This window comes from Heloderma suspectum, chromosome 5 (assembly GCF_057233095.1).
Source record: "Heloderma suspectum isolate Gila_16-S chromosome 5, 16-S_ref, whole genome shotgun sequence".
Taxonomy (NCBI): domain Eukaryota; kingdom Metazoa; phylum Chordata; class Lepidosauria; order Squamata; family Helodermatidae; genus Heloderma; species Heloderma suspectum.
In genome coordinates, this window is record NC_139462.1 from 111,550,678 (window position 1) to 111,672,449 (window position 121,772).

A 121,772-nucleotide genomic window follows, 5' to 3' on the forward strand; every position below is an offset into this window, starting at 1 on the left:
CAAATGCAGGGTGCCAGAGCACGGAGGAGAAGATCACCTCTGTGCTCTCCCCACCCTGCACTGGATAGCTGGCCGCCTCCGAGTTCAGAAATAGCCGGCTATCCCCACAGGATTGCACCCTCCACTCATGTTTTATGTTCTGTTATTACATGATGTTTTATGATCTTTGTAATAGCTATTAGTAATATACAATAAAATCTTTGACTCGTTGACAACTGGGTGGGATGGGGCAAATCGAATGGAGAGGCCGGAACAGGAAGACAGAGACACACACAGGGCAGTATCCAATGCTGCCCATCTGTGAGCATGGCCCGCTGCTGCTTCCATTCCATTAGTGGCCAGCCCCACCAATTCCCTTCCCCAAGCGGTGCCCACTGCTTATGTGATGGAGATTTAGCACTTCTGGGGGCAGGCCCCAAAATAAACCAAAACACTTGTTTTGGGGACAGGGCAGCCTGCCCCACTCCAGAAATGAGTGTTTCTGCTTATTTTGGGTTGCCCCTGGAAGCACTAAATCTCCGTCCCACAAGTGGTGGGTGTTGGTTGTGGAAGGGAATTGGTGGGGCTGGCCATTCACAGGTGGTCTCCATTTGATACTGCTCCAAGTGATATAGAAGTTAAAAAGAACAGTTGTCTGGATAGGTCCCTTTCTGGTCCACACTGAGAAGTCCCCTGGGACAGAGCTATTCAGAGCTATCGATGGTGAATTCCTAAATTCTAATGTCGCTGGGACTGAGCACCAGTGTGTCTGTCCCTTGCCCCTCTAAAACCTCCAACAAAGAGAACAGTACCTGCTCCTTCTAACAGTTCTTATTGAGTGTGAAACATTAAAAAAAACACCTGTTAATGCAAATGTAGTTCACTGCCTATATTGCAGGTTGGAAGGGGCTGTGGCTGGGAGGGAGTGTCTTGAACTGCCCTACAGTGTAGCGCACACTGAATACAGCAGAGCAGGCTCTGAGTGGTTACAACAACCCTGCAGTGTTGTCCAGAAGTATTACACTCCTACTGCAGGTTGGGAGTTGGGCTAAAGCTGTGAGAGCAGTTTACAACAACCCTGCACTGTCATCAATTATTTTATCCCCACATTGCAGGCTAGGCTATGTAGTTCATTGTTACACCCCCTACTGCAGGTTGGAAGCCTGTACTGTGAGAGTAGCTTAAGACTGCAGTGTAATCCACTGTTATATTTCAGGCCAGAGGTGGGACCCCTCAGACTTCCACCTAGGTCCAACTAAGCACTTATTTGCATACAGGGTCCTCCACTGACTTGCATGCAGATTGACTGCACTGTTAAATGTTCTAAAACCAATAATTTTGCATAAGAAGCCAAGCCTGGTTAGAGCAGGGAATCCTGTCTTCCAATCCATTGAGGCTCAGGTAACACACCCACCCACCACGGATACACTACAGCATTTTGTTGCAGGTTCCTGCTTGTAAAAACTATGACCTAACAGACACAAAACAAACAACAGATCATGGCGTAAAACTGTAGGTTAGACTACTTAGGAGAAATTATGTGACTTAATGCACCCCATAAAAAATAAAAGAAGAAAGACACCCTGCAAATAGTAAATTAGATCTCAGGGAGAAGGGTTGTAGCCTAACTTTCTCCCTGATATAGGGGCCATCTACACGGGAGGTTTTCTCCAATGCTTTTGTGCCATAAAGTTATTAGGGACACATGACATCATGGCCACTTTGCAGCCATCCCAGAGTTTACCTGTGGGGAAGCTGCATTTTTGCAGTGTACTTTTAGTACATTGTTTTTCTTTAATTTAGCTCCCCTGCGGTTCAGCTGCTGTGTGCCCATCCCTCTGCTTTAAATTTGGTATGATCGGGGCATTCTTATGGGTGTGTCTTTCACCTGGCTGTGCCCTCGGTAACCTAGGTAACTAGAGTACCTCTCCTGAGTTTCCAACATATCAAAGCCCTAGAATGCTCTTTCAAACCTTCAGAATTGCCCTGCATGTTTTGCCTGTGGGAGTAATTAGCCTCCGTATCATTATGCCCTTCTCTGATGTTTGCACTACTTAGTTTCTGTGATGTTGTGTTAAATTGCCTCCACAATGTTGTGTGATGTTATATCTCTGATGTTGTGTGAAGTCACTTCTTTGCTGTCTTGTAACTTTGCTTCTCTGTGGTGCTTGCAGTAAGGGCTTAAGGGCATAAGCCCTTATGCGAATAAGGGTTTTATTGCAATCTAGAGAGGTCTCAGGAACAAGGTAGCTGAGAAGCCTGTCACTGCAAGCAGGGAGAAGTGCCAAGGGGAAGGAGAAAGGGGGGTGGATTGGAAGCTATAACTCCACAACCGTTTGCTGGAATGGGGCAAAATTGGAGAGAGGGATGCTCTCAGGCGGAGGCTTCAGATGCTGCACTCAAGAACTGGGTATTTTGGTTTCTTCAGGCAAAAGTGCGCACATTGGGAAAAATGTGGTGGGAGCAATAACTCTGCGACAGTTGGCTGGAATGGGGCGAAATTGGTTTGGTGGGCTGCTCTTATAGGGAGCCTTCAGATGCTGTACTGAATAATTGGGTTGTTTCTAGCTATCAGAATTGTGAATTAGTTACTCTCCATTCATAATAATGTAATAGCAGGGGGAAGCCTGGACATGGGCCAGGAAACAAGTCTCTTTCTTTGGTTGAACAGCCCCTGCCAGGTTGATGACGTTCAGTTCTATTCCCCTTACCCAACCCGGAACTATGGTCCTTTCAAGCATTGTGTGACCCATGAAAACCTGATTTTAAAGGTACGGCACCCTCGGCTTTTCTTGCTTTGTGTGTCCCTGGCAGACCAAAGCTGATTCTATGAAAATCTGGATAACGCTACAATGCGCTGCTCATTCTGTTGTCGTGAAGATCCCCCCACAGTAGTTCTATATAGACTAGATTTTTACATGCCAGAAATGTACAATATCCCCTCTGCAGTCTAAAGTGGTACACTCCAGAAGAAATGTGCCTATTCATTAAAAGAATGAATATAAGAAATATACTGTAGCGCTGACACACTTCATTAGGTCTATGATGCATTTATAGAGATTGAAAACACCAACTTTTTAAAAATAGAAGCTGTGGTCTTTTGGAAGAACAACCCTCTGAAAAGTGTAAGCACAACCTTTTAAAATGTGGCCCTTGCAGATTCTGAAAGGATAGTTTGTTGTGAAAGAGAACGGGAAGGTAGTTTGGAGACTATTCATTGTAAAGCTAACCACCACCAAATAAATTTAATGAAGGGCAAATTCCAATTCAGGTGTTGCAAAGTTGGAACTTGGCTTACTGGCCTTGCATTTCATTTTGCACAAGCTCTGTTGAGTCACTTCTTATCAGTGTATCTGATTGATAACTTCAAAATGCAGAGTTAGTAATCAAAGCTTTCAAAGACATTGTAATAGGGACTCTTTACAGGATACTTCAAGTATCAACAATAATTTATCCTGAAACAGTGAAAGTGATTGACATGTACTTTAAGAAATAAAGAAAACAGATATAAATCTTTCATTTATTAAGAGGACAGAGTGGGCTTTGCCATGTCCACAAACTTACTTGGCCTAGTGGAGACTCCTGCACTTTATGGCTCTGCAAATTCAGAAATCAACCATTCCTTTAGGAGGAGAACCAAGTCCAACCAGTAGCCTGGAGGTCAGGCTAAGCCAGCTGCAGCTGCACCTCCTCCACTTATAACATCAGGAGTCAGACACTTCAGCATTATCTCCTGGCATGTTCACTTCAGTTCACTGTTCATTTCACAGTTCAGTTCGCTTCAGTTCACTCATTCAATTCACTTTAGTTCACATGTTATTAAATATAAAAATAGTAAGCATATAGAAGGACAAGCCTTGCTGAAAAAGAATAAACATGGCTTCTGCAAAGGTAAGTCCTGTCTCACTAACCTTTTAGAGTACTTTGAGAGTTTTAGTAAACATCTGGACAGGAGTGATCCAGTACACATTGTTTACTTGGACTTCCAAAAGGCTTTTTGACAAAATCCCTCACCTAAGTTGCCTGAACAAACTTAGCAGTCACAGAATAAGAGGAGAGGTCCTCTTATGGATCAGTAACTGGTTAAAGAATAGAAAGCAGAGAGTAGGAATAAATGGTAAATTCTCCCCATGGAGGAATGTAAACCGTGGTGTCCCACAGGGATCTGCAAAGGGACCAATGCTTTTCAACTTATTCATAAATGATTTGGGCCCTATCTACCTAGAGACACGTTCCAACGTGATTCAGTTAAAAACTGCATTTTCATAAAATCAAATTTGCTCCTCCCATGGCACACGCAGCCAATTACAGTGGTGTATACAAAAAAGAAAAAAGAAAAAAAGAGAACCACTTTTGCATGGCAGACAAACTAAACGGCATTAGGCATATGTGGGTGGAGTCTCATAACATCAACAAGCTTCCTTTAAAAAAAACCTCAGCTCCATGCTAAGTAAGTACAGTGGAAGTCAATGGGAATGACTTCTGAGTAGACGTGTTTGGTAGGTTGTTTTCAGGGCAGAAGTGGAGTTTTTTATTTTGTTTTTAAAGTCATCCAGAAGTGCAGGCTCATTTGGGGGTAAACAAAGCATTTTAAAGTCATTAATATTATGCAATAAGCTGTGCTCCTCCGGAAAAGCAGGGATTCAAAAGAATGGGCTTCCCAACCCCTCTCTTGGCTCTGTACTAAGTAAGTGCAGTGGATGTCAATGGAAATTACTTCAGAGTAGACAAGTTTAGCGGGCTGTTTTCAGGGCAGAAGTAGAGATTTCAAAAGAACAAAAGCCATTCCGCACCTATGTGCTGATTGTAAGGCTCATTTGGGGGGAAACAAAGCCCAATCGCCTCTTAAAGTAATTAACGATATGTGAAGGTCTGCTCCTGTGCACCTTCGCAATAGGCTTTCCCAGCAGGCTTTCCCAGCTCTCCCTCCCTGTTGATTTAAACCCCAGTAACCCCCTCTTTGGCTAGGCAGGAGAGGACAAGCAAGGGGCAGCTGCTTGTAGTGGCAAATGGCTGCCATTTCTTTCTTCCCTCTTCCTTCCACCCACCCCCAGTGTACTTTGCACCGCGGCGCTGCTCCTCTTTCTCAAGGAAGTTTCCTCCCACCAATTCACACTCTGTGTAGTGCAGCAGCCTGACTTGCACCCCTTCTCTGCCTCCTCCCACCTTCCAGACCAGGATCGGGACCCCACCAAGCACAAGCACCACCAAGGGGCCAGGGGCGCCAGAGAGCGCCAGAAGCCCCACCAGCACAGCCAAGCTGGCAAGGAGGCAGCAGGGAGGGCAGGTGACAGAATGGCGGCTCCTTCCGATGCTTCTTCAGCTCACTTTCTTGCCACCTTTCCTACCGCCACGTCATTACAGTTTAGGGATGTCAAAGAATTCCACCACAGATCTCGGTGAGGCCAAATGCCAGTGCATTCGGCCCCCTGAAATCTGTGGCGGAACGAAGCCCCCCGCCCCCGACCCCGCGAAAGGCACGCGAAACGGAGCACCTACCTGCTGCCGTTCGTGTTGTTTGCGAATGGCGGCGGCATCTGCAGCCACCATTCGCTTCTTCATTATAGCCGTGATAGGCTACGTAAATACTAATAATGCAGGGATGCCATTTGCGTCTCTGCGGGGGCCGTGATAGGCTACGTAAGTATTTACGTAGCCTATCACGGAAAAAAAAAAAGGGAACGGAAATGGCGGCAGCTACGGCAGCCGCCATTTGCGTTCCCTTCTTTTTTGCCGTTATAGGCAACGTAAATATTTACGTAGCCTATCACGGCAAAAAAAAAAAAGGGGGAACACAAATGGCGGCCGCCATAGCCGCTGCCATTTGTGTTCCCCCCTTTTTTTTTTTTTTGCCGTGATAGGCTACATAAATATATACGTAGCCTATCACGGCAAAATACAGGGATGCAAATGGCGGCAGCTACGGTGGCCGCCATTTGCGTCCCTGTGCAGGCTGCCCAGCGGCCGGATGTCCAGCTGCGGGTGGCCCTGGCCGGCAGCTCCGCAGAGTTGCCGCGGAGCGGAGCTGGCTGGGGAGAATTTGGGGGGGAGGGACGGAGCACCTCCCCCCCACCGCGAATGTCACCCTTCGAAAAGGTAAGTGACTTTCGTACATCCCTATTACAGTTATGGGAAGGCTTCTCCATTCCTCCCTCCGCTACCTGCTGTGCTCAGTAAGTGCAGTGGAAGTCAATGGGAATTACATCTGAGTAGACATGTTCAGTGGGCTAACATGGGTTTAGTGAGAGTAGACATTATTTAGGGGAAATATAAAGTACAATCTGTTTGTTGGGGTGCACCTCCAGAAAAGCGCTTATGACACAACTTTCCCTTGCTCCCATCACTGCTGTTCCCCTCAGCTGGCTGAAGCCAGTATCATTAGTTGAGGGCACACAGACTCCCAAACTGCACTGAACCCAACACGACAGGAAAATCCGTCACAAACCGACTTCACAAAAATGTGGGTTTTCTGGCATGAAAACATGCAGTTGCTGTGGGGAGGGGGGAACGTCATGTGCCATGATCGTCTCTGAGATGCAGTAGAACTGGGGATGTACGGATTCCCCACCTTCCGATCCAGGAGGAATCCACCCGGGGGGGGAGGCGATCCGTTCCCCCCCCCCTCGGAATCCTCCGGAGCGGCTCCACTCTGGGAGGATTCCGCGGACCAGCACTCCAACTCCCTATACCAGGCGACATGGTAATGGCAGCTGCCATTACCCTATAGCTGGCTATCGTCATCCTTCTTCCACGCGCCAGCCAGCAAAGGCCGACGTGGGGAAGAGGGGCCTCAGTACAGCCCCACCCCCTGTGCTCTCACCCTGTCCTCAGGGCGAGAGTGCTGGGGGGGGCTGCGCCAAGGCCCCTCTTCCCCACGCCGGCCTTTGCTAGCCTGCATGCAGAAGAGGGACGGCGACAGCACCCCCCCCCCCACGCTCTCGGGCTGTCCTTCTCAGGGCGAGAGCACTGGGGGGGGGGCTGTGCCAAGGCCCCTCTTCCGTGCGCCGGCTGGGAAAGGCCAGCGCAGGGAAGAGGGGGCTTGGTGCAGCCACCCCCCAGCACTCTTGCCTGGTCTAGGCAGCACTGCTAGGGGCATCAAAGTAGCAAATGTTGTTCAGTGTAAGCAAGTGTAAAGTGATGCACACTGGGGCAAAAAAAAAAACCAACTTCAAGTATAAACTGATGGGATCTTAGCTAGTAGCAACTGACCAAGAAAGAGATCTTGGGGTTGTGGTGGACAGCTCGATGAAAATGTCGAACTAGTATGCAGCTACTGTGAAAAAAGCAAATTCCATGTTAGGCATAATTAGGAAAGGAACTGAAAATAAAACTGCCAAGATCATACTACGCTCATACAAATCTATGGTGTGGCCACACTTAGAATATTGTGTACAGTTCTGGTCACTGCAGCTAAGAAAGGATATTGTAGAGCTGCAAAAAGTGCAGAAAAGGGCAAGTAAAATGATCAAGGGGCTGGAGCAACTCCCCTATGAGGAATGGTTACAACATCTGGGATTGTTTAGCTTAGAAAAGAGATGAATATGGGGAGACATGATAGAGGTGTAAAAAATTATGCATGGTATGGAGAAGGTGGATAGGGAGACATTTTTCTCCCTCTCTCATAATATTAGAACCCAGGGTCATCCCATGAAGCTGATTGGTGGGAGATTCAGGACAGATAAAAGGGAGGACTTCTTTACATAGTGCGTAGTTAAACTATGGAATTCACTTCCACAAGATGTAGTGTGATGCCCACCAATTTGGATGAATTTAAAAAGGAGTTTAGACAAATTCACAGAGAATAAGGCTGTCAATGTCTACTAGTCCTGATGGCTATATGCTACCTCCAGTATCAGAGGCAGTACACCTATGTACACCAGCTGTTGGGGAACATGGGCAGGAGGGCTATTGCACTGATATTCTGCTTGTGGGTTTCCCATGGGCAGCTGGTCGGGCACTATGTGAACAGAACGCTAGACTAGATGGACCCCTGGTCTGATCCAGCATGGCTCTTCTTATGTTCTTATTGCTGCTTAGCCATTGGCTATAGCAAGTACATTTCCTGTAATGGAACTTTTTCCTAACTGAACAGTTTCCCAAGCCATATTAGCCTGTTCCTTCCCAACTTCACTAAAGAGTTAAATCCCACATTTATAAGCATTTGTGGGCCTACTGTTATCTGTTGTGTTGCTTAACCTCATTGCAGAATAAAATAATTCCCACCACCCCTTCTTTTTGAAGCCCAACTTTACATGATTTGTGAGATCCATGATCACAGTCTCTTTCACTTAAAAACAAAAATTAATAGCTGTTGCAGTTTAAGGGGATCCAGTTGGAACAAAACTGAAGCACTGGATGAGGGAGCTTAACTATTTTCCACATGCCACTTTCCTAAATTAAATTGTACCCCCACCGCCCAGCTATTTGCTCTACAGGGGAAAACATGCATGTGACATTCCAACTGAGATGGCCCTGTGTCCAATAGTTACACACCTAACCTCGGAAAATAAGAGCACCCACACTGGGGCCTCTGATGAAGATCTCAGTGAATGGGCAGGTTCATGTGGGAGCAGGTGGTCCTTCAAATATCCTAATCCCAAAGCATTTAGTTAGGGCTTTATAGGTCAATGCCAGCACCCTGTATTGACCAGCGAGCACTACATTAGGCCCACAAATACACAAGCAGAGTTGATAACTAACTTTAGAAAAACTTTGTGCAGAACACTGGTTAATGTGTTCTAAACACCACAATCTCTTCTTAAAGGCATGTATCTTAGATCAGGCCAAACGTTTGCTAACCTGCGTGAGCCACTGAAAACCTTCTGAAAGAGAAAAACTTAAGACAGGGCAGGTATCTTCAGAGATCAACACTATCCTGGACAATCTGTGATCCATCATGCTGACTGTAGGCCACCAAGCAGCAGGTGTTATTGTCTGCCAAGTACTTGGGACAACTCATTTTTGTAGCCTCAAGTGGGTGTCCATACATGGCTGGTTGGCTATGTTTGATTTGGCAGGTCACACAAGGGGCTCATTTACAGTCAGGGACAGAAATATTGGAACAAGGATAACTGTTTTGGCAGTTGGCCTCTGTACACCACCACAATGAAGTTAAAAGGAAGCACACCCAGATGAGAGCGAAGTGAGGACTGTAATTCAAGGGGTGTGACAAAAGTGGGGCACTAACCATTCAGGAAGGACAGCCAGTGGCATACACACACACACATCATTGGTGGCTCATAAGTAATGGAACGAATGGCTGACAAGCAGCTGCATGGCCAGGTGTGGCCTGTTTCCTGGGTACCCCATGACCAATCAAGCAGATAAAAGACCTGGAGGTGGTTCTGAGTGTTACATTTGCATTTGGCAGCTGTTCACTGGAACTCCCAACATGAGGTCCAAACAGGTGTCCATGCGAGTGAAGGAGGCCATCATTAGGCTGAGGAAACAAAATAAACCCATCAGAGAGATAGCAAAAGCAGTGGGAGTGGCCACACAACAGTTTGGAACATCCTGAAAAAGAAGGAATTAACTGGCAAGCTCAGCAACAGCAAAAGGCCTGGAAGACCACGGACGACAACTAAAGTGGATGACCGCAGAATTCTGCTCATGGTGAAGAGGAACCCTTTCACAACATCTAGCCAGGTCAAGAACACTCTTGAGGAGGTAGGCATGTCATTGTCAACATCTACAGTCAAGAGACGGCTTTATGAATGTAAATACAGAGGCTTCACAACAAGGTGCAAACCACTGGTAACGCTCAAGAACCGAAAGGCCAGATTAGCCTTTGCCAGCAAACACCTAAAAAAGCCTGCCCAGTTCTGGAATAAGATTCTTTGGACGGATGAAACCAAGATTAACTTGTACCAGAATGATGGGAAGAGAAAAGTATGGAGAAGGAAAGGAACAGCTCATGATCCAAAGCATACCACATCATCTGTCAAACATGGTGGAGGCAGTGTTATGGCATGGGCATGTATGGCTGCCAATGGAACCGGGTCACTGGTGTTTATTGATGACCTGACTGCTGATAAAAGCAGCAGGATGAATTCTGAGGTGTATAGGGCTATACTTTCTACTCAGATTCAGCTGAATGCTGCCAAACTGATAGGACGCCGCTTCATATTGCAGATGGATAATGACCCAAAATATACAGCAAAAGCTATCCAAGAGTTTCTCCAGGCAAAGAAGTGGGATGTTCTTCAATGGCCAAGTCAGTCACCTAATCTCCACCCAATACAGCATGCTTTTCACTTACTGAAGACAAGACTGAAGGTAGAAAGACCCACAAACAAGCAGCAGCTGAAGGCAGCTGCAGGAAAGGCCTGGCAAAGCATCTCGAGGGAGGAAACTCCGCATTTGGTCATGTCCATGGGTTCCAGACTTCAGGCAGTCACTGACTGCAAAGGATTTTCATCCAGGTATTAAAGGCGATCCTTAAGTTTGAAATGATGTTGGTTTGTTCCATTACTTATGAGCCACCAACGATGGGTGTGTGTGTATGCCACTGGCTGTACTTCCTGAATGGTTAGTGCCCCACTTTGGTCAAACCCCTTGAATTACAGCTGGAAGTCCTGACTTCGCTCCCATCTGGGTGTGTGTCCTTTCAACTTCAATGTGGTGGTGTACAGAGGCCAACTACCAAAACAGTTATCCTTGTTCCAATATTTCTGGCCCTGACTGTATGTCCACAAAAACATGAAGCATCAAAAATCACCCAAAGAAATGTTAGATCACAACCTGAAAACAGGTTGAAAACATTCCCAAGATTTGGATTTCTACTGCAACAGGAACAGACTGTTGGAGCTGAAAATGTAAATCCACCAGTAGCCTCCAATACTCCACTGAGAACAATTGGCAACTCCAGCAGTGTTTGGGTCTATAATCAGGCACCTTGCCTGGCAAAACCGGCCCAAGTGGCAGCACTTGGCAAGGAGTATCATTGCCACACCTAATTACTTAGCACACCCTGGCAGAGTTAAAAGCTATGATGACATGCTTCCTCAAGGCAGGACAAGTTGGGAAAACCCATCCACCTTACTTTGATGTTGCCTTGCCAAGGGAAGGTTGCCAAAGCAATGACGATTGCAAAAACGAGAAAGGCACTTCTCGAAGAAGAACCAGTTCATCACACATAACAATGTTTGTCTTCTGAAAGGTGAAAGGCTAGAAACCAAAGGTAGAAAATGTAGTGGGGCACAACATAACATTTGTTTCTTATCGGTGTTTAATTAAATAGTTTGAGCTCTCTTGTAAAGGTGCCAGAAGGGAAGAGGGTTGCCCGCCTAAATGGAAACTATTCCCACTAGACTGCAGGGAAGTTCTGTCAGTTGCCCTCAACTGAGGGTAGTTTATGTGTTGCCCATGGTGCCTGATGAGGTGCCCTGCTCCTCCCACTTTTTATTTTATTTTAAGTTAAGTATTCTAACCAGTAGCTGGGATCACTTGCAGGAAAAGTTAGGGCTTTTAGCCACCCCCATCTTCAAGCCAATTTGGATAGCTTTAAAAAGGGGTTAGACAAATTCCTGGAGGAAAAGGCTATCAATGGCTACTAGTCTTGATGGCTATGTGCTGCCTCCAGTACCAGAGGCAGTGAGCCTATGAACACCAGTTGCTGGGGAACATGGGCAGGTGGGTGCTGTTGTGCCTGTGTCCTGCTTGTGGTTTCCTGGTCGACAGCTGGTTGGCCACTGTGTGAACAGAATGCTGGACTAGATGGACCCTTGGTCTGATCCAGCATGACTCCTCTTATGTTCTTATTTCCCATGAATGCCTCTGGGCCACACATGGGACTCAGAGACATTCATAGGAAATGAAAGTGGTAGGTGACTGCAGGCTGCTGATGCTTTCCTCTGCAGCACTCCCAGCCACCAAGGAAAAGAAGGGGGAAAGCAAAAGGGATTCCTGTCACTTCGGTTTGGTAAGCTGGGTGGGGAGGGAGCTAAAGAGAGCAGTGGAAGGGCTAGGTAGGGCAGTGGTAAGCCGGTGGGGGTGGGGGTCAGGAAAGCCAGCAGGGAGTGGAGTAGGGAGAGCAGCAATAAGCCAGTGAGGCTGGGGGAGCCAGCTGGGAGCAACCTGGTGGGCTTGCATGTCTGAATGGATGACAACTCCATGTATGCGAGGGAGAGGGAGGGAAGGAGGGTTTGGGAGGATCTGGGAGGGATCCTGAAAAACTGAGTGGGTTTTTTTATATGCTTGCAATAAGGAGAAGGGAGGAAGGTATACGCATGCATGCATGATGGATACAAGGGATACTTGCATGTGGATGTGGATGGATGGAAGATGTCTGTCTGCCTGGCTGGGAGTGTGTGTGTGTGTGTGTGTGTGTGTGTGTGTGTATGTGAGGGAGGGAGGGAGGGGGAGAGAGAGAGAGAGAGAGAGAGAGCGCATGCATGTCTATTTGTGGTGATCCAGGGTGTGAGAGAGAAAGAGTTGGGCGAGGGGAGGGATTGAGTTGGCTGGCAGAGGGGGTGGAGAGAGAAAGAGTTTGCCTTCTGTGAAAGAGGTTTCTGTTGGCACTGAAAACTGTGGGTTCAAAGGCGTTTAGTATGTTGGGGCTCCAACTCCACACCTCTGCCTTGTACTCAGCTTTCTGGGCTGGTTACTTGTCTTTTGTGACTAGCCATACCTCTCATGGCAGCCATTTTGTGGTGGTACCCAGGACAATTTCTCAAATTGCCGAATGTGCTCACAGACCCAAAAAGTTTGCCTGCCCCTGTCCTAGACCCTTCCTAGCCCACCTTGGGAAGGTCACAGGTCCCAATGAACCACTCAGGCAGCAGACAAGGGTTTGGGAAACCTGGTTGCTGTTTTCCCTGTACCACCATAGTTAATTGCGGCTGGAGGGAACGCCACAGGGGCTCTCTAAACACCTGGCATTTTATCCCACTACAGACTGGTCCTTTTGATTCCAGATCCTTTCTGAGATTTACGCTGGCCCTGTATACAGGCATCTCTCATAGCGCGTCCCTTCGCATTATATCTTTTCATGGTTGGGCCGAGCTGCACGGAACAATCAGCACAGAAGGGGGCTGCTGGCTCCATAGCCCCTCCTCTCCCCTGATCACTGACAAGTATTACAGCCTTATCTAAAACAACTCCACACCCCAAAAGGAAACTATTAAAAATTACCATTCCAAGCTCTGCATGATGTATTTATTCAGGGGAGGAGAAAAGGCACTTTTAATACCGATTGAAATCCTAACTCTCAAGCCTTACTCCTGTGTGGCTGATAAGGGAGACTCCCCCATCCACCCTGGGAGGAAAAAAGCCCATCAAACTGGTGAGCAAAAGGGAGAAGAAGCAGTCAGTGAAGTCAATGGGAGGGGGAAGTTCCACGTAAATGCATTGAAGGGGATGCACTCCTGTGCTTGCCTACTCAGAAGCAAGCCACACAGATTTCAATGGCACTTACTCCCAGGAAAGGAAAGCCTTACAGCCAATGAGTTTACTCAAAAGTAAGCATTGCTGTGTTCAAGGGGATCTCAGAGCCTGTAGTGGAATGGGAAAGAGGCAGAAATGGTCACTGGAAGCCTGTTCAGTGGCCTGCCACCCCCTTCCCACCAATTTGTTTTCATGACAATGTTATTCAACACTGCCCAGCAACACCCCCTAGCACACACCAACACAAAGTGGGACAAAGCACTCTAGGGAAAATACACAGGGAGGAAATGGCCATTTCAGTCACAAGCACAGAAAATGCTGGGTTTTCCCCAGTCTCAGATAACACAGAAAGAGGTAGCGGAAGTTGTGAGATAGCAGGAGGAGAGCAGCGGTGTTATCTAAAGCTCCCATGAAAACCAGTGATTAAAGAGGAACAATCCTGCTAAAAAAACTCTGGTGTGAAGACAGCCAGGGAGGAGGAGAGGTGTGAGTGAAAAAAGGGTTAAGTACTTCTTCTCCACTTGCTCCTCAAAATCATGCCCTCTCCCCTGCTGCTTTTCAGGTATCCCAAAACCCGTGTCTTCTATCACTTGCGGAAGCCCTGTTTTTAACTTTGTGCAAGTGCCAAGACAAGTACTTTAATTCTGCCTGCACAAGATGTTGTACAAGCCCCTGCATGTGTTGTACAGCACGTTGAACAAGGCTTTGTGCTTGCTGTTGCAGGCGTTGCACAAGCCATTCTGCAACTCATTGTTCAAGGCATTGCACAATTTATTACAACTTCCTCTTGTCATTTTCTCACTAGCACAATGTTGGATATCACCCAGACCTAGGGGGATCTTCATGACAACAGAATGAGAAGCATGTTGCAGTATTATCTGGATTTTCATGAGATTGGCTTTGGTCCATCAGGGACACACAAAGCAAGAAAAGCTGAGTGTAGCATACTTTTTAAATCCGGTTTTCATGGTCACACAGAGCTTGCAAGGAATGTACTTTAGGGCTGGGTGGGGGAGTAGCACTGAAGTCATCAACTGGGCAGGGATTGCTCAACCAATGAGACAGGCTTGTTTCCTGGCCCACATCCAGGTTCCCCCAGCTACTACATTATTATGAATGGAGGGTAACTAATTTAGGGATGTCAGAGAAATACGCTGTGGATTCAAATGAGGCTGGATTCTTTGGAATCCGGCCTCAGGAATCCACAGCAGATTGGGACCACTTACCTCCGCTCCAGGAGGACTGGTGGCGGAACAGCACTAGGCTGCTTCTTGCCAGCCAGAGCTGTTCGCCTCCTCCCCGTCCCTGCCGATTGCCATGTCTTTTCTTAAAAAAAAAGCGATTGGCAGGATGTGCCCATAGACTTAGATGCAAATAGAGTCATGAATCTTGCATCTAAGTCTATGTGTCCATACGCTTATACGAAAGATTCACAGCTTTATTTTGCGTATAGGTCTATGGGCACATCCTGCTGATCTCCATGTTTTTTTTTTAAATAGCAAACGGCAGGATGTGCCCATTGACGTATATGCAAATAGAGCAGTGAATCTTGCGTATAAATCTATGTAGACTTATTTATTTATTTATTTATTTCTATACCGCCCAATAGCCGAAGCTCTCTGGGCGGTTCACAAAAATTAAAACCAAGCAACACACAATAAAACAATTTAAAATATATAGAACATTAAAACCACAATATAACAATACAACCACAATAAAACCTAGCAGCAGTGCAGGAGTTTAAAATACATATTTAAAACAACAAAGATAAAAATTTAGAAAGCTAAAATGCTAAAATGCCTGGGAAAATAAAAAGGCACCGAAAGGAATACAATGTAGGTGCCAGGCGAACCTCACTAGGGAGCTCATTCCAGAGCCGGGGTGCCATAACAGAAAAAGCCCTCCTCCTAGTAGCCACCCGCCTAACTTCCTTTGGCAGGGGCTTACAGAGAAGGGCTGCTGATGATGATTTTAAGGTCCGGGCAGGCACATATGGGAGGAGGCGATCCTTCAGGTAACCTGGCCCCAAGCCGTTAAGGGCTTTGAATGTTAACACCAGCACTTTGAATCGGGCCCGGAAATGGACTGGCAGCCAGTGCAGCTGGAAAAGTACTGGCGTAATATGAGCTTGCAGGCCAGTCCCTGTTAACAATCTTGCTGCCCTATTTTGGACCAGCTGAAGTTTCTGGACCGTTTTCAAAGGCAGCCCCACGTATAACGCATTGCAGTAATCCAGACGAGAAGTTCTCAGAGCATGGATAACTGTAGCTAGGCTATCTCTGTCCAGATAAGGGCGTAGTTGGTATACCAGCCTAAGCTGATAAAAAGTGCTCTGTGCCACTGAGTTCACCTGTGCCTCAAGTGACAGTTCTGGATCCAAGAGCACCCCCAAACTACGAACCTGATCCTTTAGGGGGAGTGCAACCCCCTCCAGAACAGGTTGAATATCACCTAGCCAGGCAGACGAACCACCCACTAACAGTACCTCCGTCTTGTCTGGATTGAGTTTCAGTTTATTGGCCCTCATCCAGTCCATTACCATGCCCAGGCACTGATTCAGAACAGCCACTGCCTCACCTGGTTTTGATGAGAAAGAGAGGTAGAGCTGGGTGTCATCTGCATATTGATGGCACCTCAGCCCACACCTCCGGATAACCTCCCCCAGCGGTTTCATGTAGATGTTAAACAGCATGGGGGATAAAATAAAGCCCTGTGGAACCCCACGGCACAATTTCCATGGCACAGAGCAATAATCCCCAAGCACCACCATCTGGAATCGGCCATCCAAGTAGGAGCGGAACCACTGCAGTGCAGTGCCTCCAACTCCTAACCCAGACAACCTATCCAGAAGGATACCATGGTCGATGGTATCGAAAGCTGCTGAGAGGTCCAGGAGAATCAACAGGGTCGCACTCCCCCTGTCCCTCTCCCGGCAGAGGTCATCCCACAGGGCGACCAAGGCAGTTTCCATTCCAAAACCAGGCCTGAAGCCCGATTGAAATGGATCTAGATAATCCGTTTCATTCAAGAGTGCCTGGAGCTGTCCTACAACCACCCGCTCAAGCACCTTGCCCAGGAAGGGGATGTTGGCCACTGGCCTATAATTGTTAACATCCTCTGGGTCCAGGTTAGGCTTTTTCAGGAGTGGTCTAATTACTGCCTCTTTTAAAGTGGCAGGCACCACTCCCTCTCTCAAGGAGGAATTTACAACCTCCTGGACCCAGCCGGACATCCCTTCCTTGTTTGATTTAATAAGCCATGAAGGGCAAGGGTCAAGCACACAAGTGGTCGATCGGACTTGGCCAAGCACCTTGTCCGCATCCTCAGGCTTCAGTAACTGAAACTCATCCAATAAAACTGGACCAGACGGTGCTCTGAATGCCTCTACCAATGGAACTGCATTAATGGTGGTGTCCAATTCATGACGAATCTGAGCGACTTTATCCTCAAAGTGACTTATACGCAAAATGGACTTATATGCAAAATAGAGCTGTGGACGCAAGATTCATGACTCTATTTGCATCTAAGTCTATGGGCACATCCTGCCTATCGCCTTTTTTTTTTTTTTTTTTAAGAAAAGACATGGCAATCGGCAGGGACAGGGAGGCGGAAAATGGCTCTGGCTGGCAGGAGGGAAGGTAAGCAGCGCCCAAGCCGGTTCCTCCCCCCCCCCCGAATCCTTGTGGAGCAGAGCTGCTCCAGAGGATTCCGGGGAGGGGGAGGAACAGATTCCCCCCCCCATGGATTCCCCACCGGAACAGACAGTGGGGAATCTGTACACCCCTAAACTAATTCACAATTCTGATAGCTAGAAACATCCCAATTATCCAGTACAGCATCTGAAGGCTCTCTATGAGAGCAGCCCACCACTCCAGTTTCGCCCCATTCCAGCCAACTGTCGCAGAGTTATTGCTCCCACCACATTTCCCCCAATTTTTGTGCACTTTTCAATGAAGAAGCCAAAATCCCTGATTCTCCAGTGCAGCATCTGAAGGCTCCCTATGAGAACACCCCCCCCCCATTTCTCCCCATTCCAGCAAACTGTCATGGAGTTATAGCTTCCAACCCCCCGTTCTCCTTCCTGGACACTTCTCCCTGCTCGCAATGACAGGGTTCTCAGTAACCATATTCCTGAGACCTTGCTAGATCACTCTAGCGATAAAACCCTTATTTGCATAAGGGTTTACACCCTTAGGCCCTTACTGCAAGCTTCAGAGAAGTGAAGTTATGAGACATCAGAGAAGTGACTTCACACATCACAGAAGCTAAGTAACCCAAACATCAGAGAAATGCATAATCATGGAGGCTAATTACTCCCACTGGCGAAATGGAAGTACAGTGCAATTCTGAAGGCTCAAAAGAGTGCTCTAGGGCTTTGATATGTTGGAAAGGCAGGCAAATTACTCTAGTTACTTAGGTTACCAAGGGCACAGCCAGGTGAAAGACACACACCTAGGAAAGCCCCAATCATACCAAATTTAAAGTAGAGGGATGGGCACACAGCAGCTGAACTCTAATTCTTGATACTAAGATTTTTGTAAATAGAGCTGTCAGTGTGCATGCCTTGAGGCAATATTTCATAAACCTGAAAAGGACAGTTGATAGCAAGTAATATTCAGGTGATGAGTTTCAACTGGATCTAGGATGGACTGTCTGGATCCCATACCTTAGACCTTGAGATTAGTTCTTCCTAATTTTCATCTGGATCTACAGTGCTTGGGCCTATTCAGCCTCTGGAATGTCAGAATCTGTGTGATCCTATCTCTGTCAATGTTCCCAGAGCAGAGCCAGGGGGAGTCACCCAACTCCCTGTCCACTGGCTGGTCTGGCCTTGGCAGACAGGAAAGCTGCCCGTGAGAACCTCACAGAGGTGGGGTGGGGTTTATAGAAGGATCACCCATGTTGAAGCATCAGCGCTAGAGCGCTGAGCAGCGATGCTCTGTTTAGACAGGGGCATTGCTGAAAAGGCTAAAGGCCCTTGTCTGTCAAGGGATCTGGAGGGGGTGTTTTACAGTCACGCCTTCCCCTTTTAAGCTGATGCAAAGGCAAAGAGCCTTTGCTAGGAACATCTCATCTCCATTGCCTGAAGCCTTCTCTGTTTGGATCCATCATTGTCTGGGCTTTTGGAGGCACTCTGCACATGGACTCTCCCTTAATTGGAACTTTGGATTGCTAAAGATTTGCCAGGAAAAACACTGTGAGGCTTTTCATAGACTTGAACTCTCATTTGCTGTGGATTGTGTGTCTTTGTTTGTTGTCAGCTCAGTGTACTGGCAAGCTGGGTTTGATCTACGACTTTTGGACTTTCCTCTGGCTGGACTCATGCAGCGTGAAGTTACCAATGCAAAAGCAGTGGCATGGAACTCTTTGAGTGTGGGGGTGGGGGTAGTACCCTTCCCTTGGTCTTGATAGGCCTCAACCATGTAGTCTAGAGTTATCAACAAAAGGTTTGAAGTTGGACTATCTCTCCATGGATGTTTTTTTGTTTAGGCCTTTCAAGAATGTATCCCTTGATTGCCTGAGGAATCATTCTAAGAATCATTCCCATTCCTTGTCTGGGGTTTGGAACCCTGTGTATGGATTGCCTGGGTTAGATACGCCAGGAATCCCAAGTCCCTTCCCTTGTGTTCAGAGTAGAGATGGTGGAGAATTCCACCACGGACTCCAATGAGGCCAGATTCTAAGAATCCAGTCCCCTGGAGTCTGCGGTGGAACGAAAGACTCACCTCTGCCACCTGGGGGAATTTGCACTGGCCGGATCCTACCAGCCGCTGTCCAGCCGCTGCCCTCCGCTGCTGGCTGCTGCTGCCTGTCTTCAGATGCAAATGGCGTCCGGCATAGCGGACGCCATTTGCGTCCCTGCCTTTTGCCATGATAGGCCACGTAAATCTTTATGTAGCCTATCACGGCAAACAGCAGGGATGCAAATAGCGGATGCCATTTGCGTGGCAGCGGCCGGAAATCCGGCTGTGGACAGGCCCGGCCAGTGGCTCTGCGGACCTGCAGCAGAGCAGAGCTGGCCGGGGAGGATTCTGGGGGGAGGGACTGATCGCCTCCCCCCCCTGCATGGACCCCCCAGTGGACTGGTATGTTTTGTACACCCCTAGTTCAGAGCCATGGAGATGGCAGTGAGGAAATCACATTGATGAGGATCTCAGTCACGGTGGTAGTGTTTAGCTTTGGACTGTTCTGGAATAACATAGAGCCTATAGCTACTGACCATCAGCTATATGATTTCTGAAGAGTGTAACCATTAAGCTTTTGCCGTGGGATTTCCTGCAATAAAGAAATTTCACTGATTTAGATGTCTGGTGTCAGAATGCCTGAGCATGTGTGCTGGGGGGATCGGGAAACCTGACAGTAACAATCAAAACTGCTGCTAGTTTTGCCTACCATAATTTTTTTAATATCATAGCTATTTCATTTGATGCTTTAACATAGTTTTAATATTGGTATGCTAGTAGGCTTCAACAAGAGTTAAACTGTAGTTTAATTTGCATGTTGTAACCTTTGCATTTAACAGTGACCCACCTGATGGTTTTACAATGGTATTTTTCCATAATCATTATATGTTTCACATTTTATTTCCTCATGAAATGTTGTTTTGCACTTACTCTTCTCTATAAATAGTTTACGTTTACTATCCTTTGATATTTCCTGTGTGGCATGTTTTCATCTTTCATAAGTTGAAATGCATCCACTGTTTTCCTGCTTGAATTTTAAATAAATATTGAACTTTTTAATAGCCTCAGGTCACCTCTGGTGATATTCTCTTGCCCAGCAGGTAGGGATGTCGGAGAAATCCTCCACGGACCCCAATTAGGCCGGATTATATTGAATCCGGCCCCCTGACGTCCATGGAAGATCGGATATCCTACCTCTTCCTCTATCGCGAAGTCTTCGTCAGCAGATCCTGCCTGCTGCCAGCTCCAAAGCCCCAGCGATACGGCCACCGTTGCTATATTGCTGGCTGGACTAACTGCGGAAGCAAATGGCACCCAGGGTAGCGGATGCCATTTGTGTCCCAGCTCTTTGCTGTGATAGGCTACTTAAATCTTTACATAGCCTATCGCGTGAAGGAACAGGGATGCAAATATGCCATTTGCGTCGATGTTCCTTTGTGCAATAGGCTACGTAAAGATTTAAGTAGCCTATCACAGCAAAGAGCCGGGACACAAATGGCACCCGCTACACTGGGTGCCATTTGCTTCTGCAGTTAGTCAGTCCAGCCAGCGATATAGCAATGGCGGCCATACGTAAATCTACGTAAAGATTTACGTAGCCTATCACCGCAAAGAGCTGGGACACAAATGGCACCTGCTACAATGGGTGCCATTTGCGTCCACAGTTAGTCAGTCCACCCAGTGATACGGCAATGGCGGCCATATTGCTGGGGGTTTGGAGCTGGCCGGTGGCTCTGCGGAATCACCGTGGAGTGGAGCCGGCCAGTGAGGATTCTGGGGGGGAGGAACGGATCACTCCCCCCCCCAGCAGACCCCCCGCGGATGGCAAGGTAAGGGATTCGTACATCCCTACCAGCGGGGGAAAGTAAGAGCCTCGTTTTCACAACTTATTATTATGACTGAAGTGCACAACTGCAACTTTGAGCTTTTAACAGTGCAATCCTGTGCATATCTACTCAGAAGTAAGCCCCATTTTGTTCAGTGGGGCTTGCAAGTGCGTGTGTGTACAGGGAATCCTTCCTGAGTTATATGGGACTCTTCCTCAAGCTGGATGTAAAACAAGAAAGAATAATGACTGGAGGGAATGGACTCTATAAACTTTTGTTTGATTCATTTGCTACACTTCCTTTGTAACCACTACAGTATTCCATCACCACCAAGTATCGTTTTAACTCCTCTGCTTTATAGGTTGATGATTCATATGTGGGTTTTTGATGACTGCTGTTGTTCACCAAGAGAATCAGAGGAAGATATTCCTCCTACTTGGTTTCTGTATGTATTGCATTTGTAGTGTATCCCATCCCAAAGTCTCAGGGTCAATGACAAAATAAGATATGCCAACCAGTTTCAATAAAATGTATGAAATATTAAGAGATATTAATAGTGCATCTCTACATCATCCCGTGGTCCTTACAAAACAGCCAAACTTTTTGAAGTCATCATGCAGTTTTTGGACAAAGGATGAACTACTGGTCAGCAGGCCGAATACGGCATTATTTCCTTTCCCCCTCACATTTATTCATTTTGTTGTTGTTCACTGTATAGGTGCCCAGGAGAAACTGACTTTTTAGTGGAGCTCCCTTATGCAAGCTCCGTTGGCCTGCCCCATTCCACTTGTTTCGTGTTGCCCCTGGAAGCATGACATCTCCATTGCACAAGTGGTGGGTGCTGCTTGCACAGCAGAATCAGTGGGTTACCATTGGACTCTGCCCATAATCAGGACCAGCCTAGACATGAAGGAAAGAACCATGTTTTTTTCTTCATGCATCAGCTGTTTAACCTGTGTCAAGGTGTGGCAATAACTTTGCTCCCCCTCCCTTCTCAGCTTGTATAAGAGGAAACAACCCGATGTTATAAAAATACTACAAGGCTTCAGTATTCCTTCCTTACAAGGAAACTGACTGTGTAAAACTGCTCTGGAGCATCTTCCTGCTTAGGGTGAAGAGTGCAATGTTCTATGAAGGACATTCTAAATTGGATTAGCCCTAACTTTTTTGTTATTGTTATTAACAGATTATTAGATTTTTTAAATTTTCCAATACAAACAGTAAAATCCTTCCCCTCCTGCCCTGCACCCTATTCCCTCTCCTTTATGTTTTCCCCTCCCTTCTCTCTATCATTTTGTATTTAAAGAGTAAAGGCTTCATATGTCATGCCTCCAGGTGTCATTCCTCCAACTGGAATCATCCTTGGAGGAGAAGCCAGAACCTTCAGAGCCAGATGTGATGTTGCTCAATGTCAGAAATTGTGCTTGCTTACAATTTGCATACAGGACCAGGACAACAAGGGGCATCTTTGCTGGTCCCAGGCACACCAACCTCTCCATCTGGATTTGGGCCTGAAAGACTAAAGAAAAGTGTGGGTGCATGGAAGGTAAGTTGTCAGCAAGCACAATTTGTGACACCGCACAACAGCATAACTGATTACAGGGCACCTCATTTAAGGCATCAGTCTTACCTTCCAATTTCCTACCTTTGTGGAACTTTAGCCAACACGAGACAGCCTTAACTCTGGTCTTAAACTGGCAGGTTTTTTGATAATTGAATTTCCATGTGTGAAGGTTTGAGGCCTATAGAGGCAAAGGGAAAAAAGATCAGGCCTAGTGGCTTGGAGTTTTTGTTGAGAGGGAGGTTTCAGTTTCCCCAGTTAAGTTTCATTTCTTCACGTGTGAAGCAGTGCTTTCAGAAAGACCAGAACAGTACGAGGAGAATCAGAGAAACCAGAGCACAAGACACAACAGGAAGAAGCAGCCTGGAGAAGTCTTAAATTCAGCTAAGGTAAAGGAACTTGTGTTTCGTAACTTATTTTCTCTTAAGGCCTTTTGTATCATTCAGCTCTATTCGGTAAATACCTTTAGATGTGATTTGCTTGCTTTAGAAAGCTATCCTATGGCCAGTAGACAGTGCCTAGACAGCTATATGATTTTTCGGTTTCTGCAAAACCGAAAACACGCTCCTCACGCCCTCCCCCACTGCCTCGTAGGCAGCACAGTTCTTCCCCATCTCTGTGCTTGTAACCACAGAGCAGGTGAAAAGGGGGCATTCTGTGAGGAGGGGCGGAGACCACGGAAGTGTCATTACGGTGCTTCCTATGCGCCATGCAGCCTCCCCCTTCCCACTCCAAGTCCCCAGCTAGACAGTCAAAATCAGCTGTCTAGCCACAAATGCGGGGTGGCTGGAGTGCAGAGGACAGGATCCCCTCCATGTGCCACCCGCCCTGCATTGGACAGTCAGCCACCTCCGAGGTTGGAGGAGGCTGACTATCCTTATAGGATTGTGCCCTTAATTTACCAGTAAACTGTTGTGGTTAAACCCTGTGTCTAGAGTGTCAATCACCTCACATCTACACCCTAAACCCCACATTACTGGAAAAAGGATGGTAAAAGAAGGAAGGTTGGACTCTTAAGGAGGCAAGAGGAGTTGCTCAGGGGACCCAGATCATAAAGGGGAACCCTGACACCCTGGTTTTTTAAAAGGAAACTTCTCCCCAAGGTATTTGGATCTGCTTTCTTGTGGGTCAACCTATATGATATATGGGATTATAAATACTAAACTAATGTTAATTATGATTTAATTTCAAGGTGCACGCTTACTTTTTTATGTGTATACCTCAAAGAATCAATAAATACAGGTAATCATGTTTGCTAATTAGAACAAATCAAAAGCATAATAGTAGGGCAATACTTTTATTAGGAATAACCAAAACTCATAATGTAGGGAGCCAGCTTTTGAGATCAGAGGGCTTCTTTGTGCTAAATTATAATTTTAAAAGGGACGGTCTAGATCAGTGAAAGTGATTCAGCCTTCAAAATTACTTAAGGTATCTCAGTTGACAGTTTCCTGCTACCCCTCCCCCACTATCAGAATGCTGACATAAACACTGGAATTCCACTCAAAACATTGGACTATTGGCAGCATTCTAACTTCAGAATAAAACTGAGCGTGCCAGACAGTTGCTGCCATAGGCTTTTATTGGGACAGAAAAGCTTTAACAATATTTGAACCACTGCTCAAAACTTCACCAAACCCATGAAAGGTGCATCTCCTTGACAAACCTGAAGAAAGGACATCAGTAATTTGCACCCAAATTTGAAAGAAATAAATGATACCCTAAGGCACAGCTTGGAGTAAGAAGTACAAACGTGCTAGTTTTCAGCATTTCTGAACTTGTTGTTGTTCAGTCGTTCAGTCATGTCCGACTCTTCGTGACCCCATGGACCATAGCATGCCAGGCCTTCCTGTCCTGCGCTCTCTCCCGGAGTGTGCTCAAGTTCATATTCATTGCATCGGTGATGCTATCTAGCCATCTCATCCTCTGTCGTCCCCTTCTCCTTTTGCCTTCAGTCTTTCCCAGCATCAGGGTCTTTTCCAGAGAGTTTTCTCTTCGCATTAGGTGGCCAAAATATTTGAGCTTCAGCTTCAGTATCTGTCCTTCCAATGAGCACTCAGGGTTGATTTCCTTTAGGATGGACTGATTTGACCTCCTTGCAGTCCAGGGGACTCGTAAGAGTCTTCTCCAGCACCACAGTTCAAACTTGCTGTACCTGTGGCAATTTTTCAGTTTGAAATTTTGTACAATTGTAGAACTCATCAGGTAGATCATAGATGCCAAGAATCAAGTTATTATATCAACAGGTGTCATTTTTATAAGCAGTAGAATTTTGAGGCTTATAATGGCAGAACCTTTGTTTTGCGACCCACCTTAACTAAAGGGGCACTCCTGTATCCCTTTAATAAAATAAAAAGGTTGTGTCATGCACATCTCTTTGCTGGCCTGCACTGCTTTTGCGGTCAATTATATTACTCTGCATATAATTCAAGAAAATTTTGCCATCATAGTAGGAATTTCTTTTCTTTTAGTAATTTCTTTAAATATACCTTTTCATGAGCGGCTAAGGTCAACAGATCTGGAACCCAGTAGTTTATATTTAGGGTTATAATTGCCTTCCAGTGTTGTAGAATACACTCAGCAGTTAGTGTGGACTTACTAAACCATGCAGCATGTCCCTCTGCCAAGTCCCATTTGCCTGGAATGTAATCCCAGTAAGGCATGGGCATCTTTTATATGGATCCGTGAGGTTTCCAGGAGCATGTTGATCCTGGTTAGGACCGGAAGCCAGAAAGGCATCACTGTCAGGCAACTTCATAACTTATGCTCTAGATTAGCCTGCAGATTGTTACACTTCCAACACTGAAATCCCCAGGCGTTTCAATCAGTCCAATGTGCCCTGTATAAAATATTTTGCTGTATAAGCTGCTGCTTTAGATCAATGTTAGGTGGTCTGACAGATTTCAAGGCTGCTTTCCAATGGGAGGGCTTCAATTTAACTCCTATCTTGAAATATGCATTTGATCTTTTTGCTTAAAAAAAAAAAACTATCTGTGTCAATATTTGACATGAACATTCATTTATGTCATGTGAAAATACCTGTGGGGGAATTTGCATCCACTCAGTATCTAAATCATTTACTTTTCAGGTTCAGGAAAAGGTTGTGCAAGTGAAATTGTGTTAACAGAGAAAACCCCCCACAAACAATGGAAATACTATTTTTGCCAATTTCCTTATTTATGACATAGGAATTGGCACTGATCCACAACAGCCTTCATTTTAATTTTTCTGCTACTAATCTAAGTACAATCCATTCAATACTGTTTCTGTGCAACCCCTAGGACTCTAGTAGATGGAATCATTTCTTACAACATGTATTACACATTTCCAGTTCTGCTGGGAGCTTTTCCTACACAAGCCCCATTGAAATTAATGGGCCTTGCCCAAGAGCAGGTATCATATGAAAAGAAAAAGAGTCACATCTGCAAAGGTCATTTGGATCTGTTGCTATGGAAATTGTGTGTTTCTCTTTGGAAACAACTTAACCTTCCAGGGAACCCTGGAAAATGTAGTTTGGAGAGGGCTGGGATTTCTAGCAAAGAATGCTCAGGACTTCACCAACTGGAGTTCCCACAATTCCTTTGAGGAAGCCATGACATTTAACATAGTTGCCCAAGCAAAAGTGAAGTCTGTAGTTTTACTTGCCCATCCAGTATTTCATTTGTTTGTCTGCTATACGATAATTTTCTTGAATATTGAGATATTGGACTGAAATGTGGTACACATATTCAGCATATAATTTCATATTTCAAGTTCACATACCACCTTGCCCCCTGCACCCATTTTCTAAGCGTGATGGGAATGCAAAGTATATTGTAATGTGGTATCTGCTTTGTAGACTGAAATACCAGAATGAAAGTTTGTATGCATGCTTAAACAATCATTTTATGTTTTATGTTCAAAGCCCACACGGAATATGTGCAAACCTAGTAATGCAAACTCATTACTCGGTATTATTTCCTTTTTCCTTCACATTTATTCATTTTGTTGTTGTTCACTGTATAGGTGCCCAGGAGAAACTGACTTTTTAGTGGAGCTCCCTTATGCAAGCTCCGTTGGCCTGCCCCATTCCACTTGTTTCGTGTTGCCCCTGGAAGCATGACATCTCCGTTGCACAAGTGGTGGGTGCTGCTTGCACAGCAGAATCAGTGGGTTACCGTTGGACTCTGCCCATAATCAGGACCAGCCTAGACATGAAGGAAAGAACCATGTTTTTTTCTTCATGCATCAGCTGTTTAACCTGTGTCAAGGTTTTCTTCTTCATGCATCAGCTAACATGTAAAGTGGGGTCTAATTTTAAAATCAAACGTGCATGAGTGACGGGAGTTTAAAAAAAAACACCTCTCTCTCCTTACCTTCCCACGGTTCATTGTCCCAGAATCCTTTCTCCCAGCCTGGCTCCAATTCTGGAAGCAATCGTTTGCATTCTCAACCATATTCTCCTGTCACTGGCAAATCTTTCTTATTCCTTCCTCATACCTAGTCTTTATTCTCTGTCTAAATGACTCTCAGTTACCTTTGTCCCCTCCCAAATCTGACCTGCCCTTCGCTACAGCCAGGACACTATGACAGGACCACCAATTAAAGTTCATCAAGTATCTTCCCCACTGCCTCCTTTGTGAATTGCCTGAGACACACCATTTCCTCAAAATATTCTAGCCCTCAAAGATCACACCCATTGTGCTTGCTCTTTGGTTATGCATAGTATTGTAAGATATTTGGCCATACCATCCTCAAATAAACCAGTTATGTAGGGAAACCTTCTGCACATTGCTCCATTTCATCACATGGCAGCTGTCCTCTTTGGATTTATTAACATGTGCTTTCTCAGTTAATGGGGCTTCCTCAGTTTCTTCACAGCAGCCTGTGTTTCATAATGAGAACAATTAAAACTTTCCTTATTCCCCTGAGAACAATTAAAACTTTCCTTATTCCCCTTTGGATTCCTCCATTAAGCACATGCTTATCCTTTGCCCCTTTTTTCTACCCCTGTCCAAGATGATGCTGTCCCAAACAGTTTTTATTGACATTTTGGCTATTAAATTTATTTATTTATTACATTTATATCCCGCCTTTTTTCCTCAAGGTTACCATACATAATCATCCTCCTCCTTTCCATTTTATCCTCACAACAACAACAACCCTGTGAAGTAGTTTGGGCTGAGAGTCTGTGACTGGCCCAAAGTCACCCAGTGAGCTTCCATGACTGAGTGGGGACTAGAACCCAGATCTCCCGACTCCCAATCCAACACTCTAGTCACTACACCACACTGGCTCTGAACAGGTTTCCCACCTCACCCCCTAATTGCCATATAGAGCTTCTACCATAGAGATGCAGCTACACAACAGCATCCCTATCTGTGTTCATAGAGAGTCATGGCTGATGACAGATTTCTGTTTGGTATCAGAAACTCAAGCTGTGTGTCACTCTAATCTAAGACCCTAGCCCACAACTTTGGTTCTTTTGTCATGCCTGGAAACCCTCCTCATCCCAACTTGAGAAGCTATTTCCTTCTTAATGGTAAGGAAATTACCAAGTATGATAACGATGCAATGCCATGGAAACTGGCAGGTGGCTCAAGTCCATGGGTAGTATCCGATTGTGCCTGTGCGCTTGCAGGACCCACTACTCACCTAGCGGCCATAGGATTGCTCCCTAAATGTACTACCCTCTGTCAACAACCAGATTTAAATTTGATGTGTGTGTTTGTCATTGTACATTTTTTTAAATCTACTAATAAATTAATAAATAACATTAAAAATATGGTACTCTGTATTTACTTAGTCAAAGCCCTGAGAACACCAAATCTTATAGAACCTTGTGAACTATCCTTGGAACTCAAGGGGTAGCTTAACACCCATGCAATCTTAGTACATGCAGAAGAATCTATTGAGAAATTCCTGAGAAATAGTTTTAAAATCAAATAAGCCCAATGTCCATTGTATATAAAGGAATTTATTTTGGAAAAGTGGAGGGGGGAGGAAGAAAAAGGTGAAGCAACACAATCACACACAGAGGCTTACTGCTGAAAGTCAATCTAACTTAGCCAGATACCTGTTACCTACCTCTTGGGTTTCAGAGGAAGTACAGAGTTCCTTGCAGAGAACATGGACTGAGGGAGAGAATCTTTGGACTCCTGATACGAGCTTCACCTGTATATGGGAATTTGAGACCAGTAAGAGTCAGCCCTTTGATGCCCAAGGATCATCATTTTGTCCAGTGGTGACAGCAGCCCCACCTTTGATATCAGTGATCTAGGTGACCAATCAGAAATTTACTTAGAGGTTGTTTCCATCTTCTTAATGACTCTTGACTTATATTACAAAAGGACTGGCCAGTTTGGATTAGCTGAAGGGTGTTTTTTTTTTTTAAGGATTAACCTCAGAATATATATTAGGGAACAAAAAACAGGTGTCTGTCTGTTGCAGACTTCCAGACAGTGATCTGATCACAGATGCCCTAGTCTTTTTAATTAATATTTTAATTAGCGCTAAAACACTTTAAGACCCAAGTCAGAGCCAGGGCTCCTGTTTTTGAGATACTGACTTTTTTTCCCCAGGCCCCTCAAGCCATTGGTTCAGGTAACACTAACACACATATTTACAAAAACATACGTAGAGCAACAACATACATATATGAAGACATACAGAACAGTGTATCATACATGCTGAGCAAATAAAAAACAGGTTAACTGAGCTCCCAACTTAATTGCAACAAAATTTTTTTTAGCAACTTTTCCAGTAACTATTATTAAACTACATGACTAACTACGAATGACCATTCATAACTACATGAACGGTGTCAGCTAAACAGATAGATAGAACAGATTGCCTCTGCCAGGAAACTTAGATAATAAAGGCACAATCAGTTCTCTCCTAATATATCCAATAGAAATTGCAATATAATAAAACATGCATCATAGTCTCTAAATCCCTGAACTGTAGGTTGCAATGAAGAATCCTTGTTGAATCTCCTCTGTAACTTGGCAGATGGTAAAGCATTCCTCAGGCTTATAAACATGAACTTTTTTTTAGATAATTAGCCCCTTTGCTCCCAACTGGGAACTAAATGCCAAAAATAGGAGAACAAAATTTAGCTGCCAGGGATATCAAATTTTGCCATTCAGTACAATCATAACAAAATAACTTCTTTTGCCTTTTCCCTGCCCAAAGAATAAAGTTCAAAAAGAGAAATAACAATTTACATTATTTTACAGCGTACGGCCTTTGGGCTTCACCACACAAGACTAAAATCCCACATCCTTACTGGGGCTTCTGCCTCTGGATTCTTTGTGGGATTAAGATAGGCAGGTAACTGTAACTGTAGTTCTTTGAGTGGTCATCTGTGCATTCACACATATGGGCTCTGCACCGGTGCGGCACCTCAATTCAGGAAACTTCCAAAGCTGAGGATCATTTTGGCAGGAACGCTCCCCCACTGCCCCACTGCGCATGCCTAGCAGGTTTCTCCCCAGTCCCTCAGTTCCTTGAGATCACTTTGAACCCACGGGAAAAATCACACCTTGGTACCAACATTGATATCGACATTGACACCGGAATGGGGACGGTGGGTGGGTTGTGTGAATGCACAGATGGCTGCTCAAAGAATTACAGTTACAGGTAAGCAATCTGCCTTTCTTCTTTGTGGTCTCTGTGCATCACACATATGGGCGACTGACAAGCTAACTTACCAGAGGTGGGTCGATGCATAGCAATGTCTTATTGTAGTAGCAGTGATAGAACAGCCCAGCCGAACTGGCGGTCCTCTCAGGCTCAAACATCCAGCCTGTAACGGGTGATGAACATCGAAGGCTTGGACCAAGTTGCAGCTTTACAAAGGTCCAGCAAGGAGACCCCTCTCCCAAAATCTGTCGATGCGGATACTCTTCAAGTAGAATGAGCCTTGATTGGGCCCGATAATTCAAGGCCGGCAAAATCGGTATGCCAACTTGATGGTATGCACAATTCACGCAGCCAGTCTTTGCAACAATACAGGTGATCCTTTTTGGGACCCCCATAATGCACAAAGAGATGCTGTAAACTTCAAAAGTTCTCTGTCCTAGCCTTGTAGAATGCCAGAGACCTATGGACATCCAGCACTTTCTCTATCGGAGAGGAAGGAGGCCAAAAGAATGACAGCAGAATAATGTCCTAATTAAGGTGGAAACCTGACACCACCTTTGGAAGAAATGATAGATCTGGAGATATCACCACCTTGTCCCTATAGAATACTAGATACGGTGGATCAGTCTTTAGTGCACACACCTCACTTGACTTCCATGCTGAGGTAATTGCCACTAAGAAGGCAACTTTCCAGGATAGGAGCCAGAGATCGACAGACGCAAGTGGTTCTCATAGTCAGAGCCTTGAGGATTACCAATAAGCTCCAATGTGGCACCAGCAATCGAATGGGGGGTGCAAGGTTTTTGATTCCCTTTAAAGACTGATGAGCCATTGGATGTATGAAGATCAACAACCCCTGTACTGGGTGGTGATTTGCCAATACTGCTACTAAATGAACTCAGATCGAAGAGGCCATTAGCCCTTTCTTTAAAAGAGAAGAGAGAAATTCAAGGACCAAGTCCACTGGACACCGAACTGGATCTACCCCCTTAGCTTTTGTAAAATCGGCAAAAACCTTCCATTTGGCAGTACAGGATTTTCTCACAGATGGTTCTGTAGCAGCATCCAATACATGGTGCACATCTGCAGACAATTCTTTTACTATCACTGGATTCTCCACGCTGTCAACCTGAGTGTCGCCAAGTCGGGATCTTGAATGTGGCCTCAGTCCTCGATGAGTAGGTCTGATATCGACGGCAGGTGGATGAACTGAGTCTTGGAGAGTTTGAGAAGCAGAGCAATCCAATCTTGCTGAGGCCACCAAGGTGCAATCAATATGCAGTTAGTGGCTTCTTCCGAAATACGCATTATCACCCTCGTCAACAATGCGAATGGAAGGAAGACATAAAAGAAGGTCCCTGTCCATGGAATCAAAAATGCATCCCCTAGGGAGGATTTGCCCACTCCTGCTCTCAAGCACAACCTCATGCAGACTGCATTCTGTGCTGCTGCAAATAGATCTACTGGAGGAGTCCTCCATCAAAGGAACAGGCAATGGAACATGGATGGAGCCAACTCCCATTTGTGAGTTAACAAGTAAGTTCTGCTCATGAATCCACCAGGACATTATCTGTACCCGCGATGTGAAGGGTGGAGAGCTGTATTCCCCATGAGATAGCCCAATTAAAAATGTCTATTGTCATTGTCACAAGACTGGAGGAACACATTCCCCCTTCCTTGTTGAGATACCAAAGTTCTGCAGTGTTGTCTGTAAGTACTTGGATCCGTCTCCCCCAAAGATCAACTTGGAAGGTGGAAAGAGCTTTCTTTTCAGCCAGAAGCTTGAGAGGGTTAATATGCATTCATTTCTCTCCCTCGGACCTGAATTTGCAGAGGGCCGCAATGCATTGTGTCCATGGTATTCATGATGGAGTTGGACAAACAAAAGGCATGCCTTGAAGCAAGTTGTGTATATCCAACTTGTGTATATTCATGGTACCGACAAATACATGAAGAAACCATCCTTGTAGAGTTCACATCTGAAGGTGAGCCTATTCCATAACGCAGACAGTTGAGGGCATAAGCCCAAATAGGTGCTGAATGGTAAATGCTGTGGTTTCTTCCCCCTTGTACAACGTGGCCACCAGCTAGGTCAATCAATGTTTGTGCCTGATCCGTGGCAGGCAACTGCGAGCTGCTACTGAGTCCAACATTGTCCCTATAAACTGTATTACTTGAGTTGGAGCCATCTTGGACTTCTCTTCATTTATGCAAAGGCCCAATGAACTCAGGGGATTTCGAACTATCACTATTGATTGCATCAGATGACTCTTCAGTGATGTGACTAGAAACCAGTCATCCAGGTAAAGATAGATTTCAACACTTCAGACTTGAAGATATGCACATACCACCACCATACACATCATGAACACCCTTGGTGTGGTGGCCAAGCCAAATGTTAAAACTCGGAATTGGAATATGTCGGTACCAATGATGAACCTGAGGTATTTCTGATGAGAGTTCTCCATTGCAATATGAAAGTAGGCATCTTTGAGGTCTATCACTGCAAAATAAATGTGCCTTCCTAAAAGATCAAGCCTCTGACCTTCCTTATCTGCTGGTGAGGCATGTATCCTCTGCGATTTGCCCTGGGAGGACTCCACAAGAATAGAACTTGAATGGGGATGTGTACAGTCAGGGCCAGAAATATCAGAACAAGGATAACTGTTTTGGCAGTTGGCCTCTGTACACCACCACATTGAAGTTGAAAGGAAACACACCCAGATAGGAGCGAAGTCAGGAGTTCCAACTGTAATTCAAGGGGTTTGACAAAACTGAGGCACGAACCATTCAGGAAGTACAGCCAGTGGCATACACACACACCCATCATTGGTGGCTCATAAGTAATGGAACAAATGGCTGACAAGCAGCTGCATGGCCAGGTGTGGCCTGTTTCCTGGGTACCCCATGACCAATCAAGCAGATAAAAGGCCTGGAGGTGGTTCTGAGTGTTACATTTGCATTTGGTAGCTGTTCACTGGAACTCTCAACATGAGGTCCAAAGAGGTGTCCATGTGAGTGAAGGAGGCCATCATTAGGCTGAGGAAACAAAATAAACCCATCAGAGAGATAGCAAAAACAGTGGGAGTGGCCAGTATAACAGTTTGGAACATCCTGAAAAAGAAGAAATTAATTGGCAAGCTCAGCAACAGCAAAAGGCCTGGCAGACCACAGAAGACAAGTAAAGGGGATGACCGCAGAATTCTGCTCATGGTGAAGAGGAACCCTTTCACAACATCTAGCCAGGTCAAGAATGCTCTTGCGGAGGTGGGCATGTCATTGTCAACATCTACAGTCAAGAGACGGCTTTATGAATGTAAATACAGAGGCTTCACAACAAGGTGCAAACCACTGGTAACGCTCAAGAACCGAAAGGCCAGATTAGCCTTTGCCAACAATCCCCTAAAAGAGCCAGCCCAGTTCTGGAACAAGATTCGTTGGACTGATGAAACCAAGATTAACTTGTACCAGAATGATGGGAAAAGAAAAGTATGGGGAAGGAAAGGAACAGCTGATGGTCCAAAGCTTACCACATCATCTGTCAAACATGGTGAAGGCAGTGTTATGGCATGGGCATGTATGGTTGCCAATGGAACCGGGTCACTGGTGTTTATTGATGACCTGACTGCTGATAAAAGCAGCAAGGTGAATTCTGAAGTGTATAGGGCTATACTTTCTGCTCAGATTCAGCCGAATGCTGCCAAACTGATAGGACACCGCTTCATATTGCAGATGGATAATGACCCAAAACATACAGCAAAAGCTACCCAAGAGTTTCTCCAGGCAAAGAAGTGGGATGTTCTTCAGTGGCCAAGTCAGTCACCTGATCTCAAATCAATAGAGCATGCTTTTCACTTAAGACAAGACTGAAGGCAGAAAGACCCACAAACAAGCAGCAGCTGGAGGCAGCTGCAGGGAAGGCCTGGCAAAGCATCTCGAGGGAGGAAACTCAGCATTTGGTCATGTCCACAGGTTCCAGACTTCAGGCAGTCATTGACTGCAAAGGATTTTCATTCAGGTATTAAAGGCGATCCTTAAGTTTGAAATTATGTTGTTTTGTTCCATTACTTATGAGCCACCAACAATGGGGGTGTGTGTATGCCACTGGCTGTCCTCCCTGAGTGGTTAGTGCCCCACTTTTGTCAAACCCCTTGAATTACAGCTGAAAGTCCTGACTTCGCTCCCATCTGGGTGTGTTTCCTTTCAACTTCAATGTGGTGGTCTACAGAGGCCAACTGTCAAAACAGTTATCCTTGTTCCAATATTTCTGGCCCTGACTGTAAATAAAAAACCCTCATCCTTCTCCTGAATGCAGTACAAAGACTCAAGGCATTTTGACGTCGGTGTCATTGACGATGGTGCTTTCCAAGACTATTTTAATAGTCAGTAGGACGGTTGGGAAAAAAGATAGAACATGCTCACGGATCAGAATGGCGCTCCTCTGGAGCCAGTGAAGGATCCTTTAGCTCTCCCTCTGACATCAAAGACATGAGGGCTGGTCTTGCTGTCAGCACTGAGGCCACAGTATCAGTATCAGCAAATCCAAGAGAGGCAGAGGAGGAGTAGAGAAGACTTAGACTGCGACTCATTAGATTTTTTAGTCTTATTTTTCTTCTTCTGCGCCTTTAAGGAAGGCTTTTGAACTCTTGCCTTTTTGGCTATTTTCTTAGCCACAGAAACCGCTAAAGAGCGGCTGGGAGTGGGTTGGGCAGAGTGGCCCATGTTTAGAGCCAGTCTCTCTGGAGAAGCAAGAGCAGGGGAAGACATTGACTTGATTTGGGCTGGAGGGTCGGAACCCTTCATCACAGGCATTTTATGAGTGTCCACCACCTTTTTTCCAAAGAACTGCTTTCAAACAGTCCAAGCGGTTGCAACATGCCTGCTTGGAGAAACTTTGGCAGTGTGGACAGGCTTCCCCCAAACAAAAAAAGACACAGGGTGTGCCCATCCATGGGGGGTAGTTTGTTACCGCAGCTCACACCCTTACAAAAATGCACTTTTAGGGCCATCCGCAGCTGCCCTTCAGCGATCAAAGAACGCGATGCCAAAAAGACACTAACTATTCTAATGTTGTTGTTGTTGTTTCAGATTGAAGAAAAACAACAAGAAGATAAAAGAAACAAAAAGAAAAAGAGAAGAAACCTCAGCCAACTAACAATACTCCTAACAGAAGCAAAGTTCCGTGCAAGGCAACCAACAAGACAGTCAAAAGAGAACTAAGGGACTGGGTGGGAACCCGCTAGGCTGTGGGACTGTGGGGGTGGGTTCCTGCCAAAACAATCCTCAGCTTTAGAAGTTTCCCAAATCAAGGCTCCACACAGGCTCAGAGCCCATATGAGTAATGCACAGACACCATGAAGAAGAACAGCTCCTTTACACAGGCTGATATGTGTTGTTTTTATTTCTTGGCAAGTTCTGTATGTTTCATTTTATAGTCACTAGTGTTATAGCGCCATTATGGAAGTATACCCAGGAAGTGAAGTGCTTCACAGGGCTAAATAGAGGAAAAAACAGACTTTCCCCACACTTTACAAAGGCAGGATAAAGGTCATAAACTGCGGGAGGGAGGGAGTTTACATCATATTTACATGATGACATCATGTAAAGTGTTGTGGATTTTAGGAAATAGCCGACTTTGCTTTATTAGACATGCTTGGAAAACTATTGAAAAAATGCTAATCCACCTTTTTAAAACAATGTAAGATGTCTTATTATGAAATGCAAATGCTAAATATTATTTATGAATAGTTAAGTATCTGAAAATGTAAATACGTAAGAAGTATTGTAGGAAATTGTATTAAAGAGAAGAAACAGAGAAACAGGCAGGATTCAAATGAATTCTAGGTAACTGACATAAACATAATAGTCAAGATGACCTGGATGGTATCCAAAGAGAATATGCTGGCTTAAAGGCCTTGGGCCAAAACTTGGGCCAAAAGTTTGAGTAATGAACAGGTGTGAGACTGTCATGTTCCAGGTCAAAGGTGTACTTAAAGTTTTCGCTTATCAATATTGTGTAAGGTATACGCATCAAAAAGCTTGATATATAGATGTCTAAAAAAAATTATAGTTGGAGGTTTAATTGGCAAATTTTGGGTAAAGAGCTATCTTCTCAAAGGTATAATTCAAAATTGATCTTATCTAGCCTGAAAGGTGTACATGTAAGTCTTTTATGTATGTTCCAAATTTTTAAAGAATGTTTAATAACAATGAAATAAATAAAACTGTGTGCCCTAATTTATGGAACAGTAGATCATATTAGCTATGAGGTAATTGCTACACAAAAAGGGTACAAATATGTGTTGATTTTACAATGCGGGAGCTTCTTCTTAGAAGCTTACCACACCTGTGTACCTGTCAGCTCAACAATCTATTCAGTATTGAATAGGGAGCTTGGTACTTAGAATGAGATCTTTCCTTTAAGGTGTTAACACTAGAAGTCTAAGAACAAAAAATGGTTAAGAAGTTCTATTTACATTCAGGGCCAGAAATATTGGAGCAAGGATAACTGTTTTAGCAGTCGGCCTCTGTACAATACCACATTGGTGGCTCATAAGTAATGGAACAAAACAACATAATTTCAAACATAAGGATCGCCTTTAATACCTGGATGAAAATCCTTTGCAGTCCGGAACCCGTGAACGTGAACAAATGCTGAGTTTCCTCCCTTGAGATGCTTTGCCAGGCCTTCACTGCAGCTGCCTTCAGCTGCTGCTTCTTTGTGGGTCTTTCTGCCTTCAGTCTTGTCTTCAGTAAGTGAAAAGCATGCTCTATTGGGTGGAGATCAGATGACTGACTTGGCCATTGAAGAACATCCCACTTCTTTGCCTGGAGAAACTCTTGGGTAGCTTTTGCTGTATGTTTTGGGTCGTTATCCATCTGCAATATGAAGCGGCATCCTATCAGTTTGGCAGCATTCGGTTGAATCTGAGCAGAAAGTATAGCCCTATACACTTCAGAATTCACCCTGCTGCTTTTACCAGCAGTCAGGTCATCAATAAACACCAGTGACCCAGTTCCATTGGCAGTAGGGATGTTAGAGAATTCCGCCACAGATCCCGGTGAGGCCAAATGCCAGTGCATTCGGCCCCCCGAACTCTGTGGCGGAATGACCTGCCACCCCCCCGCCCCCCGCGGATTCCCCCCAGGACGAGACTTACCTGGGGTGGATGTTCCGGATGGCGGCGGCTCCAGCGGTGGCTTCGGCGGAGGTGGTGGCTGGTCTTCCAACCCGCTGCCGCCGCCACCATTTGCAGTCTGTTCCCCACCCCCCCATTCGTGATAGGCTACGTAAAGACTTACGTAGCCTATCACGTCTGGGTTAAAAAAAAAAAGGAACGCAAATGGCGGCGGCCGTAGCCACCGCCATTTGCGTACGCGTTTTGTTTTTGTTTTTTTAACCCAGATGTGATAGACTACGTAAGTCTTTACATAGCCTATCACAGCTGAATACAGGGACGCAAACGGCGGTGGCTATGGCCGCCACCATTTGCATCCCTGCTAGCCAGCGGACGGATGTCCGGCTGCTGGCGGAGCCGGCCAGTGGCTCTGCGGGATCCCTGAGGAGCGGAGCTGGCCGGCCAGGATTCCAGGGGAAGGCACGGAGCGCCTCCCCCCCCCAGTGGAACCTAGCGGAGCCAGGTAAGCGGGGTTTCATACACCCGTAATTGGCAGCCATACATGCCCATGCCATAACACTGCCTCCACCATGTTTGACAGATGATGTGGTATGCTTTGGATCATGAGCTGTGTCTTTCCTTCTCCATACTTTTCTCTTCCCATCATTCTGGTACAAGTTAATCTTGGTTTCATCAGTCCAACGAATCTTGTTCCAGAACTGGGCAGGCTTTTGTCTTTTAGGGGTTTGCTTGCAAAGGCTAATCTGGCCTTTCGGTTCTTGAGCGTTACCAGTGGTTTGCGCCTTGTTGTGAAGCCTCTGTATTTACATTCATAAAGCCGTCTCTTGACTGTAGATGTTGACAATGACATGCCCACCTCCGCAAGAGCGTTCTTGACCTGGCTAGATGTTGTGAAAGGGTTCCTCTTCACCATGAGCAGAATTCTGCAGTCATCCACTTTAGTTGTCTTCTGTGGTCTTCTAGGCCTTTTGCTGATGCTGAGCTTGCCAGTTAATTCCTTCTTTTTCAGGATGTTCCAAACTGTTGTGTTGGCCACTTCCACTGTTTTTGCTATCTGTCAGATGGGTTTATTTTGTTTCCTCAGCCTAATGATGGCCTCCTTCACTCGCATGGACACCTCTTTGGACTTCATGTTGGGAGTTCCAGTGCACAGCTACCAAATGCAAATGTAACACTCAGAACCACCTCCAGGCCTTTTATCTGCTTGATTGGTCATGGGGTACCCAGGAAACAGGCTACACCTGGCCATGCAGCTGCTTGTCAGCCATTCATTCCATTACTTATGAGCCCCCAACGATGGGTGTGTGTGTATGCCACTGGCTGTACTTCCTGAATGGTTCGTGCCCCACTTTTGTCAAACCCCTTGAATTATAGCTGGAAGTCCTGACTTGGCTCCCATCTGGGTGTTTCCTTTCAACTTCAGTGTGGTGGTATACAGAGGCCAACTATCAAAACAGTTATCCTTGCTCCAACATTTCTGGCCCTGACTGTATTGTTAAGCTATTAAGATCTAAGGATCTTTAACAGAGCTCTGTTTAACAACAGAAACGAGCAAATTTTTATATGTACAATATATTTTAATGTTCTGTTATAAGCATATTTCTAATAAAAATAAAACATGGATCAAAAAAGGATTTTCCTGTACTAAATCCTATTAGTACAAAACCTGGATTGCAACCCACAATCCTAGATGTATACTTTGTTTAGAAGTATTTTATCTACCTACTATTAGGTGGTAAAAAGATAACTAAATGCTCTCAAAATACTGAACTATAGATAGTCCCTCATCCATAACAAAAGGAACTGCAAACTTCTGTGAGTATGCAATCTTGATAGCACGGTATAAGCCCCGTGTGGAGAAGCCCTTCAACCGGGTACTTCTATATGAGTCTTGCCAGATCATAGAACTGTAGCAAGAGTCCTGTTGGTCAAAACAAGATTTAATCCAGCTAGATAAAGTAAATGTCCAAGCTGTACATGTTATGGAGTTTAATCTAGTTTTCAAGCACAACGATGCATTAGCTACACACCTAGGGACCACCTGAGGAAAAGTGACTGGAATCTTTGAACCCCATATAAAAGCGCTGTTATAATCTTAGTACAAAGTAGCTGTAAAGCCATATGTATTAATAGACCACCATTTGAGAAATAGAATCTTTGCAGAGCTGCTAGGCTATTATGTGCCAAAAGCGCAGAAGATCTTTGAAGGTTCCATTTTAAAGTATGATGAAAATAAATACCAAGGTACTTATAATAATGCACTTGTTCAATTGGATTTCCACTGAGAGCCCAGATATATCATTTTCTAGGTTTTGTAAAGGCTAAGATATTGATAATAGTTTAGTTATAAATTATACAAAAAACATTACAAACATCCACCATGGTATCCTTCTGGATAGGTTGTCTGGGTTGGGAGTTGGAGGCACTGCACTGCTGTGGTTCCGCTCCTACTTGGATGGCTGACTCCAGAAGGTGGTGCTGGGGGATTATTGCTCTGTGCCATGGAAATTATGCCATGGGGTTCCACAGGGCTCTATTTTATCCCCCATGATGTTTAACATCTACATGAAACTGCTGGGGGAGGTTATCCGGAGGTGTGGGCTGAGGTGCCATCAATATGCGGATGACACCCAGCTCTACCTCCCTTTCTCATCAAACCCAGATGAGGCAGTGGCTGTTCTGAATCAGTGCCTGGGCACGGTAATGGACTGGATGAGGGCCAATAAACTGAAACTCAACCCAGACAAGACGGAGGTACTGTTAGTGGGTGGTTCGTCTGCCCGGCTAGGTGATATTCAACCTGTTCTGGAGGGGGTTGCACTCCCCCTAAAGGATCATGTTTGTAGTTTGGGGGTGCTCTTGGATCCGGAACTGTCACTTGAGGCACAGAGCACTTTTTATCAGCTTAGGCTGGTATACCAACTATACCCTTATCTGGACAGAGATAGCCTAGCTACAGTTATCCATGCTCTGATAACTTCTCGTCTGGATTACTGCAATGCGTTATACGTGGGGCTGCCTTTGAAAACGGTCCGGAAACTTCAGCTGGTCCAAAATAGGGCAGCAAGATTGTTAACAGGGACTGGCCTGCGAGCTCATATTATGCCAGTACTTTTCCGGCTGCACTGGCTGCCAGTCCATTTCCGGGCCCGATTCAAGGTGCTGGTGTTAACATTCAAAGTCCTTAACGGCTTGGGGCCAGGTTACCTGAAGGATCGCCTCCTCCCATATGTGCCTGCCCGGACCTTAAGCTCATCCTCAGCGGCCCTTCTCCGTGAGCCCCTGCCAAAGGAAGTGGGGCGGGTGGCTACTAGGAGGAGGGCTTTTTCTGCTGTTGCACCCCGGCTGTGGAATGAGCTCCCTAGTGAGGTTCGCCTGGAACCTACATTGTATTCTTTCTGGTGCCAGGTGAAGATCTTTTTATTTTCCCAGGCATTTTAGCATTTTAACTTTCTAGACTTTTAGCTTTGCTGTTTTAAATCTGTATTTTAAATTACTGCAGTGTTGCTAGGTTTTATTCTGGTTTTCGTCTGGTTGTATTGTTATACTGTGGTTTTAATGTTTTATATATTTTATATTGTTTTATTGTGTCCTTCTTGGTTTTAATTTTTGTGAACTGCCCAGAGAGCTTCGGCTATTGGGTGGTATAGAAATGAAATACATACATACATACAAAAATGGGAAGTTTTTGTATATAGAAAATCTATATAGTTCCAGCTTTGATTGTGACAATAAGACAGAGTCATCAGCATATAGCAACAATGGTACCTGTGTGGCAGCTTGTTTGGGGGCATGAGAATCAACTGAATTTAATAAAGGAACTAGGTCATTCAGAGATAGATTAAATGAAGTGGGTGCTAAGACACAGCCTTGTCTTATACCTCAAGTAGTGCCAGTGGCTAGAGTGGCTAGAGTGTTGGACTGGGAGTCGGGAGATCCGGGTTCTAGTCCCCACTCGGCCATGGAAGCTCACTGGGTGACTTTGGGCCAGTCACAGACTCTCAGCCCAACTCACCTCACAAGGTTGTTGCTGTGAGGATAAAATGGAGGAGGAGGATTATGTACGCTGCTTAGGTTCCTTAAGGAAGAAAAAAGGCGGGCTATAAATAAATAAATAAATAAATAAATAAGATAGCCTTAGTTATTACCCAATTTGGACCACATCTAAGTTGTTGAAGTTGTTGCTGAATGTAATTATTTAATTAGAAAAAGTTTCCTCTTATCAACTGAAGAATTTTTAAACTTCTCCCATAACAAGTTTCTAGGGATAAGATCAAAGGCCACTTAAAGATCTATAAAGGCAACAAAAAGTTTCTGACCAGGTCCCTGGGAGAATACTTTCCAGCTAGGAATGATAACACCATGCAGTGGTCAAGAACAAACTGTCCAGATCTAAAACCAGATTGTTTTATACCTAACATTTTAAATTTGAAAAATCAAGACTGAAACTTTTGTTTTTGCATAGATTTTCCCAACAACTGATAATAAACTGCTTGGGTGATAGTTACATGGATCAGACTGTGCTCCTTTTAAAAATATGAGAACAACTATAGCTTTCTTCCACAAATCTGGAATAATCCCAGATCGATTAATACATGTAAACAAAGTTGCTAGCATTGCTGCCCACCAGTTTATATTAGGTTTTATTAATGGGAGTGGTGGTGTAGCCAGGACTAGGTGCTTTCCCACTTCTTAACAAGAGAAACAGCTGCTCTACTTCCTTAACAGAAACTGGCTGCCAAGTTGGTAATTTGTCAGAATCCTCTAGTGTGTTAGCCACCATAGAATTTGATGGATCATTATATATAGCATATAAAATGGGTTTCCCAAACTTTTGTTGGCATCGTACATACTTGACTTTCTGAATAATTACCCAGACCTCCTGACACAATTCTCCAGAAACTTCAGCTATCATTAGAAGGAGAAGCGTTGAAAAGTAGAAGCCATGTGTCTGGTACAGTTTTTCTCTTTTTGTCCTTCAGAAGGGCGTTATCATCTTTCCTCAACTGATAATAACATTTTGGAAGGAGCCTAGCATTCTCATGTCTATAAAACCCATAGATTGCCCTTCACTAATTTCTGAGAGAAACACAATCTGCATTGAACTTGTGCTTATATTTACTTGGATTTTGATAACTACATAGCTTAGTCCTGACTGATAATTTTTCCAAAAGAAATTTGGAGAAATTCTCATAGGTAGATATCACCAAGTATTAAGTATCCTCAATAAGAACTTGAGATTTAAATCTGCTCTCACTCCCTGGCAGTGTGAAAAAAACACACAGTGGGAGGTGATCACTATTTGTTCAATCACCAATAGCAAAATACTTTACTAAATGGAACATTGTTTCAGACACTAATACATAATCAATGACACTCCTTCAATGGGAGGAGATGCATGTAAATTATCCCAATTTATCTGTAGGTACACTGCCATTTAAGATCTTGAGGCCCATGCATCTAAAAAGATGCATCAAGCAGGCTCCTGAGTAATTAATGCCAATGTCCTTAGACTGTCTAATAAAAGCAGAATGAAAATCTATTAACTCTCCCCAATGCTCGTGGTTTGAAGCTATCAGTGTTGAATCATTTGTTTCACAGCTTGCATTTAAGTTCCCATTAAACAAGAGGCTGAAGGATAGATCATTCCCATATTAAGTATATACTGCTCTAAATTATCCCAGAAGGTTATAATTTCATTTATATGATGTAAAGGGGGAAGATAAATACAAGTAAAAATTCAATTTTTCCTAAATCCAGTAATGAATGTCAGTGCATATGGATCTAGGTCAGGAAGTCTAAAACTTCTACATCCAACGAAAGGGATATATATCAGCAAGCAACGCCTGCTTTGGGCCTGCCCTTAATAAACAGATAAATCCACAAACAATGGGGAGGTATCAGGTTTGGGGAAGGTTTACAGAAGTACAAAAAAATCTTTTAAAAAAACTAGTGGGCAACCTTCCTAAAACAGCATGCTCAGTAGTCATGGAATATGAACTGACTGTTGGGGCAGGGAACAGAAAACTGGGGGGGCAATGGAATGGAGTGTGGAAAGGGCATGGCTGGCTGGGTGGAACCCTAAACAGGAGAACTTCACACTGCAACATTTTGTTGCAGGTCCTACTTGTTTTCTAACAGAATTCTCAATACCCTGCAATTGCCAGGATTCTTTGGGAGAAACCATGAGTGTTAAAGTGGTATAAAACATCTCAGTTATAGACTGACATGCTAGGGATGTGTGCTTGGCCCTCTCTCTGCTCGCCTTTCACCAGGCAGTGAAGAAAATTTTATTCCAGCAAGTGTTCTCTTAATTTGGCCTCTTTAATTTTTTAACTGCTGCTCTTTACTATTTTATCATTTAACTGTTACTGTTTACTATTTTATCATTATTTTGTGTTCATTACTTTATACTTTATGATCTGTCGCTGTTGTTTTACGCTTCCATGTAAAAAGGTGGGATAGAAACAAAATAAATAAAACAAATCCACTATTAGCTTGTGTGCCCATATTTCTTTTTGTTGTTGTTGTTAACTGTTTTCAAAGATATTTTACTGAAAGGCAAGACAGAAAGGTTTTTAAATAAAATACATATAAAATGTATAACATTTACTCTGTACCAGTATTCCATACAATACTGTACAGAAAATGTTGTGTGTGAATCACCATTTTTCTGCTTTTAAACTGAACCTGTGAATGTAATCATTCACAATACATCTCCAACTTCTTTACTTTGCCCAGAAAAGGGATTAAGAAATACGGGTTTTTCCTTTTATCTGAAATACTCTGTTGCAACTAAGGTTGAGGATATTTTTAGATGGTTTACATGTCTGAGGGTTTAGTCAGTACCTTTTGGCCAAACATTGACATACTACTGAAAATTGAACATTGTCATACCAATGAAAATTATGACACTGAATATGAGTATTTTCCTAGAGGCATTAATGCAATGGAACATGCCAAAATGTCCTGGACAGGGAAGATAGTTTATCTAGAACAGAAATGTGTTTACCATGAAACAGAGCAGCATTTTTCAAACTTTCTACATTCGGGGAACCTTTTCCACAATGATTCATCTGCCACAATCCCAACATGTTGCAGAGGCTGCCTGATGTCCGGATCTGTGCCCTATGCCATGCCAAATTCTGTAAGCCATAGCCAATAAAAGCTGTGGCCATTTCTAACCCACTCCTCACTACATGTGGCCAATTCATCCCCGCTCTTTCCCTGCTCCCAATATGTGCTGATGCTGCAAATGTGTTATGGTGCTTCCAAACAGATAGCTCCTTAGGCTACCAATCAAAAGACATTGTGTACCTATTTCATATCTCCCTCCTTAATGGATGTCTGTAGAAAGAAAAAAAGATGGAAGAAGTGGTAAGAAAACACAGGAGGGTCACAAATAAAAGATGACATCTGGACCCACCGTAAAATTACGTACTTGCGGCAGGGTCATTACACAATAAAAGCCTCATCTGGAAAACCCCTTCGTCTTTAAGGTGCTATAAGACTGCTTGTTGTTTTTGCTGCAAGAGACTAACTTGGCTCGCTGGGAGTTACTACAAAGCTAGTTGTCTTTGTCAGATATACCTCATATCAGGGAAACAGCTTTTTCCCCCTTTTTAACATCTCAAGAAGAAACGAAAACCTGTAAATAAATCGTGCTTAATGAAAAGATCAGCCATTTACCACTTGTGTTTGAATAAAATATAATGGCCTAATGGCCTAAAATTAATATAAATTATTCTCACTGGAATGTGGTAGGGCCAGCAAGACAAACTCTATTCCTTTGGGAATAACATCCTGATACCCATTGCCAACGCACAGGCTACCAAAATGCCTGTATATATAATTTCAAAGGAGGCTCTTCCAGGGCCCAGTGATACTAGATTGATGGTTTGTGCCATAAAAAAGGCTGTCACAATCCCTACAGCAGCCTTTCCATTTCTGCTTAACGTATTCTAGTTTACTTAGTCTGTAATAAAATATCAGTTTTATTTATATATTAAAAAGTGTTCCTATCAGAGCAGATAAAATACATTACAAAACTGCAAATATTTAACTCTTTTCAAAATATATAAATATTACTTGGGATAAAAATCCTAAAATTAAAATCTGGAAACTACGAAGAAAAATCATGGAAGGTACACTGTTCCTTAAAATGACAACTCTAGTCATGAGACTCTAGCTTTACCTTCCCCATGAGATGTCACCTGCCACAGATTACTAATATAGATGATCAATTTACCAAGTGGTTAATGTGGGGAAGCCTTTCCACTTAATAAGTCCCAAAACCTTTACCACACATTGGAATGTAAAGGGGTGGATGTGGGAGGGGAAATCACACTATGCTTTCTTCTATACAGATAATCAAGTTAATCTGCATGTAGTAGATAACCTCGCTATTGGTTGCTTGTATCAGGCCAGAGTTTGTGACCTTTAGATAAAGACAATTATTTCCTACTGAATGCCTCCTGAGATTTTGCACAGAATGAAGAAAATCCAAATCCATTCAAAAGTAACTGTCTTTGACAATTATTTACCATATTGACTTTATAGAAACAAGCAAAACATTTGGGCTTGGGGTTTGTTTTTTTTGCCTTACCTTCTAGTTAGAAGGAAGGACCTGGGTACATCACTCTAATTTTGCCTAACTAATGGCAGTCCACACAAACATTTGTACATAGTTTCTAGTCCAACCTTGCAGTCTCAGCGATTGCAAAACGGTGTAAACTTTCCTCTTTCTGCCAGTTCTCCCCTGGAGATACACCCTCAGCTTCTTCATTAGAGTTATGAGTTAAACATGGCATGGGGAGCCCCACATTTGCCCCATAGCATGCAGTTCCGCCCACCGATAATGGCATTGCTCTGCAGTGTTGCAAATGAGTGGGTAGGGTCTGGAACCAGTATAAAGTTTACTGGTGGGATCGAAATAACAGCCTATGAGTGAATAATTTCAAATAGCTGCTACTGCTGCTATTTTTTCCAGTGAGTCTGACAGACTGCTCTGGAATCGCTCCTCTTTAAGTAACTATATGAAGACTAGGGGCAGGTGAACAAGCGATGTTCAAGAATGCTGGGATTCTCAAAACATCATCTCGCTGCTCGCTTTGTGCCAGATTCCGTTCACATTTGTGATCGCTGTTCACTTGGCACAAATGGGAGATTTGCACAAATTGAGCAGCAATCAAACAGGAGACTTACACAAATCTTCCCAAATTTGTGCAGATTTCCTAATTTGTGCAAATTTCTTCCATAGACTAAAGTGGGGCTGATTCAGTTTATTGAGGAAATTTGCACAAATCAAGCTCGGAATGAAGAACAAGATGAACGCGAGCACATGTTCAACAATTTGCAAATATTTTCAGTGGACATATGCTCGCATTCAAGGCTTCAAACAGGGCATACTTGCATGTTTTGCAAGCAAAAAAGAAATTCTCATACATCCTTAATGAAGATAGGCTGCAAGCACTCAGTGGCTAGGTAAAAGCAGTCTGCACCTTCTTGGGGGTACTTTTCTTTATTACTTCTTGTGTTTGAGGTCCAACATCATGAGGTCATGAGCATACACCAGAGGCACATCATCTCACATAAATCTAGAGAAATATTCTGGGATGTGAGTTTCTGTGATTACTTACATCCATGTGGATCACCAAATACTGCATGTTAATAGGAACTTGGAGGAATCAAAGTTTCTTGGGGCCAGCTCCAGAGGGTGGTGAGGTCAGGCAATGGCTGGGGCTGCAAGCATGGCAAAGGGCCCAGTGCCCCAAGAGCAGTGCCATTCTTAGTTTGCACAGAGCACCCAAAAAGATCAGAGGAAGCATTAGATAATTCTTGTTTTACCCATTCCATCTCTTACAATTTAGGTAGAGTCCGTAACAGCTCTTTGCCCAAGCTCTCAGCCCCATTCATCTCCCATATCCTGGTGCCACATTAATGTCTGTGATGATCATCATAATATAAATCTGAATGGGTAAGCAATAGCATAAACATCAGCTAATGAAGATGGTTGGCAATAAATTTCTATGACTAAATAGCAGCAGCAGGCTCTAGAAGAGGGGTGGGCAATTTTGGGGGTCCAGCAGCCACTTCCACCTACTGAACCAGCTCCCCCACGAGCTGCACTCTTGTTGCTGCTGTGCTGCTGAATGTGGTGATGCAGCAACAAGTGTATTGGGGTGATTTGCCGCCAAAATTTGGTAGTGATTTGCTAAAAAGCTGTAGAAAGGGGAAATTTAGCTTGAAAACAAGCTAAATTGGTCCTTTTTAAAGTTCGGTAGCCTTAATTTTGGTGGCAGCCCACTTTTATTTTTTTGCTAGTGGCATGTAGTGCCCACATCTGTTCTAGAGGTTATAGAGAAGAAAGTTGAAGGTAGTGGGTTCTCCACAGTTACCTGATTTCCTGGCTAAGAGGCTTCTGACTGGAAGGTTTTGCTACCTTGTAGGAAGTCCCTACAGATGATTTGGTGATGCAGCAAATAAGGAAGTGACATCTGGTTCTTGGGGCTCCCAGTTGGAACCCTGTGATGTCTGGCATTGAGGTACAAACTACACATTACAAAAGCTGAATGGGTTCCACAGAAAGCAGCTGCATTGCATCTCTTCCTCCTCTCCACATGTCACATCTAGTAATCTAGGAAGTGTGACATGACATCACTATGCTCTGAGTTCCTTGGCCCTGCAAAGAGTAGCCAATGAAATGAAGCAAGCATATGACATCATCATGTGTTCTGGATTACTGCTAGATGCTCCCATGATAAGTTGGTGGAGAAATTAGATGTGGGCCTTCTCTTCTTGTCAGCAGCCACATGTCTCATAGCACAGCATCTAATGCCAGCCTATCTTACGACAGGCATTTCCCTTTTTTAGTTCATGTCTGTGGCAATACTTGAAACTTGACAATAAGCACATATGCACATTGGCTTATTGTGCATAATTTAGTCTGTTCCAGCTATCACTTATTTACCTATCTATCAAAATTTAGATACTGCCTGTCACTGGCTCAAGACAATTCATAAAATACACTAAAACTATACTTAAATAAAACATATGGCAAAACCAAACTCCCTACCCCCTCTTGCACCTTCCTGGATTTTGAGATTTTACCAGGAATTGTCTGCACATTTTCAGGTCTACTTTTGCACCAGTAATGTATAGAAACTCTCTCTCTCTCTTTTGAAGAAGAAGACAACAAAGAAAAGAAAGAAAACTGAGATTCTCAGGCTTGTGAATTTTGTTTCCTATTCCAATTGTGCTATTGAAGTGAAGTCCATACAACTCTGCCTCATACTAAAATGAAAGATTCTGTCCCACTAAATAAACCTAATGATTCTTTTAAACTAAATAAGAAATGCCAAATCAGTTCCCAAACAAGACAAAAGGCATGACATCAGATTTCTTAACTAAATATGACTGCCTTTCATGTGCAGCGTGGAGCTTCTGTAGAACTGCTATCTGAGCTGTGAAGTTCTCTTTTTGCTTTCATATCATGTTTCTATACAAACATCCTGGTGGTCCCAAAATCTGACTCATTGGGTGTACTAGGTTGCCTACACCTGTGTCTTCTGCTTTTCTGGAACTGCCAGTTAAATAAAACAATTGCAAAATGTTCAACAAGATTAAGGTTCACCTATTTTTGTAAGAACAGGTGCCAAGATAACTTCACATATGACGCTTTTCTCCAATAGTCTGGAGGATCTGTTGATGCCAGGCAACAAACAGAGAGGTGCCTAGTAGCAGCAGCAGCCTGGCCGTGGCAAGCTGATGAGAAAGGCCTGTGGATTCCTAAGATGGAAAGGACACTCAGGAAGAAATCCAACAGGATGTGATAGTAAAAGACTGGTGCTCTGGCTTTCTGGTTTATTCAAGGCAGCCACTTCAACAATATTTCCACTGGCATTACATTTAGTTTTGGCTGTAAAAACAAAATTAAATTACTTTTTAAATCAACAAGAGGTTAGGGAGTATGCTGTCATCTGTAATAGTGTCCAGTGAGGCATCTGCCCCAAAGGCGGAAGTTAAGGAAATCTGTTTAACCAGTCAAGGGAAATCACATGTTGGCTAATTTACTGGTTCACACAAAGGCTACTCTGGCAAAACAAAAAACAAAACCTGACCAAATACAGAATGCAATCACAGATTGTTCTGGCCTATTAGCTTTTGTTCTAAGTCAACAGAAAAGAACAGTCTGAAGTAAGAGCTGCCAGTGGAACATCTATACTCAGGCCTGACATAATGTCTTCTGGAAGGACATAAAATGTGTTGACAGGTGATGGGGTGGGTTGGAATCTAGAGTGCTAATCTCACTGCTCCTTAATAGTTTCTTGAATGGATGCTGGGAATGGAACAAAATGTACTTCAGCTGAAGCTAAAGTAAAAGTCTGAATGACTCTGATTGTTTGGAGTACAAGGATGTTGGAGGCGAGATTATCAGCTGAAGGGTAGTGATGACATTGGTCAGCAATTTCTGAAGCGCTTATCCCTGGGATGCCTAGAAGGATCCTCGTTCTCCAACAATTAATTCTCCTCCCTCTTTGAAAGAAATCTATTGAGAATGAAGAATGAACAAGACCTGGCTGATGATTGGGAGTTCCTACAAAAGGCTGGAGAAGCTGTTTGAATCTCCACCCCCACTTGGCCCCCTACCTTAGGGACTGGACCTGAGGAACCTTTCTGGGGCAAGGAATAGTCAGATCTTCTTTATCTCTTTAATGGAGAGATGCCCTGAGAAATAAGCTCTACCTCAGCCTTCCCCAACCTGGTGCCCTCTGTATGTTTTGGACTACAACTCCCAGGATTCCTGACCACTGGCCATGCTGGCTGGCTCTCATGGGAACTGAAATATAAAACACTCAGAGGGCACCAAGTTGGGGAAGGCTGCTCTGTTTGGCTGCAAGAGTAGGAAACCTGCTTGGTAATGATGGTGGAGACTGGGGACAGCTGAGCTGGGCACTGTCTCAAGCCCTGGATATACTCCTAAATTGTTCCATGAGTAGTCCCTACCTGTAATATGGAGGAGGTACCATGAGCTCCTTCTTTCCCCTTGATGTTCCTGGGGGGATTGACTGTCCCAAGTGGAGCAGTCGTTCCCAATGACTGTCCCAATCTCATTCCCAATCAGGCCTCTCATTCTGGATGTGAGAGCACAAGCAAGAGAAATACTATTGTCAGTGTGACTGGTGAGCCTGTTTGCCCTGACCCTGGAGACAGGCCCTAACTCCACATTAAATAACCTCAGTGAAACAAGCGGGAGCAGGACTGGGCCTGGCATGGGCCTTGGAAAGGCAAAGTTCAGAGGTGGTTTTAAGCCTGCAAAAAGGCTGGATAAATGGTTTTGCTTGTCCAGCATGGGGGTGGGGAGGGGGGATGAATGATTAGGTCCTTATCACTTCTAATTAGGAGTTCACAACACTTGCCACATGGTTGGGGCTTTTACAATGGCTGGGGTCGTGTAGGCCAGGTCCCCTCAGAAGGTGATGGCACCATGTAGGCCAGGCTTCCCACCAGAAAGCTCCTGTCAGTCATTCTGAGTGAAATGGCTCAAAACACTGATCCTTTATCCCAGGACTTGAGATTCGGGTGAGGGGGAGAAGGATTCCAGTCATTCTCCACAGAGAGAGTAGAGTCTTGCCTAGGTTGTTGTGTTCCGGCCCTTCCTGATTCACCTGGCACAGAAGAAGTGAGAAAGGGCTGGATGCTGGTTTCTGTTGTCTTGGGGACCAAAGCTCTTTCTGCCTTGGTTTTCCTCTGCCTCACCCCCTTGCATAGCTCCTGAAGAGTTTCTGCCTTCCTGTCACAGGCAGGAAAACAAATTAAATACTGGTGGGAGGCCATCTTGCAGAAACAGGGTTGTAGTCCTGTCGGTCCTGTCCCTGAAGACTGAACCTAACCCAACATGGAATACCCTCTTTGCCGATGGGGGAAGAAAGCACCGTATGGCCCAGTTCATGCGTAACAACAATTCATAGGTGGTTTAAGCCAGAAATTGTCAGGGTCAAGCAGCAGCAACTGAGTGCGCTACCTCCTATATGCTGTTGACTGAAAGTGGAAGTGAGGAGCATGTGAGGGCAGCATGCTCGCTCCTGCATGGCCACACGTAACTATAGGTTAAACAACCCCAGAGTTAGCCATTGTGTGCGAACTAGGTGTCTTATAATTAATAAGCACAATATCTCCATGCAAATTCATATTTTCCTGTCATAAGGAATTGTATTTGTTTGTTTGTTTATTTGTCAATCCATAACATAAGTTCTTTAGGCAATAATTTTATTTTAAATAGACAAACCTGGGATGCTCAACCTGGCGTCTGCAGGTGCACTGGCACCCGCCAAGACCCATGCCAGACCCCCTCCCCCCACCCTGTGCACCAACTCTGCTTTCCCCGCCGCCACCACTTCTCCCTAACTCTGCAGGCCTGAAAAAGTTGCCTACCCCTGCAGCCAGGAAGCAGGAAACTGGCAGACAAAGAGATAAGACTTTCTGCTTCCTTGGTCTCGGGCAGTGGCAGGGAGGGGTGGAGAAATCCAGAGGAGAAGGCAGCAAAACCAGCAATGGGGGCAGCGGGGAAGGAAATCCAGAAGAGGAGGAGGATGTGGGGGGCAAGAAAAGAGAGAATCCCATAAATAAATACCCACAGGCACAAATTACTTTGGGACAAATGTGCCCTCAGGTCCAGAAAAAAACACAGAGAAGTGCCTGACTTCAATAACTTTTAACACATTCTAGCCCTTACTGGATTTTTTTTTAATGTATGTACAATAAACATGCTTAGGGCTGGGTGACAGTATCATGGCAGCAGTCTCTGCCTACTGTGTTTGTCGGTTCACTGTAACATCTGAAAAGACCCTCAAGTGTCCAGTTGTATGTGCGGAGGGCTCCGTTACATGTGTCCAGGTGTCCTGCATTTCCAGGGTTCCAGACACGGGGCAAAGAGCTTTCTACATGTACTGCTGTATGTGTGTGGGGATTTTTTAACAATGCAATAAATGCAGGTATGTCAGGGTGGGAGCAGTTGCCTCCCCAAGGACATACGTGGCATAACAGTGCTTTTTAAAAGGACTTTTCGCAGGGGTGTTGAAATGAAATAAAAAACCATGCGAAGAGGCACTTTTAAGTTTTTATAAAAATAGAAAGGACAAAATAAAGAAATAGTCTGATAAATGTATTTTAACATTAAAGGTGATTTTATTTAAGCAAAATCTTGCTAGGCATAAGTGGTTGTAGCAACAGCAGAAGCTGAAGAGCGCTTGGTTAAAAAAAAAAAGCGTTAATTTCAGATATTTTGCCATTTCGGACATCATGTTGCATTTTTATATGCTTCCTTTTCACATTTATTTTAGCATTCGGCATTCTACACATACTTCAACTGAATCTCCTAGGCTGTTTTGACTACTGGCCTGCCAGAAAGAGGGAGCATAAAGATGCTTGCTTGCACGCCATTGGTTCTTGCATTCTAGTAAATCCTTCCCTATTTAACTTTAGGGCTGCCTGTTTATGAAGGGAGCTGAGGCCAGACCAACTTGTGGGTGGGTGGAAGACAGTTACATATGTACTGGACCACACCATAAATCTCTAGACTAGGAAAAAAGGGAATTTGGTGAAGGATTCAAGGAGGGGCTGTTCACACAACACAACAGCCCACTGTGGATTATTTAGCCCACAATGAGGCTGTGGTGTGTGCAGAGGGTATGTGGCTGCAGAATATGCAACTGCTGCTCAGGGATTGTCATGAACCCAACGAGTGTGGATTATACGAGGGTTAAACAACCCTCGCATAACCCACATTCGCTGGGTTGCATGACATGGCAACCCCAAATAGAGGTTGGATATGCAACCTGATGTCCATGAACACTATACAGTGGGTTATTTAATGCACAACAAACCACGGCGTCTTGTCTGAACCAGTCAATACATTAGAACCCCCAATATTTTAATCACATTCAACACTGAAAAATCAAGATGGGCAGAGGAGCAAAGGGATTCTGCTCAGAGCTAGGAAAGAGACAGGAATAGCATCTTTCTTTTTAGCCTGCTTCCCAGTTCTCCGTTATTTCCAGTTATTTTTCTGGTGCTCTGATCAATACATTTTAGAGGGGGCAATGTCAAAAGAGCATTCAAGAGGGGGGAGTTTGAGTTTATTGAAAAGGGACACAGGATGGGCAAGATGAACAGAGGACCAAACAGACCCATATTGAAGAAAAAAGCTGAGTGAATTGAAAAGGGCACTTCACTGGAGGGGAAATCTGAGCTCACTGGTGGAGAATTCATGAGGGCTGGGCTGGAGGGTAAGGAGGAGGGATTTCCCCATTACTTTATGTTAAAAATGCCTTGTGGGATGGACATTATAAGCATCTGAACAGGATTTTAGACACAGAGTATACACAGCCATCACCGGAGTGTTATAATTAGCTTCCACAACATTTAAGCCAGCCTCTTAAGATAGTTTATGAGATCTATATCCACATACTTTGCATTCCATTTCCTGGAAATGCTGTCAACTCCAAACGACTAGCCAAACGAAACTAGTTTAGATAGTTCCTAGCCTCAGTGCTTCCTCAATTTATTCAAATTACTGTCATTAAACTTTGGGATCCACCCTGAGTGTCTCAGAGCTCCAAGGAGAAAGTTATGTTTCTTGGTAGGGCATGGGAATATAATTTTATATATGGTGTGTGCTCAGCTGAAAAACAGGAAGTGTGGGGGCTCAAGCCTGTCAGCTAAGGGTGGCCTAACTAAAGGCTCCTGCAGCCTTTTATTTATTTATTTTTTTAAGGAAAAGCAGCTTTAGCAGACAGGACTTTGGAGCATAAAAGTAGTCAGGGGAGGAATTGCTTAACCCGTTCCCCACTTCAAATAACCCCACCATTCTGCTATTCCCTCCATGAGGGATGCGGGACAGAAAGTGGCTTTGAGGGTAATTTGGAGCAAAGAAATGGTGGTGAGAAAGTTTAGCATCCCATACTCTGCTCCAAACTTCCCCTTCCTGAAACTATGTTTACACTCTCCCCCCATCTCTCTATAATATAATATATTTGAGAGTGGGGATCTGGAACAGAGAGGTGGCCAGGGGAGAGGTGCTTAACCATTTCTCCATTTCCCACTTCTCTACGCCAAACCACCACTTCAAGATGCTTTACCACATCCAGGCTTGAAAACAAGGGCTGTGTTTCCACCATCAACTTATTTCAACCTGGCTGCATGGTGAGGTCTCTGTGTTTCCATGACGTCATGGCCATTCAGCACCAGCCCCACATTTTATCGCTGAACAACCACTTCTTCTGAGACTGCTTATAGTCCGACTTTGCCAGCATACTGCGGCTCCATTACTGACCTGTTTCCACAATTGCACTGGGTCCGGTATCATAGTCTTGCTCATGGGGCGGATAGCCCAGCCTTTGTGGGTGTGTCACTCTGACCTCAGTGACCCAACCCTTTCCCTCCCTGTTTTCCAGAAGTTACATCACTGTTTTGGAGCAGGATGCCAAGGGAGCAACTTTTGCACCAGAACACAACCCATGCCCCCAGGGTTTTTTTCTCCCATTGTGCTGAATGAGGCTTGCCCTCTCAATGACCGCAGTAATAACAGAGAAGTCCCTCAATTGACATGGCACATATCAAAGCCCTCAATTCCTTAAATGCGATTAAGTGTGATCTCGAGGCTTCGGTCCATTGCCTTAGGACGTAACTCCTTCACAGCTTCCATATAGAGATCCTGTGTGTTAAAATGGGGGCTGGTTTCGGTCTCTTTCCCACAACAAACCCTTTATTGTCTCCTAAGAAGTAACTCCCATTGCTGTGGATGAGGCTGAGATTCCCCCTCAATTGAAATGGCACACATTAAAGCCCAATTCCTTAAATGCGTTTAAGCGACCAAGCGAGGGTCCAATGAACTGCCTTTGGAAGAAAGTACTTCACAGCTCCATTATAGCTGTCCTGCGGGTTACAGTGTCAGCTGGATTCCATCTTTGTCTTTCCTACTTTCTTTCCCACAACAAACCCATTAGTGTCTCCTCAGAAGTAACTCCCATTGTGCTGAATGAGGCTTGCCTTTGAATGCCTATATTGGAATTTAGAGAAATTCCCCCTCAATTGAAATGGCACACTTTTAAGCCCTATTTCTTAAATGTGATGAAGCACAATCTTGAGGCTTTAGTCCATTGCCTTAGGATGTAACTCATTCACAGCTTCCATATAGAGATCCTGTGTGTTAAAATGGGGGCTGGTTTCTCTTCTTTCCCACAACAAACCCATTACTGTCTTTTCAGAAGTAACTCCCACTGTGGTCAATGAGGTCCTCTGGGTTAAAATGGGGGCTAGTTTCCCTCTTTGTGTTCTCCTTCCCCTTTCCCAGCACAAGCATATGTGTGTCTACTTGGAAGTAACTCCCATTGTGCTCCATGAGGCTTGCTCCTGAAATGCAGGTGCATCTGGACTTTCAGGGGAGAGGAGAAGGGGGTGGGGGAAGCCTCTCTTCACAGCAAAGCTCACTCCTTTTTAAAAAATCCGGCACTCCTCCATTAGCTTCTCCTTCCGTTGTCCTGGAAACACGGCCGAGGAGGCGGGAACACTGATGAGGTAATCAGACCCAACCCAGACTCCACCCAGCCATCAAGAACATAAGTCCATTATTGCTCAGTGGAAACAGCACAGAGCCCCAGGCTACAGCAATGGTAAGCCAGGACTTTAAGCACTGTGGAAACTGGAAAAGGAGAAGATGCAGTTAGGAAACATCACAATAAAGTTGCAAACAAAGTGAAGCCGATACGGTGGAAACACACCCAAGGTTGTTTAGGGTTCTGTAGCAGTTTGCCGCTGAGAATTGGTGGCAAAAAAGCCAGGCTTTTTGTTTGTTTGTTTTGCTGAATTTAGTGATGCTGTGGCAGCAGGAGTGTGACCTGCAGTGCGGGGGTGTGTGTGTGTGGCCCCTGGACACCCCCCCCCACGTTGCCCATGTCTGCCTTACTGGGGGGAAAAAGAAAACAGCAGCCACCATCACCACAAATTGGAGGGGAAAGATCTGAAGCAGGGAGCCTGCTCTATGCACGTAAGCTCCCCACATGAATTAGGGCCAAAGCAGCCATCACTTTAAAGACATAGGTAGCAGCCACATGTGTTCTTCATTTTCCAAACTGTCAAGAAGATATACAATTCCATAAAACATTAGCATTAAAACCACCATTAAAAATAGTTTTATACACAATTCAAATTATCTAATAATCCAAACATTCCCATTCGGGATCCCTGCAGAATAAACAGGAGTCAGTAAAGTGTTCTCTTTTTAAGCAGTGGATACTTGACAATGCAGCAATAATTTAATACAAGCACTCCGCAGCTCAGACTTTACTCAAAGCAAGCCCTGTCTACGCATCAAGCTGTTCTCTCCTGATACCATTCCTTCACCCAAATAATCAGTGTAACAAAAAGGTAGTTTATGCATAGGGAGGGTTTTGTTAGGAGTGGTCTCACTACTGCCTCTTTCAGGGGGCCTGGGACCACTTCCTCTCATAAGGCATTAATCACCTCCCTAGCCCAGCTGGCTGTTCCCTCCCTGACAGTTTTTATAAGCCAAGAGGAGCAAGGATCCGATATGGAGGTGGTTGCATGAACCTGTCCAAGTACCTTGTCAACATCCTCAAGCTGTACCAGCTGAAACTCATCCAAGAAAACTGGACAAGGCTGTGCTCTGGATACCGCACCTGATTCACCTGATGTAACACTGGAGCCTAAGTCTCAGCAGGTGCAAGATATTTTATCCTGGAAGCGTGTAGCAAATGTATCATGGCAGGCCTCCGACAGATCAGCAATATCCTTAGGGCCAGCATATAATAGGTCCTGGATAACCCTGAAAAGCTCTGCTGGGAGGCACATAGAGGATTCAATTGAGGCAGCAAGATAGCGTTTCTTTGCCACCCTCACTGCCTCTGAATATACATAACCATAGGCACATACCAGTGTTCGACTACATCCACTAGGAATTTTTCTCCAACTGGACTTAAGGAGTCTCCTATTTTGTTTCATCGCTGTCAGCTCTAGAGTATACCATGGAGCAGTATGAGCTTTACTCTGGCGAGGGTGCTCAACATCAATCATGTCAACTATCCGGGTCATTACTGTATTCCACAGATCAACCAGGGTTTTGAAAGGAGAGCCAGCCATATCAGCTGGAAACCTTCCCAGACCCCTCTGGAAACCATCCGGATCCATTAGTCTCTGGGGGCAGATCATCTTAATAGGTTCCCCACCCTTGCAGAGGGGAAAAGCGGCCATAAGTCTAAACCTCAGCAGGCAATGATCTGACCATGACAAAGGGACTGATTCAAAGTCTCCCACCTTCAGACAACCATCTCCATGTCCAGTTGAGAAAACCAAGTCTAGAGTGTGTCCTGCTACATGTGTTGGGCCAATCACATGCTGGGACAGTCCCTTGGTTGTCATGGAGACCATGAAGGCCTGAGCTTTTCCAGACAAGGAGCCCTCAGCATGAATGTTGACATCCCCCAGAACCACCAGTCTGGGGGGCCACAATAGCACACCTGAGACCACCTCAGATAGGGAGTCTGTTGAGCAGCAGGGTGGCACCAACAGAACCCCAATTCATCCAGCTGTGCCAACAAAAGGTACAAACACTCCAGACCAGTAGTCAGGTGGACAGGGAGCCTGCAGAGGGAGATGGAATTCCTATAGACCACATCACACACACACCCTCCCCAGCCCTCAAGTCTACCTTGCTGCTGAACGAAGTACCCTGGTAGTCAGAGCTGGGAGAGACTAACACCTCCCTTCTCACCCCCCCCAGATCTTGGTTATGCATGCCAGATCAGCCGCCTCATGCTCTATTTAATCATGGATCAATGAATCAAGGTAAGCTGGAGGTGGTCAAACATGAGATGGTAAGACTGAACATCGACATCTTGGGCATCAGCAAACTAAAATGGACAACAAGCATGGGCGAATTTAATTCAGGTGACCATTATATCTACTACTGTGGGCAAGAATCCCTTAGAAGAAATGGAGTAGCACTCATAGTCAACAAAAGGGTGGGAAGAGCAGTACTGGGGTACAATCTCAAAAATGATAGAATGATCTCAGTACGAATCCAAGGCAAACCATTCAACATCACAGTAATTCAAGTCTATGCCCCAACCACTGAGGCCGAAGAAGCTGAGGTTGATCGGTTCTATGAAGACCTACAACACCTTCTAGAACTAACACCAAAAAAAGATGTCCTTTTCATCATAGGGGATTGGAATGCCAAAGCAGGAAGTCAAGAAATCACCGGGATAACAGGCAAGCATGGCCTTGGTGTACAAAATGAAGCAGGACAAAGGCTAATAGAGTTTCGCCAAGAGAACACTCTGATCATAGCAAACGCTCTTTTCCAACAGCACAAGAGGCACCTCTACACATGGACATCACCAGATACTCAATATCGAAATCAGATTGATTATGTACTTTGCAGCCAAAGATGGAGAAGCTCTATGCAGTCAGTAAAAACAAGACCTGGAGCTGACTGTGGCTCAAATCATGAGCTTCTTGTTGCAAAATTTCAACTTAAATTGAAGAACGTAGGGAAAACCACTAAACCATTCAGGTATGACCTAAATCATATCCCTTATGAATATACAGTGGAGGTGAGGAATAGATTTAAGGAATTAGACCTGATAGAGTGCCTGAGGAACTATGGACGGAGGTCCGTCACATTGTTCAGGAGGCAGCAACTCAATCCATCCCAAAGAAAAAGAAATGCATGAAAGCAAAGTGGCTGTCTGATGAGGCTTTACAAGTAGCTGAGGAAAGAAGGGAAGCGAAAAGCAAGAGAGAAAGGGGAAGATATATCCAACGGAATGCAGCGTTCCAGAGAATAGCAAGGAGAGACAAGAAGGCCTTCTTAAATGAACAATGCAAAGAAATCGAGGAAAATAATAGAATGGGAAAGACTAGAGTTCTCTTCAAGAAAATTGGAGATCTCAAGGGAACGTGTTGTGCAAAGACGGGCATGATAAAGGATAAAGAAGGCAGGGACCTAACAGAAGCAGTTGAGATTAAGAGGTGGAAAGAATACACAGAAGAACTATACAGGAAAGATCCTAATGTCCCTGATAGCCATGATAGTGTGGTTACTGAACTTGAGCCGGACATCCTAGAGAGTGAAGTCAAGTAGGCCTTAGGAAGCATTACTAACAACAAAGCTAGTGGAGATGACAGTATTCCAGCTGAGCTATTTAAAATCCTAAAAGATGACACTGTTAAAGCACTGCACTCAATATGCCAACAAATTTGGAACACTCAACAGTGGCCACAAGACTGGAAAAGGTCAGTTTACATTCCAATTCCAAAGAAGGGCAATGCCAAAGAGTGTTCAAACTACCGTACAATTGCACTCATTTCACATGCCAGCAAGGTTATGCTCAAAATCGTACAAGCTAGGCTTCAGCAGTATGTGAACCGAGAACTACCAGAAGTACAAGCTGGGTTCCGAAGAGGCAGAGGAACTAGAGATCAAATTGCCAACATTCGCTGGATCATGGAGAAAGCAAGAGAATTCCAGAAAAACATCTATTTCTGCTTCATTGACTACGCTAAAGCCTTTGATTGTGTGGATCACAACAAACTGTGGCAAATTCTTAAAGAGATGGGAGTACCAGACCACCTTACCTGTCTCCTGAGAAACCTGTACGAGGGTCAAGAAGCAACAGTAAGAACCGGACATGGAACAACCGATTGCTTCATAATTGGGAAAGGAGTACGACAACGCTGCATATTGTCGCCCTGCTTATTTAACTTATATGCAGAGTACATCATGAGAAACGCCGGGTTGGATGAATCACAGGTCGGAATTAAGATTGCCGGGAGAATTATCAACAACCTCAGATACGCAGACGATACCACCCTAATGGCAGAAAGTGAAGATGATCTAAAATGCCTCTTGTTGAGGGTGAAAGAGGAGAGTGCAAAAGCTGGTTTGAAACTCAACATTAAAAAAACTAAGATCATGGCATCTGGCCCTATCACTTCCTGGCATATAGAAGGGGAAGAAATGGCAGCAGTGACAGATTTTATTTTCTTGGGCTTCAAGATCACCGCAGATGGTGACTGTAGCCATGAAATTAAAAGACGCTTGCTCCTTGGGAGGAAAGCTATGGCAAACCTAGACAGCATAGTAAGAAGCAGAGACGTCACCTTGCCGACAAAGGTCCGTCTAATCAAAGCTATGGTTTTCCCAGTAGTAATGTATGCCTGTGACAGCTGGACTATAAGGAAGGCTGAGCGCCGAAGAATTGATGCTTTCGAACTGTGGTGCTGGAGAAGACTCTTACGAGTCCCCTAGACTGCAAGGAGGTCAAATCAGTCCATCCTAAAGGAAATCAACCCTGAGTGCTCATTGGAAGCCAGATACCGAAGCGGAAGCTGAAATATTTTGGCCACCTAAGGCGAAGAGAAACTCACTGGAAAAGACCCTGATGCTGGGAAAGACTGAAGGCAAAAGGAGAAGGGGACGGCAGAGGATGAGATGGCTAGATAGCATCACCGATGCAATGAATACGAACTTGAGCACACTACGGGAGAGAGCGGAGGACAGAAAGGCCTAGCGTGCTATGGTCCATGGGGTCATGAAGAGTCGGACACGACTTAACGACTGAACAACAACAACAAGGGAGGTCTTATTTTGAACTGAGCTGGCATTTAAAAGCAGCATCTGGAGACCCAAGGGCAGGCTAATAGGGCAACCACCAAACCTGTGGGTGTGGGGAGGGCCGGAACGCAACACAGCCATTAACTGTTTGGGCAGTGTTCCCCTAACCTGGCTAGCCCTCCTCCCAACTTGGTATCTCCCTTGACCCGTAACCACATTAACTGGAGCTCCCTCAGGTTCCCCCACTTGGCACTGGAAGGGAGAGAGGGATGGTTGTAGGCGGCGGTGGTGACAAGGTGGGAGGGAAGTGCCATAGTGCTCCCCTCCCACCTTATTGCTGCCGCCACTGCGCTACCCCCCCTCTCCCCGCCGGTGTTAGCACCAGCAAGGAGAGAGGCAGGGTTGTGCAGTGGTGGTGGGAACTTTTCTTCTTCTTTTTCTTCTGTAACTGTGATTGCAAATTATAGCCATAATTTGCAGAACATCACATTTATGGAAAATAAAAGAAAAACAGTTCCCGGATTTTGGAATCAAGCTGCTGGCTTGACTTGCAAAGGCAAACCGAGCTGGTGGCGTTGCAGGAATCCATCAGGCCCTAAAACGATTTCCCCACAACTGACATCCCTAACTGAGAACTTTATTAAAAATTGTAGTAGTGAGTTCTATACATACAAGCCTCAAAGTTAATTTAAAAAAAGAAATACAGGTGAGATAATCCACACGCTTCTCCGTTGCATCTGGTGACAGTGGCAGGATAACCTACAGTATTTTTTCCCCCATGTGTTGGTTTTAGATTAGAACTACATTAATTGACTAGTACAGCATCTAACCACAACAAGCCCAGAACACAGGACTCTATAGAACAAAACCCAACCTGTCAAGGATTCACATTTTCTTTTATATTATATGAAGCATCTCTACACCAGCCTAAAATCCCTCATTTAAAATGGGGCTTTCTGCTTCTGTTTTAAATGCAGGATCACAGCAGACTCCCTTTACATGAACTTCCTTCTCCCCCTCCCCTTTCCTCCCTTCTTATCCCCCTTATCTGAGTCTTCCATATGTTTCATTGATCTAGCTCCTCTTCTTTTGGCTTTTCCTTTTTCATGGAGGGAATGATACCTCATTATCTCCGATCTTTTAAAAATGGCATAAGTGTCATTTAGTGCAGGAGATGCCCTGGAGGTTCACAACATCATCTAAAGAGCCCGCAAACTTCCGGGGGTGAGCAATCTCAACAGCAGGATAAAAGCTCCATGTGAAGGAGTCCATTTCCTTACATGTTGGGAAACTGAGCATGACTTGGAGCATATCTAAATGTCTATCAGTAAAAGATACATTAGATCAATAATTTTAATAAGTAATGGAAGAAATAACTATGCTGGGAATCTTACAGATGAAGCCCATGGCTTCGTTAATTCCAGACATTTTACATCTCTAGTCTTTCAATAGAAGTTTTCTTATTACAGAGTTTTTAGAAATAATTTTGGGGGGAGTAAAGGCTGGGTAACAATATATAAACCCCTTGTCTTAAATTCTAAAAGAAAATATTTCATAATCGAAAGCTGTTTTATTTTTCCAATTTTATGGAAAAAATAAAAACGGTCCTTGGGGGACCCCCCATTTTTTTCCAATTTCCCCCCAGTTTTTTCCCAGGCCTTCACATCCCTCTGGCATCGCTGCTGCCACACATCAGGGGCTGAGCAAATAAAGAATCCTCCCAGGTAACCTGCACAGCTGGCTCAAACACAAATGTAATGAATAGCAGAGCATCCATGCTTGCTCCCATTTGCAAAAAAACTTGGATCAACTTTGACCTAAGAGCTAATTCAATCCCCCTTTCTCCTTTCCCCAGTAACAGGGTGTCACTCATACCACTATCTATGGAGAAATATCAAGGTTGGAAAAAATTGTGAGATGGTTGGCCTTCCTGGTCACCAATGGCCAAAGGCTCCCTTAAGTTTCCCCATTTTCTCTTACCCCAAATCTTTGCATAGGCAAACGGACAATGCCCTGGGAGAAAGCTATTGGACTGCAAATTCACCAGTCAGAGAAGATGCAAATGAAACAATTTATTGGAATATTGTACACAACAGAGAAGGGAAAATGAGTTCAAGGCAGTGTAAAAGGAAACAAAATAGATCTACCTAATCTTGTCATAAATTTGATAATCTGGTAGGCTAAAGAACTTGATACTGATCCTCTCTGAGGGAAATCGGTGTTGCATTCCAAAACAATGCATATCATTCAGGGACAAAAAGGTTCCCCTTTACACAAAGGGGGTTGGGGGATTTTGGCACACCAATTGTTACTAGAAGGTAGAGATAGGGCTCCTGCTTTTATGTGAAGGGCTCCAGTGGACGAAGATTTTCCCCACAGCCAGCTGGGTTTCAGGGAAAAACCTTTCAGAGGGTCTGTATGTAAATAGGACAATTCAAGTGAGGTGTGGGGTGCTTCCACTGCACTTTGAACCAGTGCTAGACAGAGCATTGTGCAGATTCAGAAGATCAAATGGACAGGAGGAAAAGACAAGATAGTACCGTGAAGGTAATTTAAGACAGCTCTGTTAGACAAGTGTTTCTCTGGCACTGTCTTGGCTGAGCAAGTCTCACATGTTCTGTTTACATGACAAAAGACCAGGCCCTTATGGGCCCTGCATGGCAATTTTATCTTAAGGTAGCTAAGCCGTCTAAATTGGGTTATTTAAAAAAAAATCCTTATAAAACTGGACTTTTCTTCACATCATTCAGAGAAGCAGTAGGATACCCATCTCCAGTGTATGAAGCAGATAGCAGGGTAAAAAGGAAAGAAAATAAGGTGGTTTATTTCAAATTAGACCAGACCCAAGGACATCCACTGAAAGAACTTGCCTGTCTCCAACTTACCTCGCATCACAGAGTCCCCTTTATCCTCCGAGATTCAGAAAACTCAAGGATTCAGTCACTCCTGTGAGAGGTTTGCTGATCAGGCCCTAACTTAAAAGCTAGTCCACTTGTAACCTCAGGAGCCAGTATTATGTGAGAGGGTGAACCACACTTCCCTCTTGTGTATAAAATATGTGTGCGCGCGTGTGCACATGTGAAGAACCAACCCATCCCATGCTACTGTCACAATCTGGGAACCATAGAAACAATCCTAGCCCTGCCCTATGGTCATAAGATGAGTATAGGATAGTGCTGTGAGTTCGTTAATTCAAGAAATCCATTATTGCACTTGGATAACATTATACAATGCTTAACCCAAATTGTATGCAGAGAAAATTGAGTCACTGTTTATTGGCTAATGTCCTTTAAATCTTCGGCTCAATAAGTTCATTATTACACCGACTTTCAATTGCACCAAGGCCAAGTTGATTCTAAAAGAAATTAAGTTAATATTGAACCATTCCCTGGACATAACACAAGAAGAGCAGTTTAGTTTTAATGGCCTCTAGTTTAGTGGTTCAATTAATTCTTTATTCACCAATAATTGAGTTTCACATGAAAAGTTACTTAATCTTCAGCGTTAAAGCAGAGGCACTTAGAAAACTCAGCTCATAGTTTCAGATGTCTTTCCCAATGTGACGCCTTTCTCAACTAGGAACTTGCTCATGATACTGCTGATTCTTGATGGACGATTACGACACAACAAGTTACTTCATCTCCAGCATGAAAGAGCATTAAGGTGCAATTCACCTTTCCCAATCAGCTTAGTCTCACCAACGCGGAGCTAAAATAGACAGATACAGACATGGATTCCCCCCCATCTCCCCCACTCACACTTAAAACCCTTTAAAACAGCAGTGAAGGACTCCAGTTTGAATCAGAGCAGGGGAGAAGCATTTTCCTCCTCTAACTTACACATGTGTTCAAAGCTGCTCTTCTGAACAGATCCTGGCCTTATTAAGTCTCTAAGCATATCCATTTTAAGCGAGGAGGATTGCCGTGGGGGCTTCACACATGGGGGGAGGAGGACGAGACACATTAACCTGATAACAAGTATCGATACATAGACATTGCTGCATTGTTGCCAACTTGGGGTAGGGGGCAGAATTCCACTAAATTAAGCTTCATAAAACAAATGGGGAAAACAATAAGTTACCTTTTGCCATGGATTAACTAAATTAAAAATACCTTTGAAACATAATAGTTGTCCATGGCTAGTGCATCACAAAGGGCGCAATCCTGTGCACGTTTAGACAGAAACAAGCCCTATAACTCCCTGAATTCCCCAGCCAGCCATGCTGGGTGGGGAATGCTGGGAGTTGTCGGTAGGACATTTTTTCTGTCTAAACGTGCATAGGATTGTGCTCTAGTTAGGCTTATTTTACACATGAAATCTGCTACTTTCACACCTCATCAACAAAAATAGCAATTGGTCCTTTCAATCCCCTTTTTGCCTTACTAGGAGGAGTCAGGATAGATTGCTTGAGAGAGAATTCCAAATCAACTGAACCATTTTCCCCAAAATAATGGTACAAAGGAAAGGAATGCAGAAGCTTTAGTGAGATCTTCAAATTTCTCTGTCTTCTAAATGAAAACATTTCATTCACTTCTTAGATAGTACAGAGGGATGTGATGGATTTGAGACTTCTGCACATAGCATTTTCAATAAATAATTTACAATAAGGAACTTGTTGTAAGTTCCTTATTGAAGCTTTTCCAAATGTAAACATAGCTTTCTGCCTTTATCTAACTCTGCCCATTTCAAAATGTGAAGAAAGAGCATTCTCCAAATTATCCTTTATTAAAAAAATAAGTTATGGGCAACAACGCTACAGTAAAGACTATCAGCATTATCTGTTTTATTAATAGAACAGAATTTTCTGAGATAGATTACTTTTTATAATCTCATATCTGCTGCCAAGAAAAGTAGGAAAAAGATATAACTTTTACAATAACTTAAATATAGTTTGTCATTATGTATAAACATTTTCTTTAACTTTATTGATGCTTCTATTGATTGATAAGGAACGGATGAGAAAAAAACAGCACCTCAAATGCACAAACCAAAAAGACGACGTCTTCTGTGGTGGGTAACGACAGCAGCTCTAACTGTACGCTCTATGAATTTCGGAGTAAAAACTCCTTCGTCAGGAGCTAAAGAAGTACAAAGGACAATGCTATAAAACCATAAATCCATTAGAAATTTGAAAAATATTAAGACAGTATGTAAAAAAATAGAACCACAATCCTAAGACCTCCTATTCTGTGATAACATATAGTTTAAAATATAAAATACTGGCTGACTCAGGTATTACGCAACCATCTTCCTTTAGAAAGCAAATGACTTAACACAAACCCACTTAGAATGTGTCATTGGCACAAACTCCAAAGTTTAGCTTTGGCCCAACAGTTTATACTGCAAAGCACGCATTAGTGCTGTACTAAGATGGACACCAAGACGACAGATAGTACAAACGTTGTGGGAAAATTTTCTAGGGGCTGAATAGCATACTTACAGTAACACCAAAACTTGGCTTTAATCTGGATGCAAATTCCCAATATTAATGAGCAAACACTGCAGAACCCCCACAGCCACTGAACTAGTGTGAAAGATAAATGATCCAAAGTTTTTACATTGGTCAGACCCTACATAATGCAAACATGTAAGAGGCCACACAGAACAATACCCACCCCCATGCAGTGTTGACTAAAAAGTTCTCAGATAACAAGACTGAGAAATACTAACCTCAAAAACAAGATATATACATTCCAAAGGTCTGCACCTTTTTCTCTCTGTGAGGAAAGAAGCCACAAGGGAAAGGCTTTTTTCTCTCTCTCAGCTTGTGCAAGGTCTCTGCACTGCATGCCTCTGTGCCTGACAAAGTTATTTATTAAGGGCAACTAATAAAAAAGTCTAAATTGCTACACCTTGTATCAGCTATGAAGCAGATGCCAATGGTCACCCAAAGGTGAGGGATCCGGTCCTGCAAACACTCAAGAACAATGTACTGAAACAACCAAACCAAACTAAGCAAACAACAGAAACCCAGCCATTCACTGCCAATACCATACAGAAGGGTGGAGAGAAAGAAAGCCTTTTTCTTGTGGATTCTTTCTTCATAGAGCAGGGATGGGCAGATATGTTGGACTTCAAAGATTCCTTATCATTGGTCCTACTGGCAGGGGTTTCTGGGAGTAGAAATCCCAAACATCTGGAAATCTACCTTCTGCTCACCCCTGCAAGAGCATACAATAAAGGCTACTATCATTACCTAGTAGTGGGGACATCTTCCTGGTTTGTATATTAATTAATTGATCAAACATGAAAAGAGTATCCCATATGCAGAAGGACTAAGGAGTGATATCCATTGCAAGAGAATCCAATATAGTATTATCATTGTTATCTTTCAGTGTTAGAGACAAACTGTTAACATACTGCTTCTGATGTCAAATTTGGATGGGTTTTGAAAAGATTATATGCCTATTTAGTTTTTCCCCAGCTGAGGAAACAAAGAAGGACACAAATCAACATTCAGCTCCACCCCTGAGTCTCTCAGGGTGCAATCCTATGGGTGTTTAGACAGAAAAAAGTCCTACTACTGGCTGCAGAATGCTAGGAGTTGTAGGACTCCTTTCTGTCTAAACATGCATAGGATTGTGGCCTCAGAGTCTCAGGGCCAGCTCTAAGCAAGCTGATATCTGGCTTTTTATCTGTCATCTTGAATATATGATTTAGGGTGCAATCCTATGCATGTTTAGACAGAGAAAAGGCCTGCAACTCCCAGCATTCCCCAGCCAGCCTTGTAGGCCTTTTCTCTGTCTAAACATGCATAGGATTGCACCCTGACTGTTCCATACTGAAAAGAAAACATGACCTAACTTAATGATATTTTAATAACTATCAAATATATACTACGCTTCATATTGTCCCCCGCCAGTCTAATATGACAGCTGAAAGTGTAGGGCCAAGCAGAGATTAAATATTATTTGTGGGTATTATATCTAACAGGAAACTGTTATCAAATAATATCTAGTATGTTTTTACACATAACTGGATTAAAAATTATAGGAGCTGTAAGACAACAAGGGACAGGAGAAAGCTGTCACCCGTAATGCCCTGAGAGCTGTTCCAGAGATATTCCCTGTGGCTCATTTGTGTTGTGAGAAATGCTGCACTCATGGCACAGTGAACATGAACTCCTTTGCTTCAGTGACTAGGAAAAGCAACTGTGTTGACAGTGTGTCTCCTTGCTGTCCTTTAGAACGCTGTGGAAATTGCTTTAATTTAGGCAAGTATCAGATGGCACTTGATTTTGAATATCTTGCTCTGAATTGCTATTTGCTTTTATTGAAAGATGTCCAATGTTATGTTTGTGTGGAGATTTCCACAAAAAGAATACTGACTGTGAGATATACATTTTAAACAAACTTTTTTAAAAAAATTAAACAAATGATTACCACCATCACACACCATCTTTTGTTGTATCCAGGGTTTTATCCACCTTGTACCCCTATCTTTCAGCAACCATCATGGCAGGAGTTTTGGGTTGTCAAAAAGCTAAGGCATAAAAAAAATGCTTTTTCCTAGACTACTGCAGCACCCCCTGCTGTCTCAGCAAAGCAGCACCATAGACTTTGTACTATCTATTTGGTATGCAGGATACACCACACAAATCACTTAGGAAGTCCCATGTATATTTTTACAAACTAAAGATGGCCTCATAATTCTGTTAACTAAAGGCACGATCCTATGCATGTTTAGACAGAAAAAAAGGCCTACAACTCCCAGCATGCCCCAGCCAGCATGGATTGGCTGGGGCATGCTGGGAGTTGTAGGCTTTTTTTGTCTAAACATGCATTGGATTGTGCCCTAAAGGACATAATTTTTGTTTTAAAGAAATGTAATCCATTTTCAGTTAATCCAGATTTCCTCATTGAGTTCTGTAGTGTGCTCTCACTAAACCTCTGTTACCCCTCCTTCCTTTTCTCTCTTGACTTCAGAGTGCTGTGTTCTCTCCGCCCCCTCTCTGTAACCGCTGTCTTTTTCCATTTCCTCAACCGGTCCCTCTGCAATCCCATTTCTCAGCTACCCCCCCTTTTCCAACCCACTTCTGTTTCTGCACCAAAGGTCTCTCAGCATACCTGGTCTCCACTGCTTCCCTCACATCACAGGTCTCCCTAACTCTGCATTTCTTTTTTCTCTGCACCTCACAACACTCACTTTGCTTGCTCTGCAGCATGTTATCCACCCTTTCCTCATCCCACAGCGGTCTGGGTACCTTTCTTTAGTCACCTTATGCTCAATCCCTTCTCTTCTCTTTGCCCATTATTCTTCCTCGTGAAGTTCAAGAGCAACAGCACACAAGACGTTCATCCTCCAAGCAATTCACACTGTGGGTGGGCAAGGCAACATAGCTAGCTGACTACAACAGGCTAGAAAACTGGTGCCAACTCCACTGGACATATCTTCATGGGTGGGTGGGTGTGCATGCACAGGATGTGGCGAAGAGGAGCAATGTAGATGTAGGGATGCACAGAGTTTTGCACTCCCAGCTTAACTTTTGGAGGGCCTGGAAACACCTTAGACGTTCCTGCAAAGAGGTGGGGAAGATCTACAATGAATAGGTATTTGTAATTTCCCTGGGAAGCTGTAAATAGTCTGTACTGGTCAGGCCTGGAGTAGGAAGAATCAGTAGAAAGCTGTAGGGCAAGGCTAATGAGGGCTAATGCTGATTTGTTGTGTGTTCAGTTCAGGGTGGGATGCTAAGTGACATGCAATCCTCAAAACACACGCAGTGGCTGGGAAAGTAAATTGGGTGTAATATATACATGGGGAAACAAATGATGTTTTTCCCTGCCTTCCAGGAACGACATCACAGCAAGGACCTCACCCCATAATATTGGCTGGAGAGCGGGAGCTTGCTTCACCTTTCCCTGCCAAAAGGAATACCTATAAAAACGTTGTTACCAAGATCTAGTGCCCGAGTCTGCTTTTTTCTTCCTCCCAATCCCATTTCTTTTCATGTTGTGTAAACCTGAGGGCTAGATCTTATTATCAATCTATGTTTAATCCCAGCTGCTTCGGGAGTTTTTTTCAGCTGAAGAGCAGGATAAAAATGCTTTAAATACATAAATAAAATGTAAATTCCTGATAACTGTATGTGATATCATCTTAAAAGCAAAACCCACTTAAGAAAGATCAAGTAACAAGAAAAAAGAATTAGCAGTGGACCAAATCACTCACTGACTGGATATCAAGGCAAAATGAAGTATTGCTAAACTTTGTGACCAAACTCAAGATGTAGACAAGGGCCAGTTCCAGAAATTACTTATCTATTTATTTATATCCTGCCTTTTTTCCTCCTTGATGAACCCAAAGTGGTGTACATAATCCTCCTCTTCTACATTTTATCCTTACAACAACCCTGTGAGGTAGATTGGGCTGAGAGTCTGTGACTGGCCCAAAGTCACCCAGTGAGCTTCATGGCCTAGTGGGGACTAGAACCCAGATCTCCCGACTCCCAATCCAACACTCTAGCCACTACACCACACTGGTTCTCCAGAACACTATCTCCGGGACTTAGCCACCAGAAACAGCCATTCTTGCCCAGGGATGGATCAGATAGTGGTGAGGGAGATGCCATGTTCAAATAAACACAGTACAGGTTGTATCAGATGTTATTTAGGGGTAGCTAGTGGAGTGCCCCAGATTCTTAGTTTTTTTCTTGGTATGTAATATTTACGGAGACCCAACATTTTATTAGTGTTTCAGTCAATATCCTTCCTGAAGACACTGCTACCAAATTGCACTAAAGTTGGGTTTTGTTTTTTTAATTATAAAGCTATGAATAAAAAGTGAAAAATCTCTTAATGTTTGTCTCATCAGGTGTTCAAACTACTTGGTTTTGTCAGCATCTGTTAAATGGCACACAATTTTAGATCTTCACATGGAGACCTGAAAGTCAGAAGTGCTTGTTGAGCAGAATTACAGCTCTGTTGCAATGAGAGTCTGAACCCTATAGCAAAACCTGATGAACTTGAAAAATACCTCTCCAAGACTACTGTTTAACCTGTGCAGGGTTTACTGCTTTCTGGGCAATGATGCAACACCTAAAGTATTGTTACAATCAGGAAAGGTTCCCTAGCCCCTCTTTTGAGGTAACGTATCACATGCTTGGCTCTGGGCCCCTCTCCCATGACATTTCCAGCAATTCACTCCTGTGCATTAAGATTACATGCATACTGAAAGTCACAGTGCAGAATGTTGCAAAATAAATTTATTTTATTTAAATGGAATTCTAGGCCGCCTTGGAGAGTGGGACTTCGTAATCCATACTAAGTTCAGTGTGTGATGTTTGAATTGACTTACCTGAGCATATGGCAGTTGCGACTAGACATCGGCATGGATGGGCTGAAACCCATAACTGCTATGTGATGAGAAAGTTGTAAAATAGGACTATGAGCAGAGCTAGTCCAAAATATTTTGCTGCCTTAGGTGAAAGACATGATGGCCCCTGCCTCCTATGCTATATACAGAAGCTGGTCAGACTGACGGTTGAATCTTACTTCAACAGTGATCAAGGACAGGGTTCTCCACCGCACTGGAGAGGGCAGCAGACTAGCTTACAGTGGAGGCTGGTGGCTGTGATGTCAGCGGGGCGGTGTATCTGCTCCAGGTTACAGTCAGAACTCTAAAGGAGCTATCCAAGCGGCTTCCTCACCTTGGATGGCTCCTTTAGAGTTCTGACTGGTTCTGACTGACCTGGAGCGGATTCACCACCACACTGACCTCATAGCCACCAGCCTCCACTGCTAGCTTATGGGGTGCTAGGCAGGCCATATAGCACTTAGTCCTCAAACAAACTGCAGCCACCCACAGCCTCTGCTTGAGCCTCCTCCAGCTATCCAAACATACCACATCACTCCCAAAGACCCTGCCTTCCAAAACCTTAGCTAGGCTTTTCCAGATTTCTGATCGCTGTGGCAGTTTCCCCCTCTGAAGTAAAAATTGGAACCAGGATTCATTTTTTCACACCCTAAGAGTTATGTTTAAAGTGTGAGAGAGTTACCCACCTTGGAGGCATCTACCCAGCGTTTCTGCACAAGTAGTCATTCCGAGCATGCCTCCTGCTTGAAAGGAGACAAACCCAGAGCAAAGACTCATGAAAGGTTGCAACAGACGGCCTCATCTGAGGGTGGAGAATTGTGCTGTGTCTCAGTAATGAGAGTGGCTGTGTAAATCCACTCATTCTCAATACAGACACATAAGGGATTACCTGCCCTCAAAGCAAAGATCAACTGGAAGGAGGCAGTTAGAGCATTGCATTGCACAGAGATGCAGTGCCTTGTATGCTTTAGAGTCACAGAAACAGTGGCCCAGTTCGGATGTCACAACAACCCAGGATTTTGTAAACTCTGGGTTGTTGCGAGAAAGCATGCTGGCTCCTAGCTGCCTGACTGTTCCTGCTACAGCCGTGCGGAGCTAAACAACCCAGGGACACCCTAGGTTTTTCCCAACGTTTTGCACATTCCAAGGGAACCATAGAAAATGAATGAATCAAAAAATCCTATGGAAGATGTTTGCTGATCCATGCTTTTCCAGCACCAACTATGCCTCCTTCCCCTTACAATGACTTCTTAGAAGGAATCTGTCTTATCTACAGTGGAGCAATAAAATGTTATTACTCTTCAGTTCTTGGCAACAATAGGCCAATCCATCAATTCAGTCTAGAACAAACAAGTAATCATGTCAGAAGTGTGCCATTACCTTTGCCCTTGATTCATATCTGTAGTAATTATTCAACTCGATAATATGAAAATCGGAGGGCATTCTGGGACACGCACTTTTTGCAACCTAGCAGAACCACCCAAAAGGATGCAAGTCCACAAAAATTACTTGCAGAAAATCTTTTGAATTTAGCTCAATCAGTTTAAGGAAAAAGCAAGGGGAAAAAAGAGGGATCAGGTCAATACTGCCCTCAGGGGAAGGATATGTGCTCTGTTCATTGTACTGTGGTTTGTTAATGTCCACTTTCTATAGATCCAGTTGCAAATTGTAGAAGGTCCAGCAAGTCATGATTCTGTGACTGGAAATTTTTCTACACAATGAGGCTGTTCAGACAACAGGCTAACCCACACTCAGTGGTTGAGTGTGGGTTGTTTGTTGAACTGTGAATTAGCATGTTGTCTGAACATCCACAGGGTGGCTTGATAACCATGCAGGGTGGCTTGTTAACCACTCTGAACAACAAACCATAGATTCTCAAGCCGTAGCTCATTCGAGAAAATAAGCCGCACTGCATGGTTAACAAGCCGCTCTGCCAACGTTCAGACAACACACTAACCCACGGTTTAAACAAACAATCCATGATTCAACAAGCCACACTCAACCACTGAGTGTGGGTTAGCCTGTTGTCTGAACAGCCCCATTGTAGCCTATTATCCAGGATAGCCGATATAGTAATTTTATGGGCTTTCCAGAAGCATCTGGATTGTTGCTGCTGCAAAAAGGATGATGGACTAGATGGACCCTTGTTCTGTTCCAGCAGAGCTCTTTGTACAATGTTCAAAGCGTTCAATGGCCCTTATCTTGTTCAACCTCACAATGAGCCTGTATGACAGGTAACTTATGAGCCCTCTTTTAGAAATGAGAAATTAAGGCTGAGAGATTGGACAGATTCAGGCTAATAACCCATTTCCAAATAGAGGGCACTTTGCCATAGCTTTCCCAAGAACTTCTATCACCTATCTATTAGCCTTAACTAGCTCTAGTAGGAATCCCATGTAATAAGAGGTGGGGCACCAGCCATGCTGCTTCAGCATAACTTTGGTGCAGGGTAAGACAGCCATATTTAGGGCTAATTATTTCTTTAATTTGATGAAAAATGTTAAGAGTGCTGAAAATAGTGAGGCATAGCTTTTGGAAAATGGAGAGGGGATTGGAAAGTGAAGTTCCATTCTGATTCAGTGTTCAGGAGACATCCATCATGGGTTAATTCCCCCACTGCCCAGGACAGTCAAGGACCATGTGACCATGGCCAGGGGGAGTGGAGCACATCCGTGGCCTCCGCTGATGGAGCCAGGTATCTGGAGAAGCAGCGTGGCAGCTGGTTGTTGAGAGGGGAAGTGAAGAAGTCCACCTGGAGTGGACCAAAATAACAGCAAAGCTGCTGAAAGACCATCATCTCCAGAATCCATCCCCCAGGATCGAGCTATTGTTGGCTTAGAAAGCTGGTCTCTGTACTGAGAGTCCCGAATGTGCTGTGCAATAATGGATAGGATGTTGTGTTCTGCCCAGAGGAGGAAGGAGGATGCCTCCTTGTGTAGGGATTTTGATTTCATCCCTCCCTGATGATTTAAGGGCTAAGGCCGTCGTGTTGTCTGTGCTGGCTAAGAATGGGCAGGGCCTATGGGTTGAGCAGAGCATCTGATGGAGAGCTGAATTCCTGGGGCAAGGTCATTTAGCAGGCTCAGTCATTATTGCACTGCTCCTCCTCACTCTCTTTGGGACAATCAAAGGTTCTGGAAATGTCTTGTGAGTCTGGACTCAGCATCCATTATGGTCTCTCATGTCTAATAGACCACATTTTGGGGGTATGCCAGGGAGTTTTACAATGCAATCCTATACACGTCTACTCAGAAGTAAGTCCCACCGAGTTCAATGGGGTTACTCCCAGGTATGCGGGTACAGGTCTGCAGTCTTAGACTCCTAAGAAAACCTCCCCAACATGAACTATGCATCCTGTATATAAACAACTAGAAACAAATAAGTAACATCCAAACATCTATCAAGCGGAGCGCTAACTCAAGTGGTCATCACCTTCTAAGAACTGTCTACTTGACAAGTCCAGCCCAATTAACTTTTGCAACAGGTGGGTGATATCATGGATGAGGGTCACAGCACTGACAGGAAAGCAAGCAGGGAGTTCAACACTATGTGCATGAGACACAGAACAGACCGAGGAGAAAAAGATAGAGGCATGGAGGCCCATCTTTTGACACGTGAAGGTGCCAAAAATTAGGAGTAAGCCTGCACTAAAAGGTTCCTGAGCTGTCCCAGACATTTGGGGAAAATAGCGTTGAAGCACTTCTTTGCCCCATGTTTCTGGGTCTTGTCAGAGAGAGAAAGGTAAATTTCCTTGTGAGGACGTATGAGGGACGGAACCTGTATATAAATCTTTTAGAAAAGGCAGAGGAAATCCAAGTGACTCCCCATTTCCTTTTAACTTCTAAAGTGGATAAAACCCAAGCAAAACCCTCCAAAGATCACAGCAAAATGCTTCTGTGTCAGTAGTGAAAGATATTATAGAAACTGGCTCTAAGTTATGAAGTTCCCCTACCTAACTTTTCATAATGTTTATGTCACATCATGCTTTCAAAATTAGCTGATGAAGTGCATTTGAAGATACTTTCCGGAACAAGCCACTGGCTTCTCAGCAACAGACAAACTTTTAAAGGAGAATGTTTTTCACTTTAAAGCACTTGAGAAATCACTATAAAGGAGTAAATATGATGGGATGTGAAACTGCAAGCACAAATGAGGACACAATCCCTACAGAAAAATATACTCCTTTTTAATTTATCTTCCATTACAAAATGCACACTGAAAAAAACCAGGGTCCAACCTCACTCCCAATGCCATGTCTCATGTTGAACAAATCACTTGGGAAGGGGAGCACAGATACATCCATGAGTGCCACGCATGTGGCATCAGAAAGCCATATTATGAGAATGTTATGGGAAAGGGCCCGGGGGCAGGGGGGACAGGAGGTAATGGGGATTGGAAAGGAAGGTATGGCCAACACTGTATGAAATTTTAAGAGCTGCTGCATTTTTGCAGGATTATCTGCAGGAAACTGTCTTTGTTTTCTTCCAGTGCTGCGCTTATTCAGGCAATGCAGCTGTAACACAAGACACAGTATTTGGAAACAAGTGGAAAAAGAAGAATCAGTCAGAAATTCCTCCATACTCACAGCAGTGGGTTATACACAATATAAAAATTAGTGTGGTACAGTACAGCTAAGGAGAGTCAGCTGCCAGGATCATATTTCTGTTTCTTCTCTCCAACATGCAAGTCAGTGAAATGAGAGTTTGTCTCAGGCATGGGGGCTTGATTCAAGTTCTTCTATTTCATCTGCCAGTTCAATGGAACCAACACAGACACTCTCTTCAGGGTTGTCTGCAGACTGGCTGAGTTCCTCCTGACCTGTGCTAACATGCTGAGCCGTTTCTTCTTCCTCCTCCTCCTCAGCTTCCCCATCATCTTCTACATCCATTTCAAACACTCTGATGTGTCGTAGGTTTGAACTTAGCTACAAAAATATTTCAAAATATTATGTTATTAACAAAATAAGTTGCTTAGGATTCATTAACAAAAACAACGCTACTAAAAATGTGGCATCTTAAGAACCTAAAAATGTTTGCCTCATCACTGAACCTTTGCATTTCTGGGATATACACATTTCAGAAGTTGCAAGCTTCCTGAAGTACTCCAACTAATATTACAGTGAATCCCTTTTAATAATTTGGCTCAAACAATGGCTTGATCCGTATATTATCCATGTAGGGGTGATTCCGGCTTATGGAAGATCCTGTCATTCAGCTGATCCATGCTTATCCTCTTTACAAAATGTGCTGCATACCATGGGACCAGACCATGGGGAAGCAATCCCCACGCCATGCTGTTCCAATAATTTGCAGATCTGACTTGAATGATCAGAAATCCCTTTTGTGTCTCAAGGGAACAGATGTAATTTGTGGGATGGGAAAAGAGCAATGGCAGAGATGTTTGTTTTCCCACATCTCCAGCCCCAATGCAGCAGACTATTATTCTCATTATTTAGAATATCTGAACTATTTTACCAGTTAAATTAATCCCCCCTGATGCTGATGGACAAATTAATTTATTCATTCATGACATCAGAAAATGAGGGCTGCAATCCTATGCGGAGTTCCTTGGGAGCAAGTTCCATAGTAAGTCCCATGGAACGCCATGGGACTTACTACTGGGTAAGCACAAACAGGATCAACCTGTAAATACCTCCTGTGTAAAACCATCAGTGCGATGCTTACCACACAAGAAACCTTTCGGATGCCATTTACAGCAACATACTGGGCTTTCATGTTCTCCAGCACCCTCCACTGACCCTCGATGGTGACAGTACGTGTAGGAATGCCATCACATTGCACATCCAACCTAGTTAAGACCCAGAATAAAACAGAGTAAGGCTACAATTCTTTTTTAACCAAAAAATTGTTAGCTTCTTTACAATGATCCAGTAAGAGGCCAATATGTACCTGAGCATTCTCATGAAAGCTCAGCTTATTATCACATAGCTCTGCTTATGCTGTTAAGTATCTCAATACTGCTAGTGATGATTGTGGAAGTGTCACACTTTCATCTATGTAGGTTAAATACCAGTAGCTTTTTCCTCTGTACATCCTCAACACTAAATCTCAGGTTTCAAAATAGAATATTATAGTAACTAATGCACAACCACAAGAATGAGGAAAGTTGGTTTAAAAAAACCTAAAAATTAAATACAAGGGTTTTTGGGAAAGTAGTAACCATTTTTGACAACAACGTTTTGCCATTACGTTACCAATGGGAATGTACAATCATTTTAGTTCATAACATTTTGACAGTCTACATCTCTACTAATCTTTGTCTATAAAAAACAAATAATAGTAAGCCTGAAAAGGTCCAAGGTCCAATCTAAGATTTCAGTCAGCACCTTTGACCAGGATTCCAGCTGAATTCCAGTTCCTGGTTCCCCTCTATATATATGGATGATAAAGGCAGCTGGGCCAAAATTCTCTCCTTCCCTTCTTGTTCTACTTTCTCTGCAACAATGACTGTTATAGTTTCATCATCGTAGAAGTGGGCATCAAGACAACTGTAGAAGCTACAGCTAGTCAAAGAAAAAGCATATTAATTGTGAGCAAACAATTTTCATTTTCAAACATCTTTTGTTGAAATGTACTGCAAAATGCTCTGAATATTTTAGATTTTGCTGTAAGATGCTCAGTTATTTTCTTTTTGCCTTCTTAACACTTAATGTCCCTATTCATAGCCCACCCTTGCACTGGTGCACACACCTGTATGTGCAAGAATCACAACGCATTCACATACCAAATGGGTGGGCAGCACTGAATCATATGCTGAAACTTCTGCCTGGAGATTCCTGGCACTGGTGTTAACCAATTACAGTGCTAAATAACTTGACCCCAGAGTACTACACAAAGCAGCTCTTTAAGTACGAACCCTCCCTCGTGCTGAAATCTTTTGATGAGGTCTTGTTCCAGATGAACCTTTTATAACTTCTGTTAATTTATGCAAACAGCAGGGCATTTTCTATGGTGGTGGCTTCTTTAAAATTCTCTCCCCTATAATGCCTGAAAGGTTGCTTCTACTGAATTTTTCAGGAAGTGGCAACTAGATGTTTCTATTCCACCAAGTATGTGGAAAACTGGATTAATTCTTTGCTGCCATTAACTTTTGTGTATGTGCATTTTATGTCTGTTAGCCAGTTTGTAGGCTCTTAGGTGTGTAGTTCATAGTGTCAAACTAGGACCAAGGAGAGACCTGGTTTCAAAGCCCTGCTTAGCTACGAAGCTTAAGTGATACTTGCAATCCTGACACCTGTTGGGATTATTGAAGTTGCAGTCCATTCAGAAATTGGAACCATTTGAAACCAATGTCAAATTAAGCTCAGAATAAGCGCTTGCAATACCCCAAGATCAGCCATCAAGATTTGCTCTCATTTCCAGAATCAAAGGGCTAAGTGTATACACATAATCAAACAAGTTATAATTTGATGAAGTAGTTTACCAGCACCTGACCAGCTTTTGGAAGCTAGTCATTCTTTAGATATACTTACCTTGTTCCTGAACTTTCACTGATACTGTTGTTCAGAAAATTTCCAAAATCAACAGCAAGTAGTCCATTATTAGCAGACCTAAGGCAGAAAAAGTTACCATTGTAAACTGATCTGTGGCATTTTACACAGCCACTATAGGGTATCTGGCGATACTCAGTAAGCATTAGAAGAGATTGTATAGCCTAGCTTTGTTTCCACTCCTACTTTCTTATCCATAGTCTAGCAGAGACCATTTAGCATGGCCAAGGGAAGCTGGCACCCGAGCTTACTTATCTCTGCAATCATGAGGAGCAAAACATTTCCTTTGATACCAGTTGAACAATTCTGTTCTCGATCATTCCAGAGCGCAGGACACGGAATAATGGGCTCAAGTTACAGGAAGCCAGATTCCGGCTGAACATCAGGAAGAAATTCCTGACTGTTAGAGCAATACGACAATCGAACCAATTACCTAGGAAGGTGGTGGGCTCTCCCACACTGGAGGCGTTCAAGACAAGGCTGGACAGCCATCTGTCAGGGATGCTCTGACTTGGATTCCTGCACTGAGCAGGGGGTTGGACTCACTGGTCTTATAGGTCCCTTCCAACCCTACTATTCTATGATTCTAATTTAGCTCTGAAAGAAAAATGATATGCAACACTGGCAGGCTCTTCTCCGGGTGGACTCTCCAGTTGGGCCATTGGGCCATGTGGAAAGTTAATGTGAAACTTCCAATAGACCATTCCTACTGTCCTTGGCACTCCTCCCCTTTGGCTGCTTGAGTTTGCAGCTCCCTACCTTTACATTCACTTATTGTCAATAGCACACGACTCTTTCACTCCTTGGGGCATTGTGATGTTTTCCTCCAAGCTCAACTACACTTCTACTTTCCTCACAGAAGTTGCACTATCTGTCAACCAAACTTTTCCCATTAGTATTTAAACTGTTTGTGAACATGCCACGACATCACAGCAGATCAGCCAGTGAAGGTGGATTTGAAGAATTATACCTGGGTATTTAGGGGGGAAAACACACCATTTAATGCCATCCTACCTTGAAATGTCTGTATGCCTCCTCAGTATATATATTTTAGAAATTGAGTTTTCTAACATAGTGAACAAAACATAATGCAAATTGGATGATTTGTCATTCCACCTGCAAGGATAATTTGAATATTCATCAGTAAAAAAACAACACTCAGTGAATGGAATATAACAAAACAGTCATATACTTACAAAAATGGCAACTTAAACAGCTGAGGTGTTGAGTCCTCACTAAAGTGGAAAAGAAATCAGAAAGAAAACTGGAACAATAATATGGAAGTCACGTATGTTAATAGCAAATTCACTGACCTGTTTCATGTGTAACAACTAACACTAACCTGGTTCGCACCATCACCGCAGCCCACTGAGCTGCGGTGCCCACGGGGACCAGACTGCCTATTCAAGCCCCGGCTGCAGCTTGTCATGTCATCTGAACCTGGGTGGCAGGGGTTGTTTGAGAATGAAAACCATGGCCTGTTGTAGGGTTATTTGAGGGTTGTTTAACCTACAAACAACCCCTGCTGCCTGGGTTTGGGTGACACAACAAGCCATGGCAACCCTCCGTTGGGGGTTGAATATTCAAAATGGCTGCTGGCACACGCCGCAACCCATCATGGTTAAATAAGACATGGTGGGCTGCAGTGATCGTCCGAACTGGACTTATGGGTTAAACAACCCATAGTTAGCCAGGGCTGTGTGTGAGCAATGACTGTGCTGCCTCCCACTTGCTTGCCACTTCCGCTTTGCATCATCTTTCATCAACAGCTCAGGAACACCCAGTTCCTGGGCTATTTGATGCAACATGAGAACCCAGAATTCTGGGTTGCTGAGGAACAACCAACCCAGTTGGAACCAATGGTTTGTTGTTGGGTTAAAACTCTTGTGCTATTTCTCCCTCAACAACCTAGGGTGTTGGGTTCAGACATCACAACTAACAACCCAGGAACGTAAAGTGGAAGCAGCGAATGCACAGGAGGCAGCACATTCACCCTGGCACAGCCCTACCAGTTCATGGGTTAATCAACCTAGGAATTGGCATTATGTGTGAACCGGGTCATTCTCCATGTGTGGACCCTTATGTAGTCAAAACAGCACCATCTATGCAAAACAGGGAGGTAGCAGCAGGCTTGGAGTAACCCCAAGGTTTGTAGAAATATATAAAAAAAAACCTTTAGAAAAAACAAAACCCAAGAACAGCCTAATGAGGACAGAGCATGCTCAGTGGCCACTGAATGCTGATTGACTTGTGTGTGCATGTTGGGGGGAGGGAGTGAAATGGAAAATGGGGTGGGGGAGAATGGAATGGAGTATCCTGGAAGAAGGCATGGCTGACTGGTTGGGATACTGAACAGAAGCATGCTGAAACACTTTGTTAGAGGTCTCACATGTGAAAATCCAGTCCTTATTGTAAAAGCCGTACCTTTTTGATGCTTTGTACAAAGGCATACAAAATGCTTGGTGCACCGATTTCCCAATCACATCCTAGAGAAGATGAAAAACATCCAAGTAGTAGAGAGAATAATTCACAGGCGCACACCCACCAACAGACAGTAAAACTGGCACAGTGATGAGCATGGAAGGGCCACTGTAATTAATGGGACTGGTGCATGTTTTAACTCTTGCAGGATTGCTATTCTAGCATTCCAAACAAACTACGAGCTACACAGAGAATGGCAAAAAAGACAAAGCCCTGAGCAAAGGTTTGCAATCCAAGTACCAACATGGCACAAGAGGAAGAACGGAAGATTTTAAGTTCATGCTGTGGTGCAGGCTTTTCTGCAATTTTGAAAATCTCTCTTTTTAAGAAGTTATAAGCAAGGCTTGCAAACAGAGAGGATATTAGTTTATGCAACTCCATAGGCTCTTCAATGAGGCTTTTACTCTACCCGCATAAAACAACTGAAACCCTTAACCCCAGATCCAGCCATTCCAGCATAGAGATGGACAAACTGGAAGGGGCAGCTTCTCCCTTCCTGTCCTGCTACAGCGCTTCGGTCAGCTGAGGAGGCCCCCCTGGTTGTGCCACAGTTTGTAGAGGTGCATTTGGCATTAACCAGGAAAGAGGCCTTCTCTGTGGTAGCAGCCTGCCTGTGGAATGGCCTTCCCTGTGAACTCAGACAGGAGTTGACATTGTTGATCTTTCGGCACCTTAGAAAACTCGTTTATGTACACAGGCCTCTTTGCTGGTGTTCAATACCAGTAGCTGGTATTTAATTTTAACTTGCCCTGGATCATGGCTGTATCTTACTGTTTTGATGTTTTGTTTTATTATTTTCATATACGTTTTAGACTGTTTACTTGTTTATGTGTTGTTGTACATCACTTTGGGATTTTTTTGAAAGGCAGCATTAAAAAGTTCAAATAAAAAACCAATAAAAATTTGAACTAGTTTCTCTCAGTTTCTCATTTTTCCAATCTTGTTCATTCCATTTACACATCAGTTTGCAACTTTTAAAAAAGAAAAGTCTACACAAAAATTTGTATACATTTTCACGTGCACTCCTAATATACACATTTTTCTATGCAAAATATACATTTTTTCAAGCACTTTTCACCTAATATAGCGCTGTTTCATACATTTCCCCACAAATGTATGCATTTTTGTGTGCACCTTCCCCTAACATAACAGCCTCGTGTGGCGCAGAGTGGTAGGCGGCAGTATTGCAACCGAAACTCTCCCCACGACCTGAGTTCGATCCCAGTGGAAGCTGGGTCCCAGGTAGACTCAGGTAGACTTGGCCTTCCATCCTTCTGAGGTCGGTAAAATGAGTACCCAGCTTACTGGGGGAAAGGTCGTCACGACTGGGGAAGGCAATGGCAAACCACCCCGCTACAGTCTGCCATGAAAACGCCAGCGCAAGCGGCATCCCTCTAGGGGTCAGCAATGACCTGGTGCTTGCACAGGAGGAACCTTTCCTTTTCCTTCCCCTAACATACAGATTTCTGTAGACATTTTTTGCTTGGAGAAAGGCATCACAAAATTCTGGAAGTGTGAATTTGAGAAGTTCTTATCAAAATGCGAACCACGCACATTTCCGCCCTACCCCGTCCCAATGTGCATGCAGGGACCCTGCTGCGCAGAGGCAACTACACTGTGCCCCTTCACTTGAACGTGAGCAACAATTCTGTGTCTGCGTCCCATACCCGTTCACGGAGATGCCCTTAACATGGAGTAAAATGGGGAAGGCCCTGCTTTCACGAAGGTCCAACTCATTAAGGTTCTGTGGAACTGTTGTCTCAATATCATCTCCTTGGGTTTTATTAGTACAGAAAATAAGTAAAAACCAGAACTGGACCCTGGTTGTGGAGGCAGTTCTTAATTTGCCTAAGCACAGCTTAATTAGCCTTTCACTCAAGCATAGGAACGTACCATTATTGCGTTACGATTTGTGTCATGAAGAAGAAAAGGTGTCAGTCTCTGACATTCAAAGCATAGAATGTTCAGTGAATGCTACAGCTTGTCCTTCTCTTAGGTCAGCAACAAAGCAAAGGCCCTGAATCTGGGGGTCCCAGGCACAAAGCCCAGTATTCTATTTAGAATGGGGTGGGCAACTTGTGGCTCTCAGCCCAATTTCATGTGGCCCTTGGCAAGCGATCAGTTCAGACCTCTGGCAAGAGTGATCTGTCCTTTCCCTGGCAGCCCACTAGGAGAAGAGGGAGAGAGAGAAAAGGGAGTGTCAGAAACAACAAGAGAAAAGGGGGCAACAGGGAGGGAGGGAGGGAGGGAGGGAGGGAGGGAGGAAGGAAGGAAGGAAGGAAGGAAGGGGAATGGCCCTGCCCACTTTTTGGCTCTGGCCCCATTCATAACTTGTTCAACCATGCTCACCTACGGCACATGGTCATGGACAAAAAAAAATGTTACCCGTCCCTGACTTAGAAGGAAGCAGGGTTAGAGGACAGCTCTTTCTGTGACTCAGAAGAGTCACCAATGGCTTGATTCTGTATAAGGCAACTTAGTTCATATATCCTACCAACTTGCTTCGAAGGCAACAAAAGTGAAACTGAAACCTGACACGCACAACTGAATACTTACAGCTGGCTTTTGGAGACACTGGTCAATAATGGCCTCCATTCGCCTTTTTACAAAATGCAGTGACTTCTGAGGATAGTAGGGAAACAGCAAAGGGCTTTCTAAATTAAAAAAAAGCCAAGTTAATTATGTTCATGTGAAAAAGTCTGTATTTTTAAACTGCACTTTTCAGATTAATAGGTACATTATGGGCAAAGACAGATACACTTGTGAACAGAAGCAGGAGTGGGGGTTTTGACTGCAGAGTGAGCTCTGCTTGCCCTCAATTCAGGTACATGTACAGCCTGAGGATCAAATCCTGATTGCTTCTTTCTGTCTGTCTAGAGACAGGCTTACCTACTTGTTTCTGATGCCGTTTTTTCTTCAACTCACCTGAGGCAAACATGGCAGCTGCACATAAGGAACAACAGAGCAGCCCTCCCCAGCCTCTCGCTCTCCAGATGCATTCGACTACAGCTCTTATCAATCACAGCTAGGCTGTGAATGCTGCAAACTGCTGCCCAACACATCTGGAGGGCACCAGATTGAGGAAGGCTGCAGTAGAGAAATCCAGGAAAGCTTTCATAGCTATGACTGGGCAGCAGTGTATCATGCTAATTCCCAAAACAAAACAGAGATGCAAAAGGCAGGAATTGATGCTTCAAATTGTGCCTTGTTTCATGGGAATTATTTTTGTTTTTGCTTCTTTTTAGTTGCTCTGCTGATACACACACACAAGCACACACAGAGACCATCATTACCATCCACACATTGTAGGTTGGGTGTGTATAACTTTTACAAAGGTGGCTTACGGAAGCCCTGCGATTCAGTAAACTGCTAATGGGACTGAGCCTTTCAGAACAAATCCTGCAACACAGCCTGGTGTTGTTATTCCAATCAAATGGTCACCTGACACTGCTTTAAAATTCTTTAAAAACTGTTTATAGAGGGAGGAAGTTGGCTTCGCAAATGACAAAACCGCTGGCCAATCAGCATTGGCTTTGAAAAAGTGGGGAGACTTTGTAATTGACACAAGGTTTGGCCAGTTACTGCTATGTAAATCTGGCTTTTGCTGAAAATCAGAAGAAGAGGTTTCCACAAGTCAGATCTGAACAAGGCAGCCGTACATGTGTCTATACAGACCTTAGTAAGCCTCTATAGCTATAAGGTTATTACTAAAATAAAACCTTGTATATTTACATCCTGTCTCACACCATTCCAGCCGGCTCGTAATATGTTGCGACTTCCATTTTTGCCATCATTATTCTAGCTTAGTTTCAAAAGGTTTCATGCCAATACAAAATATTCTTTATTGTCATTATCTTTAAGCAATCACAAAATAATTACATCCAGCCACAGCAGAATTCTGTAGCTAATAGTCAACGGGAATCCATCACCTCCACAAAGATCAAATTTGACACAATGCCCCCCCAAATTTCAGCACTTCTCTTCAAGATCACTCCCATGTCTAAGGCCATCTCAGCAGAAAGATTAATACATTTAAAGACGTGGGAACTACAACAAAGATGTTGCAGTGTGGAGTGCTCTTGTTCAGTGTTCCAGCCGATCAGCCATTCCTTCTGCCAGGATAATCCATTATGTTTCCATTCCTGCCCCTGCTTTTCAATGTGCTCCTCCTCGTCAGCCAGCTCTCTGTGCTCAATGAACATGCTTCTTCCTCATTGGGCTGTTTTGCCCCCCCCCCCCTTTTAGGCTATGTTTTTCTAACTTTCATTGTACTACTACAAACCTTGGAGTTTTTCCAAGCTCGCTGACACCTCTCCACTTCTGCACGGATGCTGCTGTTTGGCTACGGAAGGATTCATACATGGATAATAAGTTCGCTATTATTATACAGCTATGCTGCTAGGGCTGATGGGAGTTGTAGGGCAAAACATCTAGCAGGCCACACGTTGTCCACCCCTGGTATATAGGATAGCTCAGAGGCAGAACATGTGAACTTATGACATTCTGGGTCTGAACTTCATGAGTCTGCTGTGGAGCTTAACACATGTATAAGGGTGTATTCAACAAGGTTTTTTCCCAGATAAAAAACTAACTTGCATATTTTTCAAGTGGAGCACGGAAAGCTAGTAAAAAGAACCTCTCAGAAATTCATGCACAAATTGCAGGTCTCCCATTCATTACAACATGGAAGTAAGGAATTAAATGAGCAGTGGAAACAGGCTGTCAAAAAACTCTGCTCTATTAAAACGTGTTTCTTCCAGAATCTGCCTTTTAGGGCTGTGTCTAACTAGGTATTAGTATGGACCTTCAGTCCATTTGGATGTACACCCCCAATCGGTGGAACTAGAATTCACATCCTAATGTCACAATATTGTTAAATTTCCACACTCCAAGACTGGAGAGGGAAAGGAAGAGAACAAAAATAAGTAAGAGCATAATGTTGGTACCTACACTGCAATGTATCTGTAAAGTTTTTTTTAACATGGGGAAGGGGATGAGAAGAAGCACAAAATGGAAATGTACGCCAGAAGATCATTACAGACTGATGTGCAACAAACTGATACAACTAACTAATTTGAAGTGGTTCTTCCTGAACTAGAAACAGAATGGTATTCAACTTCCACTTGCTAGCTTTAAGATATTTTACATTATGGGAAGACATCTAAATTCTTCGCTCCCTTATCCATTTCCAAAGAAAACAGAGTTGCTGATGCAAAAGTAACCAAGTTTATATCACCAGGACTCAACAGCTGAATGACTGCATGAATCAACATTTAGTTTGGTAGCCTCAACTCACCCATCCTCCATTTTACACACACCCTATGGCAAAATGGTCCCCTGCTAATCTCCTCCACCTGTAAACCGTTTACAAGTATGCTTTAACACTGGCAGCCTTAGCATCTTTAGACAGTCTGATATTAAGAGCATGCAGTACCTTTAAGGTGGTTGCTATTTTGGAGGAAATTAAACCATTGGTTTCCTTCTGTGTTAGGTGGTGATACAAGGTCATCATCTTCATCTTTCAAGTACTGGAAGAAAGTTATTTGAACAAATATCTGAACAAGACAAACAAGTTTTTATCAAATACAATGTTGGGAAAATATGTCACGGTCTTTTGCTATGCCCTCTGCCCCTTCCGAATTTGAAGCAGGTAACTTAACCCACTAAAAGTTTAGTGACTTTCCTAGGTCTTTGTAAAGTGTTTTATTACCCAGTCTCCAATCCAGTTATCACAGTTTACTCAAAATGCCATGTTATCTAAGCAGAGTGGAACAGTTTATCAGAGATGGTTATAAACCTTTGCTCTGTGAAACCAACAGCTACATCTAGCACCTCGTGATTGAGAGTTGTTCATTACGTGAGCGCACGTCATATCTTAATTTGTATTCGTATGCTGTTAGCAATGAGAAAAACTAAAAACAATTTTTGTTTTGCAGTACTGTACTTTCAAAACAATCTTTGCTTAAGTTTAACAAAGAGATTTAGAAACTAAGTGTACCATCATTTTATCAGCCATATAATTATATCACTGTAGCTCAAGGGATCTAGTGGCCAAATTAGAGATTTACAAGTGGGCACAGGTCTGAGAATCCCAGTCACCAAACAGCTTCAAAGCAGCGAGGAGGAATCTCTATTTGCACAGAAGAAGCAAGCAAGAGATGGGGGTACTTAATCCTTTTCGTAGAATCATAGAATAGTAGGGTTGGAAGGGGCCTACAAGGCCATCGAGTCCAACCCTCTGCTCAAAGTCAGAGCATCCCTGACAGAAGGTTGTCTAGCCTCATCTTGAAGGCCTCCAGTGTGGGAGAGCCCACCACCTCCCTAGGGAATTGGTTCCATTGTCGAATTGCTCTAACAGTCAGGACGTTTTTCCTGATGTTCAGCCGGAATCTGGCTTCCTGTAACTTGAGCCCATTATTCCGTGTCCTGCACTCTGGGATGATGGAGAAGGGATCCTGGCCTTCCTCTCTGTGACAACCTTTCAAGTACTTGAAGAGTGCTATCATATCTCCCCTCAGTCTTCTCTTCTCAAGGCTAGATATGCCCAGTTCTTTCAGTCTCTCTTCATAGGGCTTTGTTTCCAGTCCCCTGATCATCTTCGTTGCCCTCCTCTGAACCCTCTTCTAACTTGTCTGCATCCTTCTTAAAGTGTGGTGCCCAGAACTGGACACAGTACTCCAGATGAGGCCTAACCAGTGCTGAGTAGAGGGGAACTAATACTTCCTGGGATGTGGAAGCTATGCTTCTATTAATGCAGCCCAAAACAGCATTTGCCTTTTTTGCAGCCACGTCTCATTGTTAGCTCATATTCAGCTTGTGATCGACAACAATTCCAAGATCCTTCTCGCTTGTAGTGTTGTTGAGCCATGTATCCCCCATCTTATAACTGCATTTGATTTCTTTTTCCTAGGTGCAGAACTTGGCATTTATCCCTATTAAATGTCATTCTGTTGTTTTCTGCCCAGCACTCCAGCCTATCAAGATCACTTTGAATTTTCTGTCTTCCAAAGTATTAGCTATCCCACCCAATTTTGTGTTATCTGCAAATCTGATCAGCATTCCCTGCACCTCCTCCTCCAAGTCATTAATAAAAATGTTGAAGAGTCCTGGGCCCAGGACTGAGCCCTGCAGTACCCCGCTCGTGACCTCTCCCCAGTTTGAGAAGATCCTATTGATAAGCATTCTTTGAGTCCGATTCTATAGCCAACTGTGGATCTACCGGATCGTTGTTTCATCTAGCACACTTTGAGCTAGTTTGCTCATCAGGATACTATGGGGCACTTTGTCAAAAGCTTGCAGAAGTCGAGGTATATTATGTCCACAGCATTCCCACAGTCCACAGTTTTGCTACCTAACACTTTCCCCCTGCAATCTCCTCCTTGCACTGTGGTTCCCAGAGATGTACTTTCCACGTTGCAGGGAAAAGTGATGGGACCCAGGAGTAGTAACAAGGGGGCAGAGAATTAACTACCCCCTGTCCTGCCTTTTACTTCTCTCCAGTGATAGAACCAATGCTTCACAGCTGTTCAGAGGAAACCAGAGTTTCTAGACCTGCATTTGCCGGCAGGCCTTTGATATATTCTCTTTCTTTTACTGTGTGTTTATTTCTTTTATTGTGTGTGTTCTAATTTATTTGCTTTTATGTTATGTTTTAATTACAGTTTTGATTTTAATCTGTATTTCATTGTTAGCCCCCTCTAGTGCCATTTTTTGGTGGAGAATAATTTTTTTTTTTTAAACCATCTAGTTCAGCCCTTGGGATCTCCATGCAACATACAATGCAATCGCTTCTTTAGACTTCCTGGGATTCTCACAATTCCCACCCATTCTATGATTTTAAGGTTGCAATTCTAAGCATACTTACTAGGATGTAAACTCCACTGAAGTCAACAGAATTTATTCTGGAGTACACAAGTTTAGGGTTGAGCTCTACGTCACAAGAAATGCTCCCTTTTTAATGTACAATGGCATGTGCGAACACAGTTGGAAAGACGTAGACCTGTTCCTGGCATGCTCATCTCGCTCTCAGCAACAGGCACGCGCATTAAACCATGCTTTGCATGAGAGCAAGGGGCAAGAGCCCTTCTGTGACATAAGGCAGAGGTCAGAAATGGACCCTCCCCCTTGAGAGCTGGTGCCAGAAGTAAAAGTTGTGTGTGTGGAGGGGGGAGCGTTAGCAGCTGTAAGAGGATCTGCCAGCAGTCCCCTTGTAGGTGGCCCTCCAGAAAAAACTAATCACTGGCTAGGGGCCTCAGGGGTGATGTCTGCACTGTCATCTTCCCACACGTCATTTGTGTATCCAATGCATGCTACTTAGCTCTCCCACACTCCCTTGTACAGGAGTAGTAAGCATTTTCTACAGAGCCTGGACTCTGTGAATGGGTAAGAACATCCAGAGCTCCAGCAGTCCCGGAAGATTCCAACGCACTTTGACCACACAGGGGGCACTAGCCCCCAGCCATCAATAAGGCATTCAAAGCATCCACTGGGCGCAGTTTTATTTTTTAGGCCAAATGGCAGCAGAGGAGAATCTGAAGGTATTTTGCTAGATCAGAGCAAAGATCCATCTAGACTAGCAACCTGTTTTCCATAGTGGCCAAGGGGATGCCTCTACGAAGACTACAAGCATGGCTTGAAGGCCTCTCCCATTGCGCTTCCCCATAATAATTAAGGAGAAGGTTATCAGTGGCGACCAGTCATTAACAGCAATATATTTCCCCCGGTATCTGAGCAGAGGATCTCTGAATATCAGTTGCTGGGGAACATGAGCAGGAGGTATTATTGCACTCATGTCCTGCTTGTGGGCTTCCCAAGGGCATCCAGTTGGCCACTGTGTGAACAGAATGCTGGATGAGACAGGCCTTTGGTCTCACCCAACATGGTTCTTCTCGTATTGAAAATAAGGGGTAGAAAAACTGGCCAGAGTAAAGCACATACATGCACATGAATTCATCTGGCTTAATTTGATTCCAAGATGCAGAATGGGGATTTGTAGAACGCTAGGCTAACCCCTGTTGTAGCTCAGTCCTTCCAATGACCCTTTTCTCAGATTATTTGCCCGTATTTGTATCTCACCAAAAACCCCAATACTTTACCTGACCAACTCTTTCCACATTAAAGTATTTCCCTTTACGATTGTAGAGCTCAGGTGCCTAAAAAACAAACATGGAGCACATCATACGTCAGTGTTAGCAGTGCAATGGCAGAAGGGTTATTAAAACAGTTTCATCCAACTCCCCTGCCTGCCAGAAGGGACTCGCAGCCCTAACTGAGTTCCCTGGGTCTGCAGACGCTGATTTCATCCACTGGCCAGAGAACGAAGGGCTGCAGGGAGGTTGCCACCCTCTTGCCTCCCAGGATAAACATCACAGCATGGGGAGACCAGGCCAGCCACATGCATCAGCCAGAGAAGGCACAGCTGCAGGGAGCTTGCTTCACCCTTTCCGGCCAGAAGAACATCTATAGGAGTTGTGAAACGAAGAACTCATGCCTGAGTCTGGCTCTTTTCCTCCTCCATCTCAAACCCTTTTCCTTTCATGTTGTGTCTTTTAGATTGTTAGCATGAGGGCAGGGACCGTTTAATTATTAATCTTGGTAAGCCACTCCGGAAGCCTTTTCTGCAGGGTAAACATACTGGGCCAGTTCCCACAATCGCAGTGAGGGAAATAAGCCATGGTGGCTTATTTCCCCCACCACGCGTGCCAGTCAGATTTCCCTGACCCTCACTGGCATGGCTTGCCGTGTCATCAGAACCCGGGTGTCAGGGACGAGTCTAAGCACCCTGAGATGTCTGACAGCTCTGATTCTGAATCACAGCTGGAACAGCAGCTGGATCAGAGGCCAGGGGAGGGACCCTCCCTAGTGAGCCAAAATGCTGGGAAAGAGTCCTCCCAACACCTTGACCAACAGATGGCTCAGATCGAGTCCCTACCCACTCCCTCCACCGTGATAGCGCAAGTTTCTGAGGAGGAGGAGGGGCATGACTTGAGAGACACTACAGCATGATGCAAAGCAAAGTGGGAAAAGTTAGGGGCAGGGTTCAGACACTCCACCTGGACAGCCACTCTTGGAACCCAACGTAGGAGGGAGCCACCCTAAGGGAGGGGGCATCACTATGAAGCTAGCTTGGCCGGGACATTCATACTCAAACTGCCAACAACTTTGACAACTTTCTCTCCCTCTGATTCTTTCTCTCCCTTTGGTTCATCTCCTCCACTTAGAGATTGTTGATTAATTATTTAGAGCATGGGGCAGCCTGAGTTTCCTTGAATCTGCATTTGTAGAGACTAGGCTCTAGCAAAATAAAGTCGTATTAGCCTGAAGCTTTGTCCATTGTGGTGTTGACTGTGAAGGGAAAAGACGATCCATTCCTGACACAGGGCGGCACGACTTGTTTGTGGAGGGGGGAAGGCAACCCTCAAATAACCCAACAAGAGCCCATGCTGCCCAGGTTCAGATGACATGGCAACATGTGCCAGCAGGGGTAATTAGGGAAATCTGGCCAGCAATCGTGGCGGGGTTAACAAGCCATCGTGGCTTGTTAACCACGCTGCGATCATGCAAACAGGGTCACTGTAAGCATACAAGCAAATGCATGAATAAATTAAATGACCTGGGCTGCAAACCTAGCTCAGTATGCGCAATTAGTCACATGTAAGATTTCAAAGTCTTGCTATGAATGCCCATGGAAATAGATATATTTAACTATTTTGAGAGGGCTTGACCAACACTGCATCTAAATGCACGTTTCAAAGTGCCTCAATACCCCTTGCCGGTCAGGGACACAGAGATCAGTTCATTTTCCTTTGAAGGCACAAACGCTGAAAATCAACTGAAGCATCTGCAAATTAAATAAGCCTCCCACAGTAACCAGACAATTAAAAAAAGCAATCAACTTACCTCATTGAAGTGTTCAGTAAGGAAATCGGCAACAAACGTTATGTCTTTCTGAGTCATCTTTGGAAAAAACAACACCCCAACACTATGAGTTTACATTTTAAAAAGATAATGTGATGCATCTTAAAATACTAGCTGTCATGATTCTGCAAACTGGTACATCAAAACCAAAAATTCATCATCGTAATCCTTCGCCCAAAAACTCTCCTCGAAAATTCTTGAATAAAAAATTCAAAGCAACAACACTGTAATGCAACAAAAACAGAGACAAAACACATAATCCGAATCAAGGATAATAACTGAATAAATGTAGTAGTATTTTTCTACTACTGCTAAATAAAATATAAACATATTAAAAACTAAAATCAAATAGCATTGCTCAGATCTTTTAAATAATTTTAATATTTTAAAAAGCAGAGGATAGTCTGCACAGAAGTTTTTTGTCATTTTATTAAATTAAAATGCGACACATTGCCCCTCATTTAAATGTTACTATCCCCACAAGAACGAGAGCAAGTCATGTCCCCAGAAATTATAGAACAGGCTTGTACCACCTGTGACAGGACAAACTGACCACATCCCAAATATGTTTTTTTTTTAACTTTATTGTTTTTCATTCAGGTGTACAAGAAAACTTTACAGTTTGTATATCGTTATGTTCCTCATCCTTCTGCTTCAGGTTCCAACAACAGAAGAATAACATCAACAAAACAGGAGTTACACAGCATTGCCAGCTTATATATATATAAATATAATCATCAGGAATTATGCTGTTGGTCATTCTTTCCATAACTGTGTGTAGGCAATGGAGGTGTTTCACTATTTTCTCTCTTGTTTATGAAATAAATGAAGATGTGCCAAACAACAATACAAAAAGGGCATCTGGACTAGTTTATTCTTTCACGAGCCTAAGTTGATATGTCAGCTTTTCTGCTAAGGCTATGTGCCATACCAGAGCAGACGTGAGAGGGCCCATAAGTAAGAGGGCTACATCATTCGCAAACATAGTAAGAAGCTGATGTGTGTTCCCCGTTTCAAATCCCTTTACTTATTTATTATTATTACATTTACATCCCTCCCTGTAAGGGGAGACATGATAGAGGTCCATAAATTTATGCATGGTGTGGAGAATGTGGACAGGGAGACATTTTTCTCCCTCTCTCAAAATACTAGAACCCAGGGTCATCCCATGAAGCTGATTGGTGGGAGATTCAGGACAGATTCAGGGAGGACTTCTTCACACAGCACATAGTTAAACTATGGAATTCGCTACCACAGGATGTAGTGATGGCCACCAATTTGGATGGCTTTAAAAGGCGGCTGGACAAATTCCTGGAGAAGGCTATCAATGGCTACTAGTCTTGATGGCTATGTGCTACCTCCAGTACTAGAGGCAGTGAGCCTGTGTACACCAGTTGCTGGGGAACATGGGCGGGAAGGTGCTGTTGGGTTCATGCCCTGCTTGTGGGTTCCTGGTTGACAGCTGGTTGGCCACTGTCTGAACAGAATGCTGGACTAGATGAACCCTTGGTCTGATCCAGCAGGGCTCTTCTGATGTTCTTATCTCCTCTTGCAAGGAACCCAAGGAGCCTTACATGGTTCTTCTCTCCATTTTATCATCAGAACAACCCTGTGAGGTAGCTTAGGCTGACAGTCTATGACTGGCCCATAGTCACCTAGTGAGCTTCAGGGACTAGAACCCAGATCTCCCAAGATCCAGTCCAACATTCTAACCACTACACCACACTGGCTCCCTTTTATGGAAGGATCGGCTCTTAATGCCACTGCTAGAGGCACCAGGGAGACGGCAAACAAAAGTTGGGAGAAGGGGCACCCCTGCTTAGTCCATCTGTGAAGTTTATGGGTGAAGCATCGTGTGCATTGGCCTTAATTACTACACTGGATGGTTGGCATGCCAGTATAGCCTTCAGAAATCTATTGCCCATATGAATTTTGTGTAGCCATTCTATCAGGAAAGGCCACTCCAGACAATCAAATGCCTCGCAAGTGTCTTAACGTTAATAGAGCAAGTAGCTTCTTACATACCTGGCTAAGGTGGATGGTGTTAAGAAGCTGTCTTGACTGGGTCCACTAACTGTGTGCATGGCATAAAGTCAGCCTGACCTGGAGTGATATATGAGGCTATGAACTCATTGAGCCTGGTGGCTACAATGGCCATGAATAGCTTCATATCTTAATCTAAAGGCACTATTGGCCAATGTGACTGAACAAGTGTAGGATCCTTACCTGGTTTCAGCCCCACTGTTATTTGGGAATCTCTCCATGTGCTGGGAATTGGATCGCCAGCCAAGATGTCATTAAAAAGTCATTTGAAAATGACATTAAAAAATGAAGCTAAGTGAGGTATGACCTCCTGTTAAAACGTTTTATACAAGTCCCCAGTGAACCCATAAGGGCCTGGTGATTTATTATTTTGAGCCTGGCAATCTTTCTCAGTTATGTTTTGATTTAGCTGGTTTCGCTGACCTCAGTCACTGGTTTGAGGCCCACCTTATTCAAGTATTTTTCACCCCCTCCCCCGCCCCAGATTCTCTGACGTACAGAGTTTTTCATAGAATTTAGCGAAGGTTTTACAAATGTCCTTACATGAGCGTACCATTTCCCCTGCTCCATGTTGCAAGGCTACAATGCAGTTCCTAACTGTTCCTTTCTTTAGGGCACTGGCTAATAACATTGAATATTTATTTCCAAGCCCGTATTTCTGCTGCGTGTGCAGGAGTTGGGTAGTGATATTGCGCATCTCCAGTGCCTCCAACTTCTTTTGCCTTTGTAGGAGTTCCCTATGTACTTTTTTAGAGCCTTCTTTCTTATGCCACTCTTCCCATAATTGCTGCTGCCTGCTCTTGCTTCAGAGAAGGCAAGTGGATGGTGCCATAATGACTGACTGGTAGGCTGTTAGGGAAGCGCCGGCAGCACTTCGTTTTAGCTTCTCTTAGCTTTGCTGGAAAAGGCCGAAAGATTCTTCGTCTCCAGACCATTTTGAGGCTCAGGTCTCGAAAGAGCATGACAAGCTTGCCTTTGTTCTTAATTGCCGCTGGATTGTGTCGTTTCTGCGCTGCCTCTTTGACCATGTAGCCCGCAACGTCGTCTCTGGTTGTAGAGCAGAGCTGAGAAACTGGAGTGGGCCTAGAGCGGGCCTAGAGCAGGGGTGGGAAATCAGGGGCCCAATCTGGTCCTCCGGGACTCGCAGAAGGCCACGCCTCCTTCCCCTGGCCCCACTCCCTTTCCCCCAACCACTGGGTGGTTTCCTGGCTTTTGTGCAGTTTTTTCTCCACACTAAAAGGTTGAACTGCCTCCCCAAAGGCTGAGTTACTAGCAGGAAGAGTTTTAAGCTACAATATGCTGGTATATTGGCCTCGCCCCTTTGCCCCTGACCCCACCCACCCTTGGAATGCAGCCTCCAAGAGCTTCTCCAAAACTGAATTAGGCCCTCAGGCTGGAAGAGGTTCAACATCCCTGGTTCAGAGTCCTCTCACAGCTTCAGGACAAGGGCTCAGTGAGCTATTTCCATGTACGCGAATCTGCGGGATACCTGCCAGTCAGCTCACCAGGGACTCTGCCACATTGCGTCCCTCCTCAGGCTCCAAAATACCATGCACATGAATATTCTGGCATCAGATCCTATTTTCAACATCTTCGAGTTTTTGGCAGATGCCCCAGGTGGTCTCTGTATTTCCCTCTCATGCTTTATGCCCACCTGAAGTGCTTCATCGACTGTTGCTGTTAACGCCTGACAGGTTTGTGATCATGTCATCTATTTTTGTCTCCAGTGGCTTAAGGGCCTTTGCCCCTTTCTGTGTCATGCCTTCCCTGTGCCTCAGGAGAATTTCTGTGATCTCTGCTACTAGGTCCACCACTACCATGTCTCCTTTAAGTGGTTTTACAGAGCCAGGAACCATTTTGTTTCCTTCTCCCTGCTCAAGGTCTCAGAGGGAGCCACTGAACTGCGCGGGGCAATTATCTAGCTGAGTCGGTGCCTTGAAATACCTCTTATCCCTGCAGGGGCTGTAAACTTGCAAAGGCGGGAGTTTTGTTGCCTTGGCAGCTATTTTTAGGCTGGCTCAGCAAGGAGTGATCGGGTTAAGCAGTCCTTGCCTCGTGCACATCCCAAACATGTATGTGGGCTCAACCAACTTCCTGCTTTCACTGGCTGGCTATTTTAAATACCAGGGGGAAGGGAAGTGATGTCAAGCACCTGGCAGGTCACAGTGCTCAACTGTTAGGACTGAGTTTGGCTTGGTGGTCACAAGTTATACAGGCCTGTTTTAGAACATACATGACTGACCAAAAGAATACTACTACCTTGTTCAGCTCTGGAGGGACATGATCCTCTGACATTCTCAGCATGGCTGGAAAAGAAGAAATTACGGGAACAGCTTGAAGAGATGATTTCACATCTGCGTCCTCCATTCCACCCTCTTCATTCCCCACACTAAATAGAAATACATCAGTTATGAAATAGGAAAGTTCCATTTTCCTTAGGCTGTAGCTAGAATAAGGAAATAAATTCTTGGACGCTAGTCAGAGCTCTGCAACTAACCACTCTCTACATGCTGGAAAGCCCCTTGTTCTTCACTCTCCCAATTCACAAAATGAAGATTAAGAAGTGCTTACTTAAAATCCACAATTCAGCAATACCTTTATTAGGACCAAGCAAAATGCCAAAAGTTCTCCAGAACTCTTCATCAGGCTAGGCGGCACAAAATGGGGGAAAGAAACTGAAAAGTCCAGTTTCAGATGTGGCCATGAGGCCTGCAAATTTAGACCCAGTTTCAAAACAGAGATTTGCAGACTGAATGAATCAATAGTAAGTGTAGCACCTAGTGCAACACCAAAAATTAATCACCAGCTTTGCTAATACAAAAACTCATGTTTCTCTGTATTTCTGTTTTATGCCAACTCAAGAATCTGTGCATTTCACCCAAGGCAAGAGACAAACTGAGTTGCAGTTGGCCTTTGTTTCCAGAAATTCAGATCAACTATTGCGTCTCTATCCCAAAATGCATTGCTAGGTGTAATTTGATACCTGCTGCCAGAACCAATAGCTCTTAGCATCAGCAACAATTGCTCTATCCACCTTAGGTCTAGAAATATGGGATATGAAGGGGCTTCCTGTTATCTGCCCTGCATTGTCCCGTAAGACCTTCTGAATTCTGCCAATTCATTTCCAGAATGTCATAGCTGCTCTGTCTGCATGTATTACACTACTGTACTACTACGTAAAGCTTTTATATTTCACTTATATGGGTGTTCAAACAAATCTTTCCAAAAGCTGGACAAAGTAGATCAGTATTATTATTCCCATATTGCAGATGGGGAAAGGGAAATGAGGCTGAGAGACTGTGGGGCTTATCTAAAGCTACCAAGTAAGTCCATCACAGGAGCAAGATTTAAATGTATACAATTCCATACTCTATGCTAGCTCGGTCAAGTCTCCACTGCATGCAGACATTGGTTTTCCTTGTTACAGTATACTGAAGCGTTTTTCTCTGTGTCTATGTGTGCAAAATATGAAGAACTGTTTGCTTAGAGGCAATGCAATTGCTTATATCATTCTGACATTCTTTCACAGTTTTGAGAAATTTGCTTTATATCCTGAATTTGCTAAAAGGCTCATCAGGTTTGATGGGTATGAGAGGAGAAGTTCCTTTCCTGTAAGGATTGGACACAACATCTCTGGAGCAGCACTCCAAGAAGGTGTGAGAACAGATTCAGAATCAGATGAGGAAGAGGGGGAAGGGTGGTGCGGCTACCAAGGTCACAGGAGACAGGTCTGCAGACAGTAACAGTGGCAGAGAGAAGCCTTTCCAGATGCCAGCTAATCCGCTGGATCAAAGCCAGCCAGAGATCTCTCCATCTGTAGGAATGCAAGATCTTACAGTGGTGGAGGAGCTGGGAGCGACAGATCAAAGAATCAGACGTCAGGCTAAGAGGGAGGAGCAACATCAGGAAGTGAGGTGTTCTAAAAGGCTGGCCACTCAAAAGAGAAGATCCTCCCTGAGGGTGGGACTGGAAAAGCTACTCTGGTTTAGCGCTGTTGGCTGTCATCAGTTTTCGTTGCAACTTTCTATCATAGCACATTCATCAAAGATAGCTTCTTGTAGTCTAAATAGTATTGTGCAAAGCTGACTAAAGAACTTAGTTCAGGGTTGCTGTATGCGGATTACGTCTCTAACCTGAAGCACTGGCTGTGGCTTGCATAATAAAAGCTATTTACTAAGAGGTCGTCTTCGTTGTGTGACTACAAAGACAACCGGAGACCTGGCACTTGACACTTCCTCTGTCCCCTAACCCTACTCACTACACTCATTTCCCAAGTGGAAATGCTAACATGACTCTGCCCCACACTCCCTCCTTCCCACTTTGCCCCGGTCTTCAAACCACCAATTGTGGAGGGGAAGGAGAGTTGGAAGGAAACATCTGAAACATATTGCCTCTCTACCACAACCCTGAGCTGTCGTCAGGAATGAAGGAGTGGCATCTCTCCTTCCATGTTGGTGGGGCTAGGCTAGTCAGTGTAAAGGGCAAGTTTTGACTTTACCACAACAGTGTCTCCAAAAGGCAGTACTTTTACTTTTCTCCATAAGAATGAAAGGAAACCACTCACTTATATGGGAGAAATTAAAGATGCCCCTGGTGGCCCCAGCCATTAAGAATTAAGCTCAGCCCCTTCATCTGCATAGCCCTGCCTTGGTGTCTGTTTCTTAGTCATGTCTGAGACAGAATCCTGGGAAACTGGATGATATAATTAGCATCATTTTCCTTACCCACATATAGCCACCGGAAAAAAGCTTTGAAATTTTTCATACTGCTGTCTATAACTCTGCAGAGAGAAAATAAAAAGGCATTAACATATATTTCAGACATGGCTACAGCTGGAGTGATCCTCTTCAGCAGCCTCTCTAAAGGGCCACCTCTGTTCCAATCTCCATCCATGGGAATAGTTGTGACACAGCTTCAAGAAGGGAAAGGTTTATATGGACACTGACTTGCATTTCACAAGCGAGTATGCCAAGAAGCTTCCAAACAGTCTGCGCACACTTAACTCAGGACCGGTTTTATTCATAATATTGTAAAAACGGAATAGTGGAGTAACACATGGCTGGCATTAGCTTTAACCCATGTAACAGTATGGATACAGTCCTGCACACAGCAATAGATGGGCCAGCCAGTAAGCAGCTGCCAGTACGTAGAAGCAGCAGAAATAATATTATTAATAATCAATAATAATATCATTATCATCTTGCATTTATACAGCACTTCCAAGTGTTCAATGAACTTCTCATACATTATATCAGTAATTCTTATAGTGGCCCTGTAAAGTGGTCCAGTATTATCATCCCCATATTAAAGATGGGGAGCTGAGTGACTTTCTTAAAGCCACCAACTGAGTGAGTTTACTACACTAGCTCTCAGTGGCCATATTCACACAATCACAGTAGGGGAAATAAGCCACGGTGGCATATTTCCCCCGCTACACGTGCCAGCTACAGATTATCATAATTACCCCTTGGCGGCACGGCTTCCCATGTGATGTGAACCTGGCCAGGGTGGCTTGTTGCCGTAGTTCACAAGCCACCCAGAACCCATAGGCTGTTGGAGGGTTCTTGGGTGGCTTGTTACCACAGCAACAAGCCACCTTGGCCGGATTTGCATAACATGGAAAGCAGTGAGGCCGAGGGTGGTTACGCTAATCCCCTGGCACGCGACTGCACACACAGAGTGGTGAACAAGCTACGGTGGCTTATTAACCACCCTGCAGCTGTGCAAACCAAGTCAGTGTGTACAGGGCAAGCCATCTCCTCAGTGATTACTCCTCAGTGACAAAAACGTGAGGACTGGCAGCGGAAAACAAATCTAAGCTACATGCAACTGGAAACTAAGGCACTGGAATGGCCAGTTGTATTTTGGACAACAGCAACTGCTGGTTTCAATGTCTGGATATGTAGCAGTCTCAAAATGCAGTCCTCTCCACAGAACAATCTAGATTAATACGTACTGAAGCAGCTCATTGGCTTTCAGGATGAAGGAGCCCACTGCAGTAATGGCTTCTGTGAAGAGAGAATTAACAGTTAAAGCCAGCTGAATTTGCTATCAATATGCTAGGCAGTAAACTAATCATATACCTTCTATTCCTGATGAATCCAATCCAAGAGACTCATACTTTTGTTTCCATGATGCCATTCCTTTCAGTTCACTTAAATGGTACAGCAAGGCCTCAGAGCCACTATTGAAGCAAGGCAGCAGAATAGTTTAATTAAGAATCTGTCATCACTCCACGCTAAAATAAAATTTAGAAATAGCCTAAGTTTTCTAGAATCTGCCTGACAGACTGGTGGAAGAGACCAAGATATAAACATGTATCTTTTTTAATGCTGCTTTATTTTGTTATTAGCGGCCTTGAGAGCTCCATGGAGCTATGGTTTGGTGGGGTACAAATTCTAAATTAAGTTTAATTTCTGGGTAACTAGGCAATTATTCACATATTCAGCCCAACCTAGGAATTCCTTGTATCTGTAGGAAATCAAAGTATTTTTCCTCTTATGTAATGGAGGCTGACATTTTAATTATTTCTTCCTTCATGTTTTATAGCTAAAATAGACAAAAAAGTAAGAATATTTCAAGTCCTCTAAGCTAACACTTAACCAATATTAGAAATATTCTTTTCATCCAACTTTTTAAAAAATACATTTTAACTGAATTTTTCCAAGTAACAACGAACAGTAACAAATCCAAATACACCACATGTGAGTCAGTTTCTTTACAGTCTTTCTGATCATTCAGGATCTCTTGATACTTGGTACAAGCAAGATTATCTGATACAGTTATCACTCTTCATCCAACTTTCCAAAAGAATAAATGCTTATCACTAACCCCAACACGCAGTCTGACATTTACCTTTGCAAGTGACTTATGACAAGCTTTTGAATACTGGAGTAGGAAGACTCCATGGACTGGCCAAGTTTTTTTAAGCCCTGCGGAAGAAGTTTTGTTTTTAACAGTGCAGGTTAACCAAATGTCTTTAAAAGAATTTTCACATAAACATTAACGTACCTTTACTGTTAGCTGATTCATTAGTAGCGCCTGAAGTTCAAGGCTATGTAGCAAAAAAACAGACAAACAAAATAGTTTTTCTGCTTGAATAATGCACAAATCTGGGGAAACACAGGATCCTATGAAATGCTTACCTTGCTTTGCCCCATAACAGTAACTGCATGAATTCATCTTGCACGGAAGTGGTTGTATTCTTTTCCTGCAAATTGAAGATTGCAGCATGAACCCATTGAGCTGGTTTGCATGACACAAGGGTGGTTCATAAGCCACCGTGGCTTGTTAGCTACCCTGCGTGTGCCAGCTCAATTTACACAATGACACTGGCAATTTACATAATTACCCTGTGAACCTGGCGAGGGTGAGTGGCTGGGGCGGTTAACGAACCACCCAGAACCCATGGCCTTTTCTAGGATTGCTGGGCGGTTTGTTAACCATCCAGCCTCGCCAGGTTTGCACATCATGACAAGTCATTGCACATCATGAATCCTGCATCCATTATAAGACTAATATGTGGTACAATATGGCCTAGCTATCACCATGCCATAAAATACAATATGCCTACCTACGTGTATATATGTATGTATGGACTACATTTATATCCTGCCTTTTTTCCTCCCACAAGGAACCAAGATGATTTACATGATCCTCCTTCTCCTCTCCAATTAGGAAGGGGGAACTAAGTCCACCCACCCCACTTGGCCCAGCTTCCTTCAGAACAGCTCACTGGGGGGATGCCAGCTTTATTTGCCAGCTTTATCTACCAAGTGCAGCTCCAACTCCTGGTTCAGGCTAGAGAGTTGCACATGTATGCGCAAATGGGTGCTACAGTTCCCCATCCAGCTACGTGTGGAAGCCTGCTTCAACATACGTGTAGCCCCTAGCTGGACTGGTGAGCCTATGTTTAAACATATGCTAGCGGGAAAAACGTTCAGGAAGAGAAATTAGGCTATGAAATCCTATTTCACTGATTTACTCCAATGCTGAAAACTATCAGTTTATATTTAAAAAAAAAGAAGAATCCAGATTTAGTTATGCTAGTGAATTCTAATTTTTGGCCATTTCTGATATTGAACAGAATCTTGTTTAAGTGAAAGGCGTTTGTGAATATGCAAATCCCACATGTGAGATAAGGAAGGCTTGCTTTCTGTACACATGGATACACGGAGAAAGGTCAAGGGGGGCTGGCCATCTCTGTGACCATTCTTCTCTGCATTCTTCGAGCAGGCGTGCTATGGAGATGGCTGCCAGTTCACCACCCGAGCTTCTCCTCTCCCAGACTTTTCGCTGCGTAGGCAGGTATATGCATACAGTAGGATGTTTTAGGTGATGCAGCGGCCCAATGCAAAGTCGTTGCTTCTTGTGCCTCCCATTTTCCCAACCCACAGGCCAATAATGTGAAGTGGATCTGTGGAGCTTCCGTCTATGGAGTAGGATCTGCAGCCCAGCTAGTTCAGAACTGTTCAACTTCGATTGCCCAAGATTCTGCATGGCCTCTTCCAGAGATCTCCCTCAGCCCCACCCCCCCGTGATCCTTTACTGGTTCTTTACTGGTTGCTGCAGGTACAGAAACCTCTACCAAAGAGTGATTGGCATTCCTTTTTCATGCCAAAGGAAACCTATCTTTGTTCTCACCCAACTCTTTTTCTTTTCTTCCCCTTTCACCATTCCTAAAGATCTAATCTCTAAAAATGCACTTGCTTCATGCAAGGGGTGTGCGTGTGTGTAAAACAGTCACTTTTATAATTGGACTGCTTATCATGGAACAAATGGTCTACAACTGTGCCAATAACCTGCTCCCATTCTTTACATGGGAAACAAGCATTACAAGGAGAATTAGTACTCAAACAATAATCATTTGAAACAAAGAGTTTTTGCAATACCTGTACAAATTTGGTTAGCCGTGAATCCATCTGCATCAATATTTCTTCCCAAGCTTCACACATACATGTCAGCGAAAGCTTTATATACTATTTACAAAGAGAGAGATAGCAATTCATGTCTTTTCTCATAATACTGGAAACCAAGAAATTGTTTACAAAAATTATCTTAATAATTAAATTAAATCCGTCATGATGTATGATTTTCACATTTTTTGAAAACAAAAGATGTGTAATACCACTACCATCAGAACCAGATAAAAAGATTATATATTAAAATTAAAAGCTGCATAAAAACAAGATTACTTTATTAAAAAAACATAGTCTTCTCTCCGACTTTGAATTACTTTAACAAAGAACTTAAAATCATACCGACAGCCTGATCCTCACCACATTAACTTGGAAGCAAGTCCTATTTATTTAAATGAAATTTACTTCCATGTCAGTATGCTTAGGGCTGCAGCCTGATTCTCTGGAAAAGGAATAATTGGGCAGTATCCAGTGCAACACTACGGCTACTATAAATTACATTGTGCTAGTGTAAGCGAGGTCATGCTAGCAAACGCTACTGGGGTTGCACTAAAGGTTGCTTACACTAGCGCATTTATGTTAGCGGTGGTTTCACATTACCTACTGCCCAATCAATCTCGAAAAGTTTAATCCAGTGGATTTAATCCAGCCCAAGCTGGCAGGCTGCTCAGAGAATTACTTCGGTGCTGTGCCAATATGAAGAGGATATTTTAAGACTGTACCTGCAGGAGAGTTGAAATATGTGTAAATTTTCGAGCCATTCGAGTCACTTCCGGTAAATAGGTTGAGAGCAGACTGGTGTCCAGCTATACCAGAGAAGAAGGTTCTGATCAGAGAACGTTACATGTTCTGTGCTAGCAGCAGAACATATTACAGCACAGATAACCAGAGATACAAGGAAGGACAAACACAGCTAACTACAGCCCTATTCAGGTGTTCAGTATCCACATGAAATGGCTATCAAGAACATGTGGACTAGACCTGCCCTCTCAACGCCAATGGCTATGCCTGCCCCCCTATACACACACAATCTGACGTGATTCATGTCAGCCTGAAAGAGGGCTATATGTAGGTATGTATGCATGTAAGATGTTGTTCCTCAGGACAGGAACCATGGTCAAAGAAAGATCCTGTCCCTGTGGAGGGAGGCCTATATACATACATAGGGCCCCCTTCAGACTGACACTGATTACACATTGACCATGCATGTGACCACCATATGTCAGCACCTAGGAGACAGGATTAGCTCAGGTGGTCTCAACAGTGCAGGAGTGGGGAGCCACTTTCCGCCTGAAGGCCAAATTCCATTTTTGAGAAGCTCTTAGGGGCCACAGTCCAATGGTGGATGGGGCCAAGGGTAAAAGGGGTGGGACTCAAAAACTCAAAAAATACTAGGACATTTTAGCTTAGATGTTACCACCAGTAACTAAGCATGAGGAGAGGCATTCAAACCTCTGGGAATGGGTGAAAACCTGTGCAAAAGTTGGGAAACTACTAAACGACTGGTGGTTTGGGGAAAGGGGGTGGGGTCAGATGAAGGAGGCGGGGACATCTGTTGAACCCTGGAGAGCCAGATTGGGGCCCCAAGAGGGGAAGATTTGGCCTGCAGACTTGAGGTTCCCCACCCCTGCCGTAGCTCCTTCACAAGGTACTGAACGCCTGAATCGGGCTTAAGGCGTCTTCTTTCCTTTCCCCTTGGAACTAAAAGGATTTCACTGACGTTTCAGAGAACAGCTTCCTCTTAAGACTCTCCCAATGATTCATATGGTTTTGTTATGTGTTGAGCTTTGGACCAGTGAATAGTCAGCAAATTAAAATACTCCCAATTTGTCAGCATAAGCTGAAAATATGAAATGTCAGAGCATATTTTCTCAAAGGCAGGGCTAAAAAGGTTGGGCCATTTTAATTTTACAACTGAAACTTATAAAATGTTAGTGGTGAGAAATGAACAGTGAGAAATTGTTCCTTCTCACAATACTGGAGCTCAAGGTCATCAAGAGGAAGGAACAGTAAGTTCAGGAGCACAACTAGCCTTCGGAATTATTTGCCAAAGGACGTTGTGATGGCTGCTACCTTAGATGACTTTTTTAAGGGGTTAGACACATTCACTTCAATGGCTATTAATGATCATAGATAAACTGAACTTCCATGCTCAGAGGCAGTATATTACCGGACACTGGGAGAAAGGTAGGAAGAATAGTTATTATTCACTGATGGTGACCTTCCCAGAAGCAGTTGGATGGGTATCATGAGAGGAAGAGCGCTGTGGTCTAATCCAGCCCGGCAAATCTTAAGAGTGTTGCTTGGGAACATTCCAACACACCCACTGAATGGTTTCAAATAACACTGCCGTTGAGTGTTCCTGCAATTCTACTCACTTGGAAGTATGTTATTTCTGGCTTGCTCTCTGGAGAAACTTCTACTTTCGTAACAACTGACAGTGATTTCAAGTCACTCGATAAGCATAATGCAAGACAAGAACCAGTCACCTGGAAGAATCCAGTGCAAAAGTTATAAACCAAATATTCGTATTATTTCGGAACAAACCATGTTGCGCACATTATTGTACTCGTTTTGTCCCCCAATTTCAAAAGCAAGACTGAACTATCAGCAGAACCATCTATATATTTACTCAGAAGTAAATCGCGCTGTGTTTAATGGGGCTTTCTCCCAAAACGGTGCATAGGATTGCAGCTTCTGCATGATAAAATCTGTTTAAAATAGTAAGTTACAACTCACAAAAGTACACTTTTTGTTTGCTCTCAGTATTTGCCATAAGGAACTCAATTTTAATGGTGCAACACAGTTTATTTTGTTTAGGATTACCACCGGGGGGCGGGGGGAGGGACAGCAAAGTTCTTGTGTCTTTAAAAGCTGCATGATCAGCAATATGTATTTATTTAAAAGACCCGTAATCTGCTTTTTAGAGTAAACCCTCCAAAGGTGGCATACAGCAAAATTTAAAATGGTGAGACACAATAAAGCAGTGATTAAAAGCTATAATAAAAACAATGATAAAATCAAAATTAACAATTAAAACAAATAGCACCATATACACCACAGCACCAATGAAGTCCTAATTCAATTATAGGTCAATTATAAACAGGTAAGGGCACAATACTATGTATATTTAGACAGAAAAAAGTCCTATACCTTCCAGCATTCCCTAGCCAGCCATTTTTCTGCCAAAACATGCATAAGGTTGCACCCTAAGTCTTTAAGGCCCACTTGAGGGCCTGTAATGATGGAGCCTGGCAGACATCCATTGGAACAGACTACCACAAGTGGGGGGCCATTACCGAGAAGGCCCTATCTCTTGTGCCTGCCAGCCCAATTACTTTGACAGGCAGGCACACAAGCAGGGCCTCCAATGTTGATCGCAGCACATAGGCAGGATGGTATGGCTGAAGGCAGTCTTTCACCAAACCTGGACCCAAAGCGCATAGGGCATTAAAACCTGATACCAGCACTTTAAACTGGGCTCAGAAATGCACTGGCAACTAGTGCAGCTGATACAGTGTGTCACATGATCCGACTGCCTAGCACCTACCAGTACTCGAACGGCTGCATATGGTACCAGTTGAGATTTCTGAACTGTCTTCAAAGGCAGTCCCACTTAGAGCACATTACAGTAATCCAGCCTGGATGTCACTAGAAGCATGGACAACTGACCACAGTCTGTTCTCTCCAGATAGGCTGGTACACCGATTGTGACCCGAAGCTGGCAAAAGGCATTTCTCCCACTGCTGCCACCTGAGCTTCCTTAGTTAGTGCCAAGACGAGGGGAACTCCCAACCTGTGTACTTGATACTTCAGGGGGAGTGCAACCCCATCTAGGAATTGTTGTAAGCCTCCATTGAGGTTTCCCTACGCACAGCATGTCTGTTTGACTGGTTTACGTTTCAGCTTGTTCGCCCTCATCCATCCCCAAATCTCCTCCAGATAAGAGTAGATGGAAATGAAAGACATAGTTGAGTGTCATCTGCATATTGACACTGCAGCCCATACTTCTGGATGACTTCCCCCTGTGGTTTCATGTAGATATTAAAAAGCACAGTAGGCAAGTTAGACCCTTGCAGCACCCTTAAGCCAATGGCCATGGGGTACGGTAATAGTCCCCCAGCACTACCTTCTGAAACGAAAGGACTGAAACCATGCCTCCCAAGCCCAACTCGGACAGACAGTCCAGAAGGATACCATGGTGAATGGCATTGAAAGCCACCAAGAGGCCCAAGAGAACTGATGGTGTTGCACTCCCCATATCCATTCCCTGAAGTAAGTCAGCCACCAGGGTGACCAAGGCTGTTTCTATCCCAAAACTGGGTCTGAGACCAGAATGGATCTAAATAATGAGCATAATCCAATGCTGGCCAAAATTGGGAAGCCACCACATGCTCCAACACTTTGGGCAAAAATGGCAGATTAGACACTGAGTGGTAATCATCCCAAACAATTGGATTCAAATTTGGTTTCTTTAATAATGGCAGATTTCAATAGCCAGGATGGGCAAGGATCAAGGGAACCCATGGTAGGTCTCAGACCTCCAATCATTTTGCCCAAGTCCTCAGGCTGTACTAGCTGAAAAGCATCCATAACAACGTGACTAGTTTGTACCTACTTTCATCCATATCAGATCCTGTCAAAAGTATGGCATCTAAGTCAGAACAGATGTGAGCGAACTTAGTTGCAAAATGTACAGCAAATATTCAACCAGCGGGGATGGGATTTAACTACAAAGATCTAATAAAAACATAAGCTGTAAACCTCTTAGAGGAGGACAATTCCTACTCACCTCCAGTAGAACTATTGTGGTAACTAAAAGATCTACTTACCCCTGTTACTGTAGCAATCTTATACATTCCATAAGCATAGATCTCAATCAACCCAGCGTTGCCTCCAAGAACCAGTGCATTGAGCCTAAATTTAAAGATTTTTTTAAAAGAGAAGAGATAATCATGAGTGCATTGAGCTTAGGAAACGTATGCATTAGCCATTTATCCTGCGCGGAGTGCGCACACACCATCCTTTGCCAAATTTGGGTTCAGGGCAGTTCACAAATTCAAAATACAGTGAACCAAATAAAATCAGAGCAGTCGCCAACATTTTAAAATGCTTAAAATACCTTACAAGATCAGGAGTACAAAAATGTTTTGCCTGGCACCAAAAAGGAAACAACATTGGTGCCAGACAAGGCTGCCTGGGGAGAGCATTCCACAGATGGATGTCACAGCTGAAACACCCTCTCTTGCTCTTTCCTGGTCGTCAGTAGATTAACAGATATTTCATAGTACAGTCTTCTAGAACAGGGGTGGACAGAGGGTAGGTCTCAAGATGTTTTGGACTTCAACTCCCATAAGCTCCTGCTAGCATGGCCAATAGTCAGGAATGCTGGGAGTTGAAGTCCAAAAGAGCTGGAGATCGACCTTCTGTCCACCCTTGTTCTAGACACAGCCAGGAAAAGCAACAATTTGCGGGAATCAGAAAGTCGACAGCATTATGGCTTGGATCCAAACTGCCCGCTTGCGCCAGCAGAAAAACTTCTGCTCAGGCCCTGTGGGGGAAGGAGGTTGTTGATTTCCTCTCCCTCCCATCCGCACCCCTTTGGAGCCTCTGAAAAGCTGCTCCATAGGGTCGTGGGGTCCTCCAGATGGTGTGCAACACAGCAGGTTGAATGAGTGTGGGGAAACCGGCAGACCCCTCCCCATGGTTTGGATCCAAGCCAATGTTAACTAAACACAGCTTGTATCATTGCTTAGCAGCAAAATCCCCATCCATATGGACAGGTGGAGTGAGTTTGGGGAAGGGGCTTGCAGGTGATAAGGCCCTCTGCAGGCTGCAGTGTGCACCCCCACCCCCAACAGCGGAATCCTTGCCAGTAAGGGTTGGGCCCCCAGCATCAGGCTTGAAGGGTAGGTGCACATGAGCCCTACTTGGGAATTAAAAAGCTGAGCAAACACACGAGGAAGGGGAATGCACTGGGCCCCACCCCCCCTCGTGCGTTTCCATCGACTTGTCATCATGGAGGGTGATGTTCTGAAGAGCAGACCCTCCTGTCTCCATAGAGGCACTGCACACTATTCTGAACGCTGATTTTTCAGCACACTCCCCCTCACCTTGTGTTTAGCCTACCCAGATACATGATGCTTGATTAGAGCTTTACAGTGCCCCTAGCCACTGAAAGGCAGAAGAGACTCAGAGTTGGAAAAGGCAGTGCACGGGGAAAGCGCGGTCGTTTTCGCTAGTCCCCTCAAGGTTGATGTTGTTTAATAATTCTTAACATTATTCAAGCAGTTGAAGCGCCCCTTCTGAACAGCACAGTGCAATCTGAGCAGCGTGCAATTCAGAGTTAAACCACATGCTGTAGTTGTCTGTTTCTCCAGCAACAATAAAGATGGCAGATCCTTTCTTGCTAGGGTTCTCAACAAATTAATCAGTATTACAGGTTTAGGGCGCAATCCTATCGTATCTGCCCTTGACAGTTGTGAGCCCCCGAACGCAGAGGCTGACGAGTATTCAGTGCAGAGCAGGAGGTGCAGCAGAGGCGATCTTTGCCTCCGCCATTCCTCCTGCTCTGCAATTTGGCTAGATGGACTTTTTTGCCCGTCTGGCTGAGGCGTTGGGGAGGCAAGGAGGCTGGGGAGGCCTGGGGATATGGCGTGAACTGTCCCCTTCCCTCCGAGGATTCTTTTGCGACTTTGGAGCGGCAGCTGGCACAGTTCTCTCTGTGCTGGTTGCAAGGGGGCGGGGAGCTCAGACCCCTGGACCCAAGGTTAGAGCACTGTCTCCAACCTCAGATCCAGGAATCCGAACTATCCTATGTGCCCCACAGACTCTGCCTAGGAGCCATAGGATTGCTCTCTTAGTCATCTGCCTTTTAACCAATTGCTTAAATTTAGATATTTGTCTATTATCCCAACCTCAGTTTGATGCCTTTTTGAAACACTGAAGGAAGTAAAAGGTAATTTTTTTTTTAAAATCCTACAATTCCCAGCATGCCCCAGCCAGCATGGCTGGTTGGGGAATTCTGGGAGTTGTAGAACTTTTTTCTGTCTGAACATGCATAGAACTGCGCCCTTAAAATTCAATCAATGAAAACTACTTACAACCCCCCACACTGCTTGTCCCCTGGCACCTGATATTCAAAGGTATACTGAAGGTAGACAGTTTGAAGCATCTACCTATCATAAATACTGGTCTTGAGGGATCTCTCCTCCACAAATTTGTCAAACACCCTGTTAAAGGGATTTAAGTCAGCGGACATCGCCACAACTTGTGCCAGGAATTCCATACATTAGTTACAATAATGCTGCATGGTTGGATACCTGCCAGAGCCCAGGAGCCAGGAAGCAACTGAAAGAATTAGGCTGAAATTCAGATGTAAAGACCACTTCTAATATTTTTGTTTTCATTCCCTATTACATGTCAGAACCAGAACAAGGGCTCCCCCCTAAATTTGTAGATTTACCAACAATTTCCCTTCACTGATCAGTCAACTGAACCTTTATTTGACTGACCTATAGGGTAAAGCTTGTGGTGCTTCTTCTTAAGACACCATAAATCAGAACTAATTGCCTTCTCCTTATTCTCATGTTTCTTATAAATAATCCAAACGTTTCATTTTTTTAAAAAGGACATTTACCTGACATCACCCATGAGTTTCATAATCTCATCCGACTTTTCTTCACTAAAACATATTAAAAAAAATCAGCTGCAGTATATGCACGCACACTTGTTCTCAAAATTCACAAAAATAATAGAAACAGAAAATGATTGTTACCTGAAAATTTTTGCAGTTGTACTGTAGCTATGTGAAAAAAGAAAAATGTAAACACATTCAGTGATGTCCTCTCAGAAAAAGAGAATTGTACACTTATGTAAACTGTGTGTGTGTGTGTGTGTGTATAAACAGTAATTAGCACAAAGCAAAAAGCACATGGATGGTATCATCAAAAGACATGGGCTCAATGCACAACAATGCTCCAGTGATTAAATGGCTCTCTCTGATACACCACAGCATGGCAGCCACACATACCTGAGGGCCCAATAAAAATGTTTCCATTTATATGTGGGGAAGGGCCGTAACTTACAGTGCCATCCTACATGTATAGGATGGCACTCTAAAAAACACATACAAAAATCTTTAGTAGAGAGCTGACAATAAAACCACATGTTCAGCCCCGATCGCAACAAGAAGAAAACCCCCAGTAATAAAACACCTTAATTTAACCTCCAAATGCTTGAAAATGGAAATAGGCCTTGCTTTCCATACTTCTTGTATGAGTTCCAGGGCCTCACCTTCACTACTGAGAAGGCCCTGTGGCACCTGACGTAATATGACTAGAAAAAGTAACACTCACTTCTTTGGCAACGCAGGCAGTTTAGGAAGAAGAAGATTGGATTCATCCTCTGCATTATAAAATGAAGTGAGAACACTGAAATGAAAGAAGAAAGTCTATTGGCTTCACTTCGAGAGAGGTTATGCCAAAAATAAAATTATACTTTAAAAAAATGATAGGGAGATATTCAGACCTCAAGTATTATCTACATTCTAAATCAGGGGCGGGCAACTTGGGCTCCTCCAGACGTTGCTGGACTGCAATTCCCATCATTGCTCACTGTTGGCAATGCTGGCTTGGGCTGATGGGAGCTGCAGACCAACAACATCTGGAGGGCCACAAGTTGCCCACCCATTCTAAATGTTTGGCTTTCCTTCTTAAAATCACAAAAGGTGCTACTTTAAGGTAAGTTAAATATTACAAGATTTTTTTTAGGTAATCAAGGACCCAATCCTATGCATGTTTAGACAGAAAAAGGTCATACAATACCCAGCATTCCCCAGCCACCCATGCTGGCTGGGAACGCTGGGAGTTGTGGATATTTTTCTGTCTAAACATGCATAGGATTGCACCCTTAAGTACAAATATAAAATGTGGACACTGCAACAGTTATGCGACAGACAAATTCTTATATTGTTGATTAGCTTGCATATTGCGAAGATGCTGTTCCAAGTTTTTAAGTGCAGTCCCTTGATTTTTGGTTGTTGGGTTTGGTTTTCTTTTAAACACAGGAGAATTTGGGAACGGGCACAGGTGGAAAATGAATGGCAGAGAGGGCTACTTCCAACTTTCCAGAATGTACAGAAAGCTATAGAAAGCTTTCAATTTACGTTTTTTGGTAAATGTACCATTTGCAAAACCTTTTCTGTTTGTCACCTGGAAGTAATTCTTACCACACCAGCTACCAGGTGAGTGGCCATCAGTAAAACCTGTGTCTTATACTTACCTACTTTCTTCCGTAACTTCCATCCAGTGCATATAAGTGATAGGAGCAGCCACTGAGAAAGAATGCAAGCTCTCTGGTTTCTCGACATCACACAGGATAACTCTCTTAGTATCAGCCAGTCCAAAAGCCAAAACTATAGGACGAATAGTAAAATATTAAAACATACAGGGCACAAAAGATAGCCACTTCAGTATATGTCAACTACGAAAAACAATGGACATTACAAGTAGGTAAAGCATTACATTTCAGTTGTCAAATGCATTCTGGGTTGCAAGCCAACACAGTCAGGACAGTAAACAAAATCAGTCACACACTGGTCTTAATACAGCAAACTGAGCTGTTATTCCTAAAAGGCTATCAAACATGGTTAAGTCTTTCAGAGTTAATGGATGACATATTCCTGAAGAAAGTATTTAATTTAAAATTGAAATCACAATAAAACATGTCATTTGTTGCACATTACTTTTGCCATCTGGTCTCCACGCAAGGGCTGTCACTTCTTTCCCTGTGCTTTCACTTGGTGGCAAACTCCAGACTCGTTGAAAGTTTGCAAGTCGATGAAGTAAAACCTAAGTTGTTGGGAACAATGGTAGAAACGTTCAAACTTCCTGTCTACGGGCCGGATTGGGGCTCTGTGGGCATGAGGTTCAACCCCCCTGCTCGAATGTAAAGTTTTTGCATCCACCATCTTGCTCCAGAAATACATGTAGAAAAGGTTATGCCAAGATGAAAAATAAAAGGAAGATCCATAAGCACAAGCTAATAAAAATACAGTATCCTAACAGCAATTCTAACTTGTAAAATCACAATGGATTTTCCTTGCAACATAAAGTTTTCAATGTGTATTGCTGTATGACAGTGGAACTGGTCCTAAATAAAGTGTGTTTATTTTCTGCATTTATATCCCACCTTTCCTCCATGGACCCTAAAGCAGCATATATCTTCCCAGGGTATTCACAGAAAACAACCAATTTCACTTTTAACGAAATGGCAGAGAACACCTAAGGCAGCCCATAACTACTGCACACCATTGTCCATAGTACCATTCACCCTCCTTACCTCTCCAACTTTGTTTGCAAGGGCGATCAGATCCCGCTTGGGAGACCAGGCCATAAAAATGACTTCTTGGGGAAGCTGCTTCTCCCCAACCTGCCGGAAAGCAGGCATGGTTGCAGTGGCGCCTTTCTGGAACCAGAGGATAGACACCAAGACTCCAATTGCTCAGTTCTCAAACACTTCATATTCAAAATCATGCCACATATCTGCAGACCAGCTACCACTACCTAGCTTTCTAAGCATCATAAAAATTACTTTAATCCTCAACTCCCCACTTTACCACTCTTTACTTATGTATTGGATGTTCAGTGGAATGTTAAGTGATCCTGAACACATCCAACATTTCCTTCTCCTATCTACCAGCTACCAGATGCTGATAGATATCCCAGATAGTCCAGTTCCTGCCAAACTAGACATTACATGTTCCATGTTATTTTCCTCTGCAGGCTGCCAGCCTGAACAGGTGGGAAGGCACTGTTTTACCCTTTTGCTCCAGTCTTCAGGTCAGAATTGCTCCCTCCGGAAATGGGAAAGCAGCAGAGTATGTGTGTGCGTGCACTAGATTTTGAGTGAACAAACAGGAAGAAACTGAAGGGCCTCTCCCATTTGCATACTCCAAGGTTGTTTTTCAGTCAAAACTAACAGTCCAGGATTGGGGAGGGGGAGAGAAAGAGAAGAAATACAGAACTTTGCGTCATGTCATGTTTGGCCCTAAACATTGCAGAAGTGGTCCATTCACATGAGCACCATAATGCCTGGATACCCAGAAGCCAGCAGGGGCTGTTGCCATGATTTGCAAGATGCATTCCCCCACCCCCACCATGGAAGGGGCTGCTACAATTAATGCTCTAACTTTCCTTCTCCACCCCCTCTCTACTGGCACTCACTTCATATTTGGTCCTCTAAATATCTTTCCTATATGTGCCTAGTCTTCCTTGGTGCCCCTTACAGTGCAATCCTATACATGTCTACGCATTAGTCAGTGCCATTAAATTCAATGGGGCTTACTCCCAGGCTAAATGGGTATGAAACAACAGCCTTAATCTCCTTTTTTTGTGTCTCTATGTTGATTGTTTTTGCAACTCTTGGCCACATTCACACATAACGATAAGCCAGTATTCATTCATCCTGAATGAACTGTGCGTAAGCAGCATGCTGGTGCATGTAGCACATTCACACAACCCAATTTTTTGCTCCTCCCTTTTTACAAACAGCAAAAACTAACCAGGATAGCTTAGTGTTACATCTGAACCCAGGATCCTGGTTTGCTGGGATATAGATATTAAATGAAATTATGTCCTCCGTTAAAGTCCCATACTTTTTATTTTGCCCCTCTTGGGTGAGTGGAACTTCACCTTCACACACAGGCATCACTTAAAAGCAAATTAAAAATCAGCCGCTGATAACGGAGATTGAGCTTAGAACAAAACACAGAACAAGAACTGGAAACCACACATGCAAAAGGTTAGAAGCCTACTGACATCAGATTGGTTTAAAACCAGCCAGATGTAGCTGGGTTACTAACTCCCCCCACCCACAAGAACTCTTGTTACTTTAATAACTGCACAGGAAGAAATTCGGTAGATGAGGCTTCACCCAGGGTGTTATGAGCTTGTCGCGATCGCTATGAATGTGCCTAGTATAGCCTTCCTCCAAACTGGTGGCCCCCAGATATTTTGGCCTACAACTCCCAGGATTCCTGACCACTGGTCTTGTTGGCTGGGGATGACTGGGGCTGAAGTCTAAAACATCTGGAGGGCACCAGGTTGGGGAAGGCTGGTCTAGTATTTTAGCAAGACTCCCTAAATCAGGGTTTGGCTACTTGTGGCCTTCCAGATTTTTTGGCCTACAACTCCCATCAGCCCTAGTCAACACAGCCAATGATGAAGACTGATGGGCATTCTAAATGATCCCAAATGACTGGGGGATGATTCTAGCTGGAACGGTGTGAGTCACCTTGGAGCTGGCTGCAACAGATGCTCTTTTGGGGACCTCCCATGCCAAGTAGCAGCCAGGCATCTGCTACTCTATGTGGTTTTACATCCATTACACTCTTACATGTTTGTAATAAAACAAGTATTTTAAAAGGCACCCTACATTTCCAGTGGTCTCTAATCAAAAAGAAATGAAACCCTTTCGCAAAGCCTCTGGAAGTTTTCACCACCTGGGGAGTATATATATAACAACTATGCCTCAAGGCCAGGAAAAGCAGCATCTGATGAAGTTCTTCCTGTCGTGCCTCTCTGAAAGGATCTCTATAAAGAGACAGAGAAATGGCAGCTCCCACCCAATGCTCCCTCTCCTCCTTTCCGAAAGCCCACCGTTTCTATTGCCGGGGAAAGCTCGTCTGTGCAACGAGATGACCGAAATTCAACAGGTGCAGCTTTGCCATACTAGGATAGAAGCACCTGTTTAAATGCTGCAATTGCGTAGCCGTAAAAAGGCATATTAGGGCGCCCCCCTGGAAAAAGGGAGGCGGCCTACTAGTCCTCCACTTGGCCCTCCCTCTCTTCGCCCCTCTCATAGCCGCCTCGCCTTTGGTTGGCACGGGCCTCCATTTTAGCAAACGCCTCTCCCGGCATCGGTCAAGAGCGTGCGATCAGCGGGCGCGGAGAAGCCCAGCTCGTACCCGCTTCAGCGGAGCGCCTCGTTCCTCCCGCCCAGCCTGCAGCGCAGCGCGAGCCGCCTCCTCCAAGCTTCGCTTCCTTCCCGGGCTTCCGGAAGCGGCCTCGCCGAGCACCTCCCTGCCCAGAGAAAAGGGGAGTGATGCCGGAGCTCGGCCCGAGGGCGCCTGCTTTGCGCGAGAGCGCGGGGTGAGCCGTCACAGGGCCAAGGCGGCTGGGCGAGGCATTCCTTCGCTCACTCAGGCCGCGATCCAATGCCAGTTTAGACAGAAAAAGGCCTACAACTCCCAGCATGCCCCACTCAGCATGGCTGGCTGGGGCATGCTGGGAGTTGTAGGCCCCTGTCTGTCTAAGCAGGCATAGGATTGCGCCCTCATCACGCTTTCTTCCCAATCCTAGAATCACATACGCTCTACCTGATTTCAGGTAGTGTCCTGCATAAATCACCAACTCTATTTTGCCCAGGGTAGGTTCACTACCCTTTGAAAACGTTGGGTTGGATCCAAACTTAAGTCATGCTTAAAGGAGACCTACTGAAATCAATGAGACTGAAGTTAGTCATGACTATCTGTCCCATCGATTTCAGTGGGACTTTTCTAACCATGACTAAGTCTGGATCCATCCCATTGTTCACACACACGCACACACACACAATTTCTGACCAACCTCCAAGCCACCAAATGCCAACAAAATAACTTCAAAGGAAAGCTCCACCATGATGTCTGTAAACTAGAATATATCAAGAAATGTGACTCAAGCCAGTCTTCGGTTGCTATCCAGTACCTGCTTACCTGGCAGGGGCGTTGCTAGGTTCTTAAAAGATCTGGGGCACAGGCCCATAGCACAAATTTGCATCTATCTATCTATCTATCTATCTATCTATCTATCTATCTATCTATCTATCTATCTATCTATCTAATATATCCAAGTCTAAGTGCACCTCTAATATATATATGTGTGTGTGTGGTGTGTGCACGTGGTGTGCTTGTGTATAGATTACATACATACATAAGAGGTGTGCACTGACCCCCCACCCCACTTCAATTCAGACCCCGATTCAGTATTTTGGAAAAAATCCCACTTCTCCTCAGGCCAATTTGTAGTTGGACCATTTCAGCTCAGCACCAAACCTGAGGCAAGGTTTGGAAAAATTAGTCTTTATGCTTCCTGTTGACTATCATTGGAAATTTGTTAAAAAACTAACTTTTTTCTCTTGGTCAGAACTGGATGATAATTTCAGGCATAGTAGCCCCCTAGAAGGGGTTAACACCTGCCCCATGTCAGAAAAATAGGTGCAGGGTTTATATTTTGGATTTTCTTTTAAAGGGAACTGCCAATGGCATTTTTGTTCCTTGGAAGAATTGGATAAACGTTTCAGGATTCATTGCCCCATCAAAAGAGATCATGTATCCAAATTTCAGAATGATCGCCACAAGGGTTTTTGTGCAAGGGCGGCCTTGACATTTTGAGGTCTCCAAAAGAGGACATACTAATCTCCTTATTTTCCTGTGGACCACTGTTCTGAAAATTACAGACAGCCTACAGTTGTCCCTAAGTAAGAAACCAGCAAAGTTTCAGAAGGATAAGTGCAGCAGTTCATGTGGGAGTTCTCCATTTTGGGGGAGGGAGTGATTTGCTTTCCCTTCACCCCTTCCCCAATAGTTTTTTTGGGGGTAAATTTGTATGAAAATGCACAGGTCATTAGAGGTGTCTCCCAGGCAAGAAACCTGCTAAGTTTCTGAAGGATATACATACGTGCAAATTTAGAATGACTAGAATTTATTTACATTTCACCAATATTAGCAGCAGGGGAACATGGGTGGGAAGGTGCTATTGCACTCATGTTCTACTTGTGGGTTTCCCATGGGCATCTGATTGGCCACTGTGTGAACAGAATGCTGGACTAGATGGACCTTGGTCTGATGCAGCATGGCTCTTATATTCTTATATAGTGCCTCTGAGCATGTGCAGAATGTTTTACTTTCACCACTGAGCACTTACATTCTCCCCCTACCAATGCTATTTCCCTTCATGCAACCATCCCTCCTCATCCTACCATTCTCCAGCAACTCTTCATAAAAACAGATCTCTTGTTTTGTGCAACTCCTCTCTACCTCCTTCTTGTTATGCACAAGTTCTCATTGTATCTTCCTCCCCATAACTTCATTTGTGCCAAGACTTCACCAGGATTCAGCCAATGAGTCTGTTTTCAAAACTAGGGCTAAGTTATGGAGAAACTCCGAGCATGTACTAAGTGCCTTCCCCTTACCACTGAAACTAGAGTTCATGCAAAAGCATGCACACACATACAAAGGACAAAACATGCATAGGACTGAGCTGAAACGGTAGTCAATTTATTAGATGGAGTTGGGTAGGCAGTGTATTAAGCCTGCAATACCGTGCTCACAACTCAGGACTTATTTCTGAGTAAACAACCAGAACATCAAAGTGCAAACATCCCTGCAAAAGTAACTCGTGCTGGAATCCTATGCACACCTTCCTGAAGGTAAGCCTCATTAAACATAGTGACGCTTCTGAGTAGGCATACATAGGATTGTATAAATGAGCAGTTTATCTCCCCTCCACTTAAAAAAACAAACCCCAAACTCCTATTTTTATTAAAGCTTTCCGTTCATAGGAACATAGGAAGCTGCCTTATACTGAGTCAGACCCTGGGTCCACCTAGCATAGTACTGTTGACACTGACTGAGAGCAGCAACTCTCCAGGGTTTCAGGCAGGATTCTTTCCTAGCCATGGGAATTGAGGAATCGAATTCTTTCCTGGAGATGCTGGGGATTGAACCTGGGACCTTCTGCATGCCAAGCATGTGCTCTACCACTGAGGTACAGCCCTCCCTATTGCTGGATAATGGCAACTGACAAACAAAACAGCCCCAGATTTGTTTCTCTGCAACCATGTGAACCCACTCTTTTCAAAGATTTGAGTGAGGAGAAAAACCAACCCTCTTGTCTGTTTGTATAAAGTCAAATACAGTTCAGAACTTCTCTTGCCCACCAAAGAGAATTCTCTTTAAGAATTCCTCAAGATATGCTCTGGGTGGAATAAAGAAGAGAAAGAAAGAACAGGATAGGGGAGGGAAGAAGAAAAGAAGAATGGTGACTGGAAATGCGGGGGTGTGGGGTAGAGAGAATTCCCTAAGCCAAGTAGCTCCTTTCAGAGAGGTAAAGCTTCAGAGGAATTTAGGAGGCTGGGGAGGGTTTGTGAGGATTGCACGTACTTAAATGAACTTTATGAGATGAGGTGGCTGAGGGCTTTTTCTAGCTTTTTTAAAATTGTAGAACCTGTTTAAAAGCCTTAGCAGTTCCTCGATCATGATGCCACATAGTCCTAACCATCCTTTTGAAATAATTTGAGTCCTACATATGCCTACAGCTATTTAGGAGAAATTAAAGTGGAGGAGGAGAAACAAGTTTGTGGAGGTTGATTGGATCCTTTGCTGTACTGAAGCTACTAAACTTCTGCAGAAGCCAAAGACTCCACTTTGGGGCAGTAAAATCAGGTGCTGTGTGAAATACCAGTATTTCACATGAAGGTCTTTCTTCCCTTCCTTCTCCCTCTTCAAAATGTCATTGCAGGCAAGCTCCCAACAGTGGGCATGTAAGAGCAAAAAAGTAAGGGGAGAGAGGTTTTTTGCACCTCAAAAAAACCTACACCAGAGATTAGGGATAGTGACCTCCTAATGGTCACCTTAAATACCTTCTGATTAGGATTTCTAATCCCCTGTGTAGCTTGGCAGTTTTTACTTTTTGTTTTAGTCTTTGAGAAAAGGAAACTTTACGCATGGCTAGCACAAAAGCCACTGGACCTGTCTGAAATTTGGCTGGTTCAGTCAGCTCCATAGAGGCTGCCAGATCCCCAAATTCCATGCATGTATGTGGAAGCACAAAAAATATATAGCTCTTTGCTTTGACAGATTTTCTTGTACCTGTGACTAGCACAAAAGCCAGTGGACCTAACTGCCCGAAAATGGGCAGGTTCAATCAGCTCCATGGGGGCTACCAGGTCTCCAAATGTCATGCATTTATCGTATAAAAGAAAAAAGTTATGGCCGTTTGTTTTCCAATGCAAGTCAATGGGAAAATGTACCAAAAAAAAGGCAATTAGGACGGCTCAAAAGATCAGGGGCACAGCTCAAAAAAGATCCAGGGCCCGTGCCCAGGTGGGCCATGTGTTAACGACGCCCCTGTTACCTGGGAGTAAGTCCCTCTGAACTGAGTGGGTCTTCTGAGTAGACATGTATAGGATTGCACTGTTCATCAGAAATGTAGCTTCCCCCAAACACCCACTCCTATAGGTGCTGAATCAGCATAGCATAAGAACAGCAATAAGGGTGATAATACTGTAAATGGGGTTACTCTTGCTGTTGTAAATGGCACAGAGATATATATTTATGAAGAGTGGTATATAAATATCCTAACTAAAATAAATGAGTAATATAGCTTAGCTCTGCATAGAAACATCACAGACTTGCTGTTTTTGCTCTCTGTAACCATGTGTACACAAATTCAGTGATCAAAAACCCGCCGGTTTAAGATCTGACTTAAGGCTATCTCATGTTGGCTCAAACTCCACAAAGCCAGGAAATTGGAAGCTTAGGCCGATGCCTTAAGACACCTATCCCGTGATCAGTAATTATGTTGTGCAGTGCTACTGATTGCGCTTGCTTACAACTTACCCTCCATGCACTCACACTTTTTCTTGGTCTTTCAGGCCCAAATCCAGATGGGAAGGATGGAGTGCTTGGGGCCAGCAAAGTTGCCCCATTTTGTCCTGGCCCTGTATTGCCTTATGAAGAATCTCAGCCTTGCTGTTTTGCTGGAGGAATCCTCCTGTTGACCCATGCTTGTTCGTTGCTTACATCTGTAGCTGACAGAATGGGTTAAACAGTGGGAGAGGAGAGGCTCTCTGATGCAATAGGGGTGTGGTGCGGTGCTGCAGCTAATGATTTGGGGTGTGGTGCTCATAGCCAGCACCACTGCAATTGATGGTGGTGCCAGTAATGAGAAACATCAAATCAAGTTTAGAAAATAGGCCACCCATTTCATAGATCTTTAGGAGGGGCCAAGAAAAGGTGCATCCTGGCAGTGTGGGGGTGGGGAACATACTGATTTGAAGCAGGAAGGGGTTAAACTTGGCAACCCTCTGAAGATAATTAAGGGTTGAATCTAATGGTAGCACAAAGCTTCTACTGCTTACAGAAACCCTGTTTTTATCCTTGCGCAAGTGTCAAATGCAATACTTTGATCCTGCTTGTGCAAGCTGTTATACATATTATTGCACAATGCATTGCACATCTAATGACAACGTCATTAGACTTGGTTTTGCTTGCACTAGTTGTGGGCTATATCCAACCTTTCGCTAGCAGAAAAATTACAGAAGGTATCATTGTTCTGCTTGGGGTTGTACAACCACGATCGGAGTACAACTAATGCAAGCAATACTTGCATGAACAATGACGTAATGAGGTGCAACATCTTATGCAACAGCTTGCACACAGAGAATCAAAGTACTGGATTTGACACTTGTGCATAGATAAAAACAGGGTTTCCACAAGTGGTAAAAGCTTTATGCTAATGGAATGACACCATTGGATGTAACTCTTAGGGCACAATCCTATGCATGTTTAGACAGAGAAAAGGCCGACAACTCCCAGCCCACTTTATCAGAAATATGATGTGTCATCTTGAGTTCCAAGTATATGTTGGGACTAAAGTTAGTTGAATGGTTAATGTGCATAACAAGCAACCACTCTGCACATTCACCATGCCTTATGGAGAA

The 121,772-nt window shown here is 44.0% G+C and overlaps 1 protein-coding gene and 1 long non-coding RNA gene across 6 annotated transcripts; both read right to left on the bottom strand.

The window, feature by feature from the left end:
• Positions 1–23,992: 23,992 nt before the first annotated feature.
• LOC146344263 (uncharacterized) lies at positions 23,993–66,617 on the bottom strand. The gene is made up of 5 exons (XR_014792600.1): positions 66,501–66,617; positions 65,804–65,908; positions 28,500–28,586; positions 27,162–27,297; positions 23,993–24,588 (listed from the first exon to the last, which is right to left on the bottom strand). It is a non-coding gene; the product is annotated as an uncharacterized LOC146344263 (long non-coding RNA).
• Positions 66,618–75,207: 8,590 nt separating this feature from the next.
• Positions 75,208–116,038, bottom strand: ANAPC4 (anaphase promoting complex subunit 4). Of its 5 annotated transcripts, none has more exons than XM_084856994.1 (29): positions 115,978–116,038; positions 113,352–113,477; positions 112,756–112,861; positions 112,293–112,425; positions 111,368–111,442; positions 110,788–110,814; positions 110,650–110,694; positions 107,843–107,927; positions 105,389–105,499; positions 103,733–103,816; positions 102,984–103,070; positions 101,238–101,302; positions 101,104–101,146; positions 100,948–101,024; positions 100,176–100,276; positions 100,049–100,100; positions 98,817–98,872; positions 96,352–96,398; positions 92,032–92,088; positions 90,228–90,284; positions 86,567–86,660; positions 83,689–83,786; positions 81,076–81,137; positions 79,848–79,886; positions 79,666–79,767; positions 78,634–78,711; positions 77,488–77,664; positions 76,826–76,949; positions 75,305–76,065 (listed from the first exon to the last, which is right to left on the bottom strand). In XM_084856994.1, exons 2-29 carry the CDS (start codon positions 113,457–113,459, stop codon positions 75,850–75,852), a joined length of 2,406 nt encoding a protein of 801 aa, XP_084713120.1. In that variant the 5' UTR covers positions 113,460–113,477; positions 115,978–116,038; the 3' UTR covers positions 75,305–75,849. The 5 variants fall into 5 exon arrangements, with proteins under 5 accessions (XP_084713125.1, XP_084713120.1, XP_084713121.1 ...); XM_084856995.1 differs by having other exon boundaries at positions 115,884–116,038; XM_084856996.1 differs by having other exon boundaries at positions 115,670–116,038.
• Positions 116,039–121,772: the final 5,734 nt, after the last annotated feature.

Excerpts from the sequence above, each read along its gene's own strand:
- ANAPC4 (XM_084856994.1), bottom strand. The coding sequence starts at position 113,459 with ATGCCTGCTTTCCGGCAGGTTGGGGAGAAGCAGCTTCCCCAAGAAGTC. Across the intron at positions 100,101-100,175 it reads GGATTCATCAGGAATAGAAG|AAGCCATTACTGCAGTGGGC; the intron begins GTATATGATTAG and ends CTCTCTTCACAG. Across the intron at positions 76,066-76,825 it reads TCCGAAAGGTTTCTTGTGTG|CTAAGTTCAAACCTACGACA; the intron begins GTAAGCATCGCA and ends ATATTTTTGTAG.